At 47.0% G+C, this 133,990-nt stretch overlaps 19 protein-coding genes, 1 long non-coding RNA gene, 4 other non-coding genes and 1 pseudogene across 38 annotated transcripts in view; 13 read left to right on the forward strand and 12 right to left on the reverse strand.

Moving 5' to 3' along the window:
* The first annotated feature begins 1,322 nt into the window (after positions 1 to 1,322).
* Positions 1,323 to 2,182, forward strand: LOC117842675 (uncharacterized). The gene has a single exon (XM_034723174.2). It carries the CDS (start codon positions 1,331 to 1,333, stop codon positions 1,967 to 1,969), a length of 639 nt encoding a protein of 212 aa, XP_034579065.1. The 5' UTR covers positions 1,323 to 1,330; the 3' UTR covers positions 1,970 to 2,182.
* A 5,925-nt stretch (positions 2,183 to 8,107) lies between these two features.
* LOC117844915 (uncharacterized) lies at positions 8,108 to 12,786 on the reverse strand. 4 transcript variants are annotated; one of them, XR_004637957.2, is made up of 3 exons: positions 11,626 to 12,614; positions 9,607 to 11,486; positions 8,108 to 8,820 (listed from the first exon to the last, which is right to left on the reverse strand). It is a non-coding gene; the product is annotated as an uncharacterized lncRNA (long non-coding RNA). The 4 variants fall into 4 exon arrangements; XR_004637955.2 differs by having other exon boundaries at positions 9,607 to 11,768; positions 12,077 to 12,613; XR_004637956.2 differs by having other exon boundaries at positions 8,108 to 8,452; positions 8,571 to 8,820; positions 9,607 to 12,613.
* LOC117843812 (vacuolar protein-sorting-associated protein 11 homolog) lies at positions 12,770 to 18,852 on the forward strand. The gene is made up of 5 exons (XM_034724527.2): positions 12,770 to 13,347; positions 13,860 to 14,033; positions 14,170 to 14,490; positions 15,054 to 16,832; positions 18,036 to 18,852. Exons 1-5 carry the CDS (start codon positions 13,105 to 13,107, stop codon positions 18,390 to 18,392), a joined length of 2,874 nt encoding a protein of 957 aa, XP_034580418.1. The 5' UTR covers positions 12,770 to 13,104; the 3' UTR covers positions 18,393 to 18,852.
* Positions 18,853 to 24,938: 6,086 nt separating this feature from the next.
* On the forward strand, positions 24,939 to 25,010 carry TRNAW-CCA (transfer RNA tryptophan (anticodon CCA)). Its single transcript has one exon. It is a non-coding gene; the product is annotated as a tRNA-Trp (tRNA).
* A 161-nt stretch (positions 25,011 to 25,171) lies between these two features.
* LOC117845521 (developmentally-regulated G-protein 3) lies at positions 25,172 to 30,119 on the forward strand. The gene is made up of 10 exons (XM_034726581.2): positions 25,172 to 25,379; positions 26,452 to 26,505; positions 26,793 to 26,966; positions 27,356 to 27,427; positions 27,512 to 27,571; positions 28,339 to 28,448; positions 28,804 to 29,103; positions 29,206 to 29,397; positions 29,488 to 29,539; positions 29,617 to 30,119. Exons 1-10 carry the CDS (start codon positions 25,338 to 25,340, stop codon positions 29,665 to 29,667), a joined length of 1,107 nt encoding a protein of 368 aa, XP_034582472.1. The 5' UTR covers positions 25,172 to 25,337; the 3' UTR covers positions 29,668 to 30,119.
* A 968-nt stretch (positions 30,120 to 31,087) lies between these two features.
* LOC117846451 (very-long-chain aldehyde decarbonylase GL1-9) lies at positions 31,088 to 33,994 on the forward strand. 2 transcript variants are annotated; one of them, XM_034727613.2, is made up of 3 exons: positions 31,088 to 31,756; positions 33,003 to 33,578; positions 33,670 to 33,994. In XM_034727613.2, the coding sequence occupies exons 1-2, from the start codon at positions 31,517 to 31,519 to the stop codon at positions 33,537 to 33,539; spliced, it is 777 nt and encodes a 258-aa protein (XP_034583504.1). In that variant the 5' UTR covers positions 31,088 to 31,516; the 3' UTR covers positions 33,540 to 33,578; positions 33,670 to 33,994. The 2 variants fall into 2 exon arrangements, with proteins under 2 accessions (XP_034583504.1, XP_034583503.1); XM_034727612.2 differs by having other exon boundaries at positions 31,090 to 31,756; positions 33,003 to 33,994.
* A 1,400-nt stretch (positions 33,995 to 35,394) lies between these two features.
* Positions 35,395 to 37,425, reverse strand: LOC140221744 (uncharacterized). The gene has a single exon (XM_072291653.1). The coding sequence runs from the start codon at positions 36,095 to 36,097 to the stop codon at positions 35,612 to 35,614; it is 486 nt and encodes a 161-aa protein (XP_072147754.1). The 5' UTR covers positions 36,098 to 37,425; the 3' UTR covers positions 35,395 to 35,611.
* A 16-nt stretch (positions 37,426 to 37,441) lies between these two features.
* On the forward strand, positions 37,442 to 38,593 carry LOC117844632 (uncharacterized). The gene is made up of 2 exons (XM_034725365.2): positions 37,442 to 37,986; positions 38,067 to 38,593. The coding sequence occupies exons 1-2, from the start codon at positions 37,673 to 37,675 to the stop codon at positions 38,266 to 38,268; spliced, it is 516 nt and encodes a 171-aa protein (XP_034581256.1). The 5' UTR covers positions 37,442 to 37,672; the 3' UTR covers positions 38,269 to 38,593.
* A 38-nt stretch (positions 38,594 to 38,631) lies between these two features.
* On the reverse strand, positions 38,632 to 42,141 carry LOC117844631 (uncharacterized). 4 transcript variants are annotated; one of them, XM_034725361.2, is made up of 3 exons: positions 41,992 to 42,141; positions 40,912 to 41,330; positions 38,632 to 39,329 (listed from the first exon to the last, which is right to left on the reverse strand). In XM_034725361.2, exons 1-3 carry the CDS (start codon positions 41,996 to 41,998, stop codon positions 39,006 to 39,008), a joined length of 750 nt encoding a protein of 249 aa, XP_034581252.1. In that variant the 5' UTR covers positions 41,999 to 42,141; the 3' UTR covers positions 38,632 to 39,005. The 4 variants fall into 4 exon arrangements, with proteins under 4 accessions (XP_034581252.1, XP_034581251.1, XP_034581254.1 ...); XM_034725360.2 differs by having other exon boundaries at positions 38,632 to 39,353; XM_034725363.2 differs by having other exon boundaries at positions 38,632 to 39,353; positions 40,912 to 41,357; positions 41,992 to 42,114.
* Positions 42,142 to 42,544: 403 nt separating this feature from the next.
* On the reverse strand, positions 42,545 to 47,202 carry LOC117844629 (uncharacterized). Of its 2 annotated transcripts, none has more exons than XM_034725359.2 (14): positions 46,852 to 47,202; positions 46,362 to 46,408; positions 46,226 to 46,282; positions 46,044 to 46,116; positions 45,510 to 45,565; positions 45,228 to 45,407; positions 44,953 to 45,137; positions 44,724 to 44,863; positions 44,484 to 44,626; positions 44,218 to 44,405; positions 43,982 to 44,132; positions 43,726 to 43,907; positions 43,171 to 43,649; positions 42,545 to 43,047 (listed from the first exon to the last, which is right to left on the reverse strand). In XM_034725359.2, exons 1-14 carry the CDS (start codon positions 46,966 to 46,968, stop codon positions 42,943 to 42,945), a joined length of 2,103 nt encoding a protein of 700 aa, XP_034581250.1. In that variant the 5' UTR covers positions 46,969 to 47,202; the 3' UTR covers positions 42,545 to 42,942. The 2 variants fall into 2 exon arrangements, with proteins under 2 accessions (XP_034581250.1, XP_034581249.1); XM_034725358.2 differs by having other exon boundaries at positions 44,953 to 45,146; positions 46,852 to 47,201.
* An 8,585-nt stretch (positions 47,203 to 55,787) lies between these two features.
* Positions 55,788 to 61,141, forward strand: LOC117844784 (vacuolar protein sorting-associated protein 25). 3 transcript variants are annotated; one of them, XM_034725574.2, is made up of 9 exons: positions 55,788 to 56,123; positions 56,215 to 56,344; positions 56,827 to 56,969; positions 58,253 to 58,343; positions 59,785 to 59,924; positions 60,196 to 60,249; positions 60,372 to 60,460; positions 60,558 to 60,627; positions 60,883 to 61,141. In XM_034725574.2, the coding sequence occupies exons 4-9, from the start codon at positions 58,285 to 58,287 to the stop codon at positions 61,002 to 61,004; spliced, it is 534 nt and encodes a 177-aa protein (XP_034581465.1). In that variant the 5' UTR covers positions 55,788 to 56,123; positions 56,215 to 56,344; positions 56,827 to 56,969; positions 58,253 to 58,284; the 3' UTR covers positions 61,005 to 61,141. The 3 variants fall into 3 exon arrangements, with proteins under 3 accessions (XP_034581465.1, XP_034581466.1, XP_034581464.1); XM_034725575.2 differs by lacking the exon at positions 55,788 to 56,123 and adding an exon at positions 57,171 to 57,219 and having other exon boundaries at positions 56,166 to 56,344; XM_034725573.2 differs by lacking the exon at positions 55,788 to 56,123 and having other exon boundaries at positions 56,167 to 56,344.
* A 3,504-nt stretch (positions 61,142 to 64,645) lies between these two features.
* LOC117846428 (protein MULTIPOLAR SPINDLE 1) lies at positions 64,646 to 69,153 on the forward strand. Of its 2 annotated transcripts, none has more exons than XM_034727589.2 (11): positions 64,646 to 64,984; positions 65,066 to 65,123; positions 65,218 to 65,367; positions 65,455 to 65,514; positions 65,734 to 65,816; positions 65,889 to 65,946; positions 66,128 to 66,256; positions 67,442 to 67,568; positions 68,159 to 68,229; positions 68,628 to 68,837; positions 68,926 to 69,153. In XM_034727589.2, exons 1-10 carry the CDS (start codon positions 64,772 to 64,774, stop codon positions 68,810 to 68,812), a joined length of 1,134 nt encoding a protein of 377 aa, XP_034583480.1. In that variant the 5' UTR covers positions 64,646 to 64,771; the 3' UTR covers positions 68,813 to 68,837; positions 68,926 to 69,153. The 2 variants fall into 2 exon arrangements, with proteins under 2 accessions (XP_034583480.1, XP_034583479.1); XM_034727588.2 differs by having other exon boundaries at positions 64,669 to 64,984; positions 67,442 to 67,631.
* A 2,313-nt stretch (positions 69,154 to 71,466) lies between these two features.
* LOC117843469 (small ribosomal subunit protein uS4y) lies at positions 71,467 to 74,725 on the reverse strand. Its single transcript, XM_034724056.2, has 3 exons — positions 74,573 to 74,725; positions 73,073 to 73,454; positions 71,467 to 71,845 (listed from the first exon to the last, which is right to left on the reverse strand). Exons 1-3 carry the CDS (start codon positions 74,598 to 74,600, stop codon positions 71,671 to 71,673), a joined length of 585 nt encoding a protein of 194 aa, XP_034579947.1. The 5' UTR covers positions 74,601 to 74,725; the 3' UTR covers positions 71,467 to 71,670.
* On the reverse strand, positions 72,271 to 72,358 carry LOC117846657 (small nucleolar RNA Z162). The gene has a single exon (XR_004638385.1). It is a non-coding gene; the product is annotated as a small nucleolar RNA Z162 (small nucleolar RNA).
* On the reverse strand, positions 72,707 to 72,797 carry LOC117846656 (small nucleolar RNA Z161/Z228). The gene has a single exon (XR_004638384.1). It is a non-coding gene; the product is annotated as a small nucleolar RNA Z161/Z228 (small nucleolar RNA).
* A 36-nt stretch (positions 74,726 to 74,761) lies between the features above and the next one.
* Positions 74,762 to 76,753, forward strand: LOC117844488 (pentatricopeptide repeat-containing protein At1g26900, mitochondrial). The gene has a single exon (XM_034725184.2). The coding sequence runs from the start codon at positions 74,902 to 74,904 to the stop codon at positions 76,561 to 76,563; it is 1,662 nt and encodes a 553-aa protein (XP_034581075.1). The 5' UTR covers positions 74,762 to 74,901; the 3' UTR covers positions 76,564 to 76,753.
* A 34-nt stretch (positions 76,754 to 76,787) lies between these two features.
* On the reverse strand, positions 76,788 to 79,631 carry LOC117843466 (transcription factor BHLH062). Of its 4 annotated transcripts, none has more exons than XM_034724054.2 (5): positions 79,475 to 79,631; positions 79,271 to 79,396; positions 78,536 to 78,651; positions 77,925 to 78,052; positions 76,788 to 77,595 (listed from the first exon to the last, which is right to left on the reverse strand). In XM_034724054.2, exons 2-5 carry the CDS (start codon positions 79,330 to 79,332, stop codon positions 76,975 to 76,977), a joined length of 927 nt encoding a protein of 308 aa, XP_034579945.1. In that variant the 5' UTR covers positions 79,333 to 79,396; positions 79,475 to 79,631; the 3' UTR covers positions 76,788 to 76,974. The 4 variants fall into 4 exon arrangements, with proteins under 4 accessions (XP_034579945.1, XP_034579943.1, XP_034579944.1 ...); XM_034724052.2 differs by having other exon boundaries at positions 79,271 to 79,363; positions 79,475 to 79,609; XM_034724053.2 differs by having other exon boundaries at positions 79,271 to 79,359; positions 79,475 to 79,605.
* Positions 79,632 to 80,843: 1,212 nt separating this feature from the next.
* On the reverse strand, positions 80,844 to 83,800 carry LOC117843468 (origin of replication complex subunit 6). The gene is made up of 10 exons (XM_034724055.2): positions 83,609 to 83,800; positions 83,491 to 83,537; positions 83,282 to 83,386; positions 83,118 to 83,198; positions 82,744 to 82,855; positions 82,596 to 82,658; positions 82,383 to 82,470; positions 82,122 to 82,213; positions 81,228 to 81,321; positions 80,844 to 81,132 (listed from the first exon to the last, which is right to left on the reverse strand). The coding sequence occupies exons 1-10, from the start codon at positions 83,726 to 83,728 to the stop codon at positions 81,047 to 81,049; spliced, it is 888 nt and encodes a 295-aa protein (XP_034579946.1). The 5' UTR covers positions 83,729 to 83,800; the 3' UTR covers positions 80,844 to 81,046.
* Positions 83,801 to 96,916: 13,116 nt separating this feature from the next.
* Positions 96,917 to 98,821, reverse strand: LOC117842404 (myb-related protein 306). The gene is made up of 3 exons (XM_034722854.2): positions 98,248 to 98,821; positions 97,977 to 98,106; positions 96,917 to 97,883 (listed from the first exon to the last, which is right to left on the reverse strand). The coding sequence occupies exons 1-3, from the start codon at positions 98,378 to 98,380 to the stop codon at positions 97,190 to 97,192; spliced, it is 957 nt and encodes a 318-aa protein (XP_034578745.1). The 5' UTR covers positions 98,381 to 98,821; the 3' UTR covers positions 96,917 to 97,189.
* An 8,963-nt stretch (positions 98,822 to 107,784) lies between these two features.
* On the reverse strand, positions 107,785 to 107,865 carry TRNAL-CAG (transfer RNA leucine (anticodon CAG)). Its single transcript has one exon. It is a non-coding gene; the product is annotated as a tRNA-Leu (tRNA).
* An 801-nt stretch (positions 107,866 to 108,666) lies between these two features.
* On the forward strand, positions 108,667 to 110,248 carry LOC117845468 (ribonuclease 1). The gene is made up of 2 exons (XM_034726516.2): positions 108,667 to 109,069; positions 109,403 to 110,248. The coding sequence occupies exons 1-2, from the start codon at positions 108,977 to 108,979 to the stop codon at positions 110,063 to 110,065; spliced, it is 756 nt and encodes a 251-aa protein (XP_034582407.1). The 5' UTR covers positions 108,667 to 108,976; the 3' UTR covers positions 110,066 to 110,248.
* A 1,340-nt stretch (positions 110,249 to 111,588) lies between these two features.
* LOC117843195 (ribonuclease 1-like) lies at positions 111,589 to 112,807 on the forward strand (annotated as a pseudogene).
* A 7,070-nt stretch (positions 112,808 to 119,877) lies between these two features.
* On the forward strand, positions 119,878 to 121,282 carry LOC117846616 (ribonuclease 1). Its single transcript, XM_034727844.2, has 2 exons — positions 119,878 to 120,286; positions 120,381 to 121,282. The coding sequence occupies exons 1-2, from the start codon at positions 120,194 to 120,196 to the stop codon at positions 121,038 to 121,040; spliced, it is 753 nt and encodes a 250-aa protein (XP_034583735.1). The 5' UTR covers positions 119,878 to 120,193; the 3' UTR covers positions 121,041 to 121,282.
* A 3,972-nt stretch (positions 121,283 to 125,254) lies between these two features.
* On the reverse strand, positions 125,255 to 127,599 carry LOC117842850 (malate dehydrogenase, chloroplastic). The gene is made up of 2 exons (XM_034723374.2): positions 127,384 to 127,599; positions 125,255 to 126,576 (listed from the first exon to the last, which is right to left on the reverse strand). The coding sequence occupies exon 2, from the start codon at positions 126,564 to 126,566 to the stop codon at positions 125,394 to 125,396; it is 1,173 nt and encodes a 390-aa protein (XP_034579265.1). The 5' UTR covers positions 126,567 to 126,576; positions 127,384 to 127,599; the 3' UTR covers positions 125,255 to 125,393.
* Positions 127,600 to 130,831: 3,232 nt separating this feature from the next.
* Positions 130,832 to 133,990, forward strand: part of LOC117842849 (probable glucomannan 4-beta-mannosyltransferase 7) — a 4,971-nt gene continuing 1,812 nt past the window's right edge. Inside the window, exons 1-4 of the mRNA XM_034723373.2 lie at positions 130,832 to 131,024; positions 131,171 to 131,508; positions 131,667 to 131,765; positions 133,420 to 133,672. Of these exons, the coding sequence (XP_034579264.1) occupies positions 130,916 to 131,024; positions 131,171 to 131,508; positions 131,667 to 131,765; positions 133,420 to 133,672 (799 nt within the window). The 5' untranslated portion in view covers positions 130,832 to 130,915. The remainder of the gene's footprint in view (positions 131,025 to 131,170; positions 131,509 to 131,666; positions 131,766 to 133,419; positions 133,673 to 133,990) is intronic.

A 133,990-nucleotide genomic window follows, 5' to 3' on the forward strand; every position in this document is an offset into this window, starting at 1 on the left:
TGAAACAAAAATACTCATAATTTCAAACCATGGGAGTAAACAAAGAAATCTCCAAATTAGTTGTGCACAAGGTATGCATATGTTAAATATGTGGCTGAAAATGTATGTGTCACAGCCTTGAATTTAGAACCACTATGATGAAAAAAATACCTTATGTTTTCTACGTAGCTGCTTGTGTTGATAAATTAAAGGGGGTTCATTCTTAGACATGTGATTGTCCTTCCTTTGTTCCATTTCTATAAGCGTTTCCAAAATTCATGTCATTACCGATACAAACAAAGAAATAAAGTTGGTAGTTCAGTTTCGAGTCCAACTATCTACAACCTAATCTGTTTCAAAAGAACAAAAATTCAGGTACACAAGTTTTTCCAAAACAGTAAAGAATTCTGTGGGAAATAAATGCCACTCCACTTTCTCTTTTTTTATCAAAAGATAAAAAAAGAAATACAAAGCATTTTATTTACAAATACTTTTGTTGAGAAAAGATTTCAGCTTTGATGAAATAACGTCTCCACATATATATTATCACTAAGGCCAAATTAAATAATAAATAACAGCACATGTTATTACCAATTAATTATAAAATGTTGCCCTGATGAACAAAATGCAAAATCAGTTATCAAACAATTGAATTTTATTTTCAAGAGCCCAAAATATATTTCTCTGACAATTCAAATCACCACGCCCAACTCGTATCTTTGAGCATGCATATGCATGCCGCCCAACGCGTATCTTGGAACATGCATGCATGCCTCAATATTGATTCTCTCAGAAATAATGTTCTAAAGCAACTTAGGGAAGCAAAATAACTAAGCCTTCTTCTCTATGCTACCATATCAGCCGTGCATGTAAACTGACGTAAGTTATTTGGAAAATGGCCAGGCCAAAAATGAGAAGCAAGGCCCCTTTGGACATTTCACACGTCAGTAGTCATTTTCAACTACTTCCGAACCACACATCTCATCAGCGTGGACTTCATAGCTCATGCTCGTACAAATCTCAATCTGTCCTTGACATTTGCACGTCCTTTGCATTATCTGCTGGCCAAACACATACGGGTCAATTAGATAAATCGCACACGTGTTGCCAAAAAACATGTAGTGCTTCAACCAACCAGATCGATCAGATATCAGTGTATTTCCAACCAACTAAACCATACGCAAGCAGGGATCAGGAGGGAGATCACGAGGACACGAATCGAGGCAGAATTTTAACCACCCAAAGATGCAGATGACCTACCAGTTGCTACCAAAATACAAGATGCTCCAGGACGTAAACGCTCACCTGATCGATCGTGGTTACAGGACATGCGTTTTGCACTACAAATACCATGCTCCTCTCCCTCCCAGCCATCACACAACGATCTAGTTCGCTCTACATACTGAGACTCGAGGCACAGAAAAGCTCACAAGTGTTAAGCATCGATCCAGTCATGGCTGCCAGGAGCACCATGGCTTCCCTTGTTCTCCTCATGGCGCTGCTGCTCTCGTGCAGCGGCATGAGCGGCGCGGCGCGGGTGCTGGAGGAGGTGGCACCCAAGGAGGAGTACCCGCACCCTGCCGTGCCGGAGCTGCCAAAGCCCGAGCTTCCGCCGCACCCCACGGTGCCGGAGCTGCCGAAGCCCGAGCTGCCGGAGCACCCCGCCGTACCCGAGCTGCCGAAGCCTGAGCTGCCACCTCATCCCACCGTGCCTGAGCTGCCGAAGCCTGAGGTGCCTGCGCACCCCGAAGTGCCGGAGTTGCCGAAGCCCGAGCTGCCTCCTCACCCCGCCGTTCCAGAGCTGCCGAAGCCAGAGGTGCCGGAGCACCCCGCCGTGCCGGAGCTGCCGAAGCCGGAGCTGCCTCCTCACCCCACGGTGCCAGAGCTACCAAAGCCGGAGCTGCCCCACCCGGACGTGCCGGAGGTACCAGAGCATGAGCTGCCGCCGAAACCCGAGAGCCACTACCCAGAGCCAGAGACCAAGCCATGATCGGACTGCATCACTGTCGCCCCAGTAATAAAAACGTTATGTGCTTGTGTATGATGGTGTGATATTTTTATGTTTGAATGTGATCTTGTTGGTCACAAGCTAGCTTTAGGATTGTTACTTTTCAATGTTGTATGTTTGGTGATGTACGTATATATTGTCCTTTATTATGTACTATATATATACAGAGTATGTGTATGAGATGTGTTTCATTTATCTTGGAGTAATATTTAATCACTAATTAAAAAGTATCTGGATGTCCAAACTCTACAAATGATGTGGGCATGCAAATACATACATGACTGACTACAAGATAAGTAGGCTTTCAATGTAGCAGTACTATATGAAGGATTCCCCATAAGCACTCTTTGTGTTGAATTAATCTATGGGTGTTTCTAGTTCTAATTAAGGATCAGTGCCCCTCAAATGCACTTGCTTACTTCATTTCCATGTATGTCTTTAATGCATTGCAAAATTAGTAAACCAATTTCACAATGTGAATCATCTAAAACCTAGTTTATCCAAAACTAAAAATTGCAAGTCTTGTAGGAACTGTTTGTCATAACATATACGTCGATCCCAATAACTAGAAAAAATCAGTTCCCACCGGTAAAAAGAAAAGGAAAGTCTGTTTTCACTTAACATTTTCACATATACTAGTATTCTATGAAAGAAAAGGTTCTAGATGCATTTCATTACCAATTGCACATAATATCGCCTCTCTATGGATGAAGGAAATGCAAAATCATTTCCAAATGATTGCATTATATTTTACAAAAGTGAGCAAAATATTCTCCCTTAGAACTAGAAACAAGAGGAAACATCGATTTATATTCTATTAAGGTAAAATTGCAGGAAACCCCCAATAACCCACTTCAAATTTCACATTGCCCCTCATAAGTCATTTTTATTGCAAATACCCACCATGGTACTCAATTTTGTTGCAAAAAAACCACCCCAATATGCACACATTTACCAATTCTTTTTGTGAAGTCTCCAAATTTTTTTTCAAGATTATACTACTAGAAGTATTTAATTTCAATAAAGATCACATTGGTGGCTCACTATTTTTGAAATCATGTCGAATCGGTTAAATTTGCACACACTGGGTGGATATTTGCAATAGAATTAAGTAGGTGGGTGGATATTTGTAACAGAATAACTTATGGGGGGCAATGCCAAACTTGAAGTGGTTTTTATAGGGGTGTCTATGCAATTTTACCAAACAACCACGTGCACCACAGACACATACATGCTAATATAATGAATGCCCTAGTACTAGTGTAGTACACTCGCTAATTTGTGGATGTAGGAATATATATCCAACATATACCTCACTAAATTTAATCCCAAATCTGGAGGAAACGTCGAATCTATTTGATGTTGGAGAGCTTGCAGGAGGGGTGCTCATTTGCATGTGAAGTGTGAACTATGATGAACTGTAGAACACATTTCAGGGGAGGTGTTATGAGTTTGCTCCCAGGACGTGTAACTTTCGAAGAAATCTTGTAAAATAATTGAATTAAACCAAAGACTAACATACATAATTCAGGAGTGCATGTAAGCTGATGCAACTTGTTTAAAATTTAAAATTATCAATGTAGGAAAAAAGGCCCTTCAATATTTATTGTAGGGGCCATTTTCAACTCGCTTTACAACTGCTATGAAAATCAATTCATTGTTACTGAAATATGCTTGATATCTAGTAAAAAGTATTTAGTCCTTGCTTGTGAGATTGAGAGTTGGGAGGGGACATGCAAGGCTTTTTCCTCCGATTTTTTTTCTGATAATGGAAACTTTATTAGTTTCAAGATCATTACATCGACATAATAAAAAACCTTAAAACACTTTTTCCCCGGGCATACGATACTTCTGAACGAGTGTGTGTATAGTTCAATTGGGTTGTATTGGATCTAGATCCACCCAGCATACGATACTTCTGAACGAGTGTGTGTATAGTTCAATTGGATTGTATTGGATCTAGATCCACCCCTTGTCAATTGAGTGATTGTATTCCATCTCGCCACTGTGCTGCTTCGCTACTAGAAAAATAACCTCTCGTCCCGAGACTTAGTACCGGTCCCTTTTTGGCCCGGTACCATTAGTACAGATTTGGGATTCCTCGGAGAACCTTTACTACCAGTTTAGTACCGGGTGGAGCCCCCACCACCTTTAGTACCGGGTGGAGCTCCCACCCGGTACTAAAGGTTCCCTTCGCGACTCACCTCCCTCCACCTTTTAAATTTACTGCACCGACCTCCGCTACCTTATCCTTTCCCTCCCTCCACTCTCCTGTGGCTACCTTATCGTTCCTTCTCCTCGCGCTAGTCCTTCTCCTCGCCTCCCTCAGCTCCCTCCACCGGCCCCCTCCCTCCCTCTCCCTGGCCTCCCCTCTCCTCTCTCCTCCGCTCACTCCTCACCTCGTGCCTGATGCGAGGAGCGGCGGCGGCCATCGGGTGGAGGTGGCGGCCATCTTGTGGCGGCGGCGGCAGGAGGGCGCGGTGGGCGACGACAGGAGAGCGCCGCGGTGGCGGGGCTGGTCGATGCGGCAGGTGGCGGCGGGAGGTGGAGGAGGGGTGGGAGAGGCTGGTGGATGCGGTGGGAGGCGGAGGATGGCCGGAGGAGGTAGGGGCGGCGGCGAGAGGTGGAGGAGGGGTGGAGGAGGCCAGCGGAGGCGGAGCGAGCGGGCCGGCGGCGACGGGCGAAGGGAGGCCGGGGCCGATGGCGGCGGGAGGCCGGGGCCGGTAGGGGGATTTGTTTTTTTTTAATTTTTTAATACCTTTAGTACCAGTTATTACAACCGGTACTAAAGGATCCCCTCTAGTACCGAATTGCTAGTACCGGTTGCACAACCGGTACTAGAGGGGGGTTACGGACCGATATTAGAGGCGATTTATCTGATAGTGTTTGATCTAATGACGGTTGGTAAGGTGTTTCTCGTCCAGTTCGCAACACGTGATCATGTTGGTTTCTCAGTCCCAGCCTGTCCTCGACATGAATGACGTTCCTATACTTTGCGTTATCCGGTGGCCAAACACTTGCACAACGATGAGACGATGGGATACGTCGCACACGTGTATAGCCACAACGCAAGGTGCCAAGAAGGTGATTCAACCAACGACCAGCTGATCTCTCTCAATGCAAGTCGCAGCATTCCGAACAAATCAAAGGATGCATGGATCAGGAGAACCAGATCACACGGATCCTAATTTATATTAAAAACCATGGGGATGCAGATAACCAACCAGTAGTTACCAAACGATCGGTCGATTTTCATAATTTGGCACTACAAATACCATGCTTCTCTCGACCCTTTTCCAGTCACCACGCATAACGATCTTGTTCTCGATCGCTTCATTAGTGCAAAGAACCTAGCTATGGCTTCCAGGAGCACCATGCCAGCCTCCCTTCTCCTCATGGCGCTGCTGCTCTCGTGCAGCAGCGGCATGAGCACCGCGGCACGGTTGCTGCCTTGCTGGAGGCGGCGGCACCCAAGGAGGAGCACCCACACACAGCCGTGCCGGAGCTGCCAAGCCCGAGCTTCCGCCGCACCCCACGGTGCCTCAGCTGCCTAAGCCGGAGCTACCGCCGCACCCAGTCGAGCCGGAGCTGCCGAAGCCCGAGGTGCCGGCGCACCCCGCCGTACCAGAGCTGCCGAAGCCTGAGCTGCCACCGCAGATCACCCTACTGTCCCCGAGCTGCCGGAGCTGCCAAAGCCTCTGAGGTGCCGGAGCACCCTGCCGTGCCTGATGAGCTGCCGAAGCCCGAGGTGCCGGAACACCCCGCCATGCCGGAGCTACCGGAGCCTGAGGTGCCGGAGCACCCCGCCAAGCCTGAGGTGCCTGAGCATCCCGCCGTGCCGGAGGTGCCAAAGCATGAGCTGCCACCTCTGCCGGAACCTGAGCTGCCACCGATCGAAGGCCGAGGGGCACTACCCGGTGCCAGACACCAAGCCATGATCGACCTGCATCTGCATTGCCCCAGTATCAATAAACACCTTTTTCTTTTTCTACATCTGTGTACCGTGTACGTACATACGGTGTAAAATTCGACGTATGCCTGCGAGGCTGCGACCTCTTTGGCCATGGGCTAGCTAGGAGAGCATGATCGATGTTTCCAGTAGTGTACTCTGTATGTATATGCTTGTACTTTGATGATGTAGTGTACATTGCCTTGTATGCATGCGAGTCTATGCACGGTATGTATCACACGTTATTTATTTATTTATTTATTTATCTTCATGTTATATATGCATGATCATTTCTGTATATGATTCAATAGAGTCCTCCAAATACTTCTTTTTACATGTATATTATTAAGATGTGGCTTAAAATTGCTTCTATTTTTAGTTTTTTTTGCGCGTGAGAATGTTGCAAATCAGTACAGTCCTTTACCTCTAGCAATAAGATATGAATGACTATACGGATGTTTGTGGAAATAAACAAGGAAAACAATTGTGCCAAAGCTGCTCAACTTTTGGCAAAAGGACCTCCTCCTAGATACTACTCTGCTCCCTCCGTCCGAATTTATTATTCATTTTGGATTTTCTAGATACATAAATTTTACTATATATCTGGACAAAATATTTATCTAGTGCATATCAAAGGCTATGTACCCAGAAAAGCCAAAATGAATAGTAATTTAGGACGGAGCAAATAGCTACCAACAGCTCAAGTTTTGTTTTTCAAAACACAGTGCACCGTGTCTCACGGTCGATGAACATATCATCTACCACTAAAAATTAGTAAGCTGAACATACGAGCACATGTCCTAAGTTATGGTCTTGAAGTCGGTAGGAACGAAGGTTCCACCACAAGGCTAAGGCCACTAGTTAACAATTAATTTATTTTGTTATCTCTACTTAAAAAAAAATCCAAAGAGGCAAAAAAACTTCGTACGTCGCAGATCTTTTGGTCCTTCCCCACACCTGTCTCCATTTTTTTTTCTTCCCTTATTTCCCCTCTGTCGTCCGATCTCTTTCCGCTGCTCTTCGCCATCCATCCCTGCACCCGCCGCGGCCCCCTCCAATATTTCCCTCCCCCACGTTCTCTCTCTCTCTCTCTCTCTCTCTCTCTCTCTCTCTCTCTCTCTCTCTCTCTCTCTCTCTCTCTCTCGCCTCCGCCGCCGCCGGTCCTCTCCTCGCTCGCCCTGCACCACCGCCGCTCACCCTCCTCCTCTTCTCGCTCACCCTGCGCTGCCGCTGCTCGCCCTCCTCCTCTCCTCGCTCGCCAAGGGGCGCCTCGGGGACCGCGGCTTCTGCGATCGCTGCGGCGCGATCAAGGGTCGGGTGGGGTGGTGGTGTGGCGTGGAGGGCGGCCAGCCGCCTGGGAAGCCTCCTCGGCGCCTATCTCACCCTACATCCGCCCTCCAACCGTGGGTCTGGCTGTCCTCTCCGACCGAAGCCCCCCACTGCCTCGAGCCAGGTGCCGAGGGGTAGGGGTGGGGAGTGGTGATGGCGACGCACAAGCGGAAGACGATCAATCTGGAGCAAGGCTGGTTGTTCATGTAGAAGGGCATCACCAAGCTCAAGACCATCCTCGAGGCACTACTAGAGAAAACAGCTCTAGAAAACAGCTCTAGTATTGGTTGAAAATCCCCCTCTAGTACTGGTTGTGAAACCGGTACTAACAATTCGGTACTAGAGGGGGTCCTTTAGTACCGATTGAGATAACCGGTACTAAAAGGTATTAAAAAATTACTAGGATCATACCCGTGCGTTGCTACGGGCAAAACAAAAACTGGATTACACTATGTCGTACAAAATTGAGGAATATACAACTCGTTTTGTGCGTTACTATGGGTAGCAAGTTTCTATGACAATAAAAATCATAATAGTTTTTAAGTTATGTAATTTCTTGAGTATAGAATGTCATCAACACGAGAGCCGGTTGCAATGGCACGTACTCTTCTTTATCAAAGTTCGCAATGTTAAAATAAGCATAAGAATTCCGTTAAACAGCAAGTTTGAACATTATAAATGCACTTTCAGATCGAACAAACTACTATAGCAAAACCCTTGCAAGCTTTATAATGCAGGGGGCAAAAAAAGACAAAAGCAGCATCCAAGAGCTATCAAAGACTAACTCACCAGAAACAAGTAAGCAGTAGCTAAATACAATGATACCAGAAACAAATTACATATTGGACAAGGATAAAATTTTAATGTATTCTATCTTAATCAAGGAACTGTGATAAAGACATTTGCATATGTAAACCTAAAGGGAAAAACTCAGATATAAATCTATAAAACAAAATAGCGGTTACCTATAGAAATATTTCACTGGTATTTTGCAACTTCACTGGAAATTTGGCAGGCTAAAAAAACAAATGAAAAGCTCTTGCGCAAAACACAAAGCAGTAAGGCAGAGAGCAGTGAACTCTCCCAAATTAGCTGTGATCTCTCTACTCTGAGGCTTCCATCCCTGTAGACTCTCCTTCTCTTCATCAGTGATGACACACACATGTCCATGGCAATGGCAAGTAAAACTGTGTAGGCATTTTCACAAACATATGGTAAACAAGTTAGCGAGTTACAATATTGAACAAACACTGAGACAACTAAGGTCAGGTATCACAAATTTAGTGACTCTTTTTTATACTCTACCAGCAGTCCGCTTCATCACTTAATGTTGAGATACAATATTGACTGTAGAGTGAGCCGTGGATATTGACTGTGTTGAGATACAATACCAGCTGCTGCAAGTTCGAAGCCCACTGCACATACCATCTCAAATTGAAAAAAAAATGATCAGGTTTGTGTATTTCTCAATTGTACTCGAATGCGCACAACCTGCTTTCTTAATTGCCCATGAGAGAGTCTCCTTTTGACTTCAGAACCAAGCAATGTATTGCACCTGTTACAATATATTAATTATGTCTACAACTGAAGAATTCATTCCATTCTTTTGATTTGTAAAGTAGTAAGAATGTGCAAACAAATTCAGCCCAATTATGTATTCCGATCCTTTGATTTTTGTTGGCACATATATACTGACACTTAATTGATGCTTATGCTCACAACAAAATTAGCTTCAATTATGTATTCCGATCCTTTGATTTTTGCTGGCATTTATGCTAACACTTAATTGATGATTCTATGCTTCAACATTAAACTTCTGTTACCTATTTGTTTGTAAAATTTGCATCTACTTATTGCACAGCCATGGGATTACATTTGAAACTACTCGAGCCTCTAGAAGACCAGCAAAGGAAAACGAAGACTTTGCCATTGTGATCTAAAGAGGTAGCCCAGTTTAATTCATGGACAGGAAACAAATCCTACTATTACCAATGGAAAGTTGTTTATAATTTATAGTTCAAACTAAGGGTCTCTGAGTGTGTTGGTAGATTTGTCTCTTCCTCTAATATAGTTATATAGAGAGCTGAGTATGGGAATGAAAGACTTTTAAATATTGCAAATAGAATTACAGGAGCAGCTCACGTCACTGTCATAAAATTGAGTGATGTCTATCAAATCAATTGATTTGAAGGGGAAACATGTAGTAGTAGTAGTTGAGCCCTAAGCCTATTTATCAATAACTCCTTTCACTAATTAAGACTACGAACTGGAAAAAAATCTTTATAGTTTATACATGTATAAGCTAACCTACAAACAGTAAAAGGCGGTCATGCCATTTTACCTTCATGTGATTTTTAATGGAGCAAAAGGGAAGCTGGATAATGATCTCTTTGTACGCGCACTCATCCCTCTCCCTGTGAGCCAGCCACACATGAACAATCGCAGGTGGCATGGGTGCAGGCAAAATATAATAATTACCTGAAAAACAATCACATTTTGGTAGTCTGACTTCCTGGGAACAATACCTTCACCTTGAAAGAGAATAAATGAGAAAAGCAGCTAAAACAAGCAGATGGCATAAATACCCAAAGAATATGGCAATTTGAGACTTAAGTTAATGACAACAATTAACTTGAGAACTTGAAGTCTCAGTTTTCTAAAATCTCACGATGGAAAACCATGTATAAAACAACACACCTATCCATACATCAAAGCAACATTTATGAAGGTCATGCTTTAAAACTGTTGTAAAAAAAGGGGAACTAAGCAACTCCTTAAATTTAACGCCGTACTCCCTAGAATCTCTCCATACTGAACTTAAACAAATCAGTCCAGGATCAGTAAACATTTCATTTCAGAACAACTAATAATTTGCCACAGAATATTGACAGATCCTATTATCACCATGGTCTAAGTCCAATAATATCTCCTGCTTACCATGACCAAACCTAAGAGTTGATAGAAAAATATAGACAAAGTAACAGATATTCAGTGCATCCCTCCAGGTTGAATGTTTGTAAACAGATTTATGATCATGACACTGAAGTATCTTGTTTGTGATGCAATGCACAGAAAAATTAAATCCTGGGTTGACCTACTCAGTTAAGGAACATAGAAATTAACATCACCTTCAGTCTTCTGTGTCACAAATGCTCCACAAAGCAAGCGAGATTCTATCAATTTGAAAGGTTGTCAAAAGAAAATAAAATGCACCTGGCAGCCATTTACATAAAAAGAATCAGGAAGAACAGAACATTTTTTTTATCAGAATCAAAATCTGGGCATGTACATCATATCAACATTGCCTAAGACATCGTTGTGCCCTCCAGAAAAATCTCAACTACTCAATAGTTCAAAAACAATATACAGCTGCTTCAAGACTAACAAGCATGTATATGGAAGCCAAGCTTCAATCTTGCAAATGACAAGTCAGGCTACGTCCGATTGGAATATATAAAATGCGGACAAGCCCGTGAGGCCGATGGCCGCATGCCTGGACATGCAGGTAGCAGATCACACATTCAGCTGGCCACCATTTATGTGGTTGAGCACTTGAGCCAAGTTATATCCACACAAGTGATCTGGCTTTAAATCCACACTGAAACTTGGTTGCTTCTGACATTAAATCTAGCATAAAGATAAACATTATTTATAAATAAAAAATTAGAAAAACAGGAACATACCCAAATCCTAAATGTAAATCAAACCAGAGTAGAAAGTTTGGCCAAAACCAGTTTTGCTTTAAGTCATGGATGCAACCAAGATGATCAAAAGGAGATATCACAAAAACGTTATCTTGCACAAAATTAATGCCTTCAGTTGGCGATAACCAAAGTGATCGTAAGATGTTTCATAAGAATTTTTTTGTTAAACAAAATATATGAGTTGAATTTGCACATGTCATAATTTGGGAAAAAATAAAGGCTTATGTTTGCTATCCAATCTGGGTGGCACGTATATCTAAAATTCACTGCAGAGTGGTTTGTCTAGTTCACCTATTGAGCTCAGTATGCTTGACTCGTTGCCTAGTTCTTTGCTTTCTAAAATTCTGCACAAGGAAAATGTAAGAAGCAAATAAGCTGTCACAACTTGCAAACTAAAATCCTCGGTACGGTCATTTTGACACAGCAAGCCGCAAAAATAAAAAAAATAGGTTCCAAATTAAAAGTACCTCCCTAAGGAAAACACCATTGGCAAAGCTCCTCTCAGTCTCATGGGAAGCTGAGATAAAACAATCATAGTTGAACCATGTTGCAAATTGTAAACTATGCTTTCAAAATGTACTCTATAACATCAACAAAATTGCTTAATACGCAGCAATAGATATCCACTACACAGAGCAGTAAAAAAAATTCCTTACCCTTGTGTACCTTTCGAAGCCTTTCTTTCCTTGGCCAGCAACATCAAGATGGTGGTGAGCACAAACTTGTTCACCCGTGACCTTCCCATCCACAAGCTATTTTTGTTGACAAACTTTGTTACAGGAACCTGACAAAAGTAAACCTGCTACCGGCATAGAGGAAGAAGAAAAAATGACATTAAATAAAAGCTTTGTTTGCAGGTGCTAAACACACCCTATTTCATTGTACCAAAACAATTACAATTGCATCAAGTACAATAATCTGCTGTAACAAAGGATGTTGCTTTGGAGAACAACGCCAAAGACATGAATGCACTTTGCATATATCGGAAGCAAATGCGGGCCAAGTTTGAATAAATCGATGATATATTACCCTTCCAACAGAAGAAAAAAAATGCTAACAAATCAGGCAGAAGCACACGGGCAGGCATGGAGAGGTGTGGGGATTCACCGGAGACGGTCCGCGAGCATAAAAGGCCGGTCGTTAGATCCGGGCGAGCTTCTTGCCGCGGCTTGGACTGCAAGTCGTGTCGTGCACCCATGGCGGCGCGGTACGAGCAGAGGCGCCCCCAACCCTTGACGGCGATAGCGTCGATGTTGCGATGGATCCTTCGATTCCTTGGACGGCGGCACGGTCGGAGTTCCCTGGACGGCGGCGAAACCCTGGACAGCGGCGAAACCTTGGACGGCGTCGGGATTGGCTGCCTTTAGATCTCGGGCGCTAGCCGCTGTCGTTGGAGCGGAGCGAGGAAAGGGAGGCAGCAGCCGTCGCCGAATCCACGATCCCCGAGGCGCCCCTCGCCGAGCCCGCCCCCTTCGCGGGCATCCGGCTTCCCAATCCGACGCCGCTCCCTTCCCGCGCGCGGCTACGATGGGGGGATGCGATGGGGGGATGGGTGCCCGGAGCTGGCGAGGCATGGTGGCAGAGGGGGGAGGCGCGCGGGCGGGACATGGAGCGCGCGGCCTATTGACGGACCGCTTTTTTGTGTCTTTTTAGTTTTTATGTCTCTACTACTGAAAAAAACAAAATCCCCCCACCCGCACCCCGCCGCCGGCCCCCTCCGCTGGCCCCGCACCCCTGCCGCTCCGCCCCACCTCATCCGCCTCGCCCCGCCGCACCCTCGCCGTCCCGCCGCCGCCCGCCGCCACTTCCCCGCCCGCCGCTACTTCCGCGCCGCGCGGCGCCCGCCGCTACTTCCGCGCCGCGCGGCGCCCGCCCTCGCCCATCGCCCGCTCCACCGCGATCTGTGATCTGTGATCTAGCGGGCACGGGTGTGCCCGCGGGTGACGGGCGCGGGCACAAGTTCTTGCCCGTGACGGGCGGCGGGCACGGGTGCCCGTTGCCATCCATAGTAGGCACCCGGTCCAGTCGCACCCGACCGCGCGGCCTCCCTCCCCTCCCCTCCTGCTTCCCCCCACCGTCCGACGCCGAGCCCGATCCCGCCGGAGCCCGATCCGCCCGCCTCGTGTCGGCCCGGCATGTACCAGTGGCGCAAGTTCGAGTTCTTCGAGGAGAAGGCGGTCAGCCGCGGCGGCGGGGGGTCGTCGTCCGCCGCCGTGCCGGCCGAGATCGCGGGCCGCGTCACCTGCTCCTCGGGCGGCCGCGGCCGCGTCGCGGTGGGGTGCGACGACGGCACCGTGGGCCTCCTCGACCGCGGGTTCCGACTCTCCTACGGCTTCCAGGCCCACGCCTCCTCCGTCCTCTTCCTCCAGCAGCTCAAGGTACGGGCGCTCGGACTCGATCTGATGCGGCGGGATTCTTCTCCACTTCGGAAAGTCGTTGAATTTGTCGATAGGTTTCTTGTTACTGTACTAGTTAGCGTCGTCTACTCCTGGGTCATGTGTAATTAGGGTGCATTAAAAACAAAAAAGAAAAGATGGCATGTTTCTTCTTACTACTTGGAATCAGCTGCTCAGTATGTCCAACTGACGTGAGGCTTGCCAATCCTCTATGGTCTTGCATTGTGACTGAGCTTGCCAGAAAATCGTGTCTGAAATTGGACAGTACCTTTGTTGAATTAGTTGATTGCGTCAACAGTTATCATCAATGATTTCATTTGTTTTGGCCTATCGAATTCCCTATTCTCGGGGTAAAACTATCATTTGGTTCAGTATTGGTGCCAGTACCATAGATCATTTGCTAGGTATGACCTGTAACATTTATTCACTGTTTTATTGTGAACCTACAGCTACATCATATACTTAATCAACAACTTATCTGTCTATGTGATCAGCAAAAAAATGTTCTTGTCACGGTTGGAGATGATGATCAGTCATCTTCGCAATCATCGGCAATATGTCTCAAGGTTTTCGACCTTGATAAAGTACAAGAAGAGGGATCAAGTACAACAGCTCCTTTCTGTGTTCAAATTCTGCGTGTCTTCACTGACCAGTTTCCTCAAGCAAAGGTAAATTGTCCTAGTTCATTCTGACCGCAGTGTAATGCATTTCAGATGATCTTTTGTTACTGGATTTGTATGGATTATACATATGTATGTTTGCATCTGATTCTAGTTTAATTGGCTATTTTGCTGACTTTTGCAGATTACATCGTTTATGGTTCTAGAAGAAGCACCACCTATACTGTTGATTGCCATTGGACTGGACAATGGTTTCATTTATTGCATCAAAGGAGACATCGCACGTGAGCGTATTACACGCTTCAAGTTGCAGGTTGAGGCTGATGGCAGCACTAGTTTGCCTATCACTGGTCTTGGTTTCCGAGTTGAGGGGCAAGCACATCAGCTTTTTGCTGTAACTCCTAGCTCTGTATCCTTGTTCAGCTTGCATGTTCAACCACCAAGGAGGCAAACACTTGATCAGATTGGTTGCCAGACCAATGCTGTGGCAATGAGTGACCGAATGGTAGGGGTTTGCACATGTTCCTCTGCTAATTTTCTAATCATGTAGCTTTACCTGTTCATTTTGCAAACTTTTGTGCAATTTAATATGCTTTAGGACTTATTTGGTCAGTTGCTTGACTTGCAAATAATTTAGACAGACTAGGGAGTTCATGACCAAAAGATGTTTTACTAGCAGGAACTTTGTGGTTAATTTGTCTAGCCTCGAATTTGCTGTAACCTGCCAACTACAACGCTGTTGCAGCAACAACAAACCCTGTGGCATATGATACCCTTGGCAGGTAACGTGTGTGCATTGTCCAAATAGGCTCAGTATTAAAAACGGGGTCCTAATCCACAGAATCACTATCCAGTTGGTTACAGATGTTGGCCATGTGGTTTTGTCCATAAGACAATGTATACAACAAATTTAGAAAACTTTAGGCTGGTTTTATAGTTTCGGGCAATCAGTTATTTTGTTGCGCATGTACTTCTTTATCCATCATACCTGTGTTATTCTAATACATTTGTTACTATAATTTGATCTTTTTAGCTGCAAACCTTATCTATTCTATATTCAATCAACAGGATCTGATTATTGGTAGACCTGAAGCTGTGTATTTCTATGAAGTCGATGGTAGGGGTCCTTGCTGGGCATTTGATGGTGAGAAGAAGTTTGTAGGTTGGTTTCGAGGTTATTTACTTTGCATTATTGAAGATCAGAGGACTCAGAAGGGTACCCTTAATGTTTATGATCTTAAGAATCGGCTTATTGCGCATAGCATGCCTGTGGGGGATGTTTCGCACTTGGTCTGTGAGTGGGGTTATATTATTCTTATTATGGCTGACAAAAAAATTCTGTGCATTGGAGAAAAAGACATGGAAAGTAAGCTTGATATGTTGTTCAAGAAAAATCTTTATACAGTTGCAATCAATCTTGTACAAAGTCAGCAGGCAGATCCTGCTTCAACTGCTGAGGTGCTGCGGAAGTATGGTGACCATCTGTATGGGAAACAGGAATATGATGAGGCTATGTCCCAGTATATCCACACTATTGGTCATCTTGAACCATCATATGTTATACAGAAGTTCCTTGATGCAAAGCGCATCTACAACTTGACAAATTATTTAGAGAAGTTACATGATAGAGGGTTAGCATCCAAAGACCACACCACCCTTCTGTTGAACTGCTATACCAAATTGAAAGATGTGGAGAAACTTAACGATTTCATCAAAGATGAAGATGGGATAGGTGAAATCAAGTTTGATGTGGAAACTGCCATAAGAGTATGTCGTGCTGCTGGATATCATGAACATGCTATGTTTGTGGCAAAAAAGGCTGGGAGGCATGAGTTGTACTTGAAGATTTTACTTGAGGATCTGGGTAGATATGATGAGGCACTGCAATATATATCTAGCCTTGAGGCAAATCAAGCAGGTCTTACTGTAAAAGAATATGGGAAAATTCTTGTGGAACATAGACCTGCTGAAACAGTTGAAATACTGTTAAGGCTCTGCACAGATGTTGGAGATCCTACGACAAGAAGAGGTTCAAACAGCATGCACTTGCTTATGATACCGTCGCCCATGGATTTCGTGAATATATTTGTGCACAGCCCACAATATCTGATGGAATTTCTGGAAAATTATATCAAAGCAGTCAAGGACTCGCCTGCGCAAACAGAAATTCATAACACCCTTCTAGAGCTTTATATTTCAAATGATTTGAGCTTCCCATCTATCTCACAAGAAAATGGCTTTGACAATCACAATAACAAAGAGACAAAAGGTAAAGAAACTGCAAATGGTTATAAGTCAGGAACAAGGGAGAAAGCAAATCTTGGAAAAGAAGATACTAAAATAGCAAAGAATATTGTTGATAGGAGAAGGAAAGGGCTTGCATTACTCAAGTCTGCTTGGACATCTGAGATGGAAGATCCTTTGTATGATGTTGACCTTGCTCTTATTCTTTGTAATACACATGCATTCAAAGATGGATTGCTCTTTCTATATGAGAAACTAAAACTTTACAAAGAAGTTATTAGTTGTTACAAGCAAGCTCATGATCATCAAGGTTTAATTGCATGCTGCAAGAAGCTGGGGGACTCATCTCAAGGAGGGGATCCATCTCTGTGGGGTGACCTGTTGAAGTATTTTGGGGAGCTTGGGGAAGATTGTTCTAAAGAAGTTAAAGAGGTCTTGACCTACATTGAAAAGGAGGATGTTGTGCCTCCCATTGTTGTGCTACAGACACTATCAAAAAACCCATGCTTGACGCTCTCAGTTGTCAAGGATTACATTGCTCGCAAACTTGAGCAAGAATCAAAGTTAATTGAAGATGACAGAAAATCCATTGACAAGTATCAGGTTAGTAATTTATTTGTTTTGTGAATTTATTGTGGCATTTGTTTCCCACTGCCATTCTTTGTACTTTGGAAATATCTAGGAGAAGCCATCATATCTGACAAGTAGAAGATAAAGAAAATGATTTTAGGTATAATGCATTGCAGTTTAAAATAAGTATGTGGGAAATTGTTGCTTGGCTTTTGGCATTAACACATGCAATGAAGGTGTTATTGAGATGATGCCTCAAATGTAACTCTTGTAAATTTATTTAATTTCCCCTTGTACCCTGCAATCATGATATACCGAACAATTTAGCTGGAGGTAGCACATTGTTCTGCAGCTACTCTCAGTTTACCACCAAGCTCCTTTACATGTGATGAACTGTACGGATGCATCTAAACACCACATTTCCACACTAACTAGGTTTTCTTTAATAGAAAAAAGGATTTTGTACTGAACCATACTCTCTCAGTTCCCTGAATTTTTAAAATTCTCTTATGCATACCATGCACCATGGGAATATTTTATAAGTTAGTTCTATTTTTTTACTTTTATTTAATCATACATCATAATATATTAAATAACTGTTCTTGTTTATTTTAGACAGTCATTTTTTCTAATAATATATTAAATATGATTCTGAACTCCAATGATTCTCATGTCAAACATACAGTTAGAGGTTAATATGGACAGTTATGTTACAATAGCTTGGTTGTTATAGCCTTCCGCTGCGGGCAGAAACCTGGGTGCTTGCATTCTTGTGAGTATCCCTCCCTAAGTGGTTCACTAGTCCCCTTTATTGTGACGTGAGTACCTCCCTAAATGGTTTGGTACTCCCCTTTCTTGAGACAAAGGGGGGCATTTTCTCCTGATGGTTGAGTTTCCCATTTCTTTTAGTTTTGGCAGTATGACATTGAAATCAGAATATGTGATAAAAAATGTGCTTGCATTGTAGCATTGAAATTCTTGAAATTAATGATGACCCACTCCAAAGTTTCACTTGAAATCTTGAATAGAAGAATGTCCTATTGACAATGCAATTTGAGCATGTCTAAAGATTAATAGTCCTATATCAAGCACATGCACAAGTAAATCTTTTATATTTCTCGTGTATAAAAGAGGGATTATCATAATCATTCTCAGATGTAGCATGATTTGTGATAAGCAAGAATTAGTCTACAATGATTGAAATCGAACATGCTCTCAAACAATACTTTTTTACAGGAGGAGACGGAATTGATGAAAAGGGAGATTGAAGATCTCAAGACAAACGCGAAAGTTTTCCAACTCAGCAAGTGTACTGCTTGTACTTTCACCCTTGATCTTCCAGCTGTCCATTTCATGTGCATGCATTCATTCCACCTCCGCTGCCTTGGGGACAATGAAAAAGAATGCCCGGAATGTGCACCTGAATATAGATCTGTTATGGAGGCAAAGCAGAAGCTAGAACAAAACGCCAGGGACCATGACCTGTTTTTCAGGCAGTTGAGGGGTTCGAAGGATGGGTTTTCCGTGATCGCAGACTATTTTAGCAAGGGCATAGTAAGCAAGACAACCGTACCGCCTGAGAACAGCCGATAGGGAAGGACCACTTGTACTGCTTCGCCTTGTACAGCAATTGTATGGTGTTCTCTCCCTTTCTTCGACGATTGATGATGTGCGAGTGCGCTCCTGCGTCCATCAGTTATAGCAGGTCGAGGTACAGATAGCAAGTTTCCCTCATGTACCGGGTCATCCTATCTTGCCTATTTCATCCATGCTGTGAGTTTTTGTTGACATGGCATTGTAAATACTCAGTGTCCGGCTGCCCATTTTTCCGGGCAAATGTTGCTTAGACCGTGCTGCACCTTCCTGCATTGAGTTTTGATGTGTTTAGTTTATGCCCTCATTGTTTGACAACAGAAGTATCACACAGATCATGCTTTTGTATGTTTCAGCAGATATCACGTCTGTTTGGTTTTTGCAACCTTATGTATCCATGCCAGGGTTGCCCATAGATACTCCCTTGCAATACAAGTTTTGTGAGATTAAATCTGTACCAGATCTGGGCTTGCATTCTTTTTTTTTAAGATGTGTATATCACCTTTTTCATTAAGGAGAGGATTATAACGATGCAACTTCCCTAAAGCGCAGAGTTACAAGAACCACCACCCAAACAACAATATTAAAAGGAGACCGCAACATCACCACCACACTACACATGACCTAAGAAGACTGAAACCTGCAGAAGATAAGGATATCATGAACACATGCACATCACTAATAGCCTAACAATCCAGAGCCAGCGGAGGTAAAGCGAGAATGTCATGCGAGGCATCGAATGTCATGCAAGATGATGCCTTCAAGGGGGAAGCGACGCCAACACCGCCATCATCCGTCTGCCCACGGAGGAGTAGTCCAAGTCTTCACCTGGCAAAACCAAATGGATTTTGTGGCCGTAACAACGCCCCCAGCGAGGTGAGCTATGTTAAGGAACGCAACCGTTGTCGGTACCAACGAATGCCGCGCAAAGCTTTTGCTAAGGCTCCCAAAACCAACTCCACGCAGCCGACCGCAAAGGCCTGGATGAGAGGCAAATCGATGGGATGGCAGCGAGCAGTCCACGGCGACAATGGTGGGGAACATGTCAACGACCGCCATCTCGACAACAACCATCGGCAGAAGAGCGAGCGACCCACTGCGGTAGGGCAGGAGGCTCCGGCGGCAAGTGGGTCATCCACGGGCCATCCATGAAGAGCGATCGGAGCACGACGAGGGTGAGGTGGGGTGAAGAGATTGGGGAAAAGAAGGGAAGGGTAGGGGGAAGGGGTTAGGATCGCGCATGGCAGATAGGAGCCCAAGCCAGCAAAGATCGACCAACGACCAGCGACCATGGTGCGGGGTGAGGGGACGTCTTCCACCGACGAGCACACCGCGCAGGTTGACCATGCCCAGAAGTCCTGCCGCACCAAATCTAGGAGCGGAGCATGACCCCACCAAGGGCGCCGCCTCCACGGCCGCGTGCGGCCGCCCGGCGACCCCCTCGACCTCCACCAATGGTGACCCCTGTGACCATCCGGCGACGCGCCCAAGAAAAGGCCGAGCCTTGCGGAGGTGGCTGCGACGGTGTACGGGTTCCCGAACCCGCAGCACGACGTGCACGCGTCCCACGGCCCGCCGCCGCCACCACCAAATCCAGGAGAGAAGGGGCAGACGGTTCCCGTGCCCACAAGCCACCCCACGGTGGCGGCGACAGTGAATGGGGAGAGGAAGGCGGAGGCGAGGTCCAGCCGAAATCCGACCGCCGAGTGTCGCCCATCGAATCCTCAGCTCCGACGGCGGTGGAGGTAGGGAGCAGGGATGGCGGACTTGGCCGTGGCCACCCGAGCCACCGCACCCCTGCGTCCTCCTCGTGTCGTGGTAGCCCCCACGCGACGCCCCATGCCGCCGCGCCAGCGGTGGCGGCGCCGGGTCAGCCCTCGCGACCGGGATCCAGAGGAGGTGTCCAGGCGGCGGGGCTAATGGCGCGGCGGAGCATGAAGAGCCGAAGGCACGGCGGAGGGGGGAGCGATGCTCCGAGCCATGGCGACAGCGACGATAGCCACGGGATCTAGGGTTAGGGGTGGGATTCGGGAGAGTCAGAGGTGGCCCCGCCACCACCCTCCTCGCCGCTCGCCGGACTTCCGGCTCGCGGCTCCGGCGGTAGCGGAGGTAGGGAGCGGTGGAGGCGGGCCTAGCGGCGGGGAGGTGCGGCGGCTGCCCGAGTCGCCCGGCTCGAGCGATGCGAGGTGGGTGGAGCATCTCTCCTGTACTTGCATTCTTTTAAAAAAAAAGTTGAACTCCGGAACATGTTTGCTTGCTATGCTATGTTACAATTAGCTTTGGCTCTTCAGACTTTAGCCATGGTACTCGTCGCTCTCCCTGGCTTCATTCCGCATGTGGCCTTACTGCCATGTGAACCCTGAACATTCCTGAGTTACTATTTGCAGTTGCAGCTTGATTGCCCCTGCTACAGAACGCAGAGTAGCGCATGTGCTGGAAGTACGCCGGCCACAGGGTGACACGCTTGGGTGTCCCCCCTTGGTCCGTAACGCGCTACAGAAAAAGTTCTTTCTTTGCGTTGCATTCTTGCAAGATTGTCTGAACCGTGATCAAAGCCTCAACTACTGCTGGCCCCATCAGAACGTGGAGATGTTGCAATGGAATGAAACTAAAAGTATGTACCGGGAAAAAGAAAACACTATGGATTGGAGAAGGGGACACAGAGGTATGGTAGAAGATCTAGGATCATCTGTGGCTGAATGGTGCTAGTATGGGTATTCATGTGCATGCATTGGCGGAACACGACCCCTAGGCACGAGAAAAGCTAATGTACAGTATTTGGCCATCCTGAGGGAGATGTAGGGTGTGCTTGGTCTCTAGCGGCATCCAGCCACGCCACACGGTGGCACCAAAACCATGGCACAAAAATCCAGCACCAAAGGTGTGTCAAGAAAATCTTGGGCTGTGGCATATTGGAAAGCGACAAAATAGATCTTTACTAGTGTAGCGAGAAAATACACTTTTACTGGTGCGCCGCGCTGAATTTATTGTGTGAAGAGTTGAGACCAGAAACCAGCGCGCCCTTAAGTGTGTAATAAGGTGAACAATTAGATGACGGATAGATGGATAAGATTGTGAACTGAAATAAAACTAAAAAACATTTTTTTGCTGATCACATAGACAGAGAAGTTGTTGATTAAGTATATAATGATGTAGCTGTAGGTTCACAATAAAACAGTGAATAAATGATTCACATAGCAGTAACAGGTCATACCTAACAAATGATCTATGGTTCTGGCACCAATACTGAACCAAATGGTAGTTTTACCCCGAGAATAGGAAATTCGATAGGCCAAAACAAATGAAATCATTGATGATAACTGTTGATGCAATCAACTAATTCAACAAAGGTACTGTCCAATTTCAGACACGATTTTCTGGCAAGCTCAATCACAATGCAAAACCATAGAGGATTGGCAAGCCTCACGTCAGTTGGACATACTGAGCAGCTGATTCCAAGTAGGAAGAAGAAACATGCCATCTTTTCTTTTTTGTTTTTAATGCACCCTAATTACACATGATCCAGGAGTAGACGAGGCTAACTAGTACAGTAACAAGAAACCTATCGACAAATTCAACGACTTTCCGAAGTGGAGAAGAATCCCGCCGCATCAGATTGAGTCCGAGCGCCCGTACCTTGAGTTGCTGGAGGAAGAGGACGGAGGAGGCGTGGGCCTGGAAGCCATAGGAGAGTCGGAACCCGCGATCGAGGAGGCCCATAGTGCCGTCGTCGCACCCCACCGCGACGCGGTCGTGGCCGCCTAAGCAGCAGGTGACGTGGCCCGCAATCTCGGCCGGCACGGCAGCGGGGGCCATCCCCACCGCCGCGGCCGACCGCCTTCTCCTCGAAGAACTCGAACTTGCACCACTGGTACATGTCGGGCCGACACGAGGCGGGCGGATCGGGCTCCGATAGGATCGGGCTTAGCGGCGGATGGTGGGGGGAAGCAGGAGGGGAGGGGAGGGAGGCTGCATGGTCGGGGTGCAATTGGACCGGGTGCCTTAGTGGCGGTGCGACTGGACCGGGAGAGGTTCGGGTCAGACCCGAGCGCGACACCGAACATACACGTAGTAGACTACTTCCTCCGTTTTAAATTGAAAAGGTCGTTTTCACTTTTGTAGGTTCACAGATATTTGTATGCATGTAGACATACTTCTTCCGTTCAAAAAAAGACAAATTAACAAAGAAGACAAATAACCATGCAACCCTGCTGTGACAGTGGCAGAGCTAGCGAATTCTCATGCCTAGGGCCACTATCTAAGCACATAAACCACCCAAAACAAGCCACATAAACATCGTAACAGCATATAATATATGATTAAGAGTTCATATCAATTTCAAACCTAAGTGTACAACAAACTCAATAAAAACTTGAAGCGGTACAAAAAGAAATACATAAGTTGTGCCGAGTTCATCTCCGCCAATTTAGTAGCATGTGAACATGAACCTACATATACAAATTGGAGTATTAGAATATTTCCGACTGTTGCGTTGTCTTTAATTGTGGTTGAATAATGAAGAGTAGGTTGCCTTGGTGGAATTATAAACGTTAGAGAAAGGGAATAAAATGATTTCGATGTCTTGGTGGTCCTCTCCATCGTGTAATTCTAGTAGAAGTCTACAAATTGCAGCATAAATAATCAATGAATTCAATTTGTTCAACTAAAGTAGAGAAAGGATTGGGACTGCCGGATCGTGGAATGAAGAGGGACGATCTCCCTCCTACATCTCACGCACGGCCGCGGGCTGCACCGGCGCCCGCTCGCTCCTCACCTCGCCGAACCCGGCATCACGGCGTAGCGGCGCATTGGCCGCCGATCTGAGAGTCGGGAGCGTCGTGCGCCGTCGCTTGCTCGCCGCTTGCCATTGGGTTTGCCGAGAGGGAGCACGTGAGCGTAGCCGCGCAGGGCAGGGCGTCGGGCGGTCAGGCAGTCAGAACGATGTGCGCGGTGTGCCTGCCCTTTTGCCCTGCAGGGCTACTGCTGTGCTGCCCTCTGCTAGGCCACATCTGCCTAGGGCCAGTCCTTAGAAATACAACTGGGCCAAGGAAAATGAAGTTGTGGGTACAAGGGACAATCTGAGCCACGCCTAGGGCCGTGGCCCTAGCGGCCCTAGGCCCTAATCCACCCCTTCTGTTAGGAGTCACTTCCAATAAAAATGTTTACGTCAGATTTATGACAGCACTAATCAAGGACATGGTGGCATGCAGATTAGTTGCCCCTGTTATTTTTCTTGGGCTATGCAGAGTAGTTGCGGCTGGAATTAGGCTGGGTGAGCCATGCATAAAGGGACGAGAATCAAGGGATTAAGCTGGGTGCAACGACGGATTGTTTTTTGTTTCCAAGCCCACATCGTGTCCAAAGCTACAATGATATGCTTTGTGGGATAAAATTTGAATCCTAGAACGACATGTTTTTAGGACGGAGGGAGTACACTATATTTAGGTGTATACAAATATCTATGCATCTAGAAAAGTTAAAATAACCTATAATTTTTGGAATGTAGGGAGTAGTAGAGTGGTGGGTTCAGCGTCAGAGTAGCTCCAATAGACCTTCTAAATAGTTTCTACCCTAAATTTAAAAGGTCCAAGTTAAACACACACACTCCAGCAGACCCTCTACCATGCTCCCCATTTTTGGAAAGCCTTCAATTTTCCCCTCCACCCTCAGTTCCTAAAGGTCTCTAAGGATCCCATTTATGGAGACCATTGCTAGAGTTTGAGACATTTTTATGACCCTTAGAGCCTCTATTGAACCTGAGGTTTTGATTTGATAACTATTGTTGGAGTTTCTCTCAGGCCGTCTGTACACCCTAATTACCCTGACAAAGACGTCGATGTAGAAGTCAGAGTGTCAACGAGAGAGATGAGAGGACAAAGAGAGTTACAGTGTATGACCCGTATAGTGTCGACAAAAATTCCATGGAGATTCTTTTTGGCAGGTACGAAGGGCATGAAATAAAATAAAAAATTACATATGTCAGTACTTCTCCTAGGATTGTTGTAATTGTTGTAATCTCTTAAATGGCATACACTATGTGTATTCTCTCCAACAAGCAACAGAATAGTTTACAAATATCATAATTATGCTGCAGGGAATCGGTGCTCGTAGCCTAAGAGGAGGAGGGGGTGAATTAGGCAACTTAAAAACTTAACCTATAGCTTCCACTACTTTGCATCAAAATATAAACTAGATCATGCTATCTAAATGTGCAATCTATGGTTGATCTAGGATAAAATCCTCATCCCAAAATAAGTTTTGCAACCTATAGCCAATCCTATCAAGATACTACTATAGGAAAGTAAAGGTACACAAGTTGCAAGTATGAAATACGGAAGCGTAAGGAGGAGATGAGGGGAAACAAACTTTTGACACAAGAATTTTTTCCATAGTATTAGCAGGCAATAATCCACCGTCAATCCATGTTGTTGAAACATATTGCTTCCCGGTCACCAACGTTCAAGAGTGAGCCCAAACGGATGGTACAGCCTGTGGTAGTTAATTACATTGTTAATATAATATTAAAAATGAGGGTCAGCACAAACCGGATCCGTGGCGCAATGGTAGCGCGTCTGACTCCAGATCAGAAGGTTGCGTGTTCGATTCACGTCGGGTTCAAAACCCCGAACTAACCGGATTACCTTTTTTTTTTGTTTATCACACATTTCCGCCTCGCAACCTTTGTGCTCTGATTTTTTTTTTTGGACACAAACAAAACGAAACGTCAGACGGCCCAACCCTTTTAGTAATCCGGCCCATAGGCCTGCCTCTGGCGCTCCCAAACCTAAACCCTCACCACGCTTCTCGATCCTTCTTTCCTTCCTCCATCTCCCCTCCTCTCCGACCTCCCTCCCTCCCCTTCCGCATCCGCACGAACAAAGCCGCGCGAGCGAGGAGCAGACGAACCTTCACGACTTCGAAGCCTCTCCCCTCCGAGCAGCAGCCATGGCGACCGTCATGCAGAAGATCAAGGACATCGAGGATGAGGTAACTACTGAGGAACCCCAGCTAGAGCATCGCCAGTTCGCGACGCTAGGTTCCCAGCCATCCGTCCGATGGCTGGTAGATTTGCTCTCCCTAGCGGTTACGAGGTGTGTGGTTTTAGGAGTTGTAGCTTAGGGGAAGTTTCGAATTGAAATGGTTTTGATGCGGACTGGCTGTGATTGTTGCATGGCGCTGCTTTTGCGATTCAATAGGTACTTTCACGGTTCGGGATGCGGGGAATACTAATTAGAATAACCGGGTTTTAACTTTTTCGGTTCCGATTTGAACGGTTAGATTTCACCGCGAGGAGCCTGTTTGTGTTTTGGTGCGGTGGGATTGTTCTGTTCATGTAGCTGTGTGCTTGGGATTACCTGAGCTGGTATTATTTGTGAGCACAGATGTTAACCCTAGTTCCTGGACTTGGGCCTCGATGCTGAAGTTGAGTCTAGTGAGAAGAGAACGGATGTTAACCCTAGTTCCTGGACTTCACCCTAGTTTGTGTAGCATTTTTTTTCCTGCTTTCTTAATAGGTTGAAATGCTTCCAGTCTCCTGGGATAAACGGTACTAGTTTTGATCAGAGGGATTGTTCCTTTTGCTGATGAATTTAGATCAATATGTCTGGAACTAATAAGGCTGGCCTTCAATTGGTTACATGTGGACTTATGGTGAATATTGGCAAGTGGTGGGGCTTCAACGCTAATCTACCATATATGATCTGGCTTTATTCCTTGTTGGATTGTTGGATTTGCTTGCTTTTCTATGTCTCTGATGCGAAGCTGCAGGTTTTAGGTCAACACCAATGTGTGCACTTGCAGCTTGTGTTCCATGGCGGTAATTGATGATTGCCACGTTCCTGCCTCTGTTGAATAGATACACGTGTAGTTGGTATCTCAGTTTTTGAGTAATACTTAATGTTGGGAATTGAAAATTTATTCTCATATATCTCCTGGGCTCCTGTTGCTGTGTATGAAGGACTAGGAACCGAGTTTTTAGTTTAACTGCCGATGATAACCATATTCGTTCAGTTTCTGATCTCTATACTGATGTTGCCTGCTTTTCTTTGACTATATGCAGATGGCAAGGACGCAGAAGAACAAAGCCACTGCTCACCATCTTGGCCTTTTGAAGGTGTGATTTAAACTGTCCCTTATTTTCTTTCGGAAAACTTACCTATGGTGAATATCTGTCACACACTTTATTGATCGCATGCTGTAGTTGTCCAAGTTCTAACTCCAAAAAAGCCGTGACTTTGGGCAGTTAAGCTGTTTTCTAATGTTCATGCTGCCATGTTTGCAATTAAGAACATTCCAATACATTTTATTGTCATATGATACTTATGAGACTGTCCTTTTGTTCAGCAGAATTTTTTTTTGTATGTCAACAGAGTTTGTCTTACTAGGTGTTCATTTGGCCAGGCTAAACTTGCAAAATTACGGCGGGAGTTGCTCACTCCAACATCGAAAGGTGGTGGCGGTGCAGGTGAAGGATTTGATGTCACAAAAAGTGGAGATGCACGTGTTGGTTTAGTTGGCTTTCCTTCTGTTGGGAAATCAACATTGCTGAACAAGTTGACAGGAACATTTTCTGAGGTTTGCTGCACCAGTGCCTTTTGCTTATGTCTAAGTTACTAATTAAGGTTTATCCAGATTTAGCTGCACACCTTCTGTATTAGATAAGGGAATACTCAATGCCATCCTTGCGCAATGTTTTTGTTATACTGTACAATCCTATGGATATGCTCCTAAGAATACTGCATACATGTTAGCTTTAGTAGGCACTTAGTCTGATTCTACTTTCAGGGATGCATGCAAGTTCTGGATTATCCCTGTCATTTCTGAAATTGGAGTTGTTAGAAACAAAGTCGTTTCAGACTTGCTACTCTTTTCGACCTCCCTACAGACCAATATTTCCTTAACAGAATTACTGTTAGTTTTCTGTATATTTAATGACTGCTTTTATTCTTTTTTTGTTTGAAAAGGTTGCTGCTTACGAGTTTACAACTTTAACATGTATTCCTGGAGTCATCATGTATAAAGGTGCCAAAATCCAGGTAATTGTTTTCATTCAGAAAAGGAAAATATAAGTTTTTTCTGAGCATGTTCGATCTTAAATAATGTTTGGTTGTTCATTTCAGCTTCTAGATCTTCCCGGGATCATTGAAGGTGCTAAAGATGGAAAGGGTAGAGGAAGGCAGGTAATATTTAAAGTTCCAAAAGATTCTTGACGCAAATTCTGCCTTGAAATCGACCTAATTGCAATCAACAATTTTTCTTTTACGTTGGCCAAAATATGCTTGTCAGACTTATATGGCGTATATGGGCTTAACTGAGTCGTTGCATAGTATGCAAGGATTGTTGTATCCTTACAAGTATTTCATGTGATGTTCATAAGAACAATGACCATCCACATTTTCTGGAAGTCATCTGAGCACCCACTTATTGTACAATCATATGTGGCTACAATTCTATATAAAAACCTGCACCTGCACAAGCACTGTTTAATTTGAAATTTGAATTTCACTTTCTAGTTAAGAATGCACAGCTTTACTTTGTATGGGAAACTAGCTATGCTTTCAGAAGTACCAGGGCAATTAACTAGCCATATTCTTGAAGGTACCAGAGGCTGAATGAGTTCTTTATCCTGGATATTCTGTGTTATAATTTAAATGAGCTTCTCTTGTATAAAAAATGATGAATGTTAAAGTTGTCTATTTTGCAGATTATTAATGTTGCGGCATCTGATCTTATTTACCTTTTTACGCAACTATGCTAATATGTTTCACTAAGAATTAGTTTATATGATCTTACATCCTTTTGTTTTCTCCACCAGTAGTACTCCCCCAAATAAAATAGTTGTGCCGATTGCCGAACACTATTGTCTTATAATTCCCTGTGCTATTCCCTGTTCTGTGCATTCCGGATTTGCCATTTCTCCTCAGCTCAATAGTTTCTTTGATCCCAGGTTATCAGCACGGCTAGGACATGCAATGTTATTTTGATTGTTCTTGATGCTATAAAACCAATAACCCACAAACGTCTCATTGAGAAGGAACTTGAGGGATTTGGAATTAGGTAAGTTTTCAACATGGATACTTTTGACAACTACTAAACAGCTTGGATATAGTGCTCTTGGGATGTTTTCTTGTTTTGTTTGTTTGCACTTGTATGGCATCAACTAGCCATTAGCAGCTACCTACATGCTAGATTCTGTTTTTCCCCTGGGTGTTTCACTCACATTTATTCAATTGCATCAAGGTTATAGTGCCAAAGTCTGTGTCTTTCATGTTATCATGTTCCTTTTACTATAATGCTATGTTATGATTTTGTCCCTTTGCTTTCTTGACTAATTGCAGTTGTTTTTCTTGTGCCCTATATTCTTACCCACTGAAAGAAGTTTTGAACTGTTTGTTCTTTTCATTGGTGGTAGGTTGAACAAGACACCACCCAATTTGACATTCAGAAAAAAGGACAAGGGTGGAATCAACTTTACATCAACAGTGACAAACACACACTTGGACCTTGAGACAGTAAAAGCCATCTGTAGTGAGTACAGGATCCATAATGCCGATGTCTCCCTGAGATATGATGCAACAGCAGATGATCTCATAGATGTAATTGAAGGAAGCCGCATTTACACACCTTGCATCTATGTTGTCAACAAGATTGATCAGATAACTCTCGAAGAGCTGGAAATCTTGGACAAACTTCCCCATTACTGCCCAATTAGGTGAACATATACCTGGTATCTTGCTATGTTTGGGTCTCTTGATTTTCCTCCCAACAACTAAGGCACTTCCTTCTGTGTTTTTTCCTTCTAAATTTCTTACAGTGCTCATCTTGAGTGGAATCTTGATGGACTTCTGGAGAAGGTATGGGAATACTTAGATTTGGTTAGGATATACACAAAACCGAAAGGGCTGAACCCAGATTACGAGGATCCTGTTATTGTGTCATCTAAGAAGAAAACAGTGGAAGACTTCTGCAACAGAATCCACAAGGATATGGTGAAACAATTTAAATAGTGAGTGCAGTCATATTGACTCTTTAATAAATATTTATTTACTCTGTTTCTCCCTCTTCGAACGTCAACTAATCTCACAAAACCTGGCAGTGCTCTGGTATGGGGTTCCAGCGTCAAACATAAGCCACAGAGAGTTGGCAAGGTATGCATTCAACCAGCATTATGTTGCATTGCACCAGGTTTTAGGTTCTGGTATTGATTCATAACGCATATGTGCAGGAGCATGAGCTTGAGGACGAGGATGTTGTCCAGATCATTAAGAAAATATAGGTATACGGTGGAATGACAGCTGTTCTGCAAAACTGGATGGAGCAATGAGGATTTTGAGTAGCAGCCTCATGGGAAACACCTTGAACACCGCCTTTGCTTGCTGTGATGGTTTTATGCCCTTGGTTTGCCTATACTGCCTTGAACAGAAGACAATGCAGACATGTTTTCTTTTGCCGCTGAGTCATGTAGCTGTGATGTTCTCCATTGCTGCTTGCTTGGTGCCATGTGGAGTCAGTGAGTCACAGATGTACCAACTACCAAGTGTCCTGCCGCTATCGTTGAACACATGGAGAGATGCTCTCCACATCTTTAGAGGATGATGATGATAAGATGATTCCTGTACTGCAAGTGTTCCTGCTTTGTTAGGTGTAACTTATTTAGTGTATCACAAGTGTCACAGCTTCCTTTGTACGTACATTTTCTAATGATATGGCGGTATGAGCTTATTAGTAGCGTGGATTCCGTATTATCCTTGTGGTGATGAAAGAACGTTAGGATGAGTTGGCACATTTATTATTTATTATGATTTGGTCGTAATTGCAGATTGCATGGCTGAGTCGTTTGTTGCCTGTTTGATGGCGATAGTCGTGGTGCTAGTTGCTACCAGTAAATTAGTATTATACTTGTTAATGATTTGACTCTGATCCTAATCCTGTGTAGTGTAATGGAGATTGGATATGATGTGTTGCGACGATCCAACGAAATAGAAGACTGTACGGAGCCTCGCTGTTCCCCGTTGCATGTGACGGTGTCCTGTCCTATTGGCAGTTGCGAGTTGTTAAGGTGGTCGTTGTGGGTAGGTTGCGAGACGAGCTGTACGAGCATGTTCCCCCCGAATGATTGGGTTTCGTGCGCTTCGTGTTGCCCTGCGCGTAGTAGATCTCTGTTCGGTAGCCTTGTCAGCCTGTCAGGGTAATCGGCAAGGTGATTTTAAACGGGGTGATGCTACCTTCTCTGGAAGATACGGTTCATACTCCTTCGGAACCATTTGGTCCTATTGTTTGGCCCCTGTTACCATGGGCAATTGGCTTGATATAAATGTCACCAAATGATCATGCCAAACTGGTGACAATAACAACAGTATATTGCCTCACATGTAGCATCTGGCTCATTTGGAGAATGTCATGTGTGCAATGTTAACATCAGGGTTTTATCAAAAAAAATGTTAACATCAGGGAAGTACAGGAGGAAAAGAAAGGGACACGTTTTTCCTGTCACTGCTTGACACGTCGTCATTGTCCTCCGGAGCCATGGGAACTGGGAACTGTGCACCTGAACCTAGCAATTTCTATCGGGGTCGTTGGTGAGGTCCCCTTCAAGTTCCTTACGTTCTTTAGAGAAAAAAAAAGGGTAATTATTTGTAGCAAAAAAATTCTCCTCAATAAACAAGGATGCCCACATGCAATAATTCTTCTGCCCTGGCACCTTCCCAAATCGAAAGGGACGACAGCAGGGGTGAGACGAAGCCCATAAAGGTGTCAGCTTCTCTTCTATTCCATTTGGTTTCCTCCTCATTCCCCTCTATAAAAAAAAAATCTCTTGCACATCGTCATCTGATCCTTCCTTGCAAAAGAGAAATCCTTTTTCTGCCCTCTGCTATTTCGCCATTTCTGTTCGTCCCATCAGACGAAATCCCCATCCCCCCTAACCGGGTGTGCGTCACTGAACAAGAACACGACCGATTCCTGTTCCCTAGATCTGCGTGGAGGCGGCGAGGAGCCTGAATCCGGCAAAAGGGTTCGAGGTTGGTTGGCCGGAGCGCACGAGCCCGCCGTCAAAAACCCAATCTTGCGGCCGTGCGCCGCCGCCGTCGTCCTGTGGTGACAAGGAGCAGGCAAGGTCGGCGGAGATGGTGCCGTGGGAAGGGTACGCGAGCGACGAGACGATGGGCACCTTCGCGCCCATCGTGCTCTACTGGGTGTACGCCGGCGGCTACCAGCTGATCCTGCACCGCCGGCCGCTCGAGCGGTACAGACTCCACACGCGGGCTGAGGAGGAGGAGAAGAACCTCGTCAGCCTCCCCGCCGTCGTCCGGGGCGTGCTCCTGCAGCAGCTCGTGCAGGCCATCGTCGCGATGATCCTGTTCATGGTAAGCAGATAGCCGGCTTTCTCATTGTTCATTTCCATACGTTCAGTTCAATTAGTTGTATTGCCACTGAGACGCACAAAATCAAGTTCAGAATCATTCAGTCGATGCAGATTAAGTTATCATGCTAGTCTTCGTGTTGGAAGGTTGCCAAATCGTTCTTAGTAGCTTTTGGTTTTCCACCATTTACGTTTGCAATTTAAGAAATGAACAAATATAGGTGCCACCATGCTGCCATTATTGTCTGAATACAGTGGTTAATCATTGACAAGTCAAAAACAATTGGAAACATTTGGAATGTAGGGTCACTTCTTTTGCCCTTTTCACGATGACTCTTAGCCTCTTAGGTAGTTTAGGCTGGACAGAACTGAACAAAGGGAATGTTGCAAGCTAGGGGCTTGGACATGTTGAAGTCAATCATCCACAATTAGTATATACATCATTGTAGACTCATAGCTGTATAGGCAGTCTGCTTGCTTTAGCATTTTGTACATCCAAAATTCATATGGCAAATATGTTATGTTTACTACTATCCTTCGACCATGGTAGATGAGTCTATTTCCTTCTTTGTTTCCCTTCACTTCTGGCCTTTGCTTTTATGCTTCTACATTTGTATTTTATATTTATTCACTGGCTACTTGTTAGCCTATCCACATAAATAAACTCTTTGAATATTTTAACTATTTTTGTTTAGAGGACTGCCCTGCCTTTGATTTTATAAACCCCTGATGCAAAATGTGTGGAACTGGTAGAGTACTTTTCTATTTCTGTAGAACTTTCTCAACCATGGTGCTTGAACTGACTCTGTTTGATCTGTAAATATTCACATACACTTTGTCCACCCAAAGTCCCAACCCCCATTCGCACCACAAAAAATAATATAAGATTAAGCAAAACTACCAACTATTCCATAAGCATAATAGCTTATAAGTCAATAGACTGTTGAACATTGGCTCCTTCATAGGCCCGTAGCATTGTTAAAGGGCCGTTGCATGTTTGTTTGTGGATGTTACAGCTTTCTTTGTTTGGTGTGGAAATTGGCTTCCCACCCGTGTAGCCTACCTGTTTATTTGTATGCATTGGTTTTGCAAACCTCATGCAATTCCTGCATTTCGCTTGTAGCTGAGGATGGTGATGGTGAAATTAGGTTTAGATTATTGTTTTTCCCTCCCAGGATGATGATGAGTTTCAAATTAAACATGAACTTGCGTTTGACCACTCTAACCCAATTCTACATGATTATTTGCAGGTCACTTCGGATAGCTCAGTAACTGTAGTTCAGCCACCTATCGTCGTTCAGATCTTTCAGTTTTTAATCGCAATGCTCGTGATGGATTCATGGCAATATTTTGTGCATCGCTACATGCACCAAAACAAGTTCCTCTACCGGCACATCCACTCTCAGCATCATCGTCTCATTGTTCCATATGCAATTGGGGCTCTCTACAACCATCCATTGGAGGGGCTACTTTTGGACACCTTAGGTGGTGCCATCTCCTTCTTGGTATCTGGTATGACACCAAGAACGGCCGTGTTCTTCTTCTGTTTTGCTGTCCTCAAGACAGTCGACGATCACTGTGGACTTTGGTTGCCCTACAACATCTTCCAGAACTTGTTTCAAAATAATACCGCCTATCATGACATCCACCATCAGCTCCAAGGAACAAAATACAATTACTCCCAGCCCTTCTTCTCAATCTGGGACAGAATACTCGGGACCCACATGCCGTACAACTTAGTGAGCAGGAAGGAAGGTGGGTTCGAAGCAAGACCGTCGCGAGACTAGCTTGAGCTCAATGCAAGTGTACAGATCTCCGGTGAAAGAGTAAGATATAATGTTGGGCCTCCCTTTCACATGATTATTAGAAGCTCACAGGGGCCCCATCTAACTTCTAAGATGATGAAATGGCAAACAGTACCAGCGCTTCTTTCGGCATCTTGGTCCAATCCATATGTTGCTTGGGTAATGGGAAGAGACTGAAGCTTGCATCACATGTTATTCGCCTGCAGTTCTTCTAGTTGGAGGGTCCACTTCAAAGTTCAAAGCTGGGAATGCGTGTGACACTGTGTGGTTTGTATGCATGGTTTTAGCTGTCATGGTTCCCTTTTATTTTTCTTTTTGTGCAGAGCTTCTATTACATTGATGTGCAGATAGTGTATTTGAAAAATCACACTTCTGTATGTACCCAATTATTCGTGTAATTTAATCTCTGGGCATGACGGGTCTGACTTCTGTACTCATATATCCTCCCCTCCTTTTCTCGCCTCCTGATGGTTTGTAGGCTGCCTGAAATCACGCCGGCTTGTTTAGGCTTGCAAGATGCTACATTATCCCTCATTCGGCAAACAATTTTCGCAATGGGTATTGTTTGGCATGCTTCCAACTGAGAATGATTGCAGCCTAATTTCTCTTGTACCTTAGGGACCCATTGCCATCAACACTAGAACCTGAATAGGAGATGAGCGACTGCTCTTCGAATGCTGGGAAATCCTGAAAGGGAGATGTCGAGTGCTCTTTGCATGATGGGAAAACTTGGCTTCGTGGATCGGAGACTGGGCCGTGCAAGTCTCACCTGCCGTTCGTTCAGTTCGGTGGGCAAGCAGCAGCAAGCACCCACGAGGCAGCCCGTTGTCGCGAATGGATCGAGCCGGCTGGTGGTGGAAAATGCCGTCGCGCGGCGGGGTTTTTTGTTGGGTTCGGTGCGCAGCCGCGCGACTTGGTTTTCCTAGGTGTTTGCGCGCGCCGGGGCCGAACCAACCGAGGATCCGCCGTGGGCTACTAGTGCCTAGCCTAGATGATGTTGTTTTCGGAGGACTAGCCGCGCGGTGCGGGGATCGGAGGAAGCCACTCGACTAGAGGTGCTCGAAATCGCCAACGGTGCGCGGTGCCGTGGGTGTTTCGTGGCGCTCCTGGCCTTGCTCGGCCGGCACCGTACCGGCCTGCTGCCCATTGCCCCGCTGGCGGATCGAGCTGTGGCTACGATGCAAGTGTTACTGTTGGCCTGTTGCGATTTTACAAGGACGGCGACTGGTGCCATTCGCTTGTGAAAACGCGTTAGTTCAAAAAGATGGAGGCAGGTGTCGAATTAATGAAGCTCTTCCATGCATAAACACGGATGGTCTGCCAAACTGGAGGAGATCGATCGAGTTGAATGAACAGTAGTGATCCCCGTGGGTGGCTCGTGCGCCGTGGCCTTGCATGTCCCCGCGCGGCGGGTTGTTGGCACGTCTGGTGTCGCTGTCACCGGACGGCTCACCGGCGAGCTGTTCCCGGGAAGGAATCCATATCGTGCAGATGCCGTGCTTATCCGCTTCCATCTCACAGTAAACAAACGCACATCATCATCAGTTCATCATCGTCGCCTGGATCAGTGGAAGCTTTGAAGCAACCACGCTTTTACGAGTCAAGACAGCGCCAGCGCAGCAGCTTCTTCATTTGCACGACGAGACTTGACGGAATCACTGATAGGATAGGCCCTAAGCTCGTTTTCTTTTTCTTTTTAACCAACCGCCACGAGACTCTGCCAATTTCATAAGCAGAGGAGAGTGTACAGTCCACTAATTAAGGGCTAGGCCTAGAGCTCAGTAAGCTGACAAAGAAAAACTCCCAAAAATCTTAAATGGAGAAACGAGTGTTAATCTGAGTTTAAAGCTACTAGTAATCTGTGTTTAATGTAGCAGTAGTAACAATATTTCACTTGAAGCAGAGTTCTATAGTTCATAAATTATTCCCCTTATTACTACTGCTACTGCCATCTTACACTACCATATACTCCATACTGTATATAGATTGTGATATGCACATGATCAAGCTAAACGACGCGGATCCGGAGAAATAATTAGCTTAAGCATTGGAATTCAGAACCCGCCGTTGTCGTCGTCGTCGTCGTCGTCCTGCGAGTAGAACTCCACGATCTCCGACAGGTCATCAGCGGCCGCGGAGTCATCTTCACCGCCCACCCCCTCTTTGCCGCTGGCGCCGGCCTTGGTCGCGAGCCACAGCAGGTGCTCGAACAGCAGTGCGTCCACGGCCACCGCGACCCCGCCGCCGGGCGCCCGCCTCCCCGCGGCCGCCAGCAGCCGGCGCACCGGCCCGGCCTCCAGCACGGCGGGTTCGACGTGGAACACGCTCTTCGCCCGCTCCCTCGTCGTCCCGACCTCCACCCTCACCGCGGCTGCAGCGCCCTCGAGCGCCAGCGCGGAGTCGAGGCGGCGGTAGCCCCCCGACGCGCGGTGGTGGGAGCGGGTGAGGAACGCGTAGCAGCCGGCGGCCGAGGGCCGCGGCGACGGGGCCTCCTCGTCCGCGGCCGCCGCGCCGCCCTGATGATGCCGGTGGTGCGGCATGGCCGTGGCGGGGGTTCCTTCTTCCGCCGCGCGCGCCGAGCTGTGCCGGCGCCGGGAAGAGGCAAGAGAGATGCGTGCGCGCGAGGCGTTTGGCGTTTGCACTTTGCAGTGTCGTAGTGTGCTGTGTTGGGGTGCTTTTCTTTTCTTGGGCCGGCGCGAGCCATTTATGCCGGGGAGGGAGGGTTGTGGGTTTGGAACTAACGGTCGGCTGGTGTGGGAGCCGGGTTTCCTGTCCGGTTGGATTCGGATCGCCGGAGGTGCCGTACTGCCGTCTGCGTTGGTTGCATGGATTTTCCTTTGCCTACACTAAGGCATCAACTTTTGATTCGGGTTTATCTGATAGAAGGACTCTTAAAATTAGAACCAAGAAAAAGATAAACACCGGAAAACGATGGATTATAAACCAACATTTCCATTACTTGGACTATAAAGCAACAGGAAGAGGCTGACACCGTCTTTGGGGGGGTCTGCATGGCTTCTGCCCTGATGGAGCAACGAGAGCTCCGAGCTGCTGCTCGTCTGTTGCAGAAATTAAGTTTTTGTATCCGTAGAACCTTTGCCGAAACAATTTGGGGGCGTCCTGTATCTGTAATGTGCTGAGAACTCTGACCTTGAGTCCTGTTGCAATGCATACGGACGGGGGCGTTCATGCCCTGGAATTCTAAAAAAAAAAATGCTCAGCATTCTAGATGGTGGCTGGTAGGCCTAATCAATCGCACTGATAATTCAGTATTCCAATCTCCGGCCGGCACGGCACTACGAGCACACACCTTCCACCCTTGTCCTTTTAGAGATATCCAAGCTAGCCTACTATCATTTTTACAAAAACCGGGTCAGCTTTGTGATTAGCGTCCAATAGAGCAGAGACATGGAATCGTCGCCGAAGCCTGTCGGAACGATGGGACGACGATTCCCTGTCAAATGTCCAAACAGCAGGAGGCCAGGAGTCAACACGTTTGGTGAACGAATTGCCCGCTCGCGATCAACCCAGCGATCGGTCGAGACCTCCAGGTGACGGCCGTCCGTGCGTTGGTTTCACCGTGTCCGTGTACTTGCGAGAGAAGCAGATCGTGGCCAGGTAGGTCAGGTCTCGTGGTCCGATTGCGCTTCGCGACCGGCGATCTTGGCTCAAACCATCTGCGTGGAGCCTGTTGCCTTCAGCGTGCGTCCTGCACGTACTCGGCCTAGTCCGGCGATGTACGCCATCTGTAGCGTGCGATCAACTCTTATCTGCCATGTCTCGTGAACACTGAAACATTTTACAGTATGTTAGCTGCATGCGTGGAAGCATACGAGGAAATCGAGAGATTGAAGAAGAAACACGGGCTAACACAAGGGCCACATTGTGTGTGGGCCATCGGTTGGTTGGTCGGCTCTTTTTTCTTTAACCAAGCAGCAGCCTACGTGGCGTGACACGTACGCTCGCTCCAGCGGCGGGGGCGCATCGGCCCAACACGTGTCGCCGGACGTGTCGGCCCGCACGAAGAAAGCTCCCGGCAAATTCCATGGGGGGCGCCGGCCGGACATCCAGCGTTCTCCCCCCAATCACCACCAGCTGCGATCGAGTCCGCAACAATGCGCGGCGGCAAGAACAGGCGCGCGGCGAGAGACGGCGCCGCCGCCGACGCGGACGACGCCGCGCGGCCCGCGGCGAGCTGCATGGCCGCCACCATCGTAGCCGTCGTCGTCCTCCTCGTCGTGGCGTCGGCACTCCTGTACCTGCTGTCGCCGCCGGGGGCGCCGGGCGGCGGCGGTGGCGGGGAGGGGAAGGGCGCGCCTCGTGAGCCGGTGGAGCTGGCGATCGGCATCGCCGGCCACGAGCACTGGCTCGACGCGCTCCGCGCCTGGGCGAAGCTGGCGTGCTTCAAGCTCCGCCCGGCCGAGCCGCGGTAGGTTTTACTGCTGCTTCTTTTACCTTTAGATTGCGAGATGTAGGCGTATTCTTCTCATGGCGTTTTCTGTGGCGAAGGTACGACGTGCTGCGGAGCCCGGCGTCGGTGAAGATGGCGGCCAAGGAAAGCCTGGAGATGGGCAAGGAGACGGTGAGGCACTCGGCGGAGTCGGCGGCCAGGGCAACCGAGGAGGCCCTGGAGAGGACCACGGAGAAGGTCAAGAGGAAGGTCTCGCTCTCCCCCTCGCCGTCAGCGCGCCGCCGTGATGGAGACCTCTGAACAAAACTTTTTTGTTTCTTCCTTCAGAAAGCTTTGGGTTCTGTACTGACCATGTACTCTGTAGCGTGTAAATGTGTCAAGAACGTACACTGTACCACGTCTTGCAAGCTTTGCGACGTGTAATCTTTTCCCTGTACCATGTCGCCATGTCGGTATGAGATGTTAACCTGCTGCGATGTAGAACGATGCTTGCAAATTCAGTCAGCCAGTCATCTGGTTGGCCAGGATGCAGAAATATGCAGACGAAAATTCAGCCAGCCAGTCATCCGGTAGGCGTATAGGATGCAGAAATGCGGATGAAAATTCAGCCAGCCAGTCATTGGTTTCGCATACAAGACGCAGAAATATGCAGACGAAATGTCATGAAGGAAATTGCCACTGTACCATGGAATACTTCCTGGAGCTGAGATACCAAGTTTGCAAGGCACAAAGTTTACATCAGCCGATCAACGAGAGGAAAATGGCTGCAGACTCATCTACCAATTCATACCAGGATTCACCTCCAAGCAACGACAAGCAAAACGGGTCAATTGCCGACCTACTCAAGTATAGCATAATTTAAATTTCCTCGCTCAAAGAGAAGAGAGATTCTCCCCTAAGGAAAAACTAGAAATAACCATCCAGACTGCAGACAAATTACTGCTACATACTCAGGCCTATGAACACGAGAGGTACACAGAATATACACGGCCAAGAGACTCCATTCACTTTCCATATCGAGGATGATGGCCTTGTGCTCATTCAGGGCAGATGTCCCTGAAAATGGGCAGCCTGCGGTGACCACGGTGGTGACTGTAGAGAGCTTCAGCTACTTCCTCCTCAGTTGGCTCTGCAGGTTCAGCTAACGCCTGGGCTTCAGGTTTCGGCGTCGAAAACTCTGCGTTGGTTGCCGGGATGACACCATCTTCTGGTGATCGGAGGTCGGCAGGCAGCTTGATGGAGTTGGAGGAGGGGCCTCGAGCTGCTGCAGTAGGATGATCAGCAGTTGCCTGATGCGGAGAAATGAAAGGAATGCCGTCGTCGAATTCCTGGAAACCTGGCGCAGCAGCAAGCCTGCCAGCCTGTGCAACATGAGGCAGCTCCATCTGTCAGCGTAAAACACAGCAAGAGAATTGGATTAAAAGAATGGTGTTAGTTCACACATTTTTTGCCTGTGGTTCTATTGATTCACAGTGATGCTGGATAAACAAGCTACCCTGCATGAGGTTTGTTATATGGAGGCTTAGCTACATCTAATGTTGCAAAAGAAATAGCTTTATTCTGCACTGCATCAAAAGACCTGAATATCTAATAATACGCCACAACAAATGTCTACAGTTTATCTACCAAGAATGAGTGGAAGGAAATGAGAACACACAAAAAATGTACTGAAGCTTAAAACATTACACATTTTTATCTGGTTGGCAAGAACAACTAGTAATGGATTGGAACCTCATCCAAATCTAGTACTTTTACAAGAGAGAAACAACAAGATTTTTTCCCCTTACAGCAAGAATGACAAGCAATTATGCACTGAACATAAATAACAAGAACAATCCAAACCTAACTTTAAGAGCACAGACATTATAATAAAAATCCAATTCCACAGTGATGCATCTCTAGATCTGTAGTTATCTCTATCAGTAAACAGTGGTGAACTAAGAACTGGTAGTCTTGTCACAAAAACCGAGAAACGTCTGCAGTTCAAGAAGGAAATGAGAAAAGAACTAGTGCTGAAACTAGAGAACTTTGAATATTTCCATATTTCAATAAGAACATTGCAGTGCAATGTCTATTCTACCAGTCATGTGTATTTGTAACATCAGGATTTTTTTCTCTCATCAGGCTAGCAAGAACCTCATCCAAAACACTGATGAACCTCATCAAGATTTATAAGAGACAACAGCATGATATTTTTCATTCCAGGAAGAATGACAAGCAATTAAGCACTGAAGCTAAATAACTAGAACAAAGTCAAAGCTTTCCAAAGAGTGCAGACTTAGTACAGGATTTCATTTTTTACAGTGATGCATCTCTATAATCTGTAGCTATCACTAAAAGTAAACCGTAATGAACTAGTTAGCGCCTAAGACGAAAGCATTACCAGTTCTAGGGATCTAGAAATAAGATGAACCGAAGGAAGAACTTATACAAACCTAAAAGGCCTAAAAGATAAGAACTTAATGACAAGCAGATTTAGTATAACATTTTGCATTGGAAACATATGTGCACCGATGCCAAGTAAAAATGTGGGCTACATGTAGAGTAACATACACGGAGAATAGAATCACAGATCACTATTGATACATAAATATGATGGCATGAATTAATCGGTTTGTTGCATTAAATCACAATCAGCAATCCTTAGTACAACAAGGCCTACATAATGCCTATTTGCATTTAGTTTTTCCGCAAACATGAGTTTTCCCTAAAAACAGATTAGGCAATTCCACAACACTGTCCAGCAGACTTTCATATTGTTTGAGATCAAAAGCAGAAAGCATTGAATCATGCATCCATGGCATTAACTAAACTAGCGGTCCAACCATCACAGCAAATCAGAAGCCATTAGTACTTGATGACCCCATCAGCTAGGCATCTCTAACTATGACAAACCGGACCCGACATGTCAGTGAAACTAGATCTGGAGAGCAGCACAATTACCTCACGCTTGGAGCCGTAGCGGCCACCACCAGCCGCCCAAACCCCATCATCCGCCGCCGGGTACGCCGTCCTCATCTGCGGCGGCGGCGGCGGCGGCGGCGGCGCCGACTGCGGGGAGTAGAGGAGGACGCGGCTGTCGAGGTCCGCGGACGCCGCGAAGCAGGCGCGGCGGTAGCGGAGGAGCGAGGCGTCGAACCCGAGGTCCAGCCCGCCCGAGGACGAGGAGGAGTACCCGGACACGCCGCCATCCCCAGCGGCGACGGCGTCGAAGGCCGGCGTGAGGTAGGTCCTCAGCGACGGTGAAGAGAGGCGGCGCTGCCGCCGCCGCGCCGCCGACTCGCCCGCCCACCTGCTGCCGGGGGTCGCGGGCACGTAATCGAAGTCCATCGCGGCGAGCCCGTAGCTCTCACCCGGAGGACCTGCGCAGTGGATCGAGGGTTAACGCCCTGCGGGGGCGAGATTTGGGAAAGTGAGGAATTCACGGATAGGGGATTCGAAATTTGAACCGGTTATTAGGGCTCCTCTTGGGGGCACTCTGGATCGAAAAAATCTACACCTTTGCGTCTCGAGAAGGCGCACGCGGCCAACGAGGCGGCGGTTGCGGAGTCACGATGAATCCGCGGCGTGCGTTAGCAAGAGCGAATTGGTTTTGCGTGGTTTGGGGGATTGGGGAAATCAAATAAAATTCTTAAATTTTGAAAAAAAAACAGTTTGGAGAAACGAATGACGAAACCGCTGCCAGCCGGATCACAGAACACAATGGGGCACGAACTAGCAGTTCGTCATGTCCAAAACCTACTGCACGAACAGGCAGATCAAGATCTAAAATTAAAAAAAAAATCAAACGAGTCGGGAAAAAGAATCAGGAACAGATCAAATGCCAGAGCAATCTGGATCTCTCAGACACCAAAAATTCGAATGGGGATAACTTTTCCCCCCGAGAAAACCTCGGTAAGAGCGCATTGATTGGACTAGCTCTTGAAGATTTAGCATATAAATAAACAAATAAAAAAAAGCACAGATAGTCCAAACTTCAAACGATGAGAGAGATTGAGACGGTGATATGAGGCTGATGCTCACCTTGCATTGTCGGAAGCTTCTAGAAGCCTCCCTCAGTGCTTTCCCCTGCTCTCGCCCGCAAGGTCAAGCAGCCATTGGTGGCGGCTGCTAGTTCGCTTCGGCCGGGCGGGAAGTGAAGACGAAGTGAGGAGGATACAAAGGAAAGGGAGGCGGGCCAGGTCAAGTACACGTGCCTCTGTTCCTCTCCTCCTAGGATTCCGTTTAATTGGGCTTGGCAGGTAATGGGCCTGCACATAGGTTACATGGGCTAGGGGCATAGCACTCCAAATCGTAGGGATATATGACCGGAATCATTCCTCGTTTTTGGCTTTTTGCAGTTCATCTTGTGATTTTCCCATTCAAGAGCCGCTCTAAAGAAATTTCCCTTCAAGAAGATACCAGGATTTTCACTATGGAGGTCAGTTTGGCAGATTGCAACTTTTACTATGTCAGTCAGTTTGGCAGATTGCATGATGTAGTCTTTGTTGACAAAGCACAGGACAAGATGCACATATCTGGAGGCCTGGGAAATACAGGATGTATTCCATTCTAAAAATGGACAAGAGAATACAGGTACCCAACCACAGGAATCATAGGAATCATACACTGTATTCAGGTTCAATCTAACAAGCCCAACAAAAGAAACCCATTACATCACACTACACACCAATCTGATATACCTCGCAACAGGAGGAACTAAGAGTTAATTACACAAAGAATATTACTTATTCTATATTTTGAATACAAGCTGTAACCACTTACACCACCACCACCCTTTTAATTCCTGTATGCTAATGCAACCACACCAATGCATCATTATATACACATCAAACAAAGCAAACTATGAGACCCTTGAGGTAGGCACACTTCATGCAAAATAGGAGTATAAGACAGCCAATTTTTGTATGTTGTGGAGCATAGCAGGCTTTGTATTCCTGGCCCTTTGGCCCTGAAAACAGGAGAAGCTTCATTTCAAAGGCTATTGAGAAGAGCCCTTTTGCAAGATGGCTGCTGAGAAGTTTCTGGCCTTGACCCTGGTGAGGTCAGCTCTATTACAGACAGCAGAAAATTCCTCTCCTGAAAAGATTGAGAAATATAAATGTGAGCAGCTTTTGCAACGTATTTGTTATTTATACTTCATCTATGATAATCTTCCCAAATATGAATCTCAAGCACAGGTCATAGCAAGCAAAAGCTTACACTAGCAGTGAATTTTGGAGTAGGCATGTCATCAGCGTAGTCGGCGTACGGTTGGAATGTTGCAACTGTATGAGCAGGGGAAGTGAATTCCATAGATGGAAGCTTACTATCTTTCGCAACCACAGTACTTCTTGGGGATGCAAATGTTTCTGCACCAGCTTTAGTTCGGAGAACTGTGTGAGCAGGGGAAGTGAATTCCATAGATGGAAGCTTACTATCTTTCGCAACCACAGGAATTCTTGGGGATGCAAATGTTTCTGCACCTGCTTTAGCTCGGAGAACTGTGTGAGAAGGGGAGGTAAATTCAACACATTGGAGTCTGCTATCTTCAACAACCTCGTTAGGCTTCTCTGGTGCTGGTGTTTCTCCACATTCCTTAGTTTGAAAATTTGCTAGAACAGGAGAGGTAGATTCTATGCATTGAAGTCTGCTTTCTTCGGCAACCTCGCTCAAATTTGTAGATGCTGCTTTTTCTTCACCTATTTTAGACTCAAGATTTTCAATGATGTAGATGAAACAGAATCTGCCTAAGTTATGATGGACAGAGTAGATTACCTGGGCAAGGTTCCATACTTCCAGAAAGCACATTTCTGCAAAGACTGCTATCTTCTTTGCAACTATCTGCTGGGCAAGCTTCCATCAATTCATCAGGGGCCACGCCTGGTGTTAGTTCCATTGTAGCTTGTGAATGACCATAAGACTGGTTATCGTGCGCATCAATCTGCCCATTCTGTTCCCTGTTCATTGGAATGATGATACATAAGCATCTGAACTATTTGACCAAAAGGATGAGAAATTGCCCATCATTTACCTTATGTTCTGTTCATCTTCCTCTGTATTCTCATACGGGTCTATGATAAAATCATCAAAATCTGTTAGACCAGGAGATGTAGATTCCACTCGTTGAAGCCTGCTATCTTCGGCAACCTCGCTCAAATTTTCAGAGGCTGGTATTTTTGCATCTGTTTTAGCCTCGAGAATTTCAGATAATCCGTTCTTGATAATGCAACAAAAGCTAATTGAATTATGATCGATAGTGTAGGTTACCTGGGCAAGCTTCCGTACTTCGAGAAAGCATGTTTGTACAAAGATTACTAACTTCTTTGCAGTTATCTACTGTGTGATCTTCCATCATTTCATCAGGGACCATATTTGATGTTACTTCCATGCTAGCTTGTGAAGGACCGGTACAGTGCTCATTCTCCACATCGGTTTGTCTTTGTCCATTCTGCTCCCTGTGCATTGGAATAATGATGGGTCAACAACTGAAGCAATATATTTGAGAAAAAGATGAGCCTTTATTCAACATTTACCTTATCTTCTGTTCATCTTCCTCCTTACTCTCATAGGGATCTACAATTAAATCATCAAGCTCCTCTAAGAGTGAAGCTATTCCAGACTCACTATTTTCTGACATTCCATTGTCGTCTTTTTTCACTAAATGATGTTGCAGTTGCTGAAAAAGCCAGGTATTGAACAGTTACTTAACAATAAAGTGCTAAGAACATTAATCCGAGAACTTCACAATAGCAAGTTGGTGTAGCCCCCCATACCTGCCATGCTTCATCCATGCTTTGGCTTGTATCATCAGTTTTAATTTTTGTTGCAAGGGAGCAAAGCAAATCAGCTTGCTGCAATAAAATAGCAACTTTTGGATCATCCTTGTTCATGAAATTACCCTCCTGTTTCACACCTGAAATTATTCGCGCAGAAGTGATTCAATCACTGACACAGGACATACAAGCAAAACCAAATGTTCAGAATCAAGGATGATAGACTTACAATGCTGTTCTGGACCAAGTAATGGTTTTGTGGTTGTGGTAACAAGATTGTGGGATTTCACTGTATTCACATTTTGTTGATTATTTGAAGATAAGGTAGCAAGAGGTTGCCGGGCATCTTGATGTGTGCCCTTTTCCTGTCCAAATAATCTCATATTTGGTACAATGTTCTCCTTCAAATCAGAACTGCAAGACCTAGTACCAAAATCAAATAAAAAAGTGTAAAAACATGCAGCCATTATACATAACAACAAGTTCTGCTGGTATTTTTTATACCTCATCTGCTTCATGGGTGCTGAGGAGCTCGCTGCACCAGGCGTCACACACCCTGTTTGTGTGAGAACCCTCTTCGCATTTGTGTTGGAACATGGTGTACCATTTTCTTGGAATGGCTCGTCATCCTTGGCCCTCCTTTTGCACAAAGTAGAAAACCTATTCTTCACTGCATTATCAGTTCTGTTGTAGGTAAAAACAGAAAACACGTATCAGTTCACATGTATGATTGTTTATCTTTGTTTTCACCTTGCAAGAAAAGGTAATTTAGTAAGGAAAACCCACCTTCCTGATACAACCTTAGCAATTTCGGTCCACCTGTTGCCAAGAAGTTTTTGAGCCTGTATAACAGTAACCAGCAGATAAGAATACACCATTCGATAGCAAGAACAAACAGTTACAAAGACAATGGAAAAACAGTGTGTACAGGAGGTTTCTAATTTCCACATGCCACCAAAGCAAATTTATCATAATATAAGTAGAAAAAACTAAATGATTGGAGATGATACTACACAGTCATGATATAATATTACATAATCTATTAAACAGCATGTCAGCCATGTGTCTTGGTAAGGTACAATACAAACACATTGATAACTTAAAATCATGCTACTGATATAGGCTCCAATCAGCAAAAGTGCTAAATTTCACGGTCATATTTCTATTTCAACAGTAGAAAGTCGCTAATGAAGTAACCGACAGGTAAGGCTAGCATCTAAATTCTATGTAAAATCATAAGCAAGGCAATTTCTAGACTCAAGTAAATTCACTGCCAGATGTAGCAATTAAGTCGCTGCTATTAAAACATCAAGATCTCACCTCACACAATAGCATGTCCTCTTCTCGGGACCACCCGCCTTTCTTGCACTCTGAGTTCAAATAATTGTACCATCTGCAGCAACAACCAAGCAAAAATGGAATAAAAAAACATGCAAACTATGTTAGGAACCTGATAATTCTAACCAATGTTTACTCCTCCATCAGAACAAAAAGGTGTGCACCTTCTCCTGCACTGTCTGGCCGTCTTGTCCTTGAATTGCGCCGCTATAATTGTCCAGCTACCCAAATAGAAGAAAAACCCAATGAGGAAAACAACGAGGCAGCTACGATGCGATGAGTTGAGCAAAGAATGCATACTTATCGGTGCCATGAAGCGCGATTTGAGCACGAAGCACGCTATCCTCCTACAGGAAAAAAAGTTGCAAGCATCAGAATGAATTCAATCCCAGAAGAGAAATCACAAACCCACTCCATGGCAGCATAAAAAGCACCGGAAGAGAACAAATGCTTAAAATTCCAAAAAAAAATTACCAGGCAATAGAAAGTTCAGTAGGAATCACACTGAAGGAAACCTACTGGTGGCCAAGGAGACGGAAAATTCCTTCAACAGTCAACATTAGGTACGGAATCCAGTAGCCAAAGAGCAAAATCCCGTTCTGTACGAATTACTAAAAGCCACCTTATTCCCTCGAATAAAAGGAAGCCCAGTAATTACTTCGTACATGGGTCCAACTCCGAACCCGAGGCACCAAAATTGAGGAGAGGAAAGGCACGCGCACAAAATTCTGCGAATTGCGAAGCACACAAACACGCGTACGGACGAACAGGAGCGCTCTCACAGACACACCTCGGTGCTCCAACTGACGATGTGGCGGTCCTTCTTGGCGGCGGCCCCCGGTGCGGCGTCCGGCACGGCCGCCGCGGCGGCGCCGGAGGAGGAGCTCAGATCGGGCCCGGTCGCCATGGCTCGAGATCCCGCATGTTCCGCCCGAGGGCCCCCGGCGACGTGCGACGGCGACCGGCGAGACCCGCCGGCCGGAGCGGCGCGGTCCGGTGGCCGGCTAGGGTTTGGGGTTTGGGCGCCAATGGAGGAATTTTTGAACTTGGGGTCCGGAGGAAGCAGCCAAGGGAGGAGAAGAAGCGGAAGGGAAGGAGGGTGACGGCTGGGCTGACGACGGGCGTGGATGGGTGAGGGGAATTTTTTTGCAGTGGGGTGGGGTTTTTAAAGGTGGGCGGTGGCGTGCGTGAAAGGGAAAGTCCTGTTGGGAACTGTCAACTGATGCAACTAGTAGTGTGTTTTGAAAGGAAAAAAAAATGATGCAACTGCTCCCACGGTAGAACGGAACGGAACGGACTGCCTGGCCTTTGGACTTTGGAGTTGGACGGCTGCCGAGTGGTGAGAGACTGACACTTATGCCTCGTCGCTGGAACACGTGCATCAAAGTACGATGAGAAAAAGTTTTGCTCTAGCAGATTTGGAGCTTATTTCAAATTGGTGGTTATTGTAGAGGTTTAGGTCTTGTTTAGTTGCCAAAAATTGAAGTGCCAAAATTACTATGCCAGGACTGTAGCACACTGTAGCGTTTCGTTTGTATTTGTGAATTATTATCCAAACATTGATTAATTAGGCTCAAAAGATTCGTTTCGCAAAGTACAACAAAACTGTGCAATTAGTTTTTTATTTCATCTACATTTAGTACTCCATGCATGTACCGTAAGTTTGATATGATGGGGAATCCAAAATTGGGATTTGGGGTGAACTAAACAAGGGCTTAGATTCTAACCTCTTTATAAACAGTCTTGCAAGGACGTTGGTGTTTTAGTATTCAAACGAGAAAAAAAGCAGTCTTGCAAGGACGTAGGTGTTTTAGTATTCAAACGAGAAAAAAAAAAAAGAAGAAGAAGAAAACATGCTACGAGTATATCCTCATGTTCACGCAACTAGAGGTGGTAACGGTTACCATTTTCATTCCGACAGGAACCACATGGACGCAGATTCAATGCAGTATCGCATATATATATCCTTATCCTACACATAAATATATAAGAATTACTTTTTAGTGAAACCCACGTGTTAAACTGTAGTTATTGTACGTTATTCATGCACGAATCATCATCCGTCCGTACCATAAATTTCCTTATTCTACTTCAAACAATACCTTTTTTAGAGGAACTTACGTGTTAGCAAACGTTACTACAAATACGCAACACGTGTAATACTGCATGGGATCCTACTTTTTAAAATTATTGACATAACAGAGTTTTCCGTACACGTATATTTCTCATGTTTCCTCTTTATCTTTCACTCACTCGATGAATTGGGTTCACATGAGTTGCTTCATGCCGATGGTGAGAGAGGAGAGTTCATGTGTGACTCGTTTTATGGTGCCACGCTCCTCCTACGTTTTATCTACTGTTTGAAGGGTACTGAGAGGCTATACCCCAAGCATACGACTCTTGTGAGAATGATTCATCTTCGTGCACCGAAAAGGGTACCGTAGCCGCCTTCTTTCAAATTTTGAAATTTGAGTTTCAGCCTTTTGTTTGCATTTCCATTTAATTAGCATTCACCTTCAGGCTTCAGTTTACTCCGTGACAGTGCAGTTTTACAGTGTACGGCGGCTAAGTATGCGGCTAATCCAAGTCCAAGTATACCAAATTTGGCCCGAAGAGAAAAGTCCGGCACTGGCACACTGCAGCAGAGGGTGCCGGTTGCTCAGTCAATTAGTCAAATCACTTGAATCAGGCGGCAGATTAGTTTATTGCTTTCGTCGAGTACTCTGAAGTCTGACAGATGGGCGAGTAGCCAGACAGAAACTAGGTACGATGGGGATCCTCTACGTCACAGGACACTGCGTCCCGCTAGGTACACCCGTACAAGTATACTCTGTAGCTACTAGGAATAGAATTTAAAAACATTAAAAGTGACACGTTGGCGTGAGATGCCTCTCAACTGCTGAACTGCCGTATCCATCCATCCGGCCCGGCTGTCCCAGCAACTTCTACGCCATGGTTTGAAAAACACGGCCGGTAATTTGAACGGCTGAAAAGAGGATTTGGGAGTTTGAAAGCCGAGCATTTGGAGTCGGGTAACCTAACTAGTGGTAAGTGGTTAGTGAAAGTCATCGTTTGTGCACGGTATGCGTGGGTGATCACGACGCCCCGGCCATTCGCTCGGTTCCAAGCAGCTCATTTTCAAAAGGGGCCGCAACGGCTAATCCAGAAACTCCGGCCACCGTCACTGTCAGTGCCAGGATGCAGTGGCTCCAGAGCACTACTGTGAGTGACTGACCATTGCTTAACGAACTGCTCCATATCTTGTGAACGCAAAATGATCAAGTTACCATCACTGTCAGTGGCAGGATCCATTTGTTGTTGATCTCGCTGTTCAAAAATTTCTCAGGAAAAAGCCGCAAACGAGCTGCAGCAGGAACGGGGCAAGGCACGTCGAACGGAAGTAGCGTTAGCGTCAGCTGTCAGCTTGGCGAAAAGCCAGGTGCCGTCACTGATGCGATTGCAAAGCGGCTTTCTTTGGATAGGGGAGGACCGCAGCGCAGGACGGTATCCTATTCCCGTCCCACACACTGGGGTGCATGTGCGCTCGGTGCGTGCGTTGCGTTGGCCCTTTTGGGGTGAATAGTCTGAAGTCTGAACTGTGTCCTCTGCGCTTTTCTCTTCAGGCTTCAGCCTTTTTACGTTGGTCCGTCAGGCCCGGACCCCTGTCAGGGCCGAAAGTATCCAACGAACCATAGCATCCTATGCGAGTGATCAGCAAGGACGGCGGTCAATTCAACAGCCGGCTGGCGGCCTCTGCCCGCTGCCCCCACCTCGGCCCTGTCCTAAAAACTTGGGGCCTGCTCTCGCCTCGGTTCCCGCGATCGTGTCACCTGCTGCTCCTAGCGCATCGCGTGTTCGGAAAGGAGAAACACATGGCGATGGCTTACCTTACGTGGAGTGAGCGTGCTGCATTCGTTCGCGTGCATCTGTTTGTGCTCATCAGCCAAGCGGCAGGAGTGCGTTCTCCTCCGGATCGGAGTCCGTCGTCTCCGAGACGGTTGTCGCGTCCGATGCGGGTGCACGAGCAAACCGACGCCCTCTTTGCCGATCTAGTGGCCTTCCAGTAACGACCGACCTGGTCGGTAACCAAAAAGTACCGGGTGCCTTTGTTGTACTAAATACGTCATTTAAATACATTTAGTAACTGTCGGTGTTACTGACCGTTTTAGTATCAAGCGCCTGACCGGTATCGCTCGTTCCTGAGAGGTCCCCGCACGAATTTCATAGGTTACATGAATTTCACGCGTAATATGCGCATGCACGGTCCGTGGGATTCGAACCCACGACCTCAAGCCTTGCGCAAACCTTCCTTATCACCTCACCTACACAGCACATGTGATTGAGTTAGATATGCTTTCTTTTTTAAGTAACACGTGGAGAGGCCTTTAATACCGGTCGATAACACCACCCGGTACTAAATATATTTAGTACCGGTTGGTGTTATTGACCGGTACTAAATGGTACTCCATGGGGTACTGGTGTTATTGCCCGGTACTAAATGGTCCAGATCTTTTGCTACCGGGCAATGGTATTAGTACCAGTCGATATTATTGTCCGGTACTTAAAAAGCCTCCGAGGATCGAAAATTTCTACCCGGTACTAATTTCGTGCGTTAGTACCGGATGACTTTTCGTGTACTAAGTTCAGTATTAACGTGAAGGATGAATACTCATATTTCTAGTAATGTTCGGGAACATTGAGGCGGTCATCTGCAGAATCTTACACATCGCGGTGGTCGTCTTCGGGACCGCCGCCAGGGCCGCGGCCGCGCTCCGGAAGCAGGCCGAGGCCGAGACGCGGATAGGGCTGTGCAGCCCTGTCCCACCTCTCTATTTAGGCTTCCCACCGTGTTTCATCCAACCGGACTTATCGAGGTATATACATACCGTTACCCTTCTCTTCCTTAATTTCGTACCAAGTAAAATTAGGCTACTGCATCCATGGTAGAAATTTGGAGCTTCATTAATAATTCCTTTTGCGTTTAAAAACGCATACCTCGCATAGTAATAGTTCATTCTTTTTTTTGCAAAAACGAACCTGGTAATAAGAGCTCCTTGTTAGGATGTATTATGAACTAAGAGGGTTAAGATGGACACTTTTAAAAGCATAATGCATTTTTTAGTTAAAAATCAAACACCAGACCTTTTATTTTTCAAGAATCACTTTGTTCTTGAGTAGCGGCATTATGCTAACCACCGAGCAAATCAATCAGGTCGCCTTGTACCCACCAAGCGTGCGAGTAACATCCGGAGAAGCTAGCACGAAGGCAGCAGCGCCAGTGCCTAGCGTGGACGCAACGGCGGCGGAGCCCAGGATGGACGCTGCCACGGTGTGGGCACCGCAACCAGTGGAGTCGCGGCCAGCGATCGTGTTCCAGAACACCCCGAACGAGAGGCCGAGGACTTCGGCCCGAGGGCTTGTTAGGATGCTCGATACGATAACACTTAAACTCACAGTATTTGATACAAGCTCGTCGCCGGCGATGAGCCAGTCGCCGCCAGTTCTTTCTTCTCCTTCACGGTTCACCAATCTCCTACGCCTCCTCCTCTAGATAAAACATCCTAGCAACCCAGTTGGGCTTAACTATTACAAGGCCTTCTCGGCCCATTTACTTCGAAGCCCATCCGTCGCCAAAGTACTTCTTGCTGGGCCTGCTCGGCCGACGGCTCCTGCGCCTCGCAACAGCTTCATCATTCTCAGCATCAGCTTCAGTGGTAATCTCCTGGTCCAGGTTGTTGACATACCCCCCTCCTAAGGAGCTGACTCGTCCTCGAGGCAGGTTCTTCTTGTCATCCTTGGTCAACACTTGTTCATTCTCCCAGCTCGCCATGTTCGGAGGCCAAGCATCCCACATGATCAGCTTTTGAGATAACACTCTCCCATGATGGTTATTCATCATGCATGGTGGAGGTGTTGAGCTAGAGAAAGGATTGGACACTACTACAGAAAGCGGTATCACCGCCGGCCCCAAATCGGTCTTCACCGCTGGTTTGGGATCCGTCGTATCCAATTCGGCAGTGACGCTGGATAAAAAAATAAAACAAATTCCTAGCCCCACGTCCCGCCGACCGCGCACGGCCACCCCGCTGCCGCGCCTCGTCCGCACGGGCCGCGCCTCCCCCGCGACCCGCCGGCCACCGCTCCTCCCGGCCGGATCGGCGAGGAGGAGGGGAGGAGCGGCGGCCGGCTGCCACGAGGGGTGGCCAGCGGGTCGCGGGGGAGGGGCGGCCAACGCGGACAAGGCGCGACGGCGGGGCGGCCAGCGAGATGTGGGACCAGGAGAGGGGTAGCAAAGGGAAGGAGGGGGAGGAGAGAGAGGGCTCACCGTCGCCGCCGCCGCCACCACCACTCGGCCTGTCGCCGTCGGTGGGCCCACCATGCGTCGCTCCAACCGTCGCTCCCATCGTCGAATCTGGAGGATGCCGCCGCCACTACTCCGCCGTTGTGCCTTGCCGGCTGCGGTCGCGGCTCCTCACCAGCAAATCTAGTCCGGCGAGGGGCGAGCGGAGGGGGGAGCAGAGGGGCCAGAGGTGAGGGGTGGCGCGAGAGGAGGGAGGGGGAGGAGGGCGGTGGGAGGGAGGGAGGAGGGAGGAGAGGGTGGCGGGAGGGAGGGAGGACGGAGGAGAGGTCGAGAGAGTGAGGGAGAGAGGAGGCCGGGGGGCGGGGATCGGGGGAGGGATGAGGGTGGACGTGTGAGATCTCGCGAGTTAAGTGGATTGAAGAAAATTTTCGGGTCCGTGCTCCATTCCACCGCCGGCTGGTGTTAAAAACCGGCGGCGCATCTTCGCCGGTTTTAAGTGTTATTGCCGTATTTACTTAAAAACCGGTGGTGATACTATATCACTGCCGGTTTACCTAAAACCGGTGATGATAGGACGTCTCAGATGATGAAATCTGTAGTAGTGGGAAGCTTACAGCAATCCTGCAGATCCACCAAATTGGTGTAAGGGAGGATGATGAAGAACCTTGCCTGCTCGTGCCTCCATCCAAGGTGGCTTGGATGTCACTTGGGGAGGAAGCACCCTTGCTCCAAACTATGGTGAAGAATAGTGGTAACCAGTAGCCACCGCCCACCATGGTGAAGCTTCAGTGTCAATTTTCAGTGCGGGCTTTAGCATGGATGCAGATATTTGGGTGGATTTGGCCTCTTGAGGTCTCATCCTTCCCTTCTTCTTCTTTGAGCGGTCTAGGATAAGAGCATGTTGACATGTGAGGTTCAACTGCGTGCTGGTTCGTGTCGACGTGGCTAGCCTTGACCGAGTTCGGGATTCAACTAAAATCAACAACAATTGACACGGGAAATGCCTATTAAGATATTGTGGTTTGATCGCCTTGAGAGTAAAACAAGATTAGGTTTGTCAAGCTACCCATTATGAATTTCCTCTTACCAACGGGGCTTGGATTTTGATTAGGATAATAATTACCATAATTTAGGATTAGGTTGTTCACATTTGATAGAAAATATTTAGAATTTACTTTTTAAAATATTAAGTTAACGTAGCCGATTGTCAACTATGTAAATGTTTACCTCGTAAAGAAAACTTTAAGAATGTTACTGCAATCGAAGGTATATCACTCTTCCCAGACAATATAGAAATCTATTCTAAAGATGTTTCTAGATAAATGATATTATACATAAAGGGTATTATATGACAAGCACTAACTATTTTTAGGTGATAAAAATGATAGCGTGTATGTTTTAAATATGACCATATGCGAGCACTAACTAATTTTGATATTTTTATTAGAACAACAACAATATGATCAATTATTAAAAAAAATTATATAGAAGCCAATTGAATAGCGATTTTCTTATCACTTGAGTATGAGAGTTGGAATGATGACGATGTGTCATGACCCATGTGATGAGAGAGTTGGATTATAAAGATCATGAAGTCGTGCAACTTGCAAATGATATGGAGACTATGTGCTCCTATGTGTCTAAAATTGTTAGTTTATTTGCGAGTAGTTAAAAAATATTTATGATAAAAATTATGTACCAGAATGTCATACATTTAGCAATAAAATGTGAATATACAAAATGAAATTATGTACACTTATAAGAATCATATATAGTACGTGTAAGTCTTAACCTCCGAACTCCCAAGCACAACAAACGCAACTCTCTAATACTTGTGTAGCATCACGGTATTAACCTCGTGGCTCTTAAAGATAAGATCTAATATGTGTTGCATGCCATATGTATCAATCTCTACAACGTCATTGCTGTGTACTAAGCCTGATCAATAACAAAAGCCGACACATGTAGTGCTTCTCTAAAATTTATAGTGGGAGTAAGCATAGCAACAAGGTAGTCTCTTAGTCACCTGGATTGGCAGGAAATGGAACACTGAAAACTCTTGCATACGAAGCCCGAACTGCTTCATCAATTGAGGAACCCTCCTAGGTAGCATCTCTGTACATCGATATCATCGTATACGAGCACCCCAGCTCTTACATCTCTTTAGGCAATCACAACACACATATATTCACACACAAGCAAGATGTCTTGAACCATGCGGCAGAGACCATAGGCTCCACCGGTCGAACACGTGTTCTAACAAAAACACATCTAAGGTGTAATTACACAGCTTTGTTATCAAATAGGTAGTATGGAGTGGGATAGGACTACGTAGTGTGCCAGCACCAACTGTAATAAAGCTACATGTAAGATGTAATATCATAGCCTCGCCATCAATTAGGTATTGTGGTCTCCTCGTATCATTATCAGCAAAGTGGATCTAAAATGTTGCTCATTGAGCCAATTCCCAAATTCAAGATGATTAACAGGTTATGCATCCACATTAGTAATTCCAAATGTAATGCTTATAATAAACATCCACATTAGCCATTCTAAATGTAATGCTTATAATAAATAGTAGAGGGAATGTCAAGAGACTGACTAGAAGCCATGGTAGCTCACAGGCAGACAAGTAAGAACTTAAGGGAGACGACTGCAGCAAGAATAGAGAATAGTGGAATAGAAGAAAAACAGAATCGAATGAACAAGTGTGAACATGAAGAGGCGAATTGATAAATCAAGCGAAGAGGAGAGGGCAAGAATATAAGCATAGATAGGTGAACAACCATAGAGTATGCAGCAAGAAAGTGGTGGAACCAGCAATAAAGAGATATCCGACGAGTAACCTGTCATAATGTCATATCACGGTGAGATTGCGGTGGCACGCCCGTTCGACTGGGCTGTTTCCAACTGGGTTGATAAGCGCAGCCGTTCGGCTAGGCTACTAGCACTGACGCTGCTACTAGCACAGACGCCCGGCCTCCTTTCCTCTTGCTCTCTCTTTCTCTTCCCCGCATCGCATCGCATCGCAATCCACTTCCCTATCGCCCCCTGTCCGCCGCCGTCGTCCCCGGCGACGGCCTCCCTCTGTCCTCGACGCGGCATCCACGAAGCAGATCCAGCACTGGGGGAGGGGCTTTTCATCGCCGGCGCCGGACCATTCGCCCCCACCGGCGCCGAGCTCGCGGCAACCTGCGTCTCCACCGCAGCACCTCCTGCCTCACCCACGAAGCAGATCCAGAAGTCCATGAGCGGACCCACAGTTGTGCTGGATATTCCTAAGTATACCTAACATTTTTGAAAAATTTTTAGTAGTCCTTAAAGGTACATATACATGTATAATATTCTCAACTATTTTCTAGCTCCAATTCGCGTCCAACACAAATACCCCACAGGCCACACCCGTCCCGCCATAGCCTTCCCATTCCCTAATCCCCAGTTCCCCCCACCCAGCCCAGAGCACTCCCTAATCCGGCCGTAGGGCAGCCGCCAGCAGCTTCCGAGCTCCAACAGACGCGGAATCGTGCCGCTGCCGCCGCGTCGCCGCCCGCCCGCGCCTCCAGGTTGCCCGCCCGCGCCGCCGCCAGACTGCCCTCCACCCGCGCGGCCGCTCGCCTGCTCGGCGCTCGCGGCGCCGGCGCGCCATCCGCCGCCCCGCCCGGCGCCCCCCGCCCCCGCGGCCCGCGCGTTCGGCCGCCGCCCGTTGGGCTCTCATCCCGGCGTCCCGCTCGGCGCGACGGCCAGGCGCCCAGGCCAGCGAGGTAATCTCTTGTGAACTTTTTATGTCGTTCGTCTAAATATTTTTTTGCAATGGGCATACCCTGCTCTGAAATCCTGGGTCCGCCACTGCAGGGGGCTTTTCGTCGCCGGCGCCGGGCTCGCGGCGGCCGCCGTCTCCACCGCGGCACCCCCCGCCTGACAAATCGAGTCCAGCAGTAGATCTCCCATCCGCCACATCCCGGCCCTAGCGTCACCACCAGAGGTAACACCGCCCCCTCCCTTTATATTTGTTCTCATTGCTCTGCAACATTGGATGAATGGATTCCTCTATAAGTTGTTTCGCACAAAATCCTCCTCAAAATGCATAACGGTTCATGATATGTGGTAACCCCATGCATTGGTAAGAATTACTCCCAGCTTGTTGGACGAGATCCTTTATTAGTTACAGTCTAAGAACTCTTGTAATTTTCGGCTATAGATATCCAAATGTGGATATAGAGGCAGATGTTTTATCCATTATCTAAAAAAGTTACAGTCAAGTGCTGTTGCTATAATTCTGCAACCATTGACAGTTGGTAATTGCTCCCAGTTTCCATTTGCTTTTGCACTTAGTTTGCATTCAGTGACCGGTCTGTTTTGCACTAATTAGATCAGTCTGTTACTTTGCATTTTACTTATACTGAGATACATTTGTAGCCCCCATGAAGCATTAATCTGACAATATTTTCTTTTGCACATATGCAGTCCTCTACAGCGAGCCTACTTCAAGTGCACTCTTGTCCTTCGCAACGGTGCCCACACTGGCATCGTCATCCACTTCTTCGTGCTCTCCCCCACCAGCCTGTCCATACAATCTCCGTTACAAACGCGCCAAGACAACTGCTAAGGCAAGTGACATGTTCATTACGTACTGCAGCCATTCAAATGTCATCTTAGAAACAAAGATTAGAATCTGATTGCTCTTAGCAAATGAAGGGAAGACCCAGAACAAAGCCAACTTTCTAGGAAAAATCCATCCAAGGCTTTATTTAGAAATAATCCACAGCAAACCAAGGAAAATCAACACCCACCACTGAATCCCCTCGCAGGTACGGGTTGAGAGAGCTGGATCACAGGACAGCAGGTGGTTGACCCAGGGTATGCCGTATGCCTAGCCAAAACTCCAATGTGCAATATGGTATATATAGACTTGTCACCTGGGTGATAAGGCATACCCAAGGCACCACAGGACGCCTTATCACCTTAAGAACCATGCCATACACAATTAGGTAAACAATATTTGGTATTCATGCCTCAGTTTTCTGACGACACACAAGAGATCAGGCTGTGATCTTGGGCTAAGCTAAGCAAATCCCTAACTACTGAAATACTGAATCACATTCATATGTTAACATATACACCAATTTCATGGCAAGCTATGCAAATCTACACAACAATTTGGCAATTTCAGGCTAAGCAATCACCACTCACCAGAGATGCAGGCTTGCACAGCAGTCAGCAGAGAGGCTGTGAGGGACTCAGCGCGGCCGCGACACGTTGCGGCGTCGGGCGTCGCCGGATCGACGCTTCGGGACCAAGCGGCGGCGGCGCGGCTGGAGGGTCGGGCAGCTCCGTGGCTGGCGCCAGGCGGCGTCGCGCTCGCGCGGGCGGGACGGGGGGTACGCCGCACTGGCTGACTGGGAGGGGGAAAACGAGCTAGGGTTAGAGCTGTTGACGAGGCCGCCTGTTGGACTATTGGCCAGGTGCGGAGGCTGTGTGCCCGTGCCAGAGCGGGGAAGAACAAGGTGGGCAGGAAAGGAACTCACCGGCGTCCGGTTGTCACAGCAGCTCTCGGACAACTCGTCGCTGGGTGATGCTGCAGATCGTCGCTGATTTGCCGCCGGCAGGTGGTGGAGATCGAGAACGGATTTTGGGCCGAAGACTTACTCGGGCTCGGAACCGAACAGGTCTAAAAGGCTGAAGTAGGCTCAAACTTGAGCGGTCCATTTTCGATGCATCGGTCCAATTTCAGGCCTGAAATGTTGTCGGGCCGGCTGACTAGTTGGACCTTACTAGTATGCCTTGGATGGATTTTCCTAGAAAGTTGGCTTTGTTCTGGGTCTTCCCTTCATTTGCTAAGAGCAATCAGATTCTAATCTTTGTTTCTGAGATGACATTTGAATGGCTGCAGCACCTGGTTTTTGAGCAAGCATAGGAGTGGAGATGCAGAGGCTGGGGGATTTCAGGCTGCCGCCCTTCTTCAACTACCCACCTTACTTCACGTAATCCCTCCTCACTCGGGCTCTGTCCGCGGCCTTTTGCTCTCTTCCAAACTCTTCAGTGAATACAAACACTAGGCCTGTGTGTGCTGTCAGCAACAATGCCACAAAGTGTTCCTGTTGTCTTCAAACTTGCAGACTGCAAGAGGAAGAGATGACTGAATTGGTGATGGCTGTAGTCATAATCAGAGTTTTCAGGGCAAAGAGTTCAATAAAAATTTGTTCTCCTAGTGTACAAGTGCTGTGCTTGTTTAATGGAATGGAATAACTACTTGCTTTTATGCTTGTTGTAGTCAATTGGTTTACTTACAAATGGGATAATGGCGTAGATGGTGCTCGTTTTCTGTCTCTGAGTTTTTAGTTTAGGAAATTCACCATCTATCCAATTCATACTGATGAATTGCTAGTTTGGCATTAAGCTTTCTGGACAATATTCACAGCGCATTAATGATTTGCAGTTACATTTATGTAGCTTACCCTGCAGTAAAGTTAAATTGGTGCCAGTACTTAGGTATTCCAAATTTGTAAGCTTTTCGTAAGCTGCGCTGTAGGAAACTCACCCCATCCCCTCAGTTTTGTTTAGAGATGGTTCGTAAATAAGATATCATGTCATTCCACAGATTACGACAACTGTTCTTGTCTGTATTGGTATTTTCCTGTTCCTTACATACTTCTTCCGTCCTGAAATACAAGGCATCCTAGAGATTTTAGGACATATTAGCAGGAGTAGCAAAAGACGCATGTACCCCTGTTGTCTGGCTCTTTTAATAGCAATTGCATATAACAAAGAACTTATTTTTAGTAATAATCCACCAATCAGCCACCCTTATCTTGTCAATTTCAGGAAGAATTAAATGAACAATCATCCAAATATGCCTACAATGCCTTGTATTTGAGGACAAATTTTGAACGTTTGGATGCCTTGTATTACAGGATGGAGGGAGTAAATCCAGTAGATGTACATGAAGATTGCAAAACTTTTAAATGTTATTATGCTCTTGTTGATTCAAAGCCAGCCTTTTCCAACAGTTCCTGTTCACAAATTTATACAGTAAGGCCCAGATTAGAATGTAAATGGCTCAATAAACATACAAGCTTAAGTCTTTCTGAATCAATACCTTGTTATTCTTGAAAAAAATTACTGAACCAACATTTTGATACATGTATCTTAGTACTATCATATTAGCACACTATGTAGTTTGAGGTGTTCCAATTTCATAAACAATAGTCTTTCCGTTAGATCGTGATACTTCCTGCATATTTCAACAGCCTCTTTGAGATCCAATAATGCGTTATTACATTTTTATGCTTTGTTCATTATTAAAAATAGCTGTTTCATTATATTCAAATCTAGCTACAAGAACTCCATGTGAACTTGTTTTCAACCACTCTTTCAATACAAGAACTGAAAACTGGCATGCTATGGTAACGTATTATCCCTCAGTTTGCAGCCTGTGCGCGAAACGCGGGAAAAGCAAGTACAGTTATGGAAAGATCTGATACTTGATTACTGCAGAAGTCAAAAGATACATACGATATCACTGGAAGAAGATTTCCCTTTGTTCTCCAATCCAAAGATCGAGAGTAATATGCATTCATCTTAATCCTAGTTTTGTCATATTGTTTACTGCAGTTTTAGAGAAAGCATGTTGTATTAGAGTGTTTGTTGGTTACCTGTAAATTTGTGCTGAGCAATCTGGCATGACAGTAATTTACACAAAAGACCTATCATGAATCATTTTGTGTATACTGTACCGATCTATACACATAAAATGGTCCACCACTCTAAATTACTATAATTTTTTGCACACTTGTTTAGTCATTTCACTGCATTTACATGCTTTTTGTATTGCAGGATCTCTTAGCCACGAAGCAAAGGAAGTGTTCCTTGCAACTCTTGTCAGTGAAGGTTTATTCTATAACCATTAATACTACTTTTAGTTACTCTTGTATCTTATGATAAATTTATGCAGTGTGGTGTCATTTGGTTTGAGATTCAGCATCTTTTTAAAATTTGTGCTGAAACTGCAGGTCGTGCAGAGTGGATGGATAAAGGTCACAAGAAGTGCCTCATTCTTTGGTTAAGGATACAAGATTGGGCCAATTTCCTAATAAACTTTGTAAGATTTCTTTTTCTATTTGCCATATTTTCTTAGGAGCTATCTATTTATGGCTGTTCATTGTGTCATGATATTTCTCTTTGCCTTGTGCTTGTAGGTAAAGGATAATGGATTGGAAGTAATGACCATCGAAGAAATACGCTCTGGAACTGATACTCGTGGAACTGGTGAGTTTGAGAAACTTTGAAGTGATGAGATCAGATTTGCCTATTTCTGTCAGGAAACTCAAAATTTGTTCAGGACTCACTTCATTGCAACTTGCAATACAGTACTCTGGCAAGATATTTACTTTATTTATACTCAGTTGTTGGTGGTACTTCATCGGGGAATAAAGCATACGTCTCATAGTTCAATTGCATTTGCCCTCCTAAACTGCACTTTGCCTTATTCAGTTTGTTTCTGTTGCGTGGACTCTGTTACAGAACTTGAGGGAATCGATCGTAGTGTTCTCATGCGGGCTCTGCGGCAGTTGGAACAGAAAGGCAAAGCAGCTATCTTCAAAGGCACTTCGGCCGATGATGAAGGCGTCAAATTTTCTGTGTAAATTTCTTTGCAAATCCTCAAAACTGGCAGACCAATAAACTGATCAGTCAGTGTCTTTCAACATGACGTGAAACATCACATCCTTCCCGAGTAGCAGTATTTTTTTGCATGTTAGTATTGAGTGCTGCGGTTGCTAAACTCCCCTAGTTCATCGTTTCCTGGTTTGCTGTGGTGAAATTTGACAAGAACGGTTGAACTGCTCATGCCTTTTGTGCTGATGCCGTGGAGCTGACCCTCATCTGAAAATGCTGGTAGGCACCGGAACTCGAGAACCTTCCCAGAACTGAGCTGTTGATCACCCAGTTGAGTTCACAGAAAAAGAAACCACCACCAGCCGTCCAGGCAGAAACTGGGATCCACATCCCCTCCCGCGTTTTCTCACGCAAGAATTGGATTCCTCCGTCCCGCCACTGACAGGTGGACCACGAGGAATCAATCAGCAGCAGGCTGTCCCAATCAGCGGAATCTATGGGCGCAGCAGCATCTTGCATCCCCATCCACCCGTTCGATTTATTTATTAATTTATCGTTGCTCGAAAAAAGGAGAAAAGTATAATTCTCCGATCATGAGCAGCAGCCAGCCACTGGCATAATATGAACCGGGGGTGGTGGGTTAGTGGATGGCAATTGGCATTTGAGGTCATTTCACAAATTGTTTGCGGGGACTTGGGGAGCCTATGCGACTTTGCGAAGTGGTGGATGGAAGACAATCGATCCAATTAGTGAAGTATGATGGATTGGGCCTCCTGTCCATATTTGCACTTTGCGCTGCTTTCTTGAAGAAGAGGACGACAAACTCAGTTTGCCTTTATATTTTCGCACAACTCAATTCCCCCCCAACACAAGAAGTTTATACTTAGATGACCCATTTGTATGAACAGTTCTTAAACCTTCCCACGCGACGTCTGATGGCCCATTTGTATGAACAGTTCTTAGGCCCGAAAGATTTTGTCACTACTTGATTATTAATTTTATAACTTGATTGAAGTCACCTTGTTAACAAATCACATTGCGACACATTAGCATCTATCTTTTTTAAGGAAAATATCCATTTTACTCCCCTTACCTATTCACTTTGTCCGCTTAAGCCCCCGAACAAAACTTAGCCTCACCTTATTGCCCTTAATTTGGTCCAATCTATCCTAATAAGATTTCTCTTTTTTGTTTCTCCTGAGTTGAATTTTTTGAGTTCAAATTTTTTGGGCTGATATAAACATGATGCCTTATGTAAAAAAATATACTAAGAATTTTTCATGACTATTTTCATAGGTTAGGAATATTTAATACGAAATTGATCTTAGATATACAAAACTGTACGACAAGTAATCATGAAAAATTTCTAAAGTATTTTTCTAACGTAGAGCATCAAGTTATAAGTCAAGTGACAAAATCTGAAATCAAAACTCGACTTGTATGCGAAGATATAAAAAGAGAAATCTAATTAGGGGTAGATTGGATAAATGAAATAATTTGGGGGAGTTAAGTGAGTTTAAGTTTTGCTTAGGGGGTTAAGCGGATAAAGTAAATAGGTGAGGGGAGTAAAATTAACTTTTCCCTTTTTAGAAAACAGCATAAATCGAAATCTGACAGAGAAGGCAATAGGATATCAGCCAAAAACAAAAGGTAAAAGAATATAGAATAAGTAACTAATAATTAACTAAAATATCAGTAAAAAAGATCTAACATATCACTGACCAGTGGACATTGTAATATTTAAATGTCATCAGAAATGGGAAGCAAAATCCTGGTTCCATTCAGTTTTACCACTAGAATCAAGATAAATCAAGGATGCCACCCCCCATCTCTATCACTGCTGCTATGCTATGCTGAACACTGAGCTTGTTCAAACCATCAACTCAGTTTGGCAAGCATGCACGGAAGAGAGAGACATAGTAATCTTTGATAGTGAGCATACTGTTCCCGAGAAAGGCTTCCATTTCCTAAAAGGCAGCAGGCAAGTGTACCAAGGAACTTCCCCTGCCAATTTCAGGACCTCATCAGTACAAATTAATTTGCAGTTGACAACACTAAACTGACATGTATCTGAACTTGCAGAACAGAAGAACAGAAGCAAAGGTGCATTGAGTTGAGGTGCCTCTGCACCAGCTACCTCCATGCATGATGCATCATGGTTATGTTCACCTGCGCCTACATTGAAGAAAAAGATTCAGTTAGACACGTAACTTAGACTCGGAATCAACGTAAACAGCGCAGCGCTGGTTAGTTCCCTGACCAATTGGCTGCGTGTTCATTTCATTGCTGCTGCCACTGGACAAGTGGACATGGAGGAGCAAACTGCAGCCGAGCAGATCAAGGTAGCAGAGACATTGAACCTGATGGCCCTCGGCGACAATGCGACCCGAGCATAGCCCTGCAGATTGGCATCGCCTCGCTGGTGCTCCCAAACAAGAGAGGTACGCCCCGTCGATCGCGTTCCAGGACGCGAGCACTCCGTCGAGCAGGCGGCGCGCATCGTCCACGCCTCATTCCGGGCCGTACCTAAGACCAGCATCGTCTCAAAGAAGCAGCGCCATCATCGTCTTAGTCTAGGGAACTGGCCGTGGCCAGGGGGTGCGCGTGAAGCTTCCTGCCGTCTGCGGCTGCCCTCGTGGCGGCGACACCGCGACAAGGTCCGGCACCCAGCCTCAGTGCTCCCGAGCAGGCGCCGCCCGGGCCACGAGCCGTTGCAGCCTGCAGTGCTTGACACAGGTCGCCTTCTTTGCAGAGCGACTTCAGCGAGGCGGACGTGGAGTGGGAACTGGGAAGGCAAGGTGGTGAGTGCAACGGGAGGGGGAGCTCGGTGGAGTGGTCAGTGGTGGGAGGGAGAGCGCGGCGGTGTCCATCGCAATTCGCAATGGCCTCACCGGCGCGAGAGCAGAAATCGACAACAATGGGTCTGTTCGCTTCAGCTTATAAGCCGGCTGAAAAGCTGAAACGGATGATTTGTTGTGAGAGGAAAACACTGTTTGGTGGCTGATAAACCAGCTGAACAAGCTGAAGCGAACAGACCCAATAGCTTACAACCGCGTGTCAATTTGAAGTTGCTGCAGGGCTAGGATTCAGGAGCCCCTACCTGCCGCCGCCGGCTTCTGTCACCAGCTAGAGTGCTGGCCCCAGCTCACCTCGATGGCCGCCGGGTCCCGGCCACGACACCCGCGAGTTCGGCGGCGCACCACCACCAGTCCACCTGCATCTCGGCTGCCCCCGTGCCCGTACAAGTTGAGGAATCTCAGTCTCCGACGTTTCTGCCCCTGCTCAACGGCACTGTATGGCGGCGTGCTCCGACGGTGCCGTCCGCCCGTCCCGCCGTACTCCGATGAACTGGTCCCCATCTCCCCCTCCAGAGACAGCCTCTGTCGGTCCGCCACCTTCAGAGACAGCCTTTGTCGATCCGCCATATTCAGAGACAGCCTAGGCACTACTAGTTCCGCCGTCCCGTCCCGCTGGTGCCGAGCTCTTCGCCGGCGGAGCCCGCCGTCGCCATGCGCCGGCCGCCAGGCGCACGCCAGGGTCTAATCCGGATCGCGATTACGTTCCAGAGGGTTTCACGTAAATAGTTGGATCGCGATCCATTTTAAAGGATAATTGGGTCGCGATTAATAATAGCAATCCATTTCAGAGGTTTTATGTAAATATTCGGATCGCGATCACTTTTCGCGATCATTTTAGAGGGTTTCTGTAAAATTATTGACCACGTTTTATTTCACCGGCCCGCGCCGCCACACTCCTCTCCTCCCGGCTCCCGCGTGCCCGCGCCGCCGCGATCGCCATGGGTCCTCCTGCCCCCTCCCGCCCGCCAACGCCGACGGCTTCAGCGGCGACGGCCACCTCTTCGTCGCGGATAGACTCGCCGTCTCTGAAGGCCGCGCTCGCTATGGCTCTCATCCACTACAACCGCCTCCCCGGCAAAGCCGCCGCCACCGCCACCGCCGCCGCGGGCACATCCACATCATCCGTGCCTTTCCTCCACTGGAAGCGCAAGGTCCATCTCCCCTAGCCGCAGCACCCCTCGTACTGAAACCCTAACCCCGCCTCTCACATTCGATCTCCTTCTCCCGCCCAGGCCAAGGACCGAAAGCGCGAAATCCTTCGCCTCCGCGAGGAGCTCAAGCTCCTCCAAGGTATGTACGCGAGTGCCAATCCATCCGCCGCGCTTGTTCGATTAACAAACTCCCATTGCCGGGCTCAGGTAAATTCATTGTGCTGTGGGGTCAGATGGGGCGCGCGGGGAGGAGATGGAACCGCCGGTCGCCTCGTGCCGGTGCCATTTCTTCGACGGGTGCGGGGACCTGCTGCCACAGCCGGGCGGCGGCGGTGGGGAGCACTGGGTCGACGAGGTGCTGAGGAGGAGGTTCCTCAGACTGGGTATGCCTCCGATTGGTTTCGATGTGCTACTTTTTGAATTTTATGTGGGTTCTACTTGAATTTTACGCTTCTGTTCTGATGTAACAGTGCGGTGGAAGGAGAAGAGACGCCGAGTAGATCGACCACTTCCAAGGAGTAGTTTGATTGGTTAGTTTCAGCTTGAATTTACTGAGTCATAATTTGATGTTGGGCACTGAAAATTTTAAGAAACAACTTTGCTTTGGACTGCAGATCTTCTGTACCCATCAAAATACAGTAGAAAATTTTTGCCGTGTTAAACTCACTTCTTCTGACTATAGGGTTCCTATAGCACGAGGAAATATTATAATTGTTTAAGCTGTACTTTCAATTGCTTCACTTGTGCAGATCTCAACAGTGAGGATGAGATGCAGCAGCTTAGCATGTCGACTGATTTCCTGGTGGAGCTATCAGACGGCCTTTTTGCCAAAGTACAATTCTACCATCTGCTTGTAACAAAGATCGTTTATTCCACATTTTTGAAGTTAGATTTACTTATGCAGAGAGAAGCTGTCCCCTCATTTGTTACATTTTCTCACCAAGCAGTGGATTTCATTCTGGGTAAGTTACAATTGAGCTGTTGTGTGTTTTACGAATCTGACCATTAATCTGATACAAAAAGGTGAATGCCACAGAAATTATTGTTATTCAAATGGCAAAGTTTACTCATGTTAACTGTGCAATCTATTATTTGATTGAAACGATCACGGCTAATCAATTGGTAATCACTTTACCTGCTCAGCTTCACTGAAGAACATTCTATCATCAGAAAGGGAGAAGGAGCTAGTTGGGGAGATAATCGATGGTTTAGTGTCTCGTTTGATGAAAAGGATGTGCACCATTCCTGAAAATGCTGGTACTTCAGATTCAGGTGACACCTGTTACATTCTTAATGAGTTTAATATATTTTGTATGTGTTTTTTCCTCGGGAGTAGCATAAGTGATACCATGGTGCAGTTTCATTTTTTAGGGCAGTTCACCTGTATGGAATGACATTTTTTGGTTTATTCATTGTTTTCCTCTGTTGATCAAATCTCATGCACCTGTCCTGCATGTTTGAGATAAAAACTTTGTAGTGCAGTGAACTTGACCTTCAATCAACTTGATTGGAGTTTGGGCACCTCAGTTGTTCTTTGTTAATTCATGTTGATTGTTTTCATATTTCACAATATTTTGTGGTAGCCTTATGCCTAGGCCCCTTTTGTTCTATAGTAGAGCACAAGGAGCTTGATGCTCCAAGGATACTGTTTTTTTTTTTTCATGTGGCCGTATCTCTCTTAAGGAGAGTGTTAAGTTGAACTTGTGAAGTCATAGATGATATTCTGCGTAAGATACTCAAATGCAAAGTAAAGTATGCCTTCCTTCCTTATATTTCAGTTTGAAATACACCAGGATGCATTGCAGCTTGCGAGTTTCCTCTGAAGTGAGATTAGTATGAGCAGTTAGCTGTACTTTACATATTGTCCAAAGTAACGTTGAGGACAACTTAGGTACCAGTTGATTCGTGGTCCCAATGAAAGTGGTATCAAGTATGATAAATTGGTTGGAGGCTTTATCACATTTATATTGCACATTCTATTATATGCAAAACATCTTAGTGTTTTTTCATGATGACATAGATTGGATTGGAAATGTGGGAGAGGCAAGACATGGCGTGTGCTCACCATCAACAGAGGCTCTGAGCATCTAGTTTAAGGGGAATTAAATTCACTCTTCCTTAACAAACTCAATGGCTGATGCCCAGCATATGGAGCCATCACTAAAAGCCAAACAAACAAACTAGCTAACTTAATCCCCAAGCTAATAGCTGATCTGAACAAATTGAAGGACAAAGCCTATCTTACTCTGGTGCTGCAGTTGTGGGCGCCAGCGTAGCATTATCATGCTTCTTGCAGCGCTGGTAGGTCTGACCAGCAAAGGCGTACACAAAACACGATCCGTCTACTTTATGCTTTATTTTAGTCAAATCTGCTATCTATGTTGTTCATATGATCTTATTTTGCTTGGTTATAGCGTATTGATTTGTGTTCCTTCCATTTTGTTCAATATTTCGCAGGATCAGTTGACTGCTCAGATGCCCAGTTCTCTGTGCAGCACTTGTTCCGTAAGTTAGGGAATGAGGAGTTTATTGGTCAGCGGATAATCCTTGCAGTTTCTCAAAAGATCTCGAATGCATCAGAAAGGTTACTTCTGGTTGATCCTTTTGATGATGCTTTCCCTGATATCCATGGCAATATATTCATCATGTAAGCTGACTGTCAATTCATTCTGATTTAGATTTCATTGAAAGAGTCTTGACTACTTAAGTCAATCTTGATTGTCCATTGTATTCGTTTTAACTTTCTCACTTGGGAGTTAAGAAACAAACATTTGACTTCCTTGGCGTTAAATTATGGATGAAAACGTTATCTACTTCAGCATTTTACACATTGCCTGCTTCCTGATTTCATATATGGAGGATGTGTCAGACTGTCACTAATCTGTTTCTCTGTATGTATTTGTAAGGCTACCGGTTTTACTATTTGACTAATTCTTTTCAAGTTTGTTAAGATGCACTCAAGTATCTGAATATTATTTCCTTTTTATTGGCTTTACTCATTAATTTTCATCCAAAACAAGCTATACTCTGATATTTGTTAGAGCCATGAAACCTCTGAAGAATTCTATTGATGGATGATTGATAATTGTTTATCTTGATTTGATTCTTGTTACCGGACATAATAATTAGTCGCTGTACTTTAACTATATCACTGTACTTTGTCCCATGTTGCAGGATTCAGTTAATCGAGTTCCTAATAACTGATTACATGAAAGATTGGCTTTGTTGCGAGCATTTTGACAAAAGTTAGTGCTTTTGTGCCCTTGACGGTCCTATTTTCTATTTGCTATGCTGTATGAATTGCATCATTACTCAACATGATAGTGTAGACATCCTCACTTGAGCTGAGGAGGACACACCAAATCCATTGTTTTTTACTGTGCTAATCTTCTTGTTCAAATGGTTGTAGTCATATCTTTCATTTCTTTATTATGCTGCTGCACTACATGGTTGAGTGCTATATTTTGATGTACAGCCACAATGTAGAAAAGTTTATTAATTGAATATTATATTCCTAATCACAAATCTGAATGGGCAATTACTGAAATTTATACATGCAGCTAATGCCAGTGCAAATACTGCTCTATCAGTGCATGATACATCTCACAAGAGGTGCCTAATTAAACTTAAATAATATACCCAGGACTTTTTGAAGAATGTGCCCGATCTATTCTCAAGGCACGCAATGATTTGCAAATCCTGGAAAACATGAATGGGCTGTATGTGGTGTATATTGAGCGCATCGTTGGAAGGTTGGCAAGGGAGGTGGCTCCTGCTGCACATCAGGGGAAGCTGGACCCAGAAGTCTTCTCCAAACTCTTGTGCTGAGAGTGCCCACCTCTTACTTTTCAATGTATTTGCATACAAGTCATTGCATTTTAATCTGGTTACTTGCTTCTCTATTAACCACTAGCATCTCACCTTCTGCATGTTGATTTCAGGTTGATTATATGCATATAAAAGAAATGGCCCAGCAAGCAGGTATATTCTTCATTGGATGATTCGGAACCAAGCATAGTCAAAAACTGAAAATTACGATGTATTAGCATCGTTGTCTGTGAATGATTAGTTACTGCAAACAAATATGCTCTAATCAAAGCATGATATAATTGGTCCACTGAAATTATCACGTATTTATGTTTGGTTTACAAGAGGAATTTTGGAATCTATTAGTGTATCTACCTGTGGCCTGGCATCGTTTCATGTCTATTGGTAGTTGATTACTTTCATTTTGTTGACTGGACTTCATACCCTGTGAGTTGCTATAGATATGCTTTGCCTAATCTGCAGATATAGGTGCAGCTAAAAATTTCTACACTGGTCCTTACTATTTACAGTTCTAAACGAATAAATGCATACGGTATTCTAAAGTACAACAAAATTCAAGTTTTTACTCACACATAAGCCATCCATATTGGGTAGGTATGAATGCGCGTGGTCACCTTGCAGCCTTCTCTTATCCTCTGTTTAATTACAAAAATACATTGCTCTCCTGCTTGTTCGAGAAGAAAAAAAACTTGCGGCCTAGCTCTTTGTGTGTGCCGTGCCCGTGCAGAGGAGTCTGTTGTCTGCTACCTCTGGCGTGCATGTTGCCGTCATGGTTTCCATATCTTGCGCGATCAGAAGAAATTTACAATAGGCATGTCTGGAGGGCTTTTAGTCAACAATTAACACACCCTTCACACTTTTGATGACTGGGGTTGCTAATAGATCTGGCCCCTACCTTGTGTAATCTGGGCTCCGATTTATATTCTGATTAACGTTAAGGAGGTATTGCAATTTGCATTTATTTTTTGGTGAACAATTTTGAGCTGACAAGCTTTCATTAAGAATACTGACGAAGTTCTGCCACATCAGAGCCTGAATCTATTTTTTCCTCTCATCTTGAAAGTGGAAGATATCTTAATTCTTTATATAGTTTGAAGAGCTTTAACCAGGTTCGGAATTCCCTCCATTGCTCCTCCGCGGAATTGAACCAAAAATTCCGATGTTCGGTGAGGTCCAGAAATTGAACATAGGTTTGGTGAGGTCAGAAACATGCCAACGCTTGAAATTAAACATGAGTGTCAGTGGATCACAAAATTGTCTACCACAGCCAGATTCTGAATTCAAGAGCACAGAAACTCATGAACAACGAAACTACAGGCGAAGTGACGAGTCCGGCCCATGAGTTACCACGAAACCTTTCGGAGCAAGAGCAAACTCCGGAAGGGAGTTAACGGGCTCCGTTGTCCGAATGCGCCGCAGCGCGCTCTTCTTCCTTCCTCGTCCAACGGCTGGTTCTTCTCGTCTCGCCACACCGATCGATCGTGTATTAGAAGTGAAGAGGGAAACATCCGATTCCAGCAGCAGCAGCAGCAACGGTCACCCTAGCGAACCTCCGCCAGCTGTACGGCGACGTCGTCGAGACGGCGACCATCGCGCGCAGCCTCCTGGCCCCCGTCGCGAGCCAGCTCTCCGGGGACCCGTCGGGCCTCCACAGCCGCTGCGTGCTGGGATACTGCCTCGGGTTCTTCCGGGAGCCCGGCGACGTGCACGCCGACGCGGCGGTCGCCGTCTGCGACCTCATGCAGAAGGCGATGGTCGTCTTCAGGGACGAGGCCAGCCGCCAGCGTCGCGGTCGCGCTCCGCCGGCAGGCGGAGACCTCGGCGGGGCTGTTCCGGCCGCGGCCGCTCCGGCCGCTGTTCTCGTTCCGGCACTTTCCTGGCGAGCCTTACCAGCTTCCACTCAGGGGCGCGCCGGGCACGACGCGGTTCATGCCGTCCTGGGGCTCGCGGGTGTACGGGCCGGCGGTGGGAGCCGACGGCCACCTCTGGATGGACGGCCGCCTCGTCTACTACTACGACAAGGGCGTTCGAGTGGATCACGCGTGGATACGAGTCGTTCGGATCGATCGGCCGGGGACATATACGCCGGCGGCCTTCCAACGTTCGTGCTGGCCTTCTCATGCCCTTTAACGTGACTTGCATCTTTAGGAATTATTAGGAGCACGCAGTGCTGGCCTTCTCATGCCCTTTTTGCACACAAGAACGGATTTTTCAAATTAGAAACCCAAAGTGGAAAAAATGCATGTTCAACTGTAAGTTTGAAGTTTCGTTGGTATAAGCATCCCTCCAGTTCGGACTTTATAACCTTGCAAAAATCTCAGAGTTTGCTTTGCTAGCTTTGCATACTGAAACTTTTAACAAGGGAGGTTTATTTCTGCTCCAAAGCTCCATGGAAACGGATTAGGTTTATTTCTGCTCCCAATCTCCATGGAAACGGATACAGAAATAAACCTCCCTTGTTAAAGTGCGAAATAAGTGGCAGCGCACGGAGGCAAATTATAGTGCTCAACACGGCAACAAATTCGGGTACTCGTGAAACAAAAAGGCTTTTACGTTCATGCATTTAAAAAAATGTACAATTGGCATTGGCAACCGATATGATCCAGAACTTCAACCAGCGAGTCGGCTGGCCTAGACTCCCCCAGAGGCCAAACGAGAAAATAGCCACGCATAACATACATTTGATGAGGTCCGAAACATGCAAGGCTTGAAATTAAAGCGTCAGTTGATCACAAAATTGTCTACCATAGCCGGATTCTGAATTCAAGACCACCAAAACTCAGGAATAACACCTAAGGATTCCAACAAGGTTCATTTCACATTTCAACCAATTGCTGTCGCAAAATCCTATGCAGCTCTTACTCTTCATCCTCCTCGCCGTCACCACCACCGCCAGTGGCCTTATTCTGGTTCTTTCTCTTCACTCTTCCAGCAGGGCCGCCACCCAGAGGGCTGGTGAGGGAGAAGTCGATGTGCTTCTCGGATTCAACCCTGACCATGAATGACGGAATGTTGACGAGCTGCCTCCCCACCCTGTGAACATACAAGGTTAGTACAACGGGACAAAATGAATGTCAATCACAGTTGCTCAATGAACCCAATTGCCAAATTTACTGGACTGCGGCAAGGATTTATAAAGTATGGATTGCCATGACAAATGAAAAACATTTGTCATCAAAGTTCATTATCAACGGAGTATAATACTCTAAAGTGATACATGTTACAAAACCTCACATTATGCTAAAGCAGCTGTATGGAAAGAACTCAATTTTAGCAGACTCAGGCAAACAATGAAATGTAGCACTAACCATGGGAAACAGAGATAACATTGTTGCTTCCAGGTTTGAAAATGGCAAAAAGGATGAATGAATTAAAAAGAAAATCCAACAGAAATTTGACGACAATCAAACATTGAAAGAACCCAAGAGAAACAGAAACATATTAATTGAACATCCAATAGGGCACTCAGAATGAAAAGGACATAAGAGTCATTGACCTTCTGGCCTCAGAGATACATTAGCAAAATTGGCTCCTCATTGTGCCACAGAAAATATAAAGATAAATATTACTAATAGCATGGCAGAAATGAGAAGGTATAAAACAACTTACACCAAAAACACTGATTTAAAAACTAAATGTCAATCTATGCAACTGTGATCCAGATGACTTACCATGAATTTTGAACAAAAAAATATTATACCCTTAACTCAGAAACTACATTAAAATATAAGCAATGCAGGACAAAAGGCAGTAGAAACCATTACTGAAACACACTAAAAAATTTAGAGTCATGTCACCAGGATTACACTGCAATAAAATGAACCATATAGAAAAGGCAACAGTCACACAAAACTATTCCTCATGGTAACAAAAAAAAGTATTGAATTTGTCAAGGGGCATCAGAGAAATATGACTGCAACATTACACACAAAGTGTCTCAGACGACCGTCGTGAGAATTGCACATGGTTTTTCATCATATGGCCCATCAAAGATCAACTTTATCATTACAGTTAATATATAACCAGTAGAAGCAAACAATACCAATTGTGAGAAGAAAAGGGCATTGCAAATTCAGTATGAACATAATAGCACCCAACCATTATTTTCATATATGGCATCCAAATACAACAATTCTAAGGAACAACAGTCATATATACAAACAAAACATAGGAAATGCTTATGCTCACAGTTACCAATTCAACTCCCTATGAGCATTTTATGAAAAAACTGTAGATTTTGATGCATAAGTGGATACAAACCTGATGTGGCGCTGCCTGATCAGGACACGGGCGTGGTGGATGGACTTGGCCATGCCATTCTTAAAGACAATGGTCTGGAGGCGGCGCTGGAGGAAGTTCTCAACAGTGAGGGCAAGCACGTAATCGAGCTTGTTCTGACCCTCACCAAGGAGACCATAGCGGTTCATGCGGCGGAGGAGCGCCTCACCCTCAAAGATACGGCGGGGGTTCTTCTCATCCAGGGTGAGCAGCTCCCTGGCTGCATTTCTGATACGGCTCAGGGCATACTGCACACGCCACAGCTCACGCTTGCACCTCAGGCCGTACTCACCCACCAGCTTCAGCTCAGCATCAAGGCGCTCCTTCTCGTACGGACGCCTTGGCTTCTTGAAGGTCTTCCCATCTGCAACAAGTCACAACATCATTAGTTACTTATGGCATTGGGAAAATTAGCTTCCAGATATAACTAAAAACAGTGGAACCTGTAACAAATAGTATACACAGTAATAAATTTATAGTCCCATAAAGTTTACAGCAAGCAAAGCACAGCTAAATGCCTTGGATCATGTTCATAATCAGTGTTAGGGTGAGGAAAAACCAAAACTGCAACTGAAAAATAAGGCTTGGTGTTTCCTCTGAATTATTATCCAACACGGTTTGATCCCGGTATACATGGGTCTGGTTGGTTTCCTGGTTAGCCTAGCCTGGCTCGTATCCTTAAGCCAGGCTCCCGCTGCTCAGGCTCAACGGATGCAATATGAGTTTGATTGGTTGCCTGCATTCATCCGGACAGGCCATGGACAGAAGTTGTTTGGTTGCCCGCACAAGTACATCTCGCATGAGATAAAATATTATAAACAAATATCATCATGATATTTATCGTGTGTAAGCATATTTTAAAAGTTCTTAGTTTACCTCATTAAAACTTAAATCACCTTTAAAAAATATTAATATCCCTTAATATACACTAATCACTTGCTTAATACGCTCATTAGCCGGTAGCCACCCGCATCCATCGAGCCAGACCCCGGTGAAACGGACCTTATCTGCGTTCCCAGGAGCCTGGCTCGGTGGTGGGTTTTGCATGCGCAGAGCCAGGCTGACCACGGTGTCAGGCAACCAATCAGCTACATGTTGCATCCGTGGAGACTGGCTGGAGCTTGGTGCAGCCAACCAATCAGGCCACATATTTCAAACCAAATGCATGCCCGACATATTCACAGAACCGAAATCACCAAAACCAAAAGCTTATACTCTAGCGCCTGAATTGCTACCAGGGCGTGTATATGAAAAACATGCTCACCATCTTATACTACATATGGTGTTATTCAGAACCTACTAGCACTGGGAACAAAGGCAGAGCATTTCCCTTTTCCAGAACACAACACTACTAGATGCTCCTCATGGGAACATCAGCACGAACTGGATCGATCTAGGCAGCAGCGTTTCTCGCAAGTTACAAGGCAGCACGCTTACAATGCAGTGGAGAAGGGGATCATGCAGCGGAGGAGGGGATCTTACAGTTGCGGTAGAAGCTGACGTGCACCATGGCTGCCGCGGCAGGTAGGCGCGGTTGGTCGTCGAGCTCGCCGCCGCCGGAGGAGGTGTGGGGAGAGATGGAGGCGCGGGGGTGGGAGACGAGATCTTATAAGGGAGGTAAACCCTAGCTTTGATTAGGTGGGCCGGGCTTGAATTGCTTGCGTCTGTCTGTTCACTTATTCAGAGATGGGCTACTTTTGCTAGATGGGCACCATGAATCCGGCCCACGGCGACTTGCTCGGGCGGGCCGAACTGGTCAAACGACGAAACGCCTCCGCCGCGAACTCGAGCGCCGCTCGTCCAACCGAGCGATGCCGCCGGGGAAGCCGCTGACGGCGCTGCTCAAGTCGGCGACGAGGCCGGGGCACCTGCTCCAGCTCCACGCCCTGATGCTCAAGTCCTCCCACTTCCCGCACAACGCCTTCCCCACCGCCAGGCTCCTCGCCTCCCCGCTCGCGCCGCTCCCCTACGCGCTCTCCCTCTTCACCGCCGTCCCGCGGCCCACGCTCTTCCACCACACCGCCCTGCTCCGCGCGCTCTCCACGTGCCCCTCCGCGGCATCCCTCGCCGCGTCCCTCTCCATCCTTGCCTTCGCGCGGGCGCGCCTCCCGGTCCTCGATGAGTTCGCGTTCCAGCCGCTGCTCGCGCTCTGCGCGAAAGTCCCCGATGACGCCGAGGCAGCATCCATTGGCAAACAGCTCCACGCGCTCGTGCTACGGTACGGGTTCCTGGACGTTGTGAGCCTGCGGAACGTGCTGTGCCATTTTTACTGCAACTGTGGGGGCATGGCGGATGCGCGGAGAGTGTTCGATGAAATGAAAGAGAAGGACGCCATTTCTTGGAACACGGTGATCGGGGGCTATGTCAGGGCAGAGGATGTGGGCACAGCGGTGGAGATGTTTACCGCGATGAGATGGTCTGGCATGGATGTCAGCCTTACTGCTGTGATCAACTTGATTGGGGGTGGCTGGCGAGGGGAGTCAGTTCATGGCTTCTGCGTCAAGGCGGGCCTCTGCAGTGATGTGAAGGTTGCGGCAGCAATTGTGAGGATGTATGTGAGGGAGGGAAGTGTTGATTGTGCAGGCAAGGTATTTCAAGAGACAACCAGACGGGACTTGGTGCTGTATAACTGTATGGTGGATGGCTATGCAAAGGCTGGGCGAATTCATGATGCAATGGACTTGGTTGAAAGGATGTGGCAGTCCGGAATGAGACCAAGTTCAGGGACGCTTGTGGGTGTGCTCTCTGCGTGTGGAGCTTCAGGGGCATTGCCAGCTGGTTGCCGCGTCCATGAGCTTGCTCAGGAGGCACGGCTTGAGCTTGACACTGCGCTTGGGACTGCGCTTATGGATATGTACTTCAAGTGCGGGTGCCCCAACGAGGCAGCTGCAGTCTTCGATGAAATGCGTGATAGGGATGTGAAGGCATGGACAGCGATGATAATGGGATTCGGAGTCAATGGACAGCCAGGTGCTGCTATCTCCCTGTTCTGCAGGATGGAGGAAGATGGTGTGGCTCCTAACGAGGTCACCTTCCTCGCGCTGCTGAACACTTGTAGCCATGGCGGGTTGGTGCAGGAAGGTAAAGAGTTCCTGGAACGCATGGTGCGCCATCACGGTTTGTCTCCCAGCCCTGAGCACTACGGATGTGTCATTGATCTCCTGGGAAGGGCAGGGCGGCTAGACGAAGCTTATGAGCTCATACGAAGCATGGCATCCCGGGGTGATGCTACGGGTTGGAGAACGTTGCTTGCAGCCTGTAGAGTCCATGGCAACGTAAAGCTGGGGAGGATGGTGCAGGCGCAGTTGGATGCCATGGGCCACTACCATCCGTCGGATGTCATTCAGCTGTCGAACACGTACGCATCGGAAGGCAGGTGGGACGAGATAGCTCGGTTGAGGGATTTAGAAGCTCAAAAAATCTCAGTGGAGCAGAAGGAAGCAGGCTGCACCTCCATTGTTGTGTCCTACTAGTGTATCCAGGATTTGTTGAACTAAAGCAACAACCAACTCAACTCAAAGTGGCATTCCCACTGAGGAAAATGTACTTGTGTAATTAACAGTGGTAACATCAGAAGGTTTTTTGTTCAGAGCTATCCATTAAATGCATGTACAGAACTACAGATACATAGAAAGTGATTAACATGTTTTCTATTATCTGGTATTTACTCTTTGAACTTTGGCCTGACACAACAGACTAAAAAAGATAGATTGCTCCCATCAAAGTAACTAGTTGACGAGTAAGTTCAGCTGATACAGAGTAAAATGATATTTACACACGGAGGCACAGAGACGTATAATTTTCTTTAGCACACTAGCTATAGCAAGATACAACTAAGAAACTTCTCAGGTTTTGACCAGATCTCTCATTCTGTACTTAAGCTGTTAATGGTTGCCTACACCACCTTCCTCTCCACTACCAGTAGTGCCACTGCTACATTGCTCATCTTCCATTCTAGGAAGGATTGGATATACATGTACAGGCAAAGTGGCCATTGTTGTTGGGTATCTTGCCTGCGGCCGCATCACATGATTAGAGATCCCCTGGTCTTGTGGTGGTTCAGTATCTTCAGTGGATGCAGCTTCAGGGAAGAGCTGTAGCTCCCGCCGTGGGGCAGTATAAGATTGATCAAGGACTGCTAGCTGTTGCAGAGGGGGTGCCATTGTTGTACTGACTGCTGGGGCAGTATAAGATTGATCAAGGACTGCTAGCTGTTGCAGAGGGGGTGCCATTGTTGTACTGACTGCTGGGGCAGTATAAGATTGATCAAGGACTGCTAGCTGTTGCAGAGGGGGTGCCATTGTTGTAGTGACTGCTGGATGCGACAAATGTTGCAGTGCAAATACCGTGGTTGCGGGATGAGGCACTGTACGATTTGACCTTGTCACATCATGACTCCAGATAGGGTTGCCTTCCATGTGCATCCTCAGCTCATTTTGCAGTTCCGAGATTTCAGTGCGGATCATGTTGTTTTCATCCAGTAGTTCATTTCTCTCCAATGCAACCTGTTTTGTAACATGAAGGAAGCACATATTGAATCAGTGGCAAAGACATAGCAAGTTTTTTCAAGTGGTAACAATGGCATGAATTATTTGCTAATATATTCTGAAAGTATTACCCAGCCTTAATTCAATTTTACATTAATGAAACTGGGCCCCTAGGGTAGCAAATTCTGGACATAGCAAAACAAAATCCGGACTTTCTTGTTCATAAAATACTACATAGAGATCATCAGATTAATCAAACTTTCACAATGAATTTAACCAATATCCCCCAAGTCACATGCTACGCATGTGGGATTTCTGAAATGAGAAGACCATACACCCGTACTTACATAACGAGATTCATTCTTCAGTGCACCATTCTCCTGTCGAAGAGATTCTACTTGTGAAAGTAGATCCTTAAGTATTCGAGTAGTGTCGCTCAATATGCATGCCTTCCCGTTGTTCTGCCTATCAGGTTCTGAAAAGAGATGACAAACATTGCTTAGGAAGAATATGAATGTAACTTTTAAAAAATGAGTAATTATAGAGTTGAGACAAACAATCAATAGTCGTAGACACATGGATCACTTGGTGCAAATTTTCTGTCTAGAAACGTTAAGTGTAGGTTGGATTATCAGTCCAGATTAACCAATGACCATGTAAACATATTTTTCCCCCTACAGTCCTTCACATATGTAATGACACTCAACTCTGAAACTTGCAATCCAAAACTCTACCTTCAAGCACACAATTTCACTAGCCATGACCAACAAATAGCAACCACACACAGGTTTGTCTCTAACTGACCTGTAAGCTAAATTAATCTGCAAGTGATATGACAAACAAAATGACACTCCACAAAAAATACACCATGTATTATTCAAAGTTAAAAAGCAAACACTTAAATGCCGTGCAGCTAGGAATGATAAATTGCAGATTCAGTTTGTAACAAAATACATACCTAGCATATTTCCAAGCTCACCAAAGAGATCATTCTGCTTGTCCCGCTTTCGTTTCTCCCTCTCAGATTTATGCACTTTCTTGGGAGCCTTCTTTTCGCACTTGTTCAAGATAGGCCTGTCAAATGTTCAACATCAACACTAGATCGTGTCACATGGCTTATAGCAGATTGGTACATTTTTTGTAGGGAAGGGAACCGTTCAAGATGTAGTAGTAGAAGTTTGCTAAATCACAAGTCATGCTCCAAGAATATAACAAACCTAAACCGCTCTGGATCTCCATTATCCACAAACTCAACATAAGAGAAATTACTGACTATCCAGTAAAAAATCTCCACATTTGTTCCCACTAGTATACAGGTCAGGTGCAGAGTATACACGGCTAAGTGTGTCGATAAATTTCCATATCTGTGTTTGGCTCAAATTTCTCATGAAGCCTCCTTTTTACTCGGTACACGCAGGAGAAAACTATGTATCAATTATCATTGTATACTAAAAAAGAGGTTTAAACCAATTTGTTACACATGATTAGTTCTAGATTCGCCCATGATTAGTTCTAGATTTGCCCATGGACAAGTGAAACACTACCGAACGACAAAGCCTAGGACTAAGGAGTGAGGATTGATGTATAGCTAGTTCACTTCCGAACGACACCTAACGACCTACCGCGATCAAACTCGAAAGAGGAACTACAAAATGTGTCTGTTTCCTTTTCTGATCAGTCGCCGAGGGCTCACCCTTGAACGAGCTTCTCCGTCGGGGCCGCGGCGGCGCCATGCGCCCTATCTCTGGGCACCATGGTGATCGAGAGACTTGATTCGATAACCTTCCTGCGCAAGAGCTCCGCATCAGTTCCCCACACCCTAACCGCATACCAACAGCTTGTTCGTCAACCAACACCGAGGGGGGGGGGACAACGGGTTGGGGAAAAAATTCCTCACCTTCCCAAAAAGTACCTCGGATCGAGTCCAGGATGGGACAGGGCGATGCGACGCGACGCGGCAGGATTCGAGGGCTCGGCTCTGCTCCGCCGTCTGCTTCTTCGATTGCGCGAGAAGAGAAAGGGGGGCAGGGAACAAGAAGAAGAAAGGGGACGAGGGCGGGTCCCACGCCGAGTCGTCGATCTCCTCGACGGGGCGGGGCCGAGGAGAGCCCGGGGAATGCGATGTCTGGCTCGCTGATCCGTGGGGCCACGGCGTGGTGTGGCCCGCGTGAGGGTGGAAAGGGTAGGGGGGGGATCCGGTGGGCTAGACGGCGACACAAGGGGGGCGTGTGGGAGGCACCCACCTCCCCCCGCCACCCCGGGCGTTCTCCGCCCTGGCGCGTGCTCCTGCGTGGAGCCAGGACGACGTGACGTCGGCACGTCGCCACCACCAGCGCATGTGCCCGTCAGTGCCACGCCTCCCTTCTTTCCTGGACAAAAAAAAATGGCTTAATTAGTGAGCAAGTGTTTGGTTTAAGATTAGTACACGTGTATGCCAATTGGAAAAGGTTTTGTTTGATGAGGTTGGAAATGATTAAGAAAAATATAAACAGCGTGCAAAGTGACGGCGCCCAAATTAATTCCAGTCATCCTCGTTCTGAGGAATTCGAGTACTCCGATTCAAAAAAAAAGAAAAAAAAGAATTCGAATAGTCCAACAGTCCAAACAAACCATCGATCCTTCTGATCAAGCCGTTTTCGATTCAACGGGTTGGTGAGCCTGCGGGGTCGGATCCCGCAGGGAAAGTCGGGGACGCGTGGTGGGCACACGCGCCCAGGCGGCGCCGTTGGGCCGGGACGGTAGTTTAGCCGGCACCCACAGGATGGCTCGTGCCCTGCGGCCCCCGCCCGCGTGTCGCCGTGCCCCTTTGCCTGCGCCTGCGGCCTCCGCCGAAGACTCCATGGAACCAGCCCCAGCCAGGAGGCAGCCACGCGCCCAGACGCACACGGCCACACCCAGCACCAAGGGCCATCCGCCCTTCTCCGATGCGATGCCCATCTCTCCGAAACCAGCAGATCACGATTATACAAAATAAAAGTACTGCAGCTTAGGCTAAAGTACAAATAGCCTGCATTAGGTTAAACGCAACGAGCGTCACAAGCACTTTTCCTTGTACTTTTTCAATCTGGATGACTAAGTTCCTTGACCATTTCAGAGATATTTTGGTATCATCACATATTTTACTAGTATTGAACACTATAATCTAGTCATCTTGATGCTCACTCGTCACTCGGACTAATGGTCGCCACCTAACACCAGTGCGTCAGGCTGTCGGATGCGCTAATTGGGCTGACGGCAGCTAGAGGACCAAGCAACTAAGCAAGGGGTAATCAGGAACCAAAGACACTTCTCATGTACTGTACTATATGAACAATTGAACATGTCCATTTACACCAGGATGTTTCCCGGTAAAATTTTCCATGGATAAGTTATGCAACAAAGATGACATGAAAACAAAGATGTCCCTTTTTGCATTAAGAAGAAACTTCTCCTTCTCAATTCCATTCTTGTAAGGAGAGTTCAGATTCGTCTAGTTGGCTGCTGAAGGTACTTCTAAGGTGATGTCTGCAGGCTTCTTGAAGTTAAGCTGAGCTTGCCTCCTGGGCTTGGCAGGGTCTGAAGACAAAATGGAAGGATTAAATTCGTCAGACAGGTGACTAGGATAAGATTCACTGACTAGAGAGGGATGTGGAGCAGTTGAAAGCACTAACCTGGTTTTGTTTGCTTGTTGGAGGAAAGAACTGACGACTTCCACTCATTGTATGCTTGCTTCTCCATCTTCTTGCGCCTCTTGTGAGTTGGTAACTGGCATGAGAGCGACAGAGTAATCAGACAGGGGTCCTTCAATGAACAGGCGTAAGAGGCTAACAGGAAAATTTTCTTCAAATAAAATAATTTGTATAAATTCTTTTTTTTAAAATCCATATAAACATCACAGAAGTAATTTCAGCAGGTAAACGGTTGTGGATGCAAACTAGACCATGCTTTAACACATCAAAACATCGGAGGATTATATTCAGTTCAATGCTGCATCTCGTTAGGTACTAGTACAGCAGATGGAGAAAGAAGCATAAAAGCTTCCTTAAACTTGAAAAAAACTACCATGAGTTCAGGCATTGTTATACATAAGAAAGGACTGAACGTAGTACTGATTTTACGTGTCTTTTGGCATTTCAGACTTCAGCCACCTAGCATGTAGATAAACCTCCTATTTGATTGCATTTGACTCAGCCAGGGCATCTATTGATGACTGAAATTATTTGCCTGCTAAAACCAGGATTATATATTCATTCTAAGAGGCTGCAGCCTACATTTCATGCAGGCAAGACAAGTATAAGAAACTATGATAGTAGTGAACTTACACTGAGAGTTCAAACAGGATGGCTAGTAAATTATAACTTATACGCAAGATCATTTTTCATAAGGCAAGGTGTCTCAATGTATCATGTTGTGCCCCATGGCATACAATTCAAAAGATAGATAGGCTAAACTTCGGCAGTCATTTGTTCATTACTCCTCAGTAATAGCTTCATGACGCATTTCAGTAAGAAAAAAAAAAGTGCGATCGAGAATTCACATGCAATCAGCAGTAATCAGGTACATACGTCTAGTTCATCTTGGTCATCCTCTGAGGACTCGTCAGATGAATCACTGTCATCCTCATGTTTCCTTTTGCTTGGCAGAACATCCAACAGTTCTACAACCAGAACAAAATGTAGAAGTTTAATGGAGGAGCTCAGCATTACAAAGATGTACAAAACTCCCAGGAAAACTACATACTTTGCGGCGTGCACTTTCAGATATGTAGAGTGAATAAATAGCTTAGTGATGTAAGGAATGGATTATGAGTTAGTATATATAGGTACCTCTATTCCCTTTGATGGACTTCGGATCCTTCTTCTCCTTGGCTATCCCAAAAACATCAAAGCACAGGTCTGCCATTGATGTTGAAACCTGCAATCAGAACTCAGTCAGAAAAGAGCATTTGTATTATATACAGTTCCAAGTGACCACATAGCACAGATGCACAGTGCAGATATGCACACACATACAAAGAAGATATGAATAAAATATATTACCGTTGTAAACTCGGTGCTGGATGTACCACATAGATCTATCAGCTTTAGTTTGTCAACTTTGAGCTACAGAAAAACAAGGAAAGATTCAGTACTACAAAAGTCAAATCGTCTATTGCGTCACAGAAGAACAAAGTACACTGTTAATCACCTTGTGCCTCTTCGCACATAGATAGAATGCTGCTGCAGTAAATACCGGCCGACCAAAGTCAGTGCTTGCCCGCCGAGAAGGTGGCAAAGCAGCAAGGAAGCGCTCCTTGTAACTGAAGCAGATAAATTCAATACATAGTAGTCAGTATAACACTGCAGCATCACTTGGCATCTCACCCTTTACAAACTCGAGGATAGTTCAAGTTCATAATGACATTGTCTACAACTCATGGCGATTTAAGATAAATTCGGAGTCAAATGACAGGGACGTTCCTAAGAATTTTGGGAATTCTGGTAGTAGAGTTAGAGTTGAGGTTCTGACAATCAACTCAACATGTAAGTGCAATCAAAATTGCTAGGAGAGACGGAACTTACAGTGATAATCCCTTCTGAACAAAAGGTATCAGCCTGACACAGCCAAACTGGATGCCCAACTCGCGCACATCCAACGTTGTCCTACAAGAGCAAAATTCACTATATTAATCACGGGTCACGATTGGACGCATCGACCAGCGAAACAGAAGCGAAAAGAAGCATACTTGACGCCGAGACCATTCTGCAGCGCATTGAACGATCTGATGTATGCCTTCTCAGACATACCGCTCATACGCACAGCCTCCGCTCGGTCAAATATCACCTGGAACCTGCGCAATCAACAAACAAAATAACACGGGTCACATAAGAATCTAATAAAAGGTTCCCTACGCGGGCATTTCATCGAACAGTTGACCAGCAAACCGAAACTCACTTGGACGCGGCAATCTCCAGGCAGATGATGGCTTTGCAAACCTCCCCCTGCAAAGCACAGAGGTCAGAGACGGATCCGCACAGGCGGGTGAAGGACGGGAGCTCGGGAATAGGCTTACGATGCCGAGGACGGAGGAGTCGAAGTTGACGTCGCAGAGGCGGCGGAGCTCGCCGGCCTTGCGGACGACGGGGCGGGACTCCGAGAGGCCGAGGCGCGCGGCGATCGCCGACATGTCCATGGTCGCCGGCGCGTCCGTGGGGGATCGGCGCGGGGAGCGGGGGCGCGGGGCGGGACTGTGGGATGCGATTTTGGCATTTTGGCGGGGAGGGAGAAATAGCTGCGATCTGGGCGGGCGAGGGATCGTTTTGGCGGGCGAGGGAAATGGCGGGAGGGCGGGATTGAAGCCTTTGGCGCCTATGCATCGGGGTTTTCCTCTTGAGGCTGGTGGGGCCGGGGGTTGTGGGACCTGGCTGGGGTGTGCTTGACTAACTGGTTGGCATGCTGACTGTTCTGCGTCGATGGGCTGAACTGAGCCAATGGCCATTGGCCCATGGCCCGGTTCTTGGCAGGGCATTGTTTTTTACGGTGGATAATGGGTCAATCTCAAATGTATATTTTCAATTTAATTGAATTTGAAAAGGAAATATAGAGCAAACCCTCATGGCTAAATTGAGGAATAATATTTCACTTTTCACACCTACTCAAACTTTTTAAGCGACTCAAAGTATGACTTGATTTGGTCGATAGGTGTAAGGCGAGTATGCGACATGGCTCTTCAAAATTGGACTTTCTCCATTTCGTGCTTAGAGATGTCACGGCATAAGCAAGTTTAAGTGTTTAACATATGGGCCTTCCTAGTGTTGAGAGTTTTTTTTCTCTAGGAGAAAGAAAACCACTAGTGAAAGGGAAAATAAGGTCCCATTGAGCTTTGGCTTCTTGGAAAGCTGATTTTTTGCCTTTTACTCCTAAAAGGGTGGCTTTTCGAGACCTAGGGATGAAAACGGTACGGGAAATTCCCGTCCCGACTGATACCGTATACTGTATTAACCGATCGCATACCGTTTTACAGGAAAAATAGGAAATGAGAAAAAAATCCGAGAATTGTCAGCAGGAATAGGAACGAAATCACGAAAGGAGTTTTCTCGACCGTATTCACGGTTCCTATATTCAGTCGGGAATAATACCGGCGGTATTCCCGTATTTTATACACCAAAACCTCATATTCAGCCCACGACAACATGTAGCCCACGAAACCTCCCGCGCGGCCGCGCCACAGGCCCAGCCCACCTCCCGTCCGTCCGCGACTCCCGTTCGTCCCAGTCGAACAAAACCAGCGGCCAAACCCTAGCCCTGACTCGGCGACTCCCATCCGTCCCATTTGTGCCATGCCGCCGCCTCCTCAGTCCTCTCTGCGACTGCGAGTCTGCGAGCGCTGCCCCTGGTCGGCCCCAGCCGACGCCACCCCCAGCCGGCCTGACTCTCGGCGTCCTGCCTCCGCCTCGTTCCGTTGTGCGTCCTCGAGGCCTCCGGCCTCCGCCTCGCCAGGCGCCAGCCGTCCTCTTCCCACCCCACCGCCGGCCCCCGCCACTCCCAGCAGGCCCGACCTCCAGCGGACCAATGACGCCGCCGACTAGGGGTTCTGCCACCTCTGCTGCTCCAGGCACCGGCGCGCCGCCTCTAGGCTCCCGCGAGCCGCAGCCACGTTCTTGCCACCGCCCCCAGCCGGCCATACCCCTGACGCCCCACCTCCGCCTCGACCCTTCCGCCGGCCCCTCTGCCCCCGCCGCCGGACCATCGGACCAATGACGCCGCCGATTGGGGTCCTGCCACCTCTGTTGCCTGGTGTTCTGATGTGAACTTGTGTTCTGTTGCCTATTGGCTTGCCTGGTGGAGACGTGGAGTGCTGGGCTAGTGGCTGCCGGATTAGTGTTTGATTGTTCATCTACTTGCTTGTTTAGTGTTTGATTGTTCATTTGTTTGCATATGGATTATGCATGGTTGCTATTGTTGCATCGATCTCACTGTTTGAAGTGGTTACATATATCGATGTTCCCGTTTTGTGTTACCGCTTCCCGATCGTAATCGACACGTTCCCGATCAAAATATTCCGTTCCCGATATCCCGTAATATCGGATTCATTTTCCCGTCCGACTTTCCCGTTCCCGCTTCCGTTCCCGGCTAAAAAATACAGGAGTGGGAATGGTTAAGACATTTCCCCGACTGTTCTGACCGTTTTCATCCCTACTAAGAGCTAGCTTCTCCAAAAGCTTAGGTCGTTTGGCAACTTTTTGGATGGTGAGGTGGGTAGTCTGTCCATTGGGATCCACCTGTCAACCGCATCTTTCTTCATCTTCAACTTCTTCAATCTCTCACCTTTTGCCCCGGCGCCCGTGCATTCCCGCCGATGAGCTCGCCCCCGCAACCGTGCACCTGAGTTCCCCCATGGCCGAGCTCGCGCTTGTCCCTGCGCTCCTCCACACGACCTCCCAGCCTTCTCTTTACCTCTGCAGTGGTCGGCCCGGTCTGGATCTAGAGCAGGGTCGCCAGATGGGAGGGGGAAGGTGGCTCTGATAGGGTCGCCAGCCTACAGCAGGGGCACCTCGCCAGCCCGGAGCAGCCGCGCTGGCTTGGAGCAGGGGCACTGGATCTCGAAGATGCGTTGGGGGAACCAACGGAGAGGGGGAGAATTGCTGGCGGGGACGAGCAGGGAACGGCGGCATGCCGGCGGTGGCCCTTGGCTAGCAGCTCCAGGCGAGATTTGGAGGGTGCGGCGGGAGGGATGGGAGGCGCACAATGGCGGGAGGGATGGGAGCGACGGGCGGCCACGAACGGTTCCGAGGAAAAGAAAATAACGATTCGCGAACTTGGTGGCAAAATTACAACGAAGTTGGTGTGAAAGCTGTGGGAAGCACATGTATCCGAGCTTTCGAGCTTCCCGTGCAATCTTGGCTTTCTTGAGCTTCTTGCTTTCAAGAAGCTCAGCTCGCAAGCCAGCTGTTTGTTTGGACTTCCAGCGTCCAGAAGGTAGTAGGAAGTCCAAATAAATAGGATTGATAAACCATCCAGTTTGCGAAACGATGACAGACATCCATCAACTAAAAAATGTTGATTTTAGTCATCCAAATGATCGGATCACCATAAGAAAGATTCCTTGTTCTCGCTAAATAAGGAAAACCATAGTGTTTTTACTTATTGATTGTTACCCCCTCTATTCAAAATACATGTTGTTTTAGGTTTTTTCGTGGACAAACTTTTTCTACTTTAGCCATCAATATTAAAAGAATTGATTGTGTAAGATATGTTATTACATTCAACACAAAAAAGTAGTTTAAATTAATTAATTACCTTACTTTCAATTGTTTTATTTTTTGTATAAAATTATTGTACGAAGCTTCATCTCATAGACCATGACAATGTCACAAAGGACATGTATTTGAAATCGGAGAGAGTATTGCAAAACTCACACCATTGAAGTTGGGTGCATGCATACCTGAGCTACAGCTATCGCTAGTCACCACCTTAGGCCCAAAAACTGCGACTGCTTGCTCTTGGATCTTGTGGAGACGGTTTATATCAAGCTCGTGTAATTGTGTAAACCATCGAGAATTTCATCCATTTGCCGAGGGTGAGCGACTATTAGAAATGCACGTCGACGTCACGTTGCCTTCACTGGAATAAGTGCGCACTAAGTAAGAGATAAAGGTGTTCGTAGCTAGCTGAAATCTTTTTCACACAAACATATGAAATTCCATAAATTCTGTTGTGAATCACTAGAATTAGTGATCAATTACTTTAATTATGTAATTAATTAAACACGTGATTATCACATGGATTAGTGATGTCATTAGCAGTTACTAATTAGGGAGACACCTTTTGGTGAAAGGGTCACTTCGTGAAGGGACAAACCCTTCCGAACTATCACCCCCATGCTCCTTGGACTTGTATAAATATGTAAATAGTACATCAATGAGATCATGTCATTCCATTACATCATTCCACTTTTCCACTTTCTAACACGTTCTCAGCCACTTTCGTTCTACATTGAGCGCAAGAAGAAGGACAGAGGCTAGAGGGCCTCACCATCACTGGGTAAGATGGCTTCTGGAGACTTACATTTCATTTCATTGCTCTGGAAGATTTGTTTCCTTACCATTCCTCTTCATGGTGGCCGGCGATGGATCCCTGAACGAGGCCCCAGGATTTGCTTCAACAGCAAGGGCCGTCACTTCTTTGCACGTCATGGTCACCGTCCTACAGGACGCCGTGGTTGACGTGGTCGCCGCTTCCATGGTGACCGTGGACGTCGTGGCTTCACTAAATGGGGACGCTGGTCACCTCGTTGGCGCAGTCCTCACCGTGCTCCACCACAAAAGCCCAAGCTAGCGGCCTGGCCCTTCACAACCTACACCACGCCAGGCACCGACGGCCACACGCAGTTCCTATCGGTGTTTAGATCCGGTAACCTATCGAGGGGGTGCCTGAGGTAGTGTTTGGTTAGTGGGACTCGCTAAGATTAGGAATTCAAAGGTAAACACAGACACATGATTTAGACAGGTTCGGGTCGCTAGATTGCGTAACACCCTACGTCCTGTGTGTTGGTTGGATTAAATTTCTTTGGAGGAGATCCCTGCCTCACCTTATATTGCTGGGGGCAGAAACACGCTACGTCCTATGTGTTGGTTGAATTGAATTGCTTTGGAGAGGATCCCTGCCTCGCCTTATATTGCTAGAGGCAGGGTTACAGGTCGGTTGTTTACAAGAATACTAGTCAGATTTTTACAAGAATACTAGTCAGATTTGACTAGGTGAGTCCTACTCTAATTGCTACGAGTAGTTTTTCCAATCCTCGACTAGTTCCTGTCTTTCCATGTAGACTACATCATCCTGCACTGTAGCCTCCATGTCAGACACGTCTCGGTATCCAGCCCTATATCTAGAACTATCCAAACCTTATGGTGGGCCCATAGATATATGTACGACAAGCTTCGGGTACTTTTTAGTCAAATACAACAGTCTGAGTACTTTTGTAGACCTCACCGACCAGTTTTGGTGCTCTTAGAGTACTTCATCGTGTTTGAGTCTTCAAATGTACCCGAGCACTGCCATGCGGCTAGAATGTGTTCAAGCCTCATTTAACTTGATCTTGAATCTTCAATCTCGAATTTTTTTTATGGACGTGCGATGAAAGTCGCACTCCATATGGAGTAGCCCCCGAGCCTTAGGTTGAATCAAAGAATTAGGCTGAGGGTCAATCTGTAATTTGCATCTCTTATCCCTTAGAACCTAGAGGAAAAACTTTTTAGCCGATGGGCACGTGGCACACCGCCACCGAGCCGTTACACGACTAGCTTGGTGGATATAAGGGTCAACCTTTGGTCAACATGACCATCCATCAACAGTAACCTTATCTCTTTTGAAAATACTGGTAACTGGTAATCAGGTGCGAATTCTTTGGGTCCATTAAAACCTGAATATTCCTTTATTCCTGCTGCTATTACTGCGCTGCGTTTATAAATAACGAAGGAAAACATCCCTTCCATTTTACCTTTGCCATCTACTCTCAACTTCTGCACTGAATCCCTAGGGCCGCCGCTACCCAATCCTTGAGCGCTAGCACCGCCACCCTCACCACTTAGCCCCCAAGCGTATGCGAAGGAAGACCCTCGTGGAAACAAGGATGGGGAAAAAGCAGCTGCAGCCAAGGCGGTGGAAGGCGGGAAGAAGAAGGTGGACAAGAAGAAGGAGATCCAATTGCTGCCCCCTAAGTATGAAAAGACGGACCAAACTGCGCCGCCAACTCCAGCATGCGCGTGGAAGCGATCGTCGCTGAAGGAGGAAGACATTAAGGTGCTGGTGGCAGCCAACCTTCTCCAAGAAAAAGACGTCATCAATTGGAGGCCTGCCTTTAGCAGCCCTTGGCCAATGGAGGAGTACCTGGAGAAGACGGTAAGCATCTCGCATTTCATCGAATGTGGCCTGGCTTTGCCTGTTTCTGACTTCTTCCGAGGTTTGCTTGATCACTACAAGTTGGAGTTTGTACACCTCAACCCCAATGTCATTCTGCACGTCGTAATCTCTGTACATTTGTGCGAGGCTTTCTTGGGGATCCAGCACTATTTCCAGCTTTTCCGTAAGTTTTTCCACGTCAGCCCAAGATGCAGCACACCGAACTAGTCGGCGGGGCTGGAATTCAGATGAGTGAGAAGCTCTGGGGCATGTACTTGGATTATGAGCTCGTAGACTCACATTCTGGATGGAAAGAGAAGTGGTTATACATCGGCAACCACGATCCCAAGGTCCCTAAGATGACAGGCTATCGCCCGACTTGGAATAACAGGTGGCTGGACGAGTCAAGCCACGGAGACTGCCTGCAACTACCCAAGCTCCTGGACACGATAGCCAAACTCAAGCAAGAAGGGCTAACAAGAGTTGGGGTAGCCTTTAGTTTCATGAAGCGGCAAGTTCAACCCTTGCAACTGCGGTGCACCTAGGGCTATGACTACTCAGGTGTCAATGACCCGTCCAGGATGTCTCCAGAAGAACTTAGTGTGGATGAGGTCATGGCGCGATTGAGGCATCTCTTCAAGAATGCGGGAAAAATCCTGACGATTGTGCGAGAGTTCTACACCGCCAACCTACCAAGAACTATAAGTACACGTGGCAACAACCCCTGAGTATTCATTTTTGGCAAATTTTGATGTACTAACTTGTCTGCTTGTGCAGGAAGATATACACTTTTAACTCCTCCTCCTCCCGAATCAAAACACATTGAAGCTGCTCCTCGCATTCATACGGTAGCGAGTGTGAGTGAAGTTGTGGAGGAGGAAGAAGAAGAAATTGAGTCCTTTAGCAGCTCTGATTCTGAAGCTGCGAAGGACTTTGCACTCAAGGCCCGATGATCTCACAAGGCTAGGTCATCCTCCAGATCGTCGAAGTGCACAGCTGAAGATGATATGAAGGCTGCGTTGGCTCCACCACCAAGGAAGAAACGGACCGTCGCTGGGAAGCGTGCCGTTAAGAAGTCTCTAACTGTCGAAGACGTACCTCCACTGGTAATAACCTTTGAGGAAGGGCAAGGTCCTGAGGATCGAGTACTAGTAAACAAATATAGATTAAATAATAAAAAGGAAGGGGAAACCGTTCCCTGTTTTACACGATGTTGGAGTCTGGACTCCGCAAGATGTTGATCAGCGCTCATGTTCCAGGGAGAGATGGCGACGCTGAATCCGTGGGCCCGGATCCTTGTACCGGCCACCGCAGGTTCTAGCGTATACCAACAAACGGCCGCACGCAACGACTTCCTCCAAGCGTTAGTCAATAGCTAGGGCCAGTTCAGAGTCTTGCACTGCCGCTACCGCTCGACGTAGACAGACTCAGCCGAACATTGATGTAGGTCGGCGTTGATGGAGAATCTTAGATGCGGGTAACGATGACAAGGCGTCAACTCGAAAAACAAAACCAAGCTGCGATTTAAGAACTCGAAATAGCATGTCGATCTAACCATGAGGTTAGGAACGACTCACCTGATCTTCTAGGAGACATTGTTGATGACTGCCTCGCTTAGGAGGATCTCATGATCACCTCTACCTAGCACTTCAACTGTCGGATTTAGTGATCGATAGTCCACTAGGGGTGCTCAGGTGGTAGATTTGTAGGCGGGGGAGATCGTAAGCTCGAATGGTAACACAGAGGCGCAAGGTTTAGACAGGTTCGGACTTCCAGAGAGTAATACCCTACATCTTGTGTTCTGGTGGATTGTATTACTGGTATGAGTTGCGTTGGCTTCACTACCCTTGGAGGGTGTCCCTAGCCACCTTATATAGGCTGACAACCTAGAGTTACAAGTCGGATAGGATATAATCCTAGTCGGTTGTTACAAGGAAATCAATCTGAGTCGGTTTACAACATGAGTCCCACGATATCTTGGCGGAATCTGTTCACCTAGCCTCTGAGCTTGTGCTTCACGCGTCTTCATGCCTTGCTCCGCACGCCATGGTTGGGTGGAGGTCACGTGTCAGGCTGGCTAGTATCCTGGTCGGTGGGGACCTGTGGGTACCCTTATCCCTCAGTTGATGATCTCAATATCATTAGCAATACACAAGATATAATGAAGCACACAACTATCTTAAGACGGAATTTGAAATGAAAGATTTAGGTCAAACCAAATTTTGCTTAGGCTTACAGCTTGAGCATCTCTCAACAGGGATTTTAATACATTAGTCTGCATATATCCAAAAAATTCTGCAGAAATTCATTACGGATGAATCATATCCATCCAAAACATCTATCATTGTTCGATCTCTCGATACAGATAAAGATTAATTCAGACCAAATGATGAAGATGAAGAGTTATTGGGACCAGAAGTTCCATATCTCAGTGCCGTTGGAGCGCTAATGTATATCACAAATTGCATAAGGCCTGGCGTTGCATTTGCGATAAACTTACTAGCTAGATATAGCGCTGCTCCAACAAAATGCCATTGGGCGGGAGTTAAAAATATCTTCCAATATCTCCAAGGCACGATAGATCTTGGATTATTTTATAAATTTGACCAAGATAAAACTATAATTAGATATACAGATGCTAGCTATTTATCTGATCCTCATAATGTCATATCTCAAACAGGATTTTTATTTTTACATGGTGGAACTTGCATTTTTACATGGTGGAACAGCTATATCATGGAAGTCATCAAAACAGACTCTTGTAGCCACATCCACAAATTATTCTGAAATAATTACATTATTTGAAGCTTCACGTGAATGTGTATGGTTTCGCAGAATGATTAATCACATACAACAGTCATGTGGTATGGGTTCGATCACGAATCCTACAATTATCTATGAAGATAATTCTGCTTGTATAGCACAAATGAATACAGGCTATATAAAGAGCAATATCACAAAATATATTGCTCCTAAATTATTCTATCCTCACGAATTACAGAAAAAAGAAGAGATAGAAATCTTGTAAACCAAATCATGTGATAATCTTGTAGATTTATTCACAAAGTGCTTACTAACATCATTATTCCATAAATATGTTTTTGGAACATGTATGAGACGACTCAAAAATTTGCAAGCATCGGGGGAGTCATTCCTTGATATAAGTTATACATAATCTTCTGATTATGAATATTGCACTCTTTTCCTCTTAAGTTTTTCCTATCAAGATTTTCTCATATATATGTTTTTAATGAGGCAATATGCATTCCAAAGCGATCATATATGTCATATAACATTTTCTCCTATATTTTCCCTAAAGGGTTTTAAAGGAGTTTTTCCTATGACATATCTACACTACTCCTTATATTTTTTCCATAGGATTTTTTAAAGAGTTACACGAACAACGTTTACAAGATCACATGAAACAATTGATAAGGGGGAGTGTTGTGAATCACTAGAATTAGTGATCAATTATCTTAATTATGTAATTAATTAAACATGTGATTATCATATGGATTAGTGACGTTAGTGATCAATTACCTTAATTATGTAATTAATTAAACATGTGATTATCACATGGATTAGTTACTAATTAGGGAGACACCAACTTGGTGAAGGGGCCATGTCCCTTCCGTCATCCCATACCTCTTGAGCTTATATAAATATGTAAAAAGTACATCAATAAGATCATCCCATTCTATTACATCATTCCACTTTTCCACTTTCTAACAAATTCTACACAAACTTGCATGGCTAGTAACTGAGCTACGCTTAGCTTGACTATAGCGATAGGCGATCCATCTGCTGACACGGACGGCCGGGCACCGGCCGCCCACGGAAACAGATCCGCCTATAGGATTTGACAGGAAATCAGGAACGGCGCGCCGTACCAAGGATTACCATCCGGTTCGCGTGTTACCCTGGCACGCACGCACGGCGACGAACCGCGCCGACGCCTGTGAAGCCACGACACGCCCCCGCCGTCACGGGCCACGAGTAACGCCGGAGCCAGCCGCAGCCAAGCACCTACGGCCCCTGGCACGCTCGCACTACGCGAGATGGATCCAACCATCCCTGTCTGGAAGCCCCGTTCGACGGGGCATCGTCCGCGGGCGAAGGACGAGGAGGAGGAGGAGGAGGAGGAGGAGGGAGCCGAGCCCGCCGCGCGCACCTGCCGCCAGATGCAGCCACCCCACGCGTGCCTTCCGCGCGCGGCACGGCGGGCGGCCGCTGCGTTCGGACCCTGCGCCATTCAGCGGGAACGCGTGGTGACACCGACCCGGACGCGCGGCGGCGGGCTCCGGCCGGCCTCAGTCACGGTTCCGTCGATCGGTGGCGCACGGGCGCCGCGCGGTGCGCGTCAGGTTTACGTGCGCGCCATGCAGGACCCGTGCGTGCTTCGTCGCGCGCCCATGGTGTGTGCGATCGTGACCGTGCCGACCGATCGATCGACCGAGGAAACGACGCTCCTCCTGGCTCGGCCGCCCCGTCGCGCGCGTGCCGGGTCGCGGTCGCGCCTCGCACTGATTCCATAATTCCATTGACTTTGCGCGGGTATCAGACAGAGACATCGCGATTAATCTCCCAAGCTCTACTGTTCAAATTACGCGGCGAGTGCCCATGATTGCTCCTGAACAGTGGCCACGGATGATCCACCGTCGATTGGCGCCTTTCCTAACCATCCCGAGCTGGCTTCCTCTCTTCCTCTCCACAGAAATATGATCCTTCAGCTCGAGCACAGTTACTGCGTTCCACGACAGAACCATCACACTGTTCGGTACGATCTCTGGACAGGGCAGCGCCGATGGTGTGCGGCGGCAGTCAGCAGCCTAATTTGCTCGTCGGACTAGACGAAAGTCTACAGGGAAATCTGTGGACAACATGCCGGTGCTGAAATGAGGAGTACCATGGCCATGGGTTCTTGGAGGACATTACGCGTCGCTCCAATTGCATCGTGCGTGTGGAAGCTGGGGTCTCCGTTGAGCAGTTAATGAAGAAACATGCCATGTCGGCCAGCCTGTGCAAGCTAGCAAGTAGTAGCAAGCTCACCGAACTGCCATGGCGCGCCCACGGGAGATCAGGATACACGGCATACTGTACAGGTGCGCCCCACAACACTTTGCCAACCTTTTCTTTTCCCTTTTCATCTTTTTTCTTTTTTTCCTTTTTCTTTTTTCCTGTACCTTATATCCTTTTAACTTTTTCCACGTTTGTCCACGGGGTGTGACGCTTTGTGCCATCACGGCATAATGCAGTCGGAGTTGTCACTAGCACGTAACCTGTGACACTGTAACATGCCTGCTCTCAGCTCCCGGCCCTCCTCTTCTGTAAAGTGAGTGGCGGACGCCAGAATCAATAACCAAGGTGTTAAGCCGATGTTTTGGTCAGCTATAGCATTCATGATCTGCACCCGATCACCAATGCAAGAGCCCACGAACAGCGCTGGGACAAGATGGGAAGCTATACTAACATGCAATGTTTTGTAGATGGGCGCGAGATGTTATCTCCGTGTTCGATTAAAAAAAAACTAAGACACGAGATGTTCAATGGGCATGATAGCAGCGCCCTGAGGTACGGCCAAGCGAGTAGGACCGCAGAGCGAAGCATTGTGTTGATTACACTGAGTAATTAGCATCTCACGTACCGTATGGAGTGGGTTTTGTTCGTGTCTGATGAGATGATGATCTTGGTTGCACTGCTAGTACCCGATCGAGGAACCAATGCGAGAACTGAAACAAAGAGCACGGCACCTCAAGGGCAAATTGCAGTGCACCCCACTGGATTGGCTGCAAACTGAAGATGGGTTGCCATGTAGACAAGGGCATGGGGGCCATTTTGTGACTTGTGTGTCATTGTCAGTAGGAGAAAAATTCACCACATGCTGATGTAATCTCCAAGCGCTAAAACTTCTCGTTTCTTTGCAAGTGAGGGAAAACCTCCCTTCCAAAAATGTCTCGAATTCAAAGGTGTTGGGGCCATGTGGCTTGAATATGTGCTCCATATTCTCCCAGACCCTCAGAGCATTCAAGGCCCCGATGCAAAAGCTTCAACAAAGCCTGGGCGACTGGGTCAGAGAGCCGTGAATGCATGCCATGGCATACGACATGGCCATTTGGCAATTTGGGCGTGCAGGGTGCCCATGGATGGCTGCCACTTTAGTCCTTTTCACCATTTTTACAGCTTGGAAAATGAAATGAAATGAAATGAAATGAAACGAAATGAAATGCATTGCGTGCATGATTGATTGGTCGTTGGGTGCATGGGCTGGCGACGAGGCTGTGTGCCCGTGTCGTCGTCGCCGGGAGTCAAGCCCATCACACATGTCGTGAATTTAAGGACTGCTAAGTTCCTGTTTTCTTGTTCTGAAGAAAAAAAATATTTTTAAAGAAAATAGAAACATCGCATTGATTTCTAGTAACAGTAGTACAGCTCAGTTCTTAGAGCGAAATTCAGGAAATGTGTATATCCAGCTAGCCAGTACTGCTTCCGGCTTAGGATGATTGAGCTGTGTTGCAATGATAGTAACAGTCAACAGGTAAACCAAAATGTTCTGAATATGCTATCACTGCTCTTCGTATCCTCAAGATGGCGAAATATTTGTGTGATAATTCATTGGACTGCTCTTCACATCCTCAAAATGGAAAAAAAATTGGACTTCGGTTTTTATGCCAACATGGTGTGATAATTCATTAATTTGTGATCCTGCGCAACTAGGATGGGAATTTGGTTATAGCATTTGTTTCTTTTTCACAACAAACCTGACTCTGATGCAAAATTTAAATTTTGTTTACAGTAAATCAGTAATCCAATTTTTTTTAAAGAATTATGCCTGCGCTTAAAATTATCCATGGTACCACCCTACATATAACAAGCTAGTACTAAAATATGGCTATGCTTCTTTTGATCTTTTTGGAGCAAATGCAAATCATTTACAGGTCTTTTCTTCGTATGCAAAGGCTAACTAGGAATATTCCAAACCATGCGCATTTAATTTGTATACATCTTGATATATCTGGCGTACCAAACGGCCAATCAATACCGAACGTATTATGATCGCTTCTAATTAAAAACCAGACAAACATGTGTATTACATGTGCATTATTGTACATAGGTACTTAGCTACATGCCAACCATGTACCTAAACTGATCTCACACGAGCTACGACATTTGGTTTTCTGTAGATCTTTCCCAATATTGGTAGACATGTTAAAACTATGTAGGAGTGAGTGGCAAGTGATTAATTAGCATTTTATTTTGAACGATATCTGCTTCTCAGAAAAGAGTTTTGATCTACTTTGCAAATAGGACAAAAAATACAGTAAATAAAACTGATATATGCAAAACTCGAAACTAAAAATTATCTGCTATGTTAGTGATAGCAATACAATTTATGACAAGTTTGCGACATACTGGCGTTATTTTCTCTCACACAATATGCAACTTGCACAAGGGGATCGACTTGAGTTGTAGCTGAAGATGCTAAAACCAAAAGGCCCAAGAACATATTCAGTCTTAGTAAGGATAATAACATAGGAGTGCTTCTACTATGTTCTTTGAAATCATCTAAATGAAAACTATGCAGATCCTAAGTAAAGTACTTAGATCAAGCGACTAACTTAACTTGCAACAACCGATTAGTCACTGACATACTGTAGGATCTATGTAGTTTTCTTTAGGCGATGGCGCTGTGACCACACTCCCTGGTTGAAGTGATTAGCTTGAGCGGCATCACTCGAACACACTATAGCTATAGCTAGAACGGGTAATCCATGGTGGGCACGTCAAGCAAGCTGGCGTTCTGGACTTGGTGGAAGTGGCTGTCGTCGTCGAACAGCCAAGACTCGATCGCCGACAGCGGCATCTGCGGGGCCGCGACGGCCGGCTTCGTCTCGTATTCGGAGAGGGTCCCAGCCGTGGCCGGCGCCGCCGACGCGACGGCGGCGCCACCGTACGACACCTCCGACGCGTCCGAGGACCCGGTGGACGCGCTCTCGGCCCCGCCGGGCGTGCCTGGGCCGGCACTGCCGCCGCGGCGGACCTTCCTGCCGCCGGCCCACCCGTCCAGCATCCGCGAGATGTTCTCCGTGGTCAGGACGTACGGCCCCGGCGCGGCCGCCGAGGGGGAACACTGCGACGCGCCCGACGAGCTCGACGCCGGGCTGTCGCCGCCGCCGGTGCCAGCGCCGGCCGCGTCGACGCCGTCGTGCTGCTGCGTCTTCAGGTCGCCGAGCGGCGTCAGGGCCTCGCGAAGCGCGCGGCGCGCCATGTCGATGTCCGTCTGCAGCCGCCTCTCCCACTGGCCCTTGGAGGACGAGGCCGGCCTGTGCGCCGGCGGTTTGGCCGCGCCTTCGCCGCCGCTCTGCAGCTTACGCTTGAGGTGCGTGTTCCAGTAGTTCTTGATGTCGTTGTCCGTCCGCTCCGGCAGGTACGACGCGATGGCCGCCCACCTACACAAAAATCACATGCCCATGAGCCTCCCTGCTCACACAAACGAGCTAGCCCATAGTCCATACAAGAAGCAACGCAAAATCTCTCCGTACCTGTTGCCGAGGAGAGCTTGGAGGTGGACGATAAGCTTCTCCTCCTGGTCGGTGAAGTTACCGCGCTTGATGCCCGGGCGGAGGTAGTTGGTCCACCGCAGCCGGCAGCTCTTGCTGCACCGCATCAGCCCTGCGCGCGGAATCCGATCGAACCGGTCAGAATAATCCAGATCGCATCCGTACAACGATCTAAGCTAGATTCTCTCTCCCTCACGCACGCATGGCGGCATGGGTGAGGGTGACCATCCTAAGCAAGCAGCTAAGCACATACCGGTTCTGGTCGGGACGGCGCGCCAGTTGCCGGGGCCGTGCTCCTGGATGTAGGAGACGAGGACGAGGTCCTCCTCCGGCGTCCACGGGCCCTTCTTGACGCCCTCCTTGTCACAGCACGGTGGCCTCACCATGGTGTCGTCGTCGCCGTCTATCGATCGATCGATGGATCACCAAGCTAAGAGAGAGACCTCTTTCTCAGCAGACAAAAAAGAGCCTCGCGTGTGATGTGAGTGAACTGAGGTGGTGGGCAACAACAAAAGGGCTAGCTGCTAGCCACCGGCGCCGTACAAGAACAAGCGCGAACCGTCAGGCCGAGGTGGATCTGTGCGTGTCTCGTTGCAAGCAACTGAGCTAGAAGAAGCCGGCGCGGTGCTGTTGTGCCGTTGTGGTGGTGGTGGTGGCTTGAGGACAAGGGTCCAAGGGGAGAGGTGCAGCAGTGTTTATATAACGGTGGCCGCCGCGGCCACAGAACAGCGCTGACCTTTTGCTGTGTGGGCTATGGCTTAACCTCGCCCGGCCAGGATGCCGAGACAGCTAGGCCAGCCGCAGCAAACATAGCTACTCCTCCAGAGAGAGAAAGAGAGATGAGATGAGTAGCGTGCATTTACTCCGAGCTCGTGGCAAAGTCAGCCTGGTGGTGGGGCGGTAGCGGTACAGCACACTGCAGTGAGCAGTGGCCGTGGCCGGCCGGACCTTGCCTGGCTGTGGTGCCTCGCCCGGCCGGCCGGCCGGAGCCGCCCGCCTCGCCACGCCACGACGTGCGCGAATGCCGCGTCGCATTAAACGCGCCGGGTGTGTGGGCTCAGATGGCATGTTGCCGCGCACGCACTTGGTTTTCCTTTCCATCCCCTTGGCCGTATGCGATCAGGACCCCTGCCCCTGCCCTGTAGCGCTGCGCTCCCTCACGTTTGATCCTGCCCTACGCAGCGGCTGGACGCGGACCCTGCCCTCGGATTCAATGCGAGCGCCACCGGCGGCAGGCAATCTCATGTGCGTGTGCCCTCCAACGCAATTTCCACACCACCTCCGGTGATCAGACGACCGAGTCAAGAGATGGCTACGGCCTACCGCGACTGCTCGCTGCCGCGGTGACGTTTTGGTCGCCAGGATTCAACTCCAGGTGCATTGCATGGCCAACCACATTTTTGTCGTGCCTTCGGAAAAGCCTCCGACCCACTCGTGTCGCGTATACATCGCGCGTCTAGTTTTTGTGCGTCCTTCACTTCCGATTCTTGTTTTGGCTTGGTGTGAGCCGTAGGTGCAGTGCATTCCTGTTTCGGTCTGCTGGAACTAAGTTCTTTCTCGGTTGGCGCTTTGTCATGGTCGTTCTAAGTTCAGTGCATGCATGAGCAGCAATATTTGAGCAGAAAACCCGCTAGTACCCGTAGCATCGCTCATCTCTACAACTACAACTTTTGTCTTGGCTTGGTACCCTTAGACAAATTCTTGTATAGTACTACTCAGATGCTACTAGTCTTTGTAACCGAGTGCCTTTTCGCTTGGTGAAGGCATTGTCTACGGATGTGACAGGTCTCATAGGAGCCGTTGCTATTGTAGCCGCAGGACAGGAGGAACGATGACAAACGTGCCCTGATCTCTACTACTAGCACTCTAGAACGTCATTACGTCACAATGCACCAAGCCACCGATCCCTCACACTCCTACGATCCCATCAAATCGAAGCTAGCTAGTGAACCCCAGCCTGCCGGCGGCCGGCTTTAGTACTCCTACCAACTTGGGAGCCAAAACCCGGTCGCCGGCCGTCGCCGGTTTTTGACCGCCTTCTCCGGAACCATACACTGACAGACTCCGGCGATCCGGTCTCCACCTCCGAGGTCGGGTCACTGGCCATGGCACGCTGACGAAGTTTGACGGGCGCTGCGTCGTCACGTTCCCCGGAAGCGACGCAATAAAGGCAGGCTTTCCGGTGCAGCCTACCGACGACGATCCCTGTGAATAGGGCAGCTAGCAGTAGCAGCCAGCACAGTAGAGAGGAGGGCACATGAATAAAGTGGCACTAGGGCAATGAATGCCTCGTGTCACCTTGGTACTTTCAGCGCCATAGCTAGACCGATTCGAGTATTTGCAGAGATATATATAAATATATACATACATATATATATGTATCGGCTTATCAATGTGGCGCACCAAACCGCAGGCGGCAGGCCGGCGCCAATGCGGGGTGTAGAGTAGCACCAGCACATGCGCCAGCCGGCTGGCTGGGTGCCGGTACTCTAGAAGGTCAACGAGCAGGAGTAAAGGGTCTGTGGCGCAAAGTCAACAGAGCGTCCACGGGACAGCACGAGTACAAGACTCACTTGGATTTGGATAGCCATATATGGGCGCCTACAAGTAGCTTGCTTCTTCTTAGATTGCGTCGAATACAAATGCAGTATAAGTCTTTTTAAAATTTGTCCAGTTCAAGATAAGTTGAAACGAACACAGTAATGCATGACATATACCGTCTACTCTACACTGCATGTAGACGCAAGAGAGATTCATTTCTTTTCTCGGAGGGACATGGATGTTGATGCTGGACGCAAAGAATTCGAACATCAACTGGAATGAAACAGAACCAAACACCTCCACAAATTTCGTTCAGCATTCATCATCACCTAAAAAAAAAAGGGACCGATAGCACGCCGCACACCAAATCGTCTGATCAATGCGTACGTGATTAGTTAAGTCAGCAAATCCGATTTCATAATCAGGATAATCAATAAAAAGATGACCGTACTGAATTAGATTAGGGCTTTGAGTAGCTTAGCAAGCATGTAGTACGGCTGTTTGGTAGTAGTACAGCATGGATGGCTAGCACTATCTAGCACAAGACTTGGTCAGCACTCAGCCGGGCAGAGAATTAATGCGGTGTGGTGTGCCACCATGCGGCCATTCATCAGCTGCTATGGCTGCTACCGGCAGAGCACGAGACGCCTATCCAAATACACCCGGCGCATTCCGCGAAATTGCCATCGAATGATAAACAACTCGAGATGTTACGAAGCAATTACGCATGTGCGATTAAGCATTTTCTTTTTCCCCTGATTCTTTTTACTAAAAGTTGTCATCTAAGTCCATAAACTCTCATTACCAAGTATTTAAATTCATAAACTTTTTAGTTCAATTCAAGCTTATGAATTTAAATATGACATGCATGTTACATGCATGGCTACATGCTTAGACGATCTAATCAAAACACAAGAATTTAAAAAAGAAAAGCATTGTCAGGAGCTCTAGCATTGGCTTTAGAAGGAGGTGGACATCCCGATTAATTCGAGTTGGGGGATGTGCGTAAAGCTTGACAGCCACCTCTATCGTCCAAATTTAAGCTAGCATAGTGCCTGCAGTCGCGGTACCATACCAGATCATTTGGGGTCTCCGGCCGGACAGGCGGACAGCGAATTCAAGTGGCTCCCGTCTTAGCTTCAAATCTTCAATGCGTGATCGTTCCTTCTTCTCCTATCCTAGACACTCTTTAGCAAACGTTTTTGCTGCGCGATGATCGAATGCTGAGGCCATGACGGTGACCGGTACTGGATCGTACAATGTGATACCGAAAGCGTTATTTAGTGTCATCACTTAGTACGTATCTTAATGCGTATTAAGATCGGTTGGTTAGGAAAACAGCCGTGCCCTCCCTTTCCAGCTTGAATAGAATGTTGTTGTGCGCGTGCTCATCTCGTCCTGCATGATGCATCATCAGAAGAACTCGCTCGCTGATGACTTTATCTCCAGAAACGCTTCTGTACGAATGGAGTGAGCAAACATGAGGTTAGTTTAGTAATTATTACTCGGGTAAAAGAATCATTCTTAATTACTCCGAGCTAGCCAACTGATTGATTGAAATGAGCTGATCGATCGGTTAATCTGTGCACGGGAAAGTCATGAGGTAATTTACTGCAAACTACTCAGGAGAAGTAGGGCAAGCCGGCCGAAAACATGGAAACTGGTGAGCTAGGGTTCACACGTACGGCCTGCAGAAAACCAAGAAAGGTACTGTGTGCCGATGGACATGGACTGGAGTCAAATCTGAAATCAACCCCTCTTCGTACTGCAGTTAGGGACAGCAGGTCCGTCGTCAATGGATCATGAGAGGCTTAGTTAATCCGTTACGCGTCTCTGTCGTCGGCGCAATGGAGACGACGAGGACAGCTATAATAAGGCTGCTGGATCTATCCGGCTAATCTCTGGTGCTGAGATCAGATGAGACCAGCCACCAGCCCACCACCATGGCCGGGTGACGGGTCGAGGAATTGAGCTCTGGCCAGGCCGACGGAGACGATGGGTCTCCGATCCTTTGAGGTCGATGCTGCAACAGCAACGTCGGAATTCAAGGCCGCCGTACGCGTACCGTCCTCGCCGGCGCCCCTCAAGCTTATCTTTCGCGTGACCTTGCCCGGCCCGTCCGTTGCCGACTACCCTAAAGGGCCAAAGGGTTGCAGGGTGACGCTACGTGCATTGAAGGTTTGACACGCAGTACTGGTTCTGAGATGGACGGGCAGGATTCAACTCTGCCTGGTGCAGTGGACCTAGACGATGAACGAGGCGAAGAAAAGAGGAAAGGATCGAGGGGTGGTTGATCGATCCCATGATCAACAAGCTAAGATCACCGTGGCCATAGAGAAATGAAGAGGGAGTGTGGCAATGGCAAGCTTATGGCTGGAAACCACGAGCCCATGCGTGACGCACGCAGTGATGCTGCTGAGCCGTGACACGTACGTACGTCGACCGGTGGGGCTGCATCTTCTGATCTGCATGCATGCCGTCCTTGACAAACAGCAGCGACGTCAGTCGTGACCCATCTCGTGCCGACCTGGCCGGCCGTTCCCTGGATAATCCGATCCAGTGACACACACGCGTCCATTCCCCAGGTTTCCCGGAGCCGGCCAGGAGCCAGAACCTAGCTGCAGCCTGCAGGAGGTCCCCTAGCGTCGTCCCCCGGCAGCGCGATCGGTCTCGAGAGCGTACGAGATCACGCACAACATGTCGTGCACATGGCGCCGCGAGTGAGAACGCCAAGCAGCACACTATCTGATCTGACACACGCACGCTGCTCACATACGGTCTCCGTTCGGAGACTTTTTGGGGGATCCCGGCCGGCCGGCGTTACTCCCCGGCGGGACGAGGTCGGCTAGCCTACGGCCGCGCGCGTATGGGCGCGTCGCCGTGCACCCCGTACCGCGTATCCGAGGAGGACGACGCGCGAAGCCACTTCGCGGTCGGCTCGTACCCTGTCGCGCGCCATGACGCCGCAGCTCGCTCGCCATGCTCGGAGCTCGCCGCGTGGGGCCGCGGGCTGGGCGCGATCCTTCTCCCTGACCAGGATGAACCAGACTGACCATGCGAGTGCGACGGTTCTGTCTGTGGCACCCATCATCGGGCTGGGCCGGGCGGCCATCGGTGTGGCCCACCGGTAGCCTCGACTTCCCCAACTGACACATGGGGCTTCCTGGTGGATATTGTTTGACGTTTGACGTTCGAGTGAACGGGCCGAGGCCCATCCTAGAGAAGCATGGGCCACCATAATAAATTCGAAGCTAAGAACAGTGGTACGAAAAAGTCAACTGCTTGATAGAATTTGCTTGGACGCTTCCGGAATGCGGCCAGCATTATGCCGTGGACAATACGTAATGGTAAGCGACACCCCGTCATTGCTCTAGACCTCTAGTCTCCGGATACATACTTGTCCAGCCTCCATTTTTTTTTTGTAAAGCTTACAGCCACATTGACGCGTGTACAAGGCCGGAAATAGATTTGATCTGATTGGCTTTGTGCTTTCCCTATCGAGCACAGGAATTTTGAGTCCAATTCGTTGTGTTAGCCATTAATGCTTGCATTGATCCAATAAGTCAACCGATAAGTCAAGCTCGGCTCTGATAACTCCATTTAAAAAAAAAGAAAATAAAAAACGATTTGCTTCACTCATGCATTATAGTAATTGGATATCAATAGAAGACCGATGCTAACAAAATGCTTATGCGTAAACACTGGAGTTCAAATTCTACAGAGAACATAAGCAAGGACAAACGATAATTTCTGGGCTCGCACTGTGCCTCCTCAACAACAAGAACAACGAACAGCTTAGTTGAGTTGAGCCCACTTCGAGCACCCCAAACGTCAACTGATCTAGGCTGGCAACATTTTTTTTTTTTAAAATGATTTGATACAGAAGAAGAATAGGTCAAGGTGATGAAGGAACGTGTGGGGTACCCGACATGTACATTGATATGGTGAGCTCTGGGCGGGCCCATGATAGATCTGGCCCAATTCATCAGACCGAACCAGCATTCGACAGATCAGTATGCTATTCAGCTGGGTTCATGCGTATGCTTCTTTCAGGATCGCTAACTGTTAGCTTCAGAGTGATGCAAATGATATGTTCTTCTTTTTTTATACTAGATACAGGAGAGCATATGATACATGCTCCTGTAGAGGTGCCACTTGGCCATGGATGATGGAGTAGATAACGTGTACTAGTTCTGAAAACTCTTCACACTAAAAAAGTCGTCTTCAGTGTCAAACTCCATTTACGACTCTACAATTGACAGTCACTTACACATTGTACTATATAACCTTCAAAACTATAATCTGCAGTATTCGTACTAATTGACGAGCACCAACCAATTCTAGAAGTTCGTGGTAGATTAGATAGGGTTAGAAGAAATGGAAAGATGGACCAAACTGCGCCGCCAACTCCAGCATGCGCGTGGAAGCGATCGTCGCTGAAGGAGGAAGACATTAAGGTGCTGGTGGCAGCCAACCTTCTCCAAGGAAAAGACGTCATCAATTGGAGGCCTGCCTTTAGCAGCCCTTGGCCAATGGAGGAGTACCTGGATTAGACGGTAAGCATCTCGCATTTCATTGAACGTGGCCTGGCTTTGCCTATTTCTGACTTCTTCCGGGGTTTGCTTGATCACTACAAGTTGGAGTTTGTACACCTCAACCCCAATGTCATTCTACACGTCGCAATCTTTGTACATTTGTGCGAGGCTTTCTTGGGGATCCAGCACTATTTCCAACTTTTCCGTAAGTTTTTCCAACCAATTCTAGAAGTTCGTGGTAGATTAGATAGGGTTAGAAGAAGCCAAGTTGAGCACTGCAATCAGCTGGCAAAACGATTCAATTTCATCAGGCCAACAGGCCGTCTGAAAACTAGTTTTTATAGCTTCAGGCTCAGGTGACAGAGCTTTTAATTGGGTTTGCAACTTGATAAAGATTCAGGAAATGACTAGCCAACAAACTGATTAATAAGTACTAAGTAGAAGTATTTCAGTACCAGTACTGTCCAAGTGCCCAATTCGTCAGAGTTTTTGCTTTTGCTTTAGTTTGCCGCCACAAGACAAGACCGAGCAAGACAGCAACAGGCAACAGCTCATGAGGTCAAACACAGAGTGTACTGAATTAATGAATGTGTCATGAATGCTTGGATAGAAGTTGCAGACAGTTGTTTAGATGTTTTGAAGAGTAGATGGTTGTTTAGTGTAACTACAGGTTTACAATTAGCATTGCATAATGAATAAGTTCTTCACTCTTTGCCCCCCTTTTCACAAAACTTGTAAGCTCAACTTGCATGGCACAATGAAAGTTCAGGTCGGCTAATTGCCTGCCGTAGTTCCTCGTACATAAGAAAAAAAAAAAAGCATTGCAGTTCAGAGCGTTTGCCAGCATGAGCTGACAGCTTCCCTATTCCTTCGCTGTTGCTTGCAGCCTTGTATACGTGCATCTGAAGGGTACGTCAGGTCTCAAGCGCTCCATGTGATTGTTTAAGACAAGTCCTTCGCGCTCTTCTCCTGTCGGTGGACCAAGCATTGCCATATCAACCTTTGCTATTTCGAAGCTGAACTTTGGTCAGGAATGAACAGAGCATAGTTTTCAGACAGGAACAAAGTATAAAAGACACTGCTGACTGGACATAGCAAAAAGATGTCAAGCATAGTAGGAATCCAAGCTGTCACCGAAGAAAATGTGACAGTAGCCATAATTAGCAAGACGATAATAAGCTCATGATGAATGCTACAAAAGAGGTACTATTGCCTGATCATCAAGAATAGGCCTCATTACTCTGAAAGTGATGAGTACGAAAGTTTTCGTGGACCTTGCCGCCATTCTTCCGGAGCTGATACTGACTGGAATAATTTGCATGCTTCTTCTGATCTTCTCCTTAAATGATATAGCAGCAGTGCTCCTACTTTTATTTTTTTTTAAAGAAGATACTGACCAAAAGGATGTTGCCGTGTGAACAGATCACGGAATGACGGTCAGCCGGTGATCAGTCTGTACCTTCACTTCTCAAATGAAGATACTGGAAATCGAGCACAAAATGCAGTCATTTGAGCAGGCGTTCAAATCCTGCTACAACCCTGAAGACTCGGAACCGGAAAGCATCTGACGAATCTTCTATTGGATTATGCAACGGACAGTAGAGTTTTACCAAGTAGCCTAGACTGAACCAACATTTGACAGATCAGTTATCCAGTTGGGTGGCTTGAGTTCATAAGTAAAAATGTTTCAAGAAGTCTAAGTGATACAAATTCTAGATGCTTCTTTTCTTATAATCTGAAAGAAATAAAATTCTACTACTAGTAATCTCTCTAGTGTAAGGATCATGTTAGGTGCTCGTGTATTTCAATAATAACGCCATATTTTCAAAAATGCCAAAACGTCTTTAGGTGTGAAACTTCATTCATGATCGGCGGTTGATAGTTGAATCAGCTACACATTGTATACCCGATTGAAGTACTGGCAAAAAATGAAAGTTCTGTGTATCAGAAGAAATGAAAGTTGATTGAAGTACTGATTCTAGAAGTACTGAATCATGAGTATCCACCGATTCTAGAAGTTCTGCATACCAGAAGAAATGAAAGTTGAGCGCTGCCGCTGCGATCCGGCAAAAAAATCCATCTATGCGACAGGTCTGAAACTAGTTTGAGATCTGTAGGCACAAATGGCAGGTGTTTTAATTGGGTCAGCAGCATGCGGTGGCTCCAGAAACTGTCACTCAAACAAACTTAGCAATCGGTGATGAAAGTACTCTTGTACTAGCACGTGGCTGCTGCCATGATGTGGTCGACAATAAGTTCAGGACGGCAATGCACGAAAGCACCACTGTTGCTTCATCACATAGAACAGCCCCAACTACTCTTGAGAGGGATGACAATGTGATACTAAAGATCTACGTGCACAGCTGTCCGTCCCTCCGTTGCCTTCTCTTTGGACACTGACATCTAAACAGCAAGTCAGAGGGCCAATGATATGAGCTTGAATCGATAAACTGACGATTTAGACACAACTGCAATTTGCAGTTCGTTTTCTGTTCACATGAAGGTACTGGAGTGTAGTCGCCATATACTGACCTATGATCAGTGAACAAAACAACCGATTTGGATATTTGGACCAGAGGCTTGCCATACAGTGACCTGCTGCAGTCTTGCTATTACAAGATGGAAAGAGCCAAAGAGGCAAGAATGCAAGAATAATTCGAATACTATTTGTCAAGAAGAAGAGTAGTGAGAAAAATAATAAAAAAAGAACTATCTGTCAAGAATGGGATTCGAACCCATGCCCTTTCGGACCAGTACCTGAAACTGGCGCCTTAGACCAACTCGGCCATCTTGACTGGTTGTTACAGGGTAAGAATAAAGTCTAATTATTATTAACAGAAAGGGTTTACGTATGTCACCATGCCAATTGACAAGCATATGCTTCGGCGACATGTAGATACCGACACTGTCGACGTTAACCTTACGATTGGACTCTACTCGCTGTTTGACTGTTTCCTTCGTGGCGATCCGATCTCATCATCATCCACAGTAAAAAAGAATTCAACCGTGGACTAGCCCTGCATCAAATATATTTTGTTCGAGAGATTTGTCGTTGGATGATGTCTAGTTCTCCAATAGTGATATATACTACTTTACCATAACTTTCAACCAGCGTGTCTGATCGATGATGCAACGATGCAATGCGTCTAGCACTGGCCGGCATTTCCCCAAGTTGCCATTTGTTTGAAGCCTAATCAACCTACTACACTATTAATTCATTGCAAGCCCAGTATTTAACTAATTATTAATCAAGTGTCACTTGATGATATATTCCTTTACGCCTTAGTTGATCTCTCTCCGTTGCTGTTTCGTCCTCCTCCTGATCCATGCACGTTCTTCTCTTCTCGATCAGAGCCGTCCAAATCTGGCTAAGCATCCGAGGTGTAGTTCCTCACAAGTCGCCAAAACTATACGCTCGTTTTTGCAGTGCAATGATGCAATACCTGCCCAGATCCATCGCTCCTCCTCCAACCACCCTGCGTGGCCGAGGAAGCAAGCGGACCAAGGTACTATCATGAGAACACAAGTTCACACGTACGTGACCTGAAAAAATTTCCCAAACCGAGAAAACATTGCAGCCGGACTCGTAACGGATTGGGCTAGCCTCTGCCCGTTTTTCTTCTACATGGGCTCACGTTGTTTCTGCGAAAACCTGATCCCGATACCTGCCCAGATCGGTGATGTTGGCACGTGCAATGTTTTTGTTTAGGACATGTTGGCATGTTGGCATGATGCCCAGATCGGCGATGTTGGCATGTGCAATGCTTGCAGTGCAATGTTTTTGTTTAGGACAAGTTGGCATGTCGTCGTTCGGATCCTGCAACGTTGTGTCTGTATATAACCGACCATTGGTTGCATGGTTGGATCCATTGCAGCTAGCTTGCAGGAGGTCGGCGATCGGCAAGGATGAAGATTGCGATCGCCTTCGTGCTGCTGTTTTCTCTCCTCGCCGTCTCGTCCACGGCGGAGAAGTTCGATTTCTTCTACCTGGTACAGCAGGTGATGAACGATTTCAGAGTATTCATAATTCAATACTTTCTGCTTCTAGTTCGACTTTCTATATGTAATCGAATTCGAGCTTTTTGAGATGTTCAAGGTTCCCCTACTCAATTCTTCCGAATTTCGATTATTAGTACTCAGGATCCTCTGTTTTCGATCGATTATCTAACAAATCTTTTAATGAAAGTATCGATCCACCGTGACCATCGATCAATATCTAGACATGCGTCTGTACATATTATCCGAACGCGTTGCATGCATCGCCGGGTGGTCTGAATTTAACCAGCCACACGGCCGACGAGTATCTAACGACGCGTTCCCCGGTGCATGCAGTGGCCGGGCTCGTTCTGCGACACGCGGCAGGGCTGCTGCTTCCCGGACGCCGGGAAGCCGGCGGCGGACTTCGGCATCCACGGGCTCTGGCCCAACTACGCCAAGTGCCGGGGCAGCCAGCTTCAGGGCCTCGCCCGCGCCGTGCTTGGCGAGGACGCCGCCGCCTTGTTCTCCGCCGTGGGGCGGCGGGGCAGGTGCTGGCCGGAGTACTGCAACGACGGCAACACGCTGAGCCCGTGGGAGATCCGGGACCTGGTGGCGTCCCTGGACAGGAACTGGCCGACGCTGTCGTGCAAGAGCGGGCGCAGCTTCGAGTTCTGGAGCTACGAGTGGAAGAAGCACGGCACCTGCTCCAACCTCGAGCAGCACGAGTACTTCGCGCGCGCGCTGGAGCTCAAGGCGGCGCACAACCTGACGGCGATCCTCGCCGGCGCCGGGATCGTGCCGTCGAACACGGAGACATACTCACTGAGCAGCGTGGGGGACGCCATCGCCCAGGGGACCGGGTTCACGGCGAACCTCGAGTGCAACCGCGACGCCGACGGCGAGGCGCAGCTGTTCCAGGTGTACCTGTGCGTGGATCGAGAGGTGAAGCAACTCATCGACTGCCCGCTGTCCATGCGAAGCAAGTGCACCGACCGGGTCAAGCTGCCAGTCTTCTGATTGCTGCATGCCCGCATGCATATGGGCCAGTCGACTCCCCGCGCGTGCGTGTTTTAGAGCGGATATGAATAACGTGCTTCCCTTGGTGACGATTGGCGACCTGATACAATGGTTGAATGTCATGACGACATCTTAAGCAGCTAGCATGGCATGCAATAGAAGCAAAATCGATCTTTTCGTGTCTTTTTATCTCGTATCATCGTGTCGATTCTATTTCCTCTCACCTTTGCTAGTTGCCAACGTAGTGATATTTTACGAGGGCTGAGCCTTATTGGGCTGGCATAGCGTGATGTGCAACGTGCAATGCTTGGGCCTAATTAGAGGCTTGTTGGGCTGGCAAAGCACCTCTACCGCTAACAACATGCCACTGTGCCTGAACTGCTTCACAACAAAATGCAACAATTAAATTTTATGACTGACATATGAAACTAGAAATTAAACCGTGCATTCGGGGTATCGTTTCATTCACCAATCCAAATCTCTTTTCGGTATGATTGGTTCTCGTATCGCTGTAGCCTGGCTCGCACCACGCATGCAGAAACGGTCTAGCCTACCGGATGCAATAGCCTACCGGTTGCAATAGCCTTTTTGCATGACGTCCGGATGCAGTCGTCTCCTCCTTACATGACCTGACGCATTTGAAAACTGCAAATGAAATTCGGTACTAGAAAACACCATATGAACTTGTTAACCCTCAGTTTATGAATAATTATATCAACTTTGGTTTAAAAGTTCGACGGTTCATTTTTTTTTCATAAATGCACGGGCAAACATCTATAACTGTATGATGACCTTAAAGTACTTTTGATTACAAATACAATGACCCTTTTACTATCTTGATTAACTAAATATTTTTTTTCCAAAAAAATGTTGCGAGGGTATATAGTAGCGGTATTTAGCAGATCAAGTGTAAGCCGCTGATAATATAATTTCGTTCACAAAAAGTTTTAGTTAGTAATGTCAAATAAAACTCAAAGTACTCGTTTTTTGCATTTCTGATATGGCCCTGCTCAGATCCATCGTCCCTTCACCTACCTGGCAAGGGCGCATCAGCGCATGGCCAAACGAAGAAGCAACCGCCAACCGGATAACTAAGATGATGAGCACCAATCACGTCCACACACACGCACGCACACACGGCCTAGGATTCCCTATTCGAACTCGTACCTCATTAACTGGATCAGGCCTGCTAGCTCGTTTTTCACGTGAAATTGGCTCATCCGACTCGATCCAGAGAGCACACGGAGTTGTAATTCCGTACATGCCAGCTGTCTCCTCTGACACCTTGGGTCCACCACAGCAATACGTGCTGCGTGCACAGAACTACAGACATGTTAGCAATTTGTTCTTGCATGAACGTTTTCCACGTGAATTGGTCCATCCACACGCGAAGCCCTGATTCAGAGCATGTGCGTGCTTGCCACCTCCGACGCCGGGTCTATCACAGATTCACAGTACAGTAATACTCCTATAATTGGTGCGTGTGCAGAACTACCGAATTGGCAAGTTGTTCTTGCATGAACGGCTATAAATAGTCGTCGCCCGGATCGATTGGCACAGCAGCAGTGCAGCTACTACGCACACCAATAGTGTTGGAGCTAGCAAATCGCTGAGAACGCCATGAAGCTTGTGCTCGCCTTCGCGCTCGTGCTTTCCCTCCTCGCCGTCTCGTCGACGGCGGAGGACTTTGACTTCTTCTACTTTGTCCAGCAGGTGATCTGATAGACGATGCTCGTTAATTCTTCGGTCACCAGCAAGTTAGACAGTGCTTAATTTCCTGAATAATCCTGACGATGAACTCATTGCACGTCTCGTACACTACGCGCAGTAGCCGGGCTCCTTCTGCGACACGTGGCAGGGGTAATGCTTCCCGAAAGACGAGAAGCCGGCGGTGGACTTCGGAATCCACGGGCTGTGGCCCAACTACGCCAAGTGTGACCGCGACGACCACCTCCGCCGCCACGGCCTCGCCCGCGCCGTGCTCGGCGACGACGCCTTCTTCTCCATCGTGGGGCGGCAGGGCAGGTGCTGGCCGGAGTTCTGCAACGACGACAACGAGCTGATCCTATCGCAGATCGGTGGCCTCGTCGCGTCCCTGGACCGGAGCTGGCCGACGCTGTCGTGCAAGAACAGGGAAAGCTTCCAGTTCTGGAGCTACGAGTGGAGGAAGCACGGCACCTGCTCAAACCTGGAGCAGCACGAGTACTTCAAGCGGGCGCTGGCGCTCAAGGCGCGCCACAACCTGACGGCGATCCTCGCCGACGCTGGCATCGTGCCGTCGAACACCGAGACCTACTCGCTGAGCAGCGTCAGGGACGCCGTCGCGCAGGGTACCGGGTTCACGGCGAACCTGCAGTGCAACCGCGACGCCGACGGCGAGGCGCAGCTGTTCCAGGTGTACATGTGCGTCGACAAAAAAGGGGAAGGAGCTCATCGACTGCCCGCTGTCAATGCCCAGCAGGTGTCCCGATGAGGTCAAACTGCCAGTCTTCTGATTGTTGTGTTTGTAGAAAAGCCTGCATGCATGGGCAGCTGGTCGATGGTGTGTGTGTGTGGAACAATGTGCTTTCCTTCACGAGGATTGGCGAGCTCGTTGTGCTAGCTCACAACCAGTTCTCCGGCCAAGTCTCCAGTACGAAAGCTAACCTCGCGGCAGTATTCAACAATGTGTCTTAGCTTTGTCAATGTCAATGGAAGCAAATAAATCTCTTTTAATTAGTTTTTGTTCTGAGATTGATTCCATTTCCCCTCCCTTTTACATTATGAGTGAGTGTACATGCATGCCAACTATATGGTGGAATTTTGTTGCATAAACCGAGTTATAGTGATATTTTATTTTGGTTTTAATGCCCAACCTGTTTTTCTACCTTCAATAAAAAGATATACCAGCTCTTGTGCGTATTCGAGATTTTTTTTAAAGTTTAGGTTAGGTCTTGGACTCGCACAACATGATGTGCAGTGGACCATACTAGAGACCTAGTCATAGATAAGTCCCACCTCTACACTCTGCATCTTGGATCTTATGGAGTAGTAACATGCTAATCCCTCTATTTATGAATATTTATCGACTTTTTCTATAACGTTCAAACTTCAATAATTTATTTTTCATAAAGCACGAGCAAAAAATTACGACCTCAAAATACTTTGATTACAAATTCAGTGACACTTTTATCATTTTTATTTTTATTATAACTAACAAACATTTTAAAAATGTTGTGAGGATAGTAATAGTGGTTGTATTTAACTTGTAAGCCGTTGAGATAATTTCGTACGCAAAAGATTCCATTGATAGTGCGAAATAAAACTTGTAAGCCGTTGAGTAGTCATTTTTGCATTTCATGGCCTGAACAGATCCATTGTCCCTTCATCACCTACCTAGCTGGCGTGGCCAATGAAGCAACCAGATAAGTAACGTGAGCAACACGTCCATACACTGACCTAGGGCTCCCCATTCTGAAAACACCGGACTCTAAGGGCGTCCGCAATGGTGCTGATTCAGCTAGCTATTTGAGTGTACAGCTCAGCATGTATCCTATGTGGAGAAAAGAGAAGATGCAAAAATATTCGAGCCGGTGACTTGCTCGTCGCTCAGCTCGCACACGCGACGATGCGCCAAATCGCCAGCACATCCGTTCTCTCTCTGTGCATGAAAGTACTAAAAATAACAAATAGCTAGCACTATATAAATAGTTGCATGGACTGCTAGCACTATATAAATAGTTGCATGGACTGCTAGCTATTTAGTGCTGAGTTGAATGGCTCCTAGCTAGCAATTAGCTAGGACTGTTGCGGATGACCTAGGGGCTGTTTGGTTCCGTTTGCTTATTTTTAGCACGTGTCACATCGAATGTTTAGATACTATTAAACATAGACTATTTACAAAACCCATTACATAAGTGGAGGCTAAACGGCGAGACGAATCTATTAAGCCTAATTAAGCCTAATTAATCCATCATTAGCAAATATTTACTGTAGCAACACATTGTCAAATTATGGACTAATTAGGCTTAATAGATTCGTCTCGCCGTTTAGCCTCCGCTTATGTAGTGTGTTTTATAAATAGTCTACGTTTAATACTTCTAATTAGTATCTAAATATCGATGTGACGGGTGCTTAAAAATAAGCAGGTAAACCAAACCAGGCCCTAATAACGCTGATCAATTGGATAAGGCCTGCTCAGTTTCCACGTGAGCACTGATTCATACACGCTGTGTCCGCGAAGCCTGATGAATGCCTGATCACATGCTATTTCCTTGGACACTGGATCCATCACAGATTCACAGTAACTTATTGGTGTGTATACTAGGTGTGTACTGGTCAAAACTATAGACATGTTGGCGTTGTTCACGCATCAACTGTTGTAAGTGGCTGTAGGGGTGTTTGGATATCAGGGGTTAAAGTTAGCCCTATCATATTAGATGTTTGGATGCTAATTAGGAGAACTAAACACGAACTAATTATAAAACTAATTGCAGAACTTCTAGACTAATTCACGAGATGAATCTATTAAGCCTAATTAATCCATCATTAGCAAATGATTACTGTAGTACCACATTGTCGAATCATGAACTAATTAGGTTTAATAGATTTGTCTTGCGAATTAGACTCCAATTAGTTTTGTAATTAGACTATATTTAATACTTCTAATTAGGATAGTTTTGTAATTAGACTATATTTAATACTTCTAATTAGTATCTGAACATCCGATGTGACAGGATTAAACTTTAGCCCCCTAGAGCCAAACACCTCCGTAGTTAGGATAAATCGATCACGCTGCAGCTACCAAACACCCCCGTAGTTAAGATAAATCGATCACGCTGCAGCTAGACAGTAGAAGTTGGTATACTGATCGAGCAAATCTCCGAGACCAGTACGGCACCTGCTCCAACCTCCGCGAGCAGCAACTGCACTGACAGAGCGTCAAGCTGCCCGTCGTCTGATGATCGTGTCTCACGTTGGCCTGCCGTGTGACACTCAAACTGGTCAGCAGGTTCCAGTTCCACCTCACTATCTTGAGGATCACGACAGCAAGGATTAAATAGGAACGGATAGATCACCATTCCTAATCTCCATCTTAAAGTTTCTCGAGTCTTGTACCTCTATATTAATATGCCCTTAAAGTTCATCAATATATTGTCTACATTAAACAAATTCTAATACGTACTCCATATTACCCTTTGTTATATGTAGAGAAATTTTACGGTGCTTGAGGATTTTAAGAGCCGTCCATGTATTCAGATATAATGGTTACAAAGTGGAAGGAACTTGTAACCCAAATATGTGGACCGGAACCTATATTTTGTGGGCCAGGAACTAGTTCAAAAATAAAACGAAGGCTATTATTGTACTTTCGATTAGATCATCGGCCCATGTTAGCCCGTTGGCCCATCGGCTTGACCGTTTTCCATCCGTCGGTACCGGTGACGTGCACGAGGAATCCCGGGACCGCCGCATCGCCGCCGTGGTTCCGCGTGGGAGAACGCCGCGTGCGTGCTGCTCCGGCTGTCCCAGCTTGAACGGCGCCACCGCGGCCGCTATCAGCCGCGCGGGAGCCATCCCGCTGCTCGTCTCCCTCCTCGAGACCGGCGGCGCACGCGGGAAGAAATTAAAGACGCCGTGGCGCTCTACGCGCTCTGCAGCGTCTCGCACGAGAACCGGCAGCGCGCCGTCAAGGCAGGCGCCGTGCGGCCCAAGTTCGATTTTTGTTGTTTTGATGAGGTTTTGACAGTGGCGCTTGCCGGGCGGCGTTTGTTTGTCCTACTGCTAGTGCTAAACTAGAGAAGGAGCTCGGAGTGGATGGCCGGCGGCGACTCCCTGCGTAGGTGGACGTCGGGCGACGGCGAGCCCCTACGCAGGCCAGGCGGAGGCGGAGACAAGACTATTTTTTTCTGATCCGCTCTCTCTCTCTCGGTGAAAGAACCGTCCAAAATAATTAGCAAAGCATAAATCTATATTCTATATATTAAAGAGAGGATGTTTCTTTCAATCCTTCAAACGTCGTGATCATTTTGCAAAACCCCCCCTCAAGTTTTCATTAATCAACCCGCAGTCCAATTTTGAAGAGATGGGAGCTCAGGTGGAAAAAGAAGGGAAGAGAGGGGGTTAAATGAGAAAAAAGCTTCTCCTTTCTTATGAGGCGACGGAGGGGATTGGGCGCGGGCAGCGGCCGGAGCGGGACGCCCCGCCGCTGCCCCGCGCTGCCCCTGCGCGCGGCCTCGGCGATGAGGTCGGCCGGGCGCTTGGCGGTGCGGGAGGGGGCGGAGAACGAATACGAGGCTTGCGGGCAGCAACGCTAGGGCACGGGCCGACGGCGTGCGTTGAGGAGCAGACTCGAGGGGACCGGTAGCGTGGACGAGGCCGGCCGGCCTGGGGCGTATGGCAACAACGGCGCGGGACGGAGGTGCGGGCCGTCGTGCGGTGTTGGGGCCATGGGACGTGAGACGGAGGGAGGCGGTGGTGGGGCCGGCGGACTGCGGCGTCGGGAGCGGAAGCAGTGGGGGCTGGTGGAGGGAGGAAGCTCTGGAGGTGGCGGTGGAGCAGAGACGCTAGCGGTGGACTGCCGCCTCTCCTCCCATCGCAGCGCTGCCCTACCATCTCTCCCTCGCGTGCGTCCTCTATGATGCCCTTCTCAGTGCTCCCAGTAAGGGAGATGGCAGCGCAAGGGCAAGATGCGGCGCGACTGCAGCATCTCCTCACATCCATGGGCCGCACCTTCCGGCATCCTCACCTCCCAGAGCCCTCCCTTCCAGGTTATCGCAGCCCCCTCAATTTGATGCATCCATAGATTGATTTGGTTGATCTGCAGTTCGATTTTGTGAATATGTATTCCATTTTGGTTTGTTTTGTTTCGATTTGGTCATTGTAGGTGCTTGATTTGGTGATGAGAAAGCTGATTCGTCAAGTTTATCCTGGGACAACGAGATTTATCGGGTGAACTAAAGGTATCAGGATGAGCCTACCATGGAGAAAGCTCATAGGTCCATGCCCTTCCTTCTACTTCAGCTTAATGCACACCAGTTGCTTGTTGTATTGCCTGAACAAAAGATTGACTACCTATTTCTTGTTTTAACTGTTTTTTTTTGTGTTAAGCAAATTCTGATACCGATATTTTCTGCATTTGCAAACTTCACTTGAGTTCAGCAATTTATCTATGCTTGATGCATAAGAGCAGCAGTGTAAGGTAGAACAAGTGACTGCATCTAGATCAGCGGTGTGTAAAATGGTGACCTGTGGAGACGCAACTGCAGCTGTTGCAAAATCAATGTCCCCGGCATTGCCTTCTATAGACAAAAACAAAGTTGTTTCAGCTATGACAAGGCGAAAGTAATATATGAACCAGAGAAAAATAAGTTCCTGGCGATATAGGCTTCCACAATAAGGTGTAGCATATTTCCTACTACAATTTTGAAGCATAACTATGAGAGAAAGTCATAGTTGAGAAAAAAGAGCATAAGCAAAAATACTAGATGTTAAAGGGATCAGTCAGAAGTAACATGCTTTAATAGAGGAACTATCTTTGGAATAACTTATTCCCACTTTTTAGATTAGATAGAACAGCTGCTGCTTTCAATGAATAGAAGGCAATGCTGTGCTGCCAATTAAGTTGCCTGGTGATGTTTCTAACATGCATTCTATGCTATCTGTCATTTAGATTTCAGGCTGCTGTCATATCTGGTTTGTGACTGTATTTTCTACCAATCAAGTTTCCATATTTTTTCATGTTTCCCCCCTAGATCTTTATTTTTACCTGCAGTGTGATGCTACCAGTAGTGAGTTCATGTGTCACAAACAGTTGTTGCTGGATAGGTGGTTCCCGAGGTAACAAATTTGGTGTTAAGTGGTTATATATGTAGGAATGATGTACTGTGCTCCACCAAAGAAGCCACGGCCAGAGTCATTTCAACCACAGCTACAACATTGCCAAACGAGCCCTATATACTTAGAAAAGCTATAACGACCTACAATTTGAAACGAAGGGAGTACTTGTACTTTACACCAGAACCCACGATTTGTTTAACTTACTACTGACTTGGTGTTTGTTCCCGTTGCAACGCACGGGCATATTTACTAGTTACTATAATACCCTTGGTTACAAACTAATTACAGTAAAAGGAACCTGAGGTTCCTTCCAAGCACCGTAACAAACCTCGGTAGTTGCTGGTTTTGTACTTGAGTTAAAATGTCTTTTTTTCTCCTCGTCTCATGGCTGGGCCTTGCGCGCGGCTGGGCACTGGGCAGGCACCCGATGCCAACATGTGTGCGGCGTTTGCGCCGGCTGCCGGGGCCGCCAGTCCGTCACGAAGCACCCAGGCCATCCAGCCCCGCCGCTGTCACGACGATTGATGAAGAGCGTGCGTTGGCCCCCCGGGCGGCCGACGACGGCGAGGCCGTTGTTCACCTGATGCCGAACGGCTCGATGGTCTTCGGCCCTTGCAGCACTCCGCTGCTGGCAAGGCCGTACACGTGGAACGGGACGTGCATTCCACGGATTAAAGTTTAGTCCATGTCATCGAATGTTTAGATACTAATTAGAAGTATTAAAGATAGACTAATTATAAAATTAATTGCACAGATGGAGGCTAATTTACGAGACAAATCTATTAAGCCTAATTCGTCCATGATTTGACAATGTGATGCTACAGTAACCATTTGCTAATGATGGATTAATTAGGTTTAATAGGTCCGTCTCGCGAATTAGCACAGGATTCTGCAATTAGTTTTATAATTAGCTCATATTTAGCTCTTCTAATTAGCATTCGAACATCTGACGTGATACTGTTAAAATTTAACACCTCGTATCTAAACACCCCTATCCCGGTCCCCCAGGCGGGCTGCTCCTGCGTCGCCATCTTCCCGTCGAAGATCGACGTCGACAGGACGCGCGCCGGCGCTCTGCGTCAGATTGACCAGCTGCAAGTCGAGAGGCCCAGCAGATGAGAGCGGGGTGACCCAGCAGCCGTTCACTTCCCAGATGCTAGGGACCCGTCGCTGGAGTGGTTTCTGTCTGTCACCGGTGAGGAGGTGCGGCCCGAACGGCACTGCTTGGATATGATGGAGAATTGGAGATGCATACTCCAGCCGGTCATCTGAGTCTGTTCCCTTCAGCTTATAAGCTGGCTGAAAACCTAAAACGGCTAATTTATTATGAGAGGAAAAAATACTTTTTGGTGGCTGATAAGCCGGCTGAATAAGCTAAAGCGAGCAGGTCCAAAAATTAACCATTCAATTCCAACCTCCAAAATCGAACACTGCTTTAGAGGGAAAAAAAACAAAGATGCTTAAATTTGTACCAAGCCAAAAAGAATCAATCCTGATATTTGCCTGCTTCCGCTGGTTGGAAAAGTCTCAAGCTGATAATGTCAAATTATCACGTCGGATGTTCGGATGCTAATTAGAAGAACTAAACATGAGCTAATTATAAAACTAATTGCAGAACCCTGTGCTAATTCGCGAGACGAATCTATTAAGCCTAATTAATCCATCATTAGCAAATGGTTACTGTACACATTGTCAAATCATGGACTAATTAAGCTTAATAGATTCGTCTCACGAATTACACTCCATCTGTGCAATTAGTTTTATAATTAGACTATATTTAATACTCCTAATTAGCATCCAAACATTCGATGTGACGGGTGTTAAACTTTAACACCTTGTTGCCAAACAAACCCTAAATTGTACTCATATGTGCATTTCAATAGCCTGCTCTCAGATCCGTCTATTGTCCCCTCACCTACCTAGCGTAGCCAATCAAGCAACCATCGGCCAATAACCTCAGCGCACCAAGTCCACAGACGACCCAATCACCCAAAAGATTCCCGATTCAGAGAAAGAAACGAACACAAGCGAGCTCGTAACGATTGGATAAGGCCTGCCTGATTCATACACGTCGTCGACGCCTCCTGATCCGGAGCATATGCTATCTCCTTCGACACCGGGTCCATGGCAGTAATATATTGGTGCCTTGTTGGTTGTGCGAATCAAAAACTATACCCATGTTGCCAACTTGTCCTTGTGTCAACGGTTATAAGTAGGTAATAGCTGCCGTTCGGATCTATCAGCGCTGAAGCTAGCAGACACCGATACTGTTGGGGGAGAATCGCCGGGAGCAGAAAGGATCATCGATCGATGAAGCTTGCCATCGCCTTCGGGCTCTTGCTCTCCCTCCTCGCCGTCTCGGCGGCGGCGGAGCGCTTCGATTTCTTCTACTTTGTCCAACAGGTAGTTAGAGGATTCTTGTTCTTTGATCTGAAATGTGCTTCTTGATCTTGTTGGCAAATGTTTTTTCTGATGAAAATTTATCGCACCGGGGCAGTGGCCGGGCTCCTACTGTGACACGTGGAGGGGGTGCTGCTTCCCGGACTCCGGCAAGCCGGCGGCGGACTTTGGGATCCACGGGCTGTGGCCCAACTACGCCCAGTGCCATGGCCGCTACGGCCTGGCCCGCGCCGTGCTCGGCGACGACGCCTTCTTCTCCATCGTGGGGCGGCGGGGCCGGTGCTGGCCGCAGTACTGCGGCGGCGACTACGACGACAACGCGCTCCGGCCGTGGGAGATCCGGGACCTGATAGCGTCCCTGGAGCGGAGCTGGCCGACGCTGTCGTGCAAGAGCGGGCGCAGCTTCGAGTTCTGGAGCTACGAGTGGAAGAAGCACGGCACCTGTTCCAACCTCGAGCCGCACGACTACTTCGCCCGCGCGCTCGCGCTCAAGGCTGCGCACAACCTGACGGCCATCCTTGCCGGCGCCGGGATCGTGCCGTCGGCCACCGAGACCTACTCGGTGAGCAGCGTCAGCGACGCCATCACGCAGGGGACCGGGTTCACGGCGAACCTCGACTGCAACCGCGACGCCGACGGCGAGTCGCAGCTGTACCAGGTGTTCATGTGCGTGGACCGGGAGGCGAAGCGGCTCATCGACTGCCCGCTGCACAAGCGCAGCAAGTGCTCCGACCAGGTCAAGCTGCCCCTCTTCTGAGCGAGACGAGCCACGGCGGCCACAGGACGCGGCTGCATCTGATCGGCGTTCGTGTTGTTCTGCCCAAGGACTCGACGATTTCCTAGCTCGATTCCTGGAATCGTACTACTCTTTGATCAGGTGGAGAAGAGGAGGATTATCTCTCGCCTCGATTTCGATTTGATTTTCTTTTCCTTGCTTATCAAACACGCAGAAGGATGTATTATAAGAATAATAATAAATTGGTTGTGTTACTTTGTTCATCCCAAATTGAACGTTGTTTTTGCTCTTTTTTTTTTTGACGAAATGAGTATACAAGAACGTAACGGGAAGTGGTCGAGCTCACGCCAAATAAGGCTCTTTTTGGAAGGGGGTGTTAAAGTTTAACACCCCACTTTTAACACTTTTTAACACTTTCCTATCCAAACATTTATGTTAAAAGTGAGGTGTTAAAATTTAATACCCTATTTTTCATAAACACATGGAGGGGGTGTTAAAAATTACTAAAGTTGTTAAAAGTGGTCCCTCTCTCCACTTTTTCCCAGTTTACTCCTTCTCTCTCCTCCCTCTCTCTCCGCCGGCCATAAATAAGGGGGCAATGGAGTCATTTCCCACCAAAGGTGTTAAAGTTTAACACATCATCCAAACACCCCAATGTGTTAAACTTTAGCACTCTATTTGAGAGTGTTAAAACTTAACAAATTTTAACACAGGGTATCTAAACAGGTCCTAGATCGATCTGGGATACACATAGTCACTGCCAGGCGCAACCACATGCTAACAATTTATGGCTACGCGTTGACCTACTACACCTACACGCATCTTACACAACCAAGACGACGGCTCTCCAGGTCACTCGATCCACAGTTGGGCCTCCTGCTCCATAAGCTCGTAGACTTCGTTTCAAAGTTAAAAAAAATCATTTCAAAAAATAAGCTCGTAGATTTTTGAAGTGTTATATCAAGGATGACGAGATACCGTTTCTTGCATCAGCCCCTTTTTGCCTCTGTTGCATTTGTTTCCATTAAATTTAGGCAGACGTGAAGGACAATGACAATGGCAGAAGCAGAACAAGAATAAAAGAAGGGAAGGGGCCCAACAAAGGTAGCATCTGTTTTGTGCTAAAACATGCTTTGCCATGAAAGAACAGAAATCGCTTGGTATGTGTAATTGAAAAAAAAAACATATTGTTGAAATGCTTCGAATCAACATGTCAATTACATCGAAGGAAGAACACGCTCAAGGGTTACTATGTCTAATTGCTGTTGCTGTGTAATTCTACGCATTCATGGTAGAGGATCCCCACGACTGTGGATTTTTTTATTTTTAACCCATTTTAAATATATTTTTTAAAATAACCTCTCCCGAACTTTATTTGCACGGCGTTACCCTTTTGGTCCCACCGTGCGCCGTGGCGCGGCAGTTAGCCGTTGTCGCGCCACATGCAGCAGCGCGACTATGCTGGTGCGGCGAGGCAAGCCGCGCCAACGCGACGTTGACTAGGTGAGGCGTTGCCGCGCCACATGCAGCGGCTACATGACGCTTGTCGCGCTAGACCGCCTGGCGTGGCAGTGGCATACAGGCCAGCGCGAGAACTTCTCCTTCCCTCTCCCTCCTTTCTTCCAGCTGCTGCCCCTGGCCGAGCCGACCCTTCTTCTCGCCGCCAGCCGCCGCGCCCCCTGATTCCCCCCAAATCTGGCATTTTCTAGTGGGAAAAGTGGGGGGAATCGATCCCACGTCCTTGGGAAGGTATTCCGCCACTTTTTCCTTGTTTTACGGTTACATTTCGTAGATATTTGAACAATTAGGTTAGGCTAGGGTTAGGGTAAGATGTTGAATGTTGAATCAATGGAAGTTCATGTGATAGATAGGAGTCGCAATACACTTCTAGGTATTGTTCTGCCCCTGGATTTGACGTTTAGAAAATGTAACATATGCTTGATTTGAGATTTTGGTAATGATTTAGTTGGAGGTATGCAATGTAGATGAATGATAGAATTGTTGGTAATGATTTAGTTGGAGGCATGCAATGTAGATGAATAATGTAAATGAATGGTTAGACCTATTCGTTGGCAACACAATCGTATTGTTCAAAAATCTAAATTCATGTTTGCTCACTTGTTGTGTAGGTGTGATGTCGGCGACCGGGTATAAATACAAGTGGCGCATGGGCTATATACAGTACCCAAGAGTCGAATGCAGATGCTCCCGTACCTCCAACCCTTTTGGTCCCAGATTGTAGACGTGGCGTGCCAGCTGAGGTGAAACAATCAAGGCACCCAAAAACCGCTGGAAGAGCCTACTATGTGTGCAAGTGGAAGTTTGATCCTATACCTGCAAGTCCTTGTTATTTTTCCAGTGGATAGATGGACTCAAGAAATATGATCCTAGGATCCGCCTATTCCCATACGATAGGACGAAGCTTGAACATTACCAGCAGTTCAGACGTTGGGTTCCTCCTCCACCAAACCCACCTCCAATGACCGAAGAGGAGAAGCAGGAGGCTGCCTGCAAGCGTGTGAGGGATCGTCCCTTGTGTAAGTATGGAGTTGCTACTAAGCTTATGCTTCCTAATATAGGGGTTCCACCTAAGTTCACTCCATTTTTCTGATGCTCACTAAAGACACATGTACATTTTGTACCATAATGTTTCAAGCTTTTGCAAGTCGCACTTATATTTTTTTAGATGTAGCGTGTAATCTTCTCATTCTTTATACGTAGGACGGATGACCACTATGTGATTTCAATGAGTATATCCATGGGCCTAAGCTGTTGTGGCCAACGGAGGAGCAAGTGCGGGAGTTCGAGACTGGAAAGGCACCATGACCATGTGAGTCATTTTCTAGTGATAGATGCAAGTGTGGTATATTGGTTACGTAAGGTATGGTGTCCTCCAAGCTTGGCTATGGTTGGTTCTGTGGCAATGCATATGGCGAGTATTGGGTGCAGAACTTTTCACATTTTTTTTTGTGATGATTTATGTATTTTTTTGTTGAGTTTGAAGACTTTTTGTAGGAGGGAAGGACATGCAATTGAGAAAGCTTTTATAGTCGAGATGGTCTAATATTAAAGTTGGGTCATACATTGGAACCATGGAAATCAAGAGAAACTAACCACGAAACAAAATTATTGCTAAATCCAAAAGAAGGCAGCACCAAACCTAAACGCTAAAGCTAGAGTAATTTCAAACAATAAGATGCGAGACAAAAAGAATCCAGCAACCAGATCGCACATCACAAAGCTAAATCAGCTAGCACAGAATCTAACAGAATTCATTGCAAGAATTCTGTCAACAGATATATATAGCAAAACTAATACAATAGTATTATGTTGTATTATTGATAGTAAATGGGTTAGCTAAATAAGCAATTTCTACCATCGACAGCTATAGGATACACAAAGAATCAAAGATTGTTTAACAGAGAAGCGAACCAAAGCCAGGCCTGATGAGATTATGGATGGAGAACTCACTGGTGTCCTCGGAAGAACCGTAGTAGCCGGACCATAAATCGTTCCACTGACGGCGATACTCGCTAACCGTCATCCAGGAGGATTCATCCATTTGAATCACATTCACATCTGGATCTGCTTTGTTTTGCTCCTCCATCCGAGGCTCCACCTCATCTTCCTCTTCGTCGTCGTCTGTCTCCCGCCCCTCAGACATCCTCCTCCCGCAGTCCCGATGCGAAATCGAACCCGCCGGCGAAGTCACCTCCCCCCACCCCTTCGCGAACAGCCTCCTCCTGCGCTCCCGGTGCGAGATCGCCTCGGCCGGCAGATTCTCCATTTCCGGAATAGAGTCCTTGCTGCTCTTGCTGCTCCTCCTCCTACTACTCGCCACCTCATCGTCCAATCTGCGGCCGCTCGTCCAGAGCAAAAGCCGGATTGCCCTCGCCGACGTTCCCTCTGGGCAGGAAGCTCTAGATCGGTCTGGTTCTTCTGTCCTTTTGGGTGGCCTGCGTCGCGCAAATAGGGCTGTACGCCTGCACGACTTCCGGCTAGTACGTGCTCAACTCGGCCCATCGGACGAGTCCTAGTCCGCTTAGAATAATTTTTTTGAAATAAAAGTCCGCTTAGAATAATGCCGAGCCAGCGCTAACCTTGTCTGTCCTTTTTTTGTCCAACGATCGCACTTGAAACTGATGTCTCGAAAATCAAAAGAATTTGGTTGTAAAGTTATGTGTGTGATGCACCTGAAACTGAACCGGGTTGCAGTTTCGTGACAGTGTTCAGTGTAATCAGAATTCTTTTCACTGTTCCGTCCAACCTCCAGTAGAAAAGAATGTTGGGTGCGCACTGTGCAGTGCTCCAAAACCGGCACAGCCAAGCCAAGCACCCAGAGACCTGACACAAAACGGCAGTCAATAAGCAGGTTCAGTTCAACGCGGCCTCCTGCTGCTGCTGCGCGTAGGCGACGCCCTTGTCGATGCTGGCCTTGAGCTGCGGCTTGAGCGCCTCCAGCGCGCGCGCCTCGTACTCCGAGAGCCCCCTGAGCTCCGACGCCACCACCTCCTCCATCCCTTCCCTCCCGAGCTTCACTCTGGACGCGAAGAACGGGAGCTCCGGCACCACCTGGGACTGCACGTACGCGCACTCGTACACGTCGCCGTCGCCGTCGAGCCCCCGCAGCGACGCCTCCACGAACCGCGCCGCCGCGTACGCCATCGACAGCGTCGCGGACCCGGCGCCGGCCTTGGCCTCCACCACCTCGGTGCCGGCGTTCTGGACCCTCGCCGTGAGCTCTTCCACCTCCTCGTCCGTGAACGGCGCCTTGGGCCGCGCCTTCGACAGCAGCGGCAGGATGGTGGCCCCCGAGTGGCCGCCGACGACCGGCACGTCGACGTCGGCCAGCGGGAGGCCCTTCCTCGCCGCGACGAACGCGTTGGCGCGCACCACGTCCAGGGTCGTGACGCCGAACAGCTTCCGCGGGTCGTACGCGCCCTTCTGCTTCAGTACCTCGGCCGCGATCGGGACCGTGGAGTTCACCGGGTTGCTGATGATGTGGACCAGCGCGCCAGGCGCGTGCTCCGCCACCGCCTCCGCGAGCTCCTTCACGATGCCGGCGTTGACGCTGAACAGGTCGTCCCGCGTCATGCCGGGCTTCCGGGGCACGCCGGCGGGGATGACCACCACGTCCGCGCCGGCCAGGCTGCTGGGGAGCTCGTCCTTGCCGGTGAAGCCGGCGACCTCCGCGGGAGTGTTGCAGTGGCTGAGGTCGGCGGTGATCCCCTTGACGTTGGCGATGTCGTACAGGTGAAGCGCCGAGACGAGCGGGGACATCTTGATCAGGAGCGAGAGCGGCTGCCCGATATCACCCGCCGCGCCGAGGATGGCCACCTTGTACCTGCCGGTGCCGGCCTGCGCGACGATGACACGCTTCGCGGCGCGTAGTCTTCTTGGTCCTCCCGATTTCAGATTGGCGGTGTGCCGGTGGGAGCTGGAAGCACTGAATTGTTGCGCATTGAAGGTACTGGCTCCGTGTCGAAGCTGATGCTCTCTGCAAGGAACTGAAGCGAAGGATAGGGCTGCGATTGCTGCCGCCGCCATTTCTTAGGATCTGCGAAAACAATGCAGAGACATTCAGTTGTTCAGACCTGAAGCTTCAGTACTACGTAGAATTGAAAAATCAGTAGCACAAATATTCAGTTGTTAGTAGCACATCTATTCGGCTCAAAGCAAACATGCGGGCCAGCACTCCAGCGAGGCCCTTGAAGATCAGAGGCCCAAAAATTGCGGAGTATCTCGCAGGTTGATTCGGCCCAAATAAAATTGGATCGCGATGCGCTATCTATTCGGCACACCAGCTGCCGACCCAGCAGCGCTATGAATGCACTCGCCTCACGCTCCCCTCGTTGGCGAATGGCGATTGCCTGACTGATGTTGCCCTCCAACAGAGCAGCGTCGTCCACTCGTATTCAAGCAGGTTCCACTTCTGCTTCTACCTCCCATTTTCCCAATGCCGCACCTCCACCGCGGAGATTGACACTGCGTCGGCGCGGCAAGCTAACTCGTACACCCGAACGCCACTCAATTCCCAAAATTCACCGTGCGCACACCGCCGTCTTTCTATAATTCTATCCCCCAAACCAAAATCGTCTCCACTTGCCCTGCGGCGGCACGCAGGCTCTGAGGCTCAGGCAGGCGGCAGCCCTGCTCGCTCCTTAATCAGATGGTTCCCAGTATCTTACTACTAGTGATCACCGAGTCCGTAGGCGAGACGTACGGCAGCCGGCAATTGCCGCCTCCACGCCGCCCGAACTCTTCGAATCCGGCCATTTTGCACGCGCGAAGAGCAAGCGCTGAAGCATACACGTGGAGAGAAAGAACAGAGAAGTAAGCAGGAGATGGAGGAAGAGGCGAGCACCTGACAGGATAGCACGAGCGGCGGAGACGGAGCCCGTGGTGCGCGGGAGAGAGAAGACCACACAAGCCCAGTGTTGTGGTGAACTGGTGAAGTCTCGGGCTGTGTTCTTGTGATCTCACCGAAGTCACGAGAGCGGAGAGCCTACCAGAGCCAGAACTCTACAGGAGAGGAGAGGATGATGCGTGTGGCTGTGGATTTTTCCTACCAGAAATTTGAGATAAAACGCGTGGGAAACTCGCTATTTCCCTGAGAAACTACCAGCGTACCAATAGCAGCAGTGCTTGCTGTCCAGGCCCAAACAATGCAACAGCATCGATCTTGGAGCAGTTTGTTCAGTGAATTTTTTTAGGAAGTGAAATAGTTTGGTTATTTGCATGCTGCGACTAAGACTTAATTTTTTTAAGAAAATTATTCATCCGCTTTTTCTTTCCTTTTCTTTTCGAAAAAGGAACTATAGCAGAAGTACGATTTTCAACCCATAACTACAAAACCGGATAGAAACGACAATCCAACTATCAAAACCAGGAATATTTGGTCCTTTAGGTGGTTTTGCATTTTTCTAGAAATTTAAAAAGTTTTGAGTTAATCAAAAAAGTTCATAATTAATTTATTTCAAATTAAAAAAATATGAAGTTTGTACTAGAAGTTTTTTAAAAAATGCTATTGCTGGTACTCTAAATAGAGTTGTTTACATCATATTTGTTACTATTATTAGTATTTTATTGCTCATAATAAAACACAAGGAACACGAACAACTAAGGATCAAATAATGCTAAATAGAACACTGACAGATAGCTTTCATTTTTAGAAATTTTTTTGTACCAATTTGATATTTTTCCTTTAAAAAAAGAATGTGACTCGAAAGCAGACATGGCACTTTCAGTGAGGAGGAATCAAGCCACCAACCATCAGCATCAGAGGATTGAGGACTCGTCACTTTCTTCAAATAGTACTGGTGAATTCAAATATGCCCATTAGCATCCAAAATTGCACCAGATGATTGACGCCGGTCTCGTTCACTGGAGGATGGAGGTGGTGCCCACATTCTACATGAGGATTTGGCAAAACGAATATATTTGACCTTTAATTTAGCTCATGGGTGGAGTACACAAATTCTTTCTGAAAATGGATGTAGCTGGGCTTTTTGTTTGCGTCCATGGACACAAACATCATCAGGACACTTCATACACATAATCTACTCCCACCATTCAAAAATGTAAGACTTGTTTTGAGTTGCCATGGTAAACTAAAATGCTTATAGCAATAAAATCATAACCAGAATGTCAATCGAGTGATATTATTTTCGTAAAACAAAATTATATTAGGTGATGCTAATTATGGCTCAAAGATTATAAGATTTTAATCTTGAAATGCATGTGCACCTTATACATTTTTTGGGATGGAGTATGTAACAGACTTGACAGAGATTATTGGGGCTACTGAGGCGACCTAACAAGAGTTTACAACCTTTTCCTCTTGCTTGCCTCCCTGTTTGCCTCCTAGATCTTCAAAGAGCCTCGTAGCAAAAAGATTCTCAATCAGGGGTCCACTTCTTTTTCTGATACAAGTTCCCATCTTGTGAAAATTTCTAACACTTTTTTTCTTTAGTGGATACTACCGTGGGCGTAGGAGTGGTAAAGAACCCTCTAATTTAACCTAGCAAATTTAAAGTTCAGACTCAATAAAGATCAGACCGTAATAATATATGATTTTAAGTTAAAAATGGATAAAGCTGAGTTCGATTGTGAAGAAGGCACGAGAGTCATGATCCATTACCACTCCTAACCTATTTGGGCGCGGCTTGCATTGTCATCCCATCGGACCGAAAGAGTGTTTATTATATTGCAATTAGGAAACGGTTCACGTTCCAAATCCACGTGCCATGCACTGACACAGAGCCTGAAATCAAATGCAAAAGTTTTCCTTTGAAGTATCATCTCGAAAGTACCTAACTGACACTTCACCATTGACACAGCAAGGCAGGCAGGTAGCATCAGCTTGCTCATCCTTGGAGCCTCACAGCTCGGAGTTCAGACAAAAGTAGGCCAAAGACAGGTGTCCAATAGTGAATTCAAACAAATCAGGGTTGCCTACTTGCCTGCACATACTCTATCCAAAATCATGCAAGAGGCCAGCTAAACACTTCTCGAATCTCGAAGATAGGCATCCCTCACCGGAACTCCATGGCGTCACCCCATATAAAACTGGCAAATCCTCACCGCATCGGTCATCATGCCACTCCAATCATTGACTCGATATGAGCAATTCATGAACAGAAAGGATTAGCAAAGGATGAGCCCTTTCCTTCGTATCATGATGATTGTGGGGTCCACTTGCCCTACATGACAATTGGTACTGTACATAGGTATCGGAATTTTATCTTCCAGGGAGGCTCAGGACCTATTTGAGGTTGGGCAGCATATTCCATGGAATAAAAAATGTGAATTATGAGCCTGGCATGTTTGGATTTACAGTTGTTAATAAAAGGGAGAAATTGCAACTTGCAAGTTGCCATAGCCGTGGACCCAAGCGAGTTTACAGGCCAACCCCGATCAGATCTGCAACGAGGCTGCTGCTGGGGTTCCAAGATGCGATGACGACTCGACGAGGAAGGGCGCTCATTGGATCTGCATCTGCGTGCCCACGGCACGCTGCGAAATTTACGGTCGTCAGAGAGCAAATGCTAGATACCCAAGGAACGTGCACCCAAGAGCCACCTCAGCCGCAGACCGCTCGTCACATGGGCCAGGATTCGCTCTGGTGGTACTGGTGGCTTTACTTGCTTATTGCTATGTGTACAGGCAAACTAGGCGAAGTAAATAGATGCAGGAACAACGTGTGAGGAAGCAGTACATGATCCTCTTAGCTTGGATCTGCGAATGATCTAGTTTGGAAGTTGGTACTTATCCATCACAAATGCAATTTAAACAATAAGTACGAATAGTATGCTTCTTTGCATACGTACAGATGCATGTGCTTAAGCATGCTTAAATTCTTGTATACAGTTAAATTGTAGCCATGTAGGCAATACGCATCTGCATTTGTCATTTAAATATCGATACAAAAGCTAGTAGCAGTTGAGGTCGGTACCTGCTACCTGCCTTCCAAATTGAAAGCAATTCCCATCTTTCAACAAAATCACTCCTCTTTTTTTATATACAAATAATGTAATTCTTGGTAACAACACATCTTATTACAGCGCGTCACTCCCTCATCAAAGGTCATATGGCAATATTTATTTATAAAAAAAATAAAAGGTCTTATGGCAATATAGAAAGTTCGCATTGCAATACAGTAATTACTCATTGTTTAATCCTAATCTTACCCAGGTACACCGTACAGGTCGTCCATCAGTGCAACAAATCAAAACGCAACTTAAACAACAGAAAAAAAAAAGAGGAGTAAAAAAGTGGCGTGGGCTTAAGAAAAGCCCCCAGTGGCATCGGCGGGCGCATCACGCAGTCGCCCTCCGCTCCATCGCCCCTTCTCCTCCCCCGGTCAGCGGCTCGGCTGCAACCACCGCGCCACCCCAATGGAGGCTGGAGAAATCGGCGGCGCCCTCCTCTTCCTCCTCGCCGCCGCCGCGGCCGTCGCGGCCGCCATCTCCGTCGGCGCGGTCGACTTCAGCCGCTCGCCCACAGGTACACGCATTCACTACTCCCTCCCCCTTTTCCTCCCCTTTCTCGCTCGCTCGAACGCCGCGCTCTCTACAGCTCACGTGATTTGACTTGTCCCGCACCGCTCGCTGGCTCATGGTGCGCTCTCTTCTCCTGCTTTGCTTCCGCAGCGGGCGTGCCGCTCGGGTTCCAGCAGGCGGTGTCCTGGCTCATCGGCGTCCTCGACGGCACGTCCTCCGCGGCGGCGGACGTGTACGGGGCGTGGGTGGCGGTGCGGGCCGGGGTGATCGCGCCGGTGCTGCAGGTGGCGGTGTGGGCTTGCATGGTGATGTCCGTGATGCTGGTGGTGGAGGCCGTGTACAACAGCGTGGTCAGCCTCGCCGTCAAGGCCATCGGGTGGCGGCCCGAGTGGAGGTTCAAGTGGGAGCCCCTCGACGGCGACGACGAGAAGGGGAGCGCCCACTACCCCTTGGTGCTGGTCCAGATACCCATGTACAATGAGCTGGAGGTGAGAAGAGACCAGCACAGAAAGAGTTGCTAAAATTCGGAAATTATTAGCCATTCATCGATTGATTATTCGGCGAATTGTTCCGTCTCTTGTTGCTTTGTGAGATTAAATATTTATCTTGATGTGCTGCGTTTTCTGTGTGCGGGATGGGCGTGTAGGTGTACAGGCTGTCAATAGCGGCCGCATGTGAGCTGCAGTGGCCGAAGGACAGGATAATAGTCCAAGTGCTGGATGATTCCACCGATCCGTTCATCAAGGTAACTTACACTTGCCTTTCTTAGTTCCTCGTCTTTTGCAGGACTGGGGATTATTCCTATGAAACCTTTTGTTTGGGAGAAGCTATTCATTTAGCTCCATTTAGATCCTATCAGAACAAGTGAGGCATAAACCTATTGCTGGTAGCTGAGGAACACTCAGACTTGTGGAATGAATCAAAAGGATGATAAAAGTTTTGACATGAGACTAACTGGCATAGCCTCATAGGAGCATGCTAATTATTTGGGCTGGCTAAGTGGGTGCAGAGAGAGCATTATCCATTGTGAAGTGAGTAGCTAGTATAAGCATATAACAGATGCCCCTTGTTTGTGCAAGTGCTTTTATGAGATTAGTTAGATGAAAGCAACTTGAGCATTTGGCATAAAGGGTTGCGTCACTTGGATAAAACCTTTCACAATCATAAGTCATCATCCAAACAGGGAGAGATGATTAGAAGTTTTGATGAGGCAAAGACAGATTGTGTGGAAGAACACAACTCGAACGCAGGAATGAGGCTGAGAGTGAGAGCAAAGGTGAATAGTCATCTGGAGTCTGGACCATTCACTCACATGGCCACAGCAGGACGGACCCGGCTGTCTGGGTTTTCCTGCCCATGTCTGCTAGCAGCTTTGTATATGTACTGATAATATTACAGTGAAAATAGCATTATTAGAGATGAGAAACTATTTGGAATCTAACAGTAACAGCCACTGTGGGGTATGAGACTGATAGTATTACTAAACTTTGTCAGCAGCACATGGGAAGTTTACCTTTACCCCTTTATCCTTCTATTGCTGAGACCAGAACACCCTGTATGGTATAACCACATGAGCATAACTACTGCCTCCTGACATTTCACAGCATAACCAGCCCCCTCTGTCGACTTATCTTTGCTTATTCAGAGCCATAGATCTGAGGGAACGGTTCAATAATTGGTGGGGATATTTTTCTTTAGAAATGGATCTCCTTCAGCTCTAAAAAAATCACTTCATAATTTGGACCTCCTGCTATATCGATGCATATGCAGGACTGCTCTTATAAAAAACCCTCAATCTCATCTATTTCCATGGCTTGAAATCAAGATTATGGTCCATTTTCATGCAAAAGTCTTGTGATTTTTCATGACTAATCATGTTCATAAAGTAATGCCCGTTTGAAGCCAATAATTTTATGAAGGAAAGGCAAGTTACCAATAAATTATATGGAATGTGAGAGTACTGATATGAATATTGATTGATCCATTTGGGTTGATTGAATTGGTTCAGCAAATGGGTTGGTTTAGTTTACTGCAATGTAGTAGAAATAGTTTGCAAGCACAACTGCACGAGGAACCTTTGATAAAGCACGGATGGCCTCCCTAGCAAATAGCAGAAGATGTCTTTTGGCCATCGGATATATCGATAATCCATCCTACATTGAGGCACTAGTGTTTATTTTTAAATGAATCATTTTGTGTTGACAAGCAATTAGTTGCAAACCTTTGTCTTACATCTTCAAAAAACATGCAACAAACCTTGTTTAGCATTTCATAGAAAATGAACTGCCATTACAACAGTGCAACCATCTTGTTGTCATTAATGGGTTTAGATATTCTAGAAGATTATTGGGTCTAAGAAAAAAAAGAATATATGATGACTGGATTACTTCTTGCTGCAGAATTTGGTGGAGCTTGAATGTGAAAACTGGGCCAACAAAGGTGTCAACATTAACTATACCACAAGAACCAGCCGCAAGGGGTTCAAAGCAGGAGCTCTGAAGAAAGGAATGGAATGTGACTATGCAAGGCAAAGCGAATACATAGCCATATTTGATGCTGATTTCCAACCTGAACCGGACTTTCTGCTCCGAACTGTCCCATTCCTTGTGAACAATCCAGAAGTTGCCCTTGTTCAAGCTCGGTGGTCCTTCGGTAAGTACTGTGTTTCCTGTTAGCTCTTGAGCAAACTCTTCCAGCTACCATTCATCACAAATGCAAAGGATTGGGCCCTGGGAAATATTTCTCAGTTCTCATGTCAAACTTGCCAGATATGCTCCCACGTTCAAGCATATCACCATAATGGAGTACTTTCTCCATATTCAGATGTCTTTCTTGTAAGAACTGAGAACTGCACAAGTGGTTCATACAACTAGCACAAGGAACTTGGAACAGAAAACCTGACTGCTTTGGCCTCAGAAAATAAATCTCTCCTTGTATATTCATGGTATTAAAATATATCTCCCATACACT

The sequence above is a fragment of the Setaria viridis genome, chromosome 2 (assembly GCF_005286985.2).
Source record: "Setaria viridis chromosome 2, Setaria_viridis_v4.0, whole genome shotgun sequence".
Classification (NCBI taxonomy): Eukaryota; Viridiplantae; Streptophyta; class Magnoliopsida; order Poales; family Poaceae; genus Setaria; species Setaria viridis.

What these genes read in the sequence shown, in the direction of transcription:
- LOC117844488 (XM_034725184.2), top strand. Translation starts at nt 74,902, where the DNA reads ATGCCGCCGGGGAAGCCGCTGACGGCGCTGCTCAAGTCGGCGACGAGG.
- LOC117843812 (XM_034724527.2), top strand. Translation starts at nt 13,105, where the DNA reads ATGTACCAGTGGCGCAAGTTCGAGTTCTTCGAGGAGAAGGCGGTCAGC. An exon ending in TCTTCCTCCAGCAGCTCAAG is followed by an intron (nt 13,348 to 13,859) that starts GTACGGGCGCTC and finishes CTATGTGATCAG; the next exon opens with CAAAAAAATGTTCTTGTCAC. An exon ending in TGGCAATGAGTGACCGAATG is followed by an intron (nt 14,491 to 15,053) that starts GTAGGGGTTTGC and finishes TTCAATCAACAG; the next exon opens with GATCTGATTATTGGTAGACC.
- LOC117842675 (XM_034723174.2), top strand. Translation starts at nt 1,331, where the DNA reads ATGCTCCTCTCCCTCCCAGCCATCACACAACGATCTAGTTCGCTCTAC.
- LOC117842404 (XM_034722854.2), bottom strand. Translation starts at nt 98,380, where the DNA reads ATGGTGAGGCCACCGTGCTGTGACAAGGAGGGCGTCAAGAAGGGCCCG. An exon ending in CGCCGTCCCGACCAGAACCG is followed by an intron (nt 98,107 to 98,247) that starts GTATGTGCTTAG and finishes TTCCGCGCGCAG; the next exon opens with GGCTGATGCGGTGCAGCAAG. An exon ending in CAAGCTCTCCTCGGCAACAG is followed by an intron (nt 97,884 to 97,976) that starts GTACGGAGAGAT and finishes ATTTTTGTGTAG; the next exon opens with GTGGGCGGCCATCGCGTCGT.
- LOC117844629 (XM_034725358.2), bottom strand. Translation starts at nt 46,968, where the DNA reads ATGGCGACCGGGCCCGATCTGAGCTCCTCCTCCGGCGCCGCCGCGGCG. An exon ending in GCTAAGGTTGTATCAGGAAG is followed by an intron (nt 45,408 to 45,509) that starts GTGGGTTTTCCT and finishes TACCTACAACAG; the next exon opens with AACTGATAATGCAGTGAAGA. An exon ending in ACTTGGTCCAGAACAGCATT is followed by an intron (nt 44,864 to 44,952) that starts GTAAGTCTATCA and finishes GAATAATTTCAG; the next exon opens with GTGTGAAACAGGAGGGTAAT.
- LOC117844784 (XM_034725574.2), top strand. Translation starts at nt 58,285, where the DNA reads ATGCAGAGGCTGGGGGATTTCAGGCTGCCGCCCTTCTTCAACTACCCA. An exon ending in AACTACCCACCTTACTTCAC is followed by an intron (nt 58,344 to 59,784) that starts GTAATCCCTCCT and finishes ATTATCCCTCAG; the next exon opens with TTTGCAGCCTGTGCGCGAAA. An exon ending in TGCAACTCTTGTCAGTGAAG is followed by an intron (nt 60,250 to 60,371) that starts GTTTATTCTATA and finishes CTGAAACTGCAG; the next exon opens with GTCGTGCAGAGTGGATGGAT.
- LOC117843468 (XM_034724055.2), bottom strand. Translation starts at nt 83,728, where the DNA reads ATGGACATGTCGGCGATCGCCGCGCGCCTCGGCCTCTCGGAGTCCCGC. An exon ending in CAGAATGGTCTCGGCGTCAA is followed by an intron (nt 83,199 to 83,281) that starts GTATGCTTCTTT and finishes TTGCTCTTGTAG; the next exon opens with GACAACGTTGGATGTGCGCG. An exon ending in GTTCAGAAGGGATTATCACT is followed by an intron (nt 82,856 to 83,117) that starts GTAAGTTCCGTC and finishes TATCTGCTTCAG; the next exon opens with TTACAAGGAGCGCTTCCTTG.
- LOC117846451 (XM_034727613.2), top strand. Translation starts at nt 31,517, where the DNA reads ATGGTGCCGTGGGAAGGGTACGCGAGCGACGAGACGATGGGCACCTTC. An exon ending in TCGCGATGATCCTGTTCATG is followed by an intron (nt 31,757 to 33,002) that starts GTAAGCAGATAG and finishes GATTATTTGCAG; the next exon opens with GTCACTTCGGATAGCTCAGT.
- LOC117843466 (XM_034724054.2), bottom strand. Translation starts at nt 79,332, where the DNA reads ATGGTGCCCAGAGATAGGGCGCATGGCGCCGCCGCGGCCCCGACGGAG. An exon ending in ACGGAGAAGCTCGTTCAAGG is followed by an intron (nt 78,652 to 79,270) that starts GTGAGCCCTCGG and finishes AACATTTGACAG; the next exon opens with GCCTATCTTGAACAAGTGCG. An exon ending in TGAGCTTGGAAATATGCTAG is followed by an intron (nt 78,053 to 78,535) that starts GTATGTATTTTG and finishes ATCTCTTTTCAG; the next exon opens with AACCTGATAGGCAGAACAAC.
- LOC117842850 (XM_034723374.2), bottom strand. Translation starts at nt 126,566, where the DNA reads ATGGCGGCGGCAGCAATCGCAGCCCTATCCTTCGCTTCAGTTCCTTGC.
- LOC117843469 (XM_034724056.2), bottom strand. Translation starts at nt 74,600, where the DNA reads ATGGTGCACGTCAGCTTCTACCGCAACT. An exon ending in CGTCAGCTTCTACCGCAACT is followed by an intron (nt 73,455 to 74,572) that starts GTAAGATCCCCT and finishes GACTTGTTGCAG; the next exon opens with ATGGGAAGACCTTCAAGAAG. An exon ending in ATCAGGCAGCGCCACATCAG is followed by an intron (nt 71,846 to 73,072) that starts GTTTGTATCCAC and finishes GTATGTTCACAG; the next exon opens with GGTGGGGAGGCAGCTCGTCA.
- LOC117844631 (XM_034725360.2), bottom strand. An exon ending in GCTACGGCTCCAAGCGTGAG is followed by an intron (nt 39,354 to 40,911) that starts GTAATTGTGCTG and finishes TTACGCTGACAG; the next exon opens with ATGGAGCTGCCTCATGTTGC.
- LOC117846616 (XM_034727844.2), top strand. Translation starts at nt 120,194, where the DNA reads ATGAAGCTTGCCATCGCCTTCGGGCTCTTGCTCTCCCTCCTCGCCGTC. An exon ending in TCTTCTACTTTGTCCAACAG is followed by an intron (nt 120,287 to 120,380) that starts GTAGTTAGAGGA and finishes GCACCGGGGCAG; the next exon opens with TGGCCGGGCTCCTACTGTGA.
- LOC117844632 (XM_034725365.2), top strand. Translation starts at nt 37,673, where the DNA reads ATGCGCGGCGGCAAGAACAGGCGCGCGGCGAGAGACGGCGCCGCCGCC. An exon ending in CTCCGCCCGGCCGAGCCGCG is followed by an intron (nt 37,987 to 38,066) that starts GTAGGTTTTACT and finishes TCTGTGGCGAAG; the next exon opens with GTACGACGTGCTGCGGAGCC.
- LOC117845468 (XM_034726516.2), top strand. Translation starts at nt 108,977, where the DNA reads ATGAAGATTGCGATCGCCTTCGTGCTGCTGTTTTCTCTCCTCGCCGTC. An exon ending in TCTTCTACCTGGTACAGCAG is followed by an intron (nt 109,070 to 109,402) that starts GTGATGAACGAT and finishes CGGTGCATGCAG; the next exon opens with TGGCCGGGCTCGTTCTGCGA.
- LOC140221744 (XM_072291653.1), bottom strand. Translation starts at nt 36,097, where the DNA reads ATGCCGCACCACCGGCATCATCAGGGCGGCGCGGCGGCCGCGGACGAG.
- LOC117846428 (XM_034727588.2), top strand. Translation starts at nt 64,772, where the DNA reads ATGGGTCCTCCTGCCCCCTCCCGCCCGCCAACGCCGACGGCTTCAGCG. An exon ending in AGCAGTGGATTTCATTCTGG is followed by an intron (nt 65,947 to 66,127) that starts GTAAGTTACAAT and finishes TTACCTGCTCAG; the next exon opens with CTTCACTGAAGAACATTCTA. An exon ending in TTGCGAGCATTTTGACAAAA is followed by an intron (nt 68,230 to 68,627) that starts GTTAGTGCTTTT and finishes TAATATACCCAG; the next exon opens with GACTTTTTGAAGAATGTGCC.
- LOC117845521 (XM_034726581.2), top strand. Translation starts at nt 25,338, where the DNA reads ATGGCGACCGTCATGCAGAAGATCAAGGACATCGAGGATGAG. An exon ending in GAAAGGGTAGAGGAAGGCAG is followed by an intron (nt 27,572 to 28,338) that starts GTAATATTTAAA and finishes CTTTGATCCCAG; the next exon opens with GTTATCAGCACGGCTAGGAC. An exon ending in CTTGAGGGATTTGGAATTAG is followed by an intron (nt 28,449 to 28,803) that starts GTAAGTTTTCAA and finishes CATTGGTGGTAG; the next exon opens with GTTGAACAAGACACCACCCA.